Source organism: Choloepus didactylus, chromosome 2 (genome assembly GCF_015220235.1).
Source record: "Choloepus didactylus isolate mChoDid1 chromosome 2, mChoDid1.pri, whole genome shotgun sequence".
NCBI lineage: Eukaryota > Metazoa > Chordata > Mammalia > Pilosa > Megalonychidae > Choloepus > Choloepus didactylus.
The window spans coordinates 151023906-151168084 of NC_051308.1; the positions used below are offsets into that span (position 1 = coordinate 151023906).

At 38.5% G+C, this 144179-nt stretch overlaps 2 protein-coding genes and 1 pseudogene across 3 annotated transcripts; 1 reads left to right on the forward strand and 2 right to left on the reverse strand.

Moving 5' to 3' along the window:
* The first annotated feature begins 6449 nt into the window (after positions 1–6449).
* Positions 6450–7212, forward strand: LOC119518621 (annotated as a pseudogene).
* A 62218-nt stretch (positions 7213–69430) lies between these two features.
* Positions 69431–102769, reverse strand: CDC7 (cell division cycle 7). Of its 2 annotated transcripts, none has more exons than XM_037826659.1 (12): positions 102662–102769; positions 101741–101915; positions 94700–94783; positions 93144–93279; positions 82697–82790; positions 82471–82613; positions 81304–81553; positions 80587–80682; positions 79635–79813; positions 78739–78821; positions 76501–76650; positions 69431–73036 (listed from the first exon to the last, which is right to left on the reverse strand). In XM_037826659.1, exons 2-12 carry the CDS (start codon positions 101853–101855, stop codon positions 72651–72653), a joined length of 1716 nt encoding a protein of 571 aa, XP_037682587.1. In that variant the 5' UTR covers positions 101856–101915; positions 102662–102769; the 3' UTR covers positions 69431–72650. The 2 variants fall into 2 exon arrangements, with proteins under 2 accessions (XP_037682587.1, XP_037682588.1); XM_037826660.1 differs by lacking the exon at positions 102662–102769 and adding an exon at positions 102354–102371.
* Positions 102770–113855: 11086 nt separating this feature from the next.
* On the reverse strand, positions 113856–115804 carry LOC119513626 (zinc finger CCHC domain-containing protein 10-like). The gene is made up of 2 exons (XM_037809007.1): positions 115559–115804; positions 113856–114344 (listed from the first exon to the last, which is right to left on the reverse strand). The coding sequence occupies exons 1-2, from the start codon at positions 115802–115804 to the stop codon at positions 113856–113858; spliced, it is 735 nt and encodes a 244-aa protein (XP_037664935.1).
* Between the last annotated feature and the right edge of the window lie 28375 nt (positions 115805–144179).

Genomic DNA, 144179 nt, shown 5'->3' on the forward strand with positions numbered 1-144179 from the left:
TGTCTATGCACCCAATCAAGGTGCCACAAAATACATGAGAGAAACATTGGCAAAACTAAAGGAAGCAATTGATGTTTCCACAATAATTGTGGGAGACTTCAACACATCACTCTCTCCTATAGATAGATCAACCAGACAGAAGACCAATAAGGAAATTGAAAACCTAAACAATCTGATAAATGAATTAGATTTAACAGACATCTACAGGACATTACATCCCAAATCACCAGGATACACATACTTTTCTAGTGCTCACGGAACTTTCTCCAGAATAGATCATATGCTGGGACATAAAACAAGCCTCAATAAATTTAAAAAGATTGAAATCATTCAAAGCACATTCTCTGACCACAATGGAATACAATTAGAAGTCAATAACCATCAGAGACTTAGAAAATTCACAAATACCTGGAGGTTAAACAACACACTCCTAAACAATCAGTGGGTTAAAGAAGAAATAGCAAGAGAAATTGCTAAATATATAGAGACGAATGAAAATGAGAACACAACATACCAAAACCTATGGGATGCAGCAAAAGCAGTGCTAAGGGGGAAATTTATAGCACTAAACGCATATATTAAAAAGGAAGAAAGAGCCAAAATCAAAGAACTAATGGATCAACTGAAGAAGCTAGAAAATGAACAGCAAACCAATCCTAAACCAAGTACAAGAAAAGAAATAACAAGGATTAAAGCAGAAATAAATGACATAGAGAACAAAAAAACAATAGAAAGGATAAATATCACCAAAAGTTGGTTCTTTGAGAAGATCAACAAGATTGACAAGCCCCTAGCTAGACTGACAAAATCAAAAAGAGAGAAGACCCATATAAACAAAATAATGAATGAAAAAGGTGACATAACTGCAGATCCTGAAGAAATTAAAAAAATTATAAGAGGATATTATGAACAACTGTATGGCAACAAACTGGATAATGTAGAAGAAATGGACAATTTCCTGGAAACATATGAACAACCTAGACTGACCAGAGAAGAAATAGAAGACCTCAACCAACCCATCACAAGCAAAGAGATCCAATCAGTCATCAAAAATCTTCCCACAAATAAATGCCCAGGGCCAGATGGCTTCACAGGGGAATTCTACCAAACTTTCCAGAAAGAACTGACACCAATCTTACTCAAACTCTTTCAAAACATTGAAAAAAATGGAACACTACCTAACTCATTTTATGAAGCTAACATCAATCTAATACCAAAACCAGGCAAAGATGCTACAAAAAAGGAAAACTACCGGCCAATCTCCCTAATGAATATAGATGCAAAAATCCTCAACAAAATACTTGCAAATCGAATCCAAAGACACATTAAAAAAATCATACACCATGACCAAGTGGGGTTCATTCCAGGCATGCAAGGATGGTTCAACATCAGAAAAACAATCAATGTATTACAACACATTAAAAACTCGAAAGGGAAAAATCAATTGATCATCTCAATAGATGCTGAAAAAGCATTTGACAAAATCCAACATCCCTTTTTGATAAAAACACTTCAAAAGGTAGGAATTGAAGGAAACTTCCTCAACATGATAAAGAGCATATATGAAAAACCCACAGCCAGCATAGTACTCAATGGTGAGAGACTGAAAGCCTTCCCTCTAAGATCAGGAACAAGACAAGGATGCCCGCTGTCACCACTGTTATTCAACATTGTGCTGGAAGTGCTAGCCAGGGCAATCCGGCAAGACAAAGAAATAAAAGGCATCCAAATTGGAAAAGAAGAAGTAAAACTGTCATTGTTTGCAGATGATATGATCTTATATCTAGAAAACCCTGAGAAATCAACGATACACCTACTAGAGCTAATAAACAAATTTAGCAAAGTAGCGGGATACAAGATTAATGCACATAAGTCAGTAATGTTTCTATATGCTAGAAATGAACAAACTGAAGAGACACTCAAGAAAAAGATACCATTTTCAATAGCAACTAAAAAAATCAAGTACCTAGGAATCAACTTAACCAAAGATGTAAAAGACCTATACAAAGAAAACTACATAACTCTACTAAAAGAAATAGAAGGGGACCTTAAAAGATGGAAAAATATTCCATGTTCATGGATAGGAAGGCTAAATGTCATTAAGATGTCAATTCTACCCAAACTCATCTACAGATTCAATGCAATCCCAATCAAAATTCCAACAACCTACTTTGCAGACTTGGAAAAGCTAGTTATCAAATTTATTTGGAAAGGGAAGATGCCTCGAATTGCTAAAGACACTCTAAAAAAGAAAAACGAAGTGGGAGGACTTACACTCCCAGACTTTGAAGCTTATTATAAAGCCACAGTTGCCAAGACAGCATGGTACTGGCACAAAGATAGACATATAGATCAATGGAATCGAATTGAGAATTCAGAGATAGACCCTCAGATCTATGGCCGACTGATCTTTGATAAGGCCCCCAAAGTCACCGAACTGAGCCATAATGGTCTTTTCAACAAATGGGGCTGGGAGAGTTGGATATCCATATCCAAAAGAATGAAAGAGGACCCCTACCTCACCCCCTACACAAAAATTAACTCAAAATGGACCAAAGATCTCAATATAAAAGAAAGTACCATAAAACTCCTAGAAGATAATGTAGGAAAACATCTTCAAGACCTTGTATTAGGAGGCCACTTCCTAGACTTTACACCCAAAGCACAAGCAACAAAAGAGAAAATAGATAAATGGGAACTCCTCAAGCTTAGAAGTTTCTGCACCTCAAAGGAATTTCTCAAAAAGGTAAAGAGGCAGCCAACTCAATGGGAAAAAATTTTTGGAAACCATGTATCTGACAAAAGACTGATATCTTGCATATACAAAGAAATCCTACAACTCAATGACAATAGTACAGACAGCCCAATTATAAAATGGGCAAAAGATATGAAAAGACAGTTCTCTGAAGAGGAAATACAAATGACCAAGAAACACATGAAAAAATGTTCAGCTTCACTAGCTATTAGAGAGATGCAAATTAAGACCACAATGAGATACCATCTAACACCGGTTAGAATGGCTGCCATTAAACAAACAGGAAACTACAAATGCTGGAGGGGATGTGGAGAAATTGGAACTCTTATTCATTGTTGGTGGGACTGTATAATGGTTCAGCCACTCTGGAAGTCAGTCTGGCAGTTCCTTAGAAAACTAGATATAGAGCTACCATTCGATCCAGCGATTGCACTCCTCGGTATATACCCGGAAGATCGGAAAGCAGTGACACGAACAGATATCTGCACGCCAATGTTCATAGCAGCATTATTCACAATTGCCAAGAGATGGAAACAACCCAAATGTCCTTCAACAGATGAGTGGATAAATAAAATGTGGTATATACACACGATGGAATACTACGCGGCAGTAAGAAGGAACGATCTGGTGAAACATATGACAACATGGATGAACCTTGAAGACATAATGCTGAGCGAAATAAGCCAGGCACAAAAAGAGAAATATTATATGCTACCACTAATGTGAACTTTGAAAAATGTAAAACAAATGGTTTATAATGTAGAATGTAGGGGAACTAGCAGTAGAGAGCAATTAAGGAAGGGGGAACAATAATCCAGGAAGAACAGATAAGCTATTTAACGTTCTGGGGATGCCCAGAAATGACTATGGTCTGTTAATTTCTGATGGTTGTAGTAGGAACAAGTTCACTGAAATGTTGCTATATTATGTAACTTTCTTGGGGTAAAGTAGGAACATGTTGGAAGTTAAGCAGTTATCTTAGGTTAGTTGTCTTTTTCTTACTCCCTTGCTATGGTCTCTTTGAAATGCTCTTTTATTGTATGTTTGTTTTCTTTTTAACTTTTTTTTTCATACAGGTGATTTGAAAAAATAAGGGAAATTTAAAAAAAAAAAAAAAAAAAAAAAAAGAAAAAAGACAAACAAGGGGAAAAAAAAAAAAAAAAAGATGTAGTGCCCCCTTGAGGAGCCTGTGGAGAATGCAGGGGTATTCGCCTACCCCACCTCCATGGTTGCTAACATGACCACAGACATAGGGGACTGGTGGTTTGATGGGTTGAGCCCTCTACCATAAGTTTTACCCTTGGGAAGACGGTTGCTGCAAAGGAGAGGCTAGGCCTCCCTGTATTTGTGCCTAAGAGTCTCCTCCTGAATGCCTCTTTGTTGCTCAGATGTGGCCCTCTCTCTCTGGCTAAGCCAACTTGAAAGGTGAAATCACTGCCCTCCCCCCTACGTGGGATCAGACACCCAGGGAAGTGAATCTCCCTGGCAACGTGGAATATGACTCCCAGGGAGGAATGTAGACCTGGCACCGTGGGACGGAGAACATCTTCTTGACCAAAAGGGGGATGTGAAAGGAAATGAAATAAGCTTCAGTGGCAGAGAGATTCCAAAAGGAGCCGAGAGGTCACTCTGGTGGGCACTCTTATGCACACTTTAGACAACCCTTTTTAGGTTCTAAAGAATTGGGGTAGCTGGTGGTGGATACCTGAAACTATCAAACTACAACCCAGAACCCATGAATCTCGAAGACAGTTGTATAAAAATGTAGCTTATGAGGGGTGACAATGGGATTGGGAAAGCCATAAGGACCAAACACCACTTTGTCTAGTTTATGGATGGATGTGTAGAAAAGTAGGGGAAGGAAACAAACAGACAAAGGTACCCAGTGTTCTTTTTTACTTCAATTGCTCTTTTTCACTCTAATTATTATTCTTGTTATTTTTGTGTCTGTGCTAATGAAGGTGTCAGGGATTGATTTAGGTGATGAATGTACAACTATGTAATGGTACTGTAAACAATCGAAAGTACAATTTGTTTTGTATGACTGCGTGGTATGTGAATATATCTCAATAAAATGATGATTAAAAAAAAAAAAAAATGATATGGTCTCAGAAAAAAAAAAAAAAAAAAAAAAAAGTCTACGGTAATGTTTCTGAGAGTGTGTCCTATAGACTGATTCATTTGTTAAAATCCAGGTCCTTGGGCTCTATCCATGACCTAGAGGATCAGATTTTCTGGGAATAGCCTTTTACTTCTTATATGGCTTAAAATAAGCATAAGCCTTTGTTACTGGGCACACAATGCATGAAGATGTAATTTGTGAGAAGAACAACATAAAAGGGAGGGATGGAGAGATATGGGAACAGAGTATGAGTAGGCTATTGAGGACAAGTTGGAATCAACAAAAACTAAATTTTAAGAGATTTAGCATGTTAAATGTAATTCCCATGGTAACTATAAAGAAAATATCTTAAAAAATCCACATAGAAGGAAAAGAGAAGTGATTTAAAATAGCTCATTATAAAACATCATCTGCACAAAAATGAAGGAGTAATGGAAAAAAGAAGGGACAAAAAAGGTATGATTTACAAAAAAAAAAAAATTAGCAAAATGGCAGAAGTAAATCTTGCCTTATCAGTAATTACTGTAATTGTATATGGATTAAACTCTCTAATCAAAAGGCAGAAATTGGCAGAGTGAATAAGGAAACATGACCCAACTATGTGCTGTCTACAAGAGACCCATCTTAGATCCATAGATACAAACAGGTTGAAAGTGAAAGGTTGGAAAAATATTTCATGTAAATATGAACCAAAAGAGAGCTGGGGTGGCTATATTAATATCAGACAAAATAGACTTCAAGTCAAAAACTGTTACAAGAGACATTATCTGTTGATAAAAGAATCAATTCAATAAGATTAAACAATTATAAACATATATGCACCTAACAAGAGAACACCAAAATATATGAAGCAAACATTGACAGAATTGAAGGGAGAAATAGGCAATTCTACAATGATAGTTGGATATTTCAGTACATCATTTTCAATACTGGATAGACTATCTAGACAGAATATCAACAAAGAAATAGAGGACCTAAACAGCATTATAAACCAACTAGATGTAACTGACACATACAGAACACTTCTCCCAACAGCAGTAGAATACATGTCCTTTTTCAAGTGTACAGTGATCATTCTCCAGGATAGACTATATTAGGGCACAAGAGAAATCTCAATAAATTTAAAAATATTGAAATCATACTAGGTAACTTCTCCAATGACAATGGAATGAAGCTAGAAGTCAATAACAGAAGGAAATTTTACAGGTATGTGGAAATGGAACAACATACTTTAAAACAACCACTGGGTTAAAGAAGAAATTACAAGGAAAATTAGAAAATACTTAGAAACAAATGAAAATGAAGACACAACATACCAAACTTATAGGATGCAGCAAAGGCAGGGCTCAGAGGAAGATTTATAGCTTTGAATGTGTATATTAAAACAGAAAGAGGCCATTTTGTGAAGACAGAGGGAGCGGTTGTGTCTGCACTGCTGACCTTGAGTAGCAGTCGGCTTCTTCGCGTGGAACCTGGGAGTGGGAGATTCAGATTCGATTCCCTTCTCCCTCCCCTCTCCTGTGAGATTTTTTTGATCTTCAGCTACATTTTTTGATTTTGTGACGAACCTTATCATCAAACACCGTGGCAAGCAATGTTACCAACAAGACAGATCCCGGCTCCGTGAACTCCCATGTAGTCATTGGGAATCTCAATACTCTGGTGGTGAAGAAGTCTGATGTGGAGGCAGTCTTCTCGAAGTATGGCAGAATTGTGGGTTGCTCTGTTCATAAGTGCTTTGCCTTCGTTCAGTATGTTAACTAGAGAAATGCCCAGGCTGCTGTAGCAGGAGAAGATGGCAGAATGATTGCTGGCCAGGTTTTAGATATTAATCTGGCTGCAGAGCCAAAAGTGAACCAAGGAAAAGCAGGTGTGAAACGATCTGCAGCAGAGATGTATGGATCGGTACCAGAACACCTTTCTCTGTCCCTTTACTCAGTTCTTCCTTTGACTTGGACTGTGACTTTCAACAGGATTATTATGACAGGATGTACAGCGACCCAGCAAGGGTTCCTCCTCCTCCTGTTGCTCAGGCTGTAGTGCCCTCAAAACGCCAGTGTGTATCAGGAAACATGTCACAGAGGCAAAAGTGGCTCCAATTCCAAGAGTGGACAGTGGGGCTCTTCTTCTAAGCCTGGAAAGTTGAAAGGAGATGATCTTCAGACCATTAAGAAGAAGTTGACCCAGATAAAACAAAAAGTGGATTCTCTACTGGAAAGCCTGGAAAAAATTGAATAGAACAAACAAGGAGCTAGAGTTGATCAAGAATGACGAAAAAGAGGCAGAGGAAGGAGAGGATGACAGAGACAGCACCAATGGTGAGGATGACTCTTAAGCACATAGTGGGGTTTAGAAATCTTATCCCATTATTTCTTTACCTAGGTGCTTGTCTAAGATCAAATTTTTCACCAGATCCTCTCCCCTAGTATCTTCAGCATATGCTCACTGTTCTCCGCATCCTTATCCTTCCCATGTTCATTAATTCATATTGCCCTGCACGTAGGCCCATTTTCACTTCCTTTGACGCATGTAGTGTTATGTTAAGTCTTACCCTGTAATTTTTTGCTTTTAATTTGGATACCTCTTTATGACTTAACAATAAAAAGGATGTATGGTTTTTATCAAAAAAAAAAAGAAGGAAAATCTTGAATTAATAACCTAATTTCATATCTTGAGGAACTAGAAAGAGATGAACAAAATAAACCCAAAAGTCAGCAGAGGAAAGGAAATCATTACAATTAGCACAGATAAATGAAATTAAGAATAGAAAATTTAGAGAGTAAACAAAACAAAAAAAATCAATAAAATTGTCAAACCTTTAGCTAGATTCAGAAAGAAAAAGAAGCAAATGACTAAAATCAGAAAAGAAAATGGTGATATTACCACAGTCCTTAAACAAATAAAAAGGATTATAAGAGAATAATATGAACAATTGTATGTCAACAAATTAGATAAACTAGAAGAAATAGGAAAATTCCTAGAAATACACAAATTATCTAAATTGACTGAAGAAGAAATGGGAAGCATCAACAAACCTATAAAAAGGTCAGAGATTAAATCAATAATCAAAAACCTTCCACCAAAGAAAAGTCCAAGACCAGATGGCTTCACTGATGAATTCCACCAAACATTTAAAGAAGAATTGACATCAATCCTTCTCAAACTCTTCCAAAGAAATCAAGAAGGGGGAAATACTTCCTAACTCACTCTATGAGGCCAATATTACTCTGATACCAAAATCTGTTAAAGACATCACAAGAAAAGACAATTACAAACCAATTTCTCTTATGTTTTCGTTTCCTTGGCTGCTCAGGCAAACACCATGCAATGGGTTGGCCTAAACAATGGAAATTTATTAGCTCATGGTTTTGAGGCTAGGAAAAAGTCCAAATTCAGGCATCATCAAGGTGATGCTTTCTTCCCAAAGACAGGTATTGTGGTGCTGGCTGCTGGTGATCCTTGGTTCTGGGCTTCTCTGTCACAAGGCAATGAGTGTGGTGGCTTCTCCTGGCCTCTCTCTTGTCTTCCAGGTTCCATTGACCTTCAGCTTCTTGGCTCGCTGTCTGTCTGAATTTCAATCCACTTATAAAGGACTCCAGCAATAGAATTAAGACCCATCCTACTTGAGGTGGGTCACATCTTAACTGAAGTAACTTCATCAAAAACTCCTACTTAGAAAGAGTTCACATACAAAGAAATTGATTAAGTTTAAGAACATGTTTTTTTCTGGGATACACACAGCTCCAAACCCCCACACCTTATGAATATAGATGCAAAAGTCCTTAACAAAATACAAGCAAACCAAATCTAACAGCACAACTAAGTGGAATTTATCTCAGGAATGCAAGGGTAGTTCAACATGAGAAAATCAATCAATGTAATACATTACGTAAGTAGAATGAAGGGAATAAACTACATGATTCTCTCAATAGATGCAGAAGAGACATTTGACAAAATCCAACACCATTTCTTGATAAAAACACTCAGAATAGGAAGAGGAGGGAAATTTCTCAAAATGATAAAGGCCATTAATGCAACATTGTGAACATAATTAACAACACTGAATGATATATTTGAATGTGGTTAAGAGGGAAAATTTTAGGTTATATATATTTTACTAGAACAAAATTTAAAAAAAATTCCCATGGAACTGCCTGATGTAGTGAACCCTAAGTTAAACCATGGACTATAAATAATAGGACAGTTATAAAAATGTGCTTTCGTTAATTGTAACAAATGTACCACACTAATGTGAGGTGTTAATAATAGGGTAGTATATGGGAACTCTGTATTTGATGCATGATTTTTCTGTAAACCCATAGTTTCTCTAATTAAAAAAGGCCATTTATGAAAAACCCACAGCTAACATCATGCTCAGTGGTGGAGGACTTAAAGCTTTCTCCTTAAGATCAGGAATAAGAGATGGATATCCACTTTCACTACTGCTATTCAGTGTTATACTAGAAGTTCCAGCCACAGAAATTAGGCATGATAAAGAAATAAAAGGTATCCAAATTTGAAGGAAGAAGTAAAACTTCTTCTGTTTACTGATGTCCTAATCTTATATCAAAGGAAATCAAAGGAATACACAAGAAAACTACTAGGGCTAATAAACAAAGTGCCAGGGCACAAGATCAACACACAAAAATCAACTATGTTCCTATATGCTACCGACGAAATATCTGAAAAGGAAATTAAGAAACTATCCCATTCACAGTAGCATCTAAAAAATAAAATATCTGGGAATAAATTGAAAACTGAAAACTACAAAATACAGCTGAAAGAAATTTAAAAGAACTAAATAAATGGCAAGACATCCCATGTCTGTGGATTGAAAGAGTTAATATTGCTAAGATGTCAATTGTTCTAGTTTGCTAATGCTGCCAGAATGCAAAACAGCAGAGATGGATTGGCTTTTATAAAAGGGGATTTATTTGGTTACACAGTTGCAGTCTTAAGGCCATAAAGTGTCCAAGGTAACACATCAGCAATCGGGTACCTTCACTGGAGGATGGCCTATGGTGTCAGGAAAACTTCTGTTAGCTGGGAAGTCACGTGGCTGGCATCTGCTCCAAAGTTCTGGTTTCAAAATGGCTTTCTCCCAGGATGTTCCTCTCTAGGCTGCAGTTTCTCAAAAATGTCACTCTTAGTTGCACTTGAGGTATTTGTCCTCTCTTAGCATCTCCGGAGCAAGAGTCTGCTTTTAACAACTGTCTTCAAACTGTCTCTCATCTGCAGCTACTCTCTCAGCTTCTGTGCATTCTTCAAAGTGTCCCTCTTGGCTGTAGCTCCTCTTCAAAATGTCACTCTCAGCTGCACTGAGTTCCTTGTGTTTGTCAGCTCATTTATATGGTTCCAATGATCAAAGCCCACCCTGAATTGGTGGGGCCATGCCTCCATGGAAATGTCTCATCAGTGTTATCACCTACAGTTGGGTGGAGCACATTTCCATGTAAACAACCTAATCCGAACATTCCAACTTAATCCCCACTAATATGTCTGCCCCACAAGATTGCATCAAAGAATATGGCTTTTTCTGGAGGACATAATACATTCAAACCAGCACATCAATATTACCCAAAGCAGTATACAAACTCAATGAAATCCAGCAGCCATTTTTGCAGAGAAAAACTGATCCTTGAATTTATATGGAACTGCAAGAGGCCCTGGATAGCCAAAACAATTTGAAAAAGAAAAAAATTGAAGGACTTCCACTTCCATTTCAGATTGTACAACAAAGCTGCAGTAATCATGATAGTGTGGTACCGGCATAAAAATAGACAAATAGAACAGTGGAACAGAATTGAATGTACAGAAATATACCCTCACATCTATTTGCCTATTGATTCTTGGCAAGGGTGCTAAGTTCTTGCAGTGGGGAAAGAATAGTGTCTTCAACAAATAGTGTTGTGTAAACTGAAAATCCACATGCAAAATATAAAAAATTCCACTCAAAATGGATCAAGGATGTAAATAAAAGAGCTAGAGATATAAAACTCTTGGAAGGTAACATAAGGGCAAATCTTCACGACTTGAGTTTCACAATGGGCTCTTAGATATGATACCAAAAAGCATGAGCAATGAAAGAAACAATAGATAATTTGGATTTCATCAAAATTAAAAACATTTATGCATCAAAGGAAATTATCAAGAAAGTGGAAAAAATGGAATGGAAGAAAATAATTGCAAACCATATACTGGATAAGGACTTAATATCCAGACTATATAAAGAAGTTTTACAATGCAACAGCAAAAAGTCAAACAACCCAATGAAAAAAAACTCAGCAAAGGACTTGAATAGACATTTCTCCAAATCAGCAATAAACACATGAAAAGATGCTGAACATCATTAACCCTTAAGGAAATGCAAATCAAAACCACAATGAGAAACCACTTCACACCCATGAGGATGGCTCTTATTAGAAAAAAGGAAAATAACAAGTGTTGGCCAGGATGTGAAGAAATTGGAACGCTAATGCATTTTTGGTGGGGATGTTAAATGTTTCCACTGTGGAAACTAAGGCACATAAGAACAAAGACTGCATAACATCGCTTGTAAGAGATGACTAGAAATAGCAAATTCAGAGATAGAAAGTAGATTAGAGATTAATGGGGGATGGGGAAGTTTTTGTTTGTAAAAATAATTTTTAAACATATTTCTGGGAATAGATCCAGGCATTTGCATCCCAGGTGATTCTGATGCACAGTAAAGCGTACACTGATCAATGAGGATTTGTCTTGTCTGGTATTCACTCATTCAGTTTGCAAATATTTATTGAGCACCTACTACATGTCAGGCGTGGTTCTATGCTCTGGGAATACAGCAGCAAATAAAACATCCACTGCCCTTAATAATTAAGCTTACTTTTTAGAGGGGAAGACAAATAACAAGTAAATACACAAATAAATGCATTTTAATATCAGGTAGTAATAAGTGTCATGGGAAAATAAAGCAGGGGAAGGGGATGGAGAGTGGGGGTACTATTTTTACACAAGGTGGTGGGGAAAGGCCTTTCTGCAAAGGTATTTGAGCAGAGACCTGAAGGCATTGAGGGCACAAGCCAGCAAGTATCTGAAGGAAAGCAGCCCAGGCCAGAGGGAACAGTAGGTAGAAAGGTCCCAAGACAGGAGGATACTTGGTGTGCTCGAGGAACAGCAAGGAGGAAAATGTGACTGAAGCAGAGCAAGTAAGCAGGACACTGGTAGAAGGGCATGGGATCAGAGAGGCAGGGGTGGGGGGTGCAGATCATGGAGGGCCTTTGAGGACTTGGCTTTTGCTCCAAGTATAATGGGAGGCCACTGGGGGGTCTGAACAGCGCAGTGGCATGGTCTGCCTCTGGGTTCGAATAGTCTCTTCTAGCTGCTGCTTCTCTGTCTTCTAAATCTCTCTAGGGGTTCCCCATCCTGTTCCAGGGCTGTTGTGAAGAATTGCTTGAGGGGAGCAAGAGTACCTTCAAGTCACTTCATTGCACTCTTCTATGGGTCAGGCATTTAAAGCACCATTTCATTTAATTCTATAATTCTATAGATGTAGAGTTATCACCTCTATTTTATAGATTAGGAAATTGAAGCTTGGTAAGTTTACCCAATTTGGAAAATGATGATAGTAGGTTTTCATATTCAGGCATCTGATCTCAACCAATATGTTCCACCACCTTCCCTGATGGAATCACTGAGCTTCACTGTACCTCTTGTGATAACACTAGGCAAACAAATACTGAAGATGTAACAAAGAAAATAAAGAGGGTCTGGATTCATGATCTGTGGGGGAAAGGTTGAAGAAACACCTGCAAATTGGAATCCTGAAGTTTCAGCTTTATTATTTTCCATTTGTACTTTAGTCAACTTCTTTTTCTGTATACTTGATCGTGAGTCATATAAGCCCAAACTCATGGCCCTAAAAAGCCACCTAACCACAGGGTGTTTAATTTATACTACGATTTCAGACCGCCTTCTGTCTCTCCCTTAGCTGTATCTGACCACAGCTGCATCCTGTTCTATTAACCAGGACACAAAGTTGCTTCCAAATTCTGTTTATTTTCCTTTTATCAAACTGGACTTTCTTTTCAGGGAATTATCTCCGACTTAGCACACCGAGATCGGAAATTAAATTCTCTACTCTTAGAATCACCCTTTGCAGTCATCCATGAAGTTGTATAAAGACCTAACCGAGGGCAGCCCACCAAATCTAAGTTGCCATCTTATTAACATATCAAATGATAGTCCCAGAGTGCTAATGAGATCTACTTTTTATATAGCATTTTTGTATGTTGCATTATTTAGCCTAGAGCTGTCTATTGGGAAGACACGGAGTGTGAGTTGATTTCTGCTGTTGTTTTGAAAGTTTAAACTACTAATTAGTAGCTTCTAGTGTAACAACCAGAACATATTCTCTGTTACTAATGCAGTGAAATTTAATTATCAGTCACTCTATGACCCCCAAGTCCCATTCTTGTCAAATTTGAATCAAATAAACTGCAGATGTTTATATGTTTAATTTAGTTGTCAATAAGAGTTTATATTTCACTAACAGCTGGGCTGGGAGCAGAACTATATTTTCTTTATCTAAGAAAAAAGGAGGAGAAGGAGGGAGTGGGGGCCAAAAACAGCTTTGAACCAGCTGTGTTTCTTTTCCAAGAGGGACCACTGAGGAGGGGAGGATTTGTTTAATCTCAGAAATGTAAATAGAAGGACGCCTATCACAATTAAATTAGAATTTGAACACTGATTAAGTCTGATGTAGTATAATGGAGATTTAGATTTACTAAGTATTGAACCAGTGGCTTTACTTTCTTTATAAATCTTGAATAGATTTTAATGTAAAAAGTGCATGTGTTGTTTTCAAAGTAAAATTCACTCATATCTGTCTTCTTAGAGAAATGAGATTGGAAACCACAAGGATTATATTTCCCAAGAATGTGTATGAAAGATCACAGCCTTGGAGGGGCACTATCTGTATTTCTGAAGTATTGCTCAGGGCTGTTGGTTCATGGAATCCTGGTCAAGGTTAAACACAGACACACACACACACACACACACACACACACACACACACACACACTTGAATGACCCAAAGTGTTTTAGACTCCAAGATTTTTAGATCTACTTTTTAAGGTCAATTGCATAACTGGAAGAGTGTGCTAAAATATTTGAAAAAAATTATAATTAATCTACCAGGGACTGAGCTCCCATTTCAGTTCATCTCTGTGATGTTTAACTGAAAATCCAGATTGCCTTTGAGGGCATGGAGAAATAAACAGTCCCTGATACTTCACAGAAGAGGAATTTATTTAATGCCGCTAAGGGAGTTGGCAATTGCCTAGTTTACTTTGAGACAATCTTTGTCATAAAAAAAAAAAGTTCACAAATTACTTAACCTTTAGTTTTTATTTTTATGTAAACATGATATATCTATATTATTTTCTTAAAGTTTTATTTTCTCAACAGTTGGCATTGTAAAGGCAAAAATCAAACAGCAAAAAAATGCTCACTTGAACTAGGTGAATGATTATTCCCAGGAGGAGAATTTTGTAATAGTGAACTGGTGTGTAGACAAGAAAATATTTTGGTAGTGGAATGGATGATATATTGAATTTTATATCAGATCACCACCACCCTCTTCTGGGCAAGGCTGTCTTGGAAAGCATTAGCATTTCTCATAGCAGTTTGATAACTGAAATACAAGTCAAGAAAGCAAAATAGCTGGGTTACTCATTTTATAGGTGGGAGGACAGAGGCCTCTTCTATGAACCCATTTAACAGATGGTGGCTTACATGAGACCCAGGATGTATGCTGGTAATGGATCAGATGTAGAGGGAGAGAAAAAGGAATCAAGTATGATCCTTTAATTTTTTGTTTGAGCAGTTGGGAGGATGGTGATGTTACTTCATGAGATGGTGAAGGCTGGGGAAAGAATAGGGTGGGAAGGAGGTAAACCAAAGGGTTCTTTTGGATGATGTTGGAAATTCTTGGTAACTATGTCAAGGAAGCAGCTGAATATGTGAATCTGGAAGCTTAGGGAAACTCAGGCTGGAAACAGAGAAGTGGGTGTCGTCAACATTTTAAGTCTTAAAGCTGTAAGGAGAAGATATGATTGGAGAAGACAATCAACCCAGTTCTGAGCTCTGTGTAGGCAGTAGTTCTAGTAATAAATTTCATATGAATTCATAAATTCAAATTCATATTTTGAGCCCCCTATGTTGTTTGGAATTGTAAATTCCTAGAATAGCAAACATACCCATATTCAACTATGAAGACAAAAACATATTCCAGAGTCAAATGTTGATGAATTTTGAATTAATTGCGTTAGGATTATTTTTAACATTGAAAATTGCAAATGGATTCTATTCATATTTTCATATCCAATAGGAACTGGTTGCATTAATTTAACAAACATTTAGTAAATGGCTTTGAAATCACACATCCTGAGCTTGCCTGCTAGTTCTACTACTTAACCAGTTGTGTAATTTTAGGCAAGTGCGTTATGGTTCCTCACCTGAGCTTTGTTCCTCCTCCCTCTTTTTCTTTCTTCATTTGGCTTGAATTTTTTATGATTCCATTTTATCTGATTTTTTGGCTTACTAGCTCCGATTTTTTGTTGTGTTACTTTAGTGGTTATTTCAGAGTTTACTGTATTCATCCTTAACTTATCACTGTCTACAATCAAGTGATGTTCTATCACTTCATATACAATATAGGAACCATGCAATAGTATACTCCCATTTCTTACATCCTGACTTTTGTTATGAACGTTTTACCTTACTTATGTTATAATCCCCTATAATTATTTTTTAAGTGACATATCTTTGAAAGAAATTTAAATTAAAAAATTATATATTTACCCATAAAAAAAAATTATTGTTCCTCAGGTTCCTGAGGTATTCAATGGCATAAATGAGGCAATTTAAGGTAAAATACCCAGAACAATCCCTAACAAAAAAGATATTATTATATTATTCAGATAAGGCACTTTCTCCCAAGAACTTTCCAATCCAATGGGAGGAAACAAACACAAACAAGAAATACCAGCAAGAAGTTTTCAAAGTAAGAATATTTGATTGAAATGAGCCGAGAACCTCCTAATAACACCTTTGTTCCTTTGCTGTCAACAGTAGTCGGAAGAGATGGCTCCAGTCTCCCTGTTCCCATGGGCAGGTCGAGCCCCACAGGTGGCCCAGCTTCTTCCCTTGGACAGCTGTTACTAGGCACAGAACAGACACTGCCTTCCAGGATCTGGAGCCAAGGACAGCTGGCTGGCCCTATCTCAGTCCTTTCCTTCCCGTGGGTAGGTCTCTTTTCCCCACTACCCTCCCCTTCCACACCGAAGCCTCTTTTCAACTAGAACCTTGATCTTTCCTACACTCCCTACCTCTGCCACCCGTCCCTAAACCCAGGATCACACTTGGTTTCCTGACATGTTGGTGTGTCTCCAGAAATTTCAGTTCCCTCCCTGGCCTGGAGTTTCCAATAACAAAGGCTATGGCACCCTGAGGACATTTTCCTTAAGCAAGATTGGAGTCTATCCAACTGGCCTGATAGAGCTGAGCTCATGGGAAGGTTGTTCGGAGACCTGGACTGGAGTCTTTTTTTTGCATGGCCTACTGTGGTCTGAGGTGCTGCCTGTACTTTTGGAAGCATAGATTTCATCCTCTATGATGGCATGGGGCTATTTGTCTTATTGTCCTAATGGGCATGGCAATTTGATTATTTGATCTAATTCACTACTGGACCCTGGAAGGTGTCTTTCTATTCATCATATCGCAGCAGCTTGAGGAGCAGAAGAATGAAATCTAAGCAGTAGATGAGATAGATTTTCTGCTTTCGACCTGCCCCCATTGACAGCCAGTCTAGCTCTAAAGACAAAAGGCAGAACGCAGTAAAAACCTTCACTTTTACACTGGCCCTTCACTTTGATTCTCCATTACGAAACAGCTCAATTTTTAAGGTGTTAGGTCTGCAGGCAATGGATGATCTGTGTCTCCAGGGGATTATGGAATGAAGAAACAACAAAAATCAACAAAAGTAAATGCTATAAACTGATAACATCCCATAAGTTTATTTGAAACAGCAAATATTCTGTAGGGTAACAATTTCTAAAATTATACTTTAAAAAAGATTTATTCTGAATTGTATATCCCAGTGCTTCAATCTATTAATAGTCCTCAGCAATGCTAAGTTTCTTTTTACTTCTTACCCTGATCTTTCTGCTTTCTGCTCTGAGTTTGAAAATCTACAATTAGGCATCTCTGTGTGCCAAGGAAATTAGGTCAAGCCTTGCTTCCTACTACCAGACAGCAGTCATCAAAGATCTCCTCAGGGGGTCAGAGCCTGGGGAGGGGCCAAGGTGGATTTACTTTAAAGCTAAGCTTAAGCTTTAGGGCCTTTTTCTTGTACAATCCCCTCCCAAAGCTCTATACCTGAATTTGTATTTGTAATTTTGTATTCTTTCACCTTAAAAGGGCAGATATTATATGAACTTGAGGCCTCACTAAACCTGGGTCTACCCCTGGGAAAGGTGAACTCGCTCTATGGCAAGCTAAGGATTTCTGCCAGCTGTGGGCAGCCCTGCCCTGGGCTGCTGGGGGCTAAGCAATGGAACGGTGTCTCTCTATTCAGCAGGGCCCAAGCACTGACCAAGGTCTGCATGGGGGGAAAAGGTCCAGAAGACACAGATTACTGCTGGAGAAATTTGGATGACATGAGGCAATGGTCATTTACATCCATTGCTGAGTAACCAAAGGGAGTTGATTTTAATGGCATGTTGGAAAAACTAATTCACATAAATCAGTCTGTGAGGTAGGGCTGAATGAACATCCATCTGGTCACCCAAAGGAGCCTCCAAGTCCTCCTGTCTCCCTGAGCTTGCCCACATATGAACCGTCCATTTTACTTTGGGGGTTTGTGTTTGGGGTTCCTTGTTCTCTTCACATCCCATTCAGAGTTCTTGTTGTTGCTGTAGTTTTTTGTGTCTTTTGTTTAATCCCTGCTGTTTCCCCAGGATTCTGGCCAAGTTCCTAGACCCATCTATCTGCAGGGAGGGCAAGGGTAAATAGTATATAGATTTCAAACAACATTGTAAATACTTTACGGACTGTGTGTTACAGAGAGTAGCTGAGCTATAAAACTGGAATTAAACCAATGTGTTTACAGAAATGTGCCAGTTGTAAAAAGTCTCTACTTTCTAAATACAGCCTTTGTGATGCAAGGCTTTGGGTAGGCAGAAGGTGTTTCAGACCTGGGACCATCTCTGGCAGCCTCCTGTGAGTGTCTGAGGCAACAACATCTTGGTCCCATTTTCTCCACAGCACTCCACAGTGACTCTTCTTGTGCAGCATGCAGTTTCTTCCCTGAGTCTGTAATGCATTCCTTGGCAAATGCCTCTCACATGTGCCCTTCCACATGAGGCAGAAATGCCCCTCCCTCTGAGGTGAAAATGGTGCTGTCAACACCCTCCCTCAGAGGGCACATATTTTGTGAGTGATAGTGACGGATCTCTGACTGTGGTCATGCACTCCAACAGCAGTCGTGGTCTCCACCCCTGTCATGCCTTAGTCTCATGGGGAAGGCTTCTCTTCACTGACAATCCATCTGGAAAGAGCCCTCTGAGTCACTATTAGCAAGGCAAGAGGAAGGAACTTCTTTTATTTCCTTTCCTCCCTTCCTTTCTCCCTACCTTTTCTTCCCTTCCTCTCTCCTTCCTTTCCTCTTTTCCTCCCTCCATTCTTTCCTTTCTTTTTTCCTTCTTGTGGCTCTCTTCTCTCAGTGGTCTACTGCCATTGCCCACTCTCTGACTTTGCTTAGTGAATCATTACTTGGTCCAACCAGCAATAGGCAGGGTAAAAGAGGAGGTTTCCAGCTGCCCTGGGCCCCTTAGGGACAGTACCCAGGGACACTCCCAATACATATACACATTCATTGATGGAATACTAGGAGAAGGAGACAGTGTAGTGTAGTGGAAAAGAACTTGGGAGTCACATTGAGCTAGGTTTGAATCCTGTTCCAGCCCCTTACAAGCTGGGAAGCGTTGAGCAAGACACTTAACCTCTATTTCCTTCCTCAGGTGTGTAAGGGGGATAAAAACCAAACAAGGGCAGTGTAAGGACTCAAATCTATATAGCAGGTGCACACTAAATGGTGGACGTTGTTATATTTACGATTTGGACAACTGCTCACAACACTTCCTGGAGGCTTTAAGAAGAAATACTCAGAGAATGAGTTACATCATCTGGGGTTCTGATGAGTACAGTTTGGTAGGAAATAAGTGAATCAGTTTTTCACAAATTGGCATGGCCAATGGGAGGTTCAACTCAGAGAACATTTTGTACTGGTCTTGGCTAAGAACCCACTGAAGACCAACTCACAGTGAATGAATTAGGATTGAAATAGGAAATGTTTTGGCATCTCAGATAGCTGAATGTCACATTCCTGTAGGCTCCTGGGTGTGAAGGATACAGGAGCAGGGTATCAGAATGTTTGTCAGATGAAGTAGGCACAATATGACCTGAGGGACCCTCAAAACCCTGCCCTAAAGTGTCTCACCAGCAGTTGGTCCCAGTGCTTAAAAAACTACAATCATGGCCCTGTGTCTTCATAAATGTTGAACAGGCAACTTCCAGGCACCTTGTAAGTCCCTCTAAAGTTTTGATACTCTTCACCCCACCCTCAGACTCCAGGCTGCCTCCTGCACTTGTGTGCTACATCTTTCCCCAGCCTTATCTAACTAAGTATTCATCTTTGCATTTCATTTGCCCTCAGCTGACTCTAAGTAACACTAAGAAGCAACTTGACAAACAAATCCTTGTGAAGCTATGAACATTAAGGAGTGCTTATTGCATATCAGGTACTTTAAGGATGTGCTATTTCTAATCCATGTAACAATTCTGCATGGTAGTTTTTTCTTTATACTGTCATTCAGATGAGGAAACTAAGGCTGAAAAAGGTAATTAACCTGTGCAGGGTCACACATCTAATACATGGTGGAACCAGGATTTGAGTTCAGATTTGTCTGTGAATATTTATGGAATATTCACCTACATGTTGCCTAAAATCATGGGCATGTGGGTGTCTGAATGGCCGTCAGTATAGTTACTAAGGGAAGGGGGAACTGATGTTCCAGCAAAGATGTTGCCAATGTGGCATTCAGGTGAACTGCTTGGTCTTCAAGGCAGTGGCAGGGAGGAGAATCAAGACCACAGTGGCAGTGGGGATGCTCCCATAGCTATCCTGGGGGATGTGTGAGTCATCCTAGGGGCCTGCTGGGTCTGGTTTTCAGCTATTACTCTCACTGGGACTTCAAGCAGGGGCACCTGCTATTGGTGCCCACACCATTTGGTTTATACTTGCAGCGAGAGTGGTTCCCAGGGTGTAGTACAATCTAGCTTAGGGGCTTTCTTTACGTAGCACGGTGATTCTAACCCAGGGGTGATTTCGCCCTCCAGGGGGACATTTGGCAATGTCTGGAAACATTTTTGGTTGTCACAACCTAGGTGGGGGTAGGGGGAGGAAGAAATTGCTATTGGCATGTAGTGTGTAGAGACCAGGGATGCTGCTAATCATCCTGCAATGCACAATTCAGACCCCATAACAAAGAGCTGAGGTTCATAAAAATGAAACCATGTAGGTCTTCCGTTATTTACCAAGAAGTTGGTGAGCTGTTTGACCCAACATGAAACTGTCAAGAGCCAGATTCAAGAAGTTAAACTCTTTGATATGAATAAGTGGAGCTGTGGGCATCATTTTAACCTAATTCTCAAATTTCACTTTCAGGATTGGTTAATCTGTTCCAAACAGTACTTGACTACTTCAACCACTTTCCTTCCTTCCTTCCTTCCTCCCTTCCCTCCTTCCTTCCTTCCTACCTTCTTTCCTTCCATCCTCCTTTCCTCCCTACCTCCCTACCTCTTTCTCTCTCTTCATCTCTCTCTCTCTCTCTCGCTCGCTTTCTTGCTTTCTTTCTGAGAATATGTCATTCTGTTCTTGCATTTGGAAAAACTAGCAAATATCAACAAGAAAATAAAACAGGCCACATTCGTTCCTGAGGTCTGGCAGTACCCAAATGGTTTTATTCACTATGTTTCCAGAAGACATCATAAAATCCTGTTTCCATGACTTTGTTCAGATTTTCCCTCCACCTGGAATTCTTCCCTGTTCTTGCCACCACTACCGCCACCCCACTCCCAACCCTAGACTACTGAAATTTGAAATATTATTCATCTTTCAAGGTCTACTATATACCTCACCTCCTGAAACTTCACTACTGAATTGGAAATTCTCTCTCCTTCCTCTCAACTCCTCCGTCATTGTCTGATCACACCGTACCCTAAACTGAAGTTATTTGTGAACATGTCTTTCTCCTCCCTGAGAGCTTTCTTGGCAAAGACTTAGCCTTTTTCTTCTTTGTGTCTTCCAGAGCTTCTAATGCTGAGGCTCAGTCAATGCATGAATAAATGTGCTAATGAATAGATAGATAGATGTGGTCCCCATAAGGGAGAGTCCCTTGAATGTAAGCCCAGGGAGGCCCATGCCCAGACCCAGCCCACACTGTACAGCATTTCCTTGGTAACACATGTTTCTGATGATGCCATTTTTTTCTTGGATTCCTTGGGAAAACATCCCAGGCATTTACAATAAAGGTCACCACTCTGGGCAGGCAAGTGTCCAGCTGAATTTCTGTTCTACCCTCAAGGACTATGGAGCTAAAGTGGCAAATAGGGTGGGGCCCAGAAATAAGTAGCGATTGTGGTATGAAAGCCAGCGATTTAAGGCATTGGGCCCTCTGCCCTTGATGCAGCTAAAGGGCACTGCCCACTTTCTATAGGACTGTTGTTAACAGCCAGAGCGTGTCATGTGGGTGTCAAAGGAAAGTTCACATTTCCACGGAAGGCCCACAGGCCAAGAGAGAGGTCAGTCCTGTCTGTGGTGCTTTTGTCTTGCTGCTCTTTGTTAAAACCCACATGGGCCCGTTTTGATGCAGTGACTATCTGCGTGTGTTTCTGGGTGGATGAAAAGGCTGTGCAGCTGGACCCTGAGTAGTGATTCCGGCCTTCAAGAAACTCCACGGAGGAGCTGTTTAGATGGGGTTGCATTTTGCTCTCAATTTCCAGGTTGGCAAAGGAAACTGTATATTCATCTCATTAAGTAAGGGGAGAGTTAAGGGCGATGGCCACTGAATATTTCTGCTTTCCCACATGTGTAAGTCATGAAGGAAAAGCTCTGATTGTGTAAGAACTCTCTATAAGGCTAATTCATGGCTTAGGCTGAGTCTAGTACCTGGTACATGGTAGGTAATATTTTTGTAACTTTTTATTATGGCTAATTCCAAGCATGAAAAACTTAGATAGACTATACAAGGCATTTTCAAGCATATACAAAGGTAGAATGAATCTCTGTGCCCTCATCACTCAGCTTCAACAGTTTTGAACTCATGGCCAATGTTGTTTCATATACACTCTCACCCATTTCTCTTACCACATCTGCATTATTTTGAAGCACATTATAGACATCATAGAATTTCATCTGTAAAAGATGAATTCATCTCTAAAAGAGAAGGGCTTTTTTATTTTTTCATGTCTAAAAGAGAAGGACTCTTTTATTAACGTAGTCATAGTTATTATAATATATAATACATTAACATAGCTCTTTTTTATTAACATTATCATCACACCTAAAACATTAGCAATAAATCCTTAATGTCATCAAATATCCAGTCAATGTTCAGTTTTAAAGTGTCACATCAATGTCATAAGTTGTTTTCAAGTTTGCTTATTTGATTCAGGATCCAACTGTACAGTCCATACACTGTGATTGGTTGATGTGTCTCAGTGCATTTCTTTTAAGCTATAGGCTCCCCCTGCATCTCTTTCTCTTTTTTTTCCTTGGAGAAATTAGGTTGATAGTCATGTACAGTTTCTCACAATTTTTTTTTTTTTTTGACTACTTCCCTGTGATATCATTTTCTTTTTGTCCTTGGTTTTTCCTGTAAATTGGTACTTGGATCTATGCCTCGATCAGTTTCAGAGTTGCTTTCACCTTCTTTTTTTTTGGTAAAAATACTTCGTAGATAGCGGTATGTTCTTCCATTAGGAAATAATATCTGATTTCTCTCTTTTTGTGATACTAGCAACTATTGGCAATCAGTTTCAAGATCCATTAATTCATTAGAAGTTGCAAAATGGTGATATTCTAATTTTATCATTCTTTCTTCATTTATTAGCTGCAATACTTCTATAAAGAGAAACTCTTCATCTACTACATGGTTACCCAGTGCAGTCATTCAAAAAGGAAATATAGTTACCAATTATCAAAAATTGAATTGATTCACCAGCCTTTGAGTGACCAATTATTATCTTTAGAATCATTATGAACTCATGAATTTAAACACGTTTGATGTGTTTTAATCTGTTGCATTTACTGTCATCATTGATGCCATTGGGAGCTTTTTATACTTGGCTCTTCAGTCCTTTGATGCAATCCTGGTAGTCTTTGATAACCTTCTTGTTCTCTGGGAATGACAAGGTATTCCCGGTGCATTTTGTGCATTTCCTATTCTAAATATGAAATCAACCATTTCTCCAAGAAGCCCTTCTTCCTTTTAGAGGGAAATAGTATTTCTGGACACTGAGCACTGGGAGAGCACTGTACTAACTGGGCTGCTCATTGTTTCTAGGCCTTTTAGGGGACAGAGCTAGGAAATATGTTTATTTTGTAAGATAAAATGTATTCAAATTCAGGATTACAGGGGGTTTTAGTTAACATCTTCAGTCCTTCATTTCCTTTCTCCCAATGTTGAGAATTCTGGTTTTCAAAGATACTGGGAATGATAGAATATCACAGAATTACTTATTTGTTGTATAACACCAAACAGTCACAGAATAACTAGGAATGTCTCCACCAGCAATATGACTCCTGAAAAGAGTTTCAGTGGTTTTTGTTTTTGTTTATGTAGTTTAATTGTTCCTAGTGTATATCCCCCTAGGGGTGTACAGTCAAGTTCATGTTTTTAAAGTCCCACAGAATAGTTCTTGCGGTTATGCAAATTGTATTTGCATTTACAATCATTTGTTTCATTTTATTTTTTTATTTTCAGGGATTATTTTTTAACAAGATAATTTTGTTTGTAATTATGAAAAATATTTACATATGTCCAAAGTCAAATCTATAAAACAAAGTGTATTTAAAGTAGGCTAACTTCTATGTATATTGCCTTCACCCTACTTTCTCCCTTCCCTTGTAGGTAATTATTTATTTTATTTTATTTTATTTTGGTTATATATATATTACAAAATTTCCCATTTTAACAATTTTTAAGTGCACACTTCAGCAGTATTAATTAAATTCATAATGTCGTACTATAGTTGCCACCATCCATTACCAAGATCTTTTCATGACCTCAAACAGAAACTCTTCACCCAGTAAGCAATAACTCCCCATTCTTCCTTCCCCAAGTCCTGGTAACCTTTAATCTACTTTCTGTCTCTACGAATTTGCTTATTCTACAGATTTCATAGAAGAGGGACCCTACACTATTTGTCTTTTTGGGTCTGGTTTATTTCAGTTAACATGATGTTTTCAAGGTTTATCCATGTTATCTCATGTATCATAACTTCATTCCTTTGTATGGCTGAATAATATTCAATTATATATATACCACATTTTGTTTATCCATTCATCTGTTGATGGACACTGGGTTGTATTCTTGTGAATAATGCTGCTATGAACATTGGCGTATAAGTAAGTAATCATTTATTTTAAAATTTTATGGTTTATTCTTCCATTTCTTGTTTTTGAAATCTTACACACGCACATACATACACCTTGGCAAGAGAAAGGGACAGGATGAAGGGAGAGAAATATTTCTAGAAGAGAGAGGCCCACATGCACACACATATTTACTTCCTTTTCTCAGATATATGTACTGAATTTTTTCTACTTTTATTTTTTTTTTTCTTAATATATCCTCGAGATCACTCCATGGTGGTATATAGAGATACTTCTTCTTCCTTTTTAGAATACATATGTACTATAGTTTACTCAACCAGTCCCATTATGATGGGCATTTGTGTAGTTACATCTTTGTGTTTTCAACAGTATATCTTTGTAATAGATTTCTAAAAATGGGATTCCTGGATACAAAGTAGATTTTTAGAAAACAATCTCAAACTTGAAGAAAAGTTGCAAGAACAGTAAAGAACAATTTTTCTCTGCACGGTTTGAGAGTAAGTTGCCAATTTTATGCCCCATCACCTCTGAATACAAAGACATTCTCCCATAGAGCCACAATAAAACTGACAAAATCAGGAAATTAACACTGATACAATACTACCATCCAATCCTCAGACTCCATTCAACTTTTGCCAGTAACGTCCTTTACAGCAAAAGGATCCAGTTCAAAATCACACTATATTTTGGTGTCATATCTCTTTCATATCTTTCATTTTAATTTTCAGAATCTTAATGTATTTGATGATTACAAATCAGTTCTTTAATTGTATGTACCTCCATTTGGGTTCATAATAGATTTTTTTAAAAAGATTTATAGAATTAAGGTTGATCATGTTCTCCTTAATTAGTCTCAAGACATTGGGAAGAGGAAGGGACAGGACAAAGGGAGAGAAATATCTCTAGAAGAGAGAGGCCCATCCCCTTTGGAGATGTGTTTATCTTGCTGTACACAAAGGATCAGAGCCTTTTCCTGGAAGGTGCAGGTGGGAGAAAGGAAGCAGATTCCCCTGAAAGCTGTGCCAGATAAGCAAATCTATGACTCTGTAAACTCATCTCCTTCTGTGTTTTTATATCCTCCCTTTTAGCTTCCTCCATAGTTCTAGTGCAATTATTGGGCAGGGGGGAAGGCAGTGGTGGTGGTGGTGGGGTGTACAAAAAAACAAGCCAGTTTTGTTTCAGCTGCTCTAAGGGGAAAGGGATTGGTCAAAGAGCTGGTCAAGAAGGAGAAGGCTGCCCAGGATTGGGTATGCTGAGTTGGTCTTCTTCAGGCCTCAGACTTGCCAAGCGCCCTTACATAAGGATGAAATAATGTATGAAACACATCTCATGCACAGCAAGCTCCCCACGGTAGCTACTACATTGACTTCTTCCTGCTGAGACAGCACTTGGTCCATCACCTAATACAGAATCTACCCAGTAGTATTGAAACTGTTAGCATCTTTCTTCTCTATGGGATTGTGAGTTCCTCTGGGATGGGGACCATGGACTATTATCAGGGCCAAGCAAGGGGAATGGCATATGCTGAATAGCCTTACATTACTTTGGCTCTCAGCCGTCTAACTCACTAGTTACCATAATTAGAAGGGCTTCAGTCAGACGGTAGGAATTTTTTCCAGAAAGAAGTTAATATGGGGAGAGAAGAACAGAGAAGGGTGGGAGTATCCGCGAGAAGGAACCGGCGAGGGGGCGCTTCTGTTTGATGACCCTTTTAGATCCATCAGCCAGAGTAATTTCAGTTCAGTGGAACTTGAGAGAAGGAAGAGAAGGGAAAAGAGGAAGTTAAAGAACTTGTGATTGACTCCTTTCAAATCCAGGATGCAAGGGCAGTGAGGGACCTAGTTTGGCCTGCACTCCCAGGAGCTCCTAAAGCCCTGGGACTCTACACGCTGTCCTTTGAGGACAGAGCAGAGCCCTGAGGCCATCTGACAAGGTGGACCAGATTGTGAAGGGGGTTAGGGGGGAGGGACCAATTCACTTTATCTGCATTTGTAAAGGCAGGATAAAAAAGAGTTAAAACCACATACCCTTAGTTCAGTCCAAGTGTTTGCACTGTCTGCCAAGGATAGAATAGACACGATTGATTTTTCCATAAGGAGAGATGGTGATGGGTTGGGGGATGGTGTCTGTGTGTATTTAATCGGATAGATCCCCCGAATAGACTTAGTCCTTTATTACTTGGCAGGAACTCTAATCCTCTCATGGAGGAAAACTCTGGGTGCATCTTCAAACAACAGCTGTGAGATAACTCAAAACTTAAACGTCAATATTTTCTTGTAGCAACTCTATGTACTTTCCATACTTGGGTCTTTCTGATGGGATATAGCTTGGGGATCACCATCATTGAGAAGGGCCCTATTCCCCCAGCTTCCCTTCTTGTATTTTGGACTAACCAGTATTTTTTAAACTTCTAATGACTGGTTGGAACTTTCTTGATTAGAGCATTCTTTGGTGTGTTTTTGCTTACTTTTTCATCATTTTATGAATTGGGGCAAAGAGCATAATTTGATAGTGGAGCTTCTAGATAAGAGAAGAGATTTTGCTAAAATGCTTTGATGTAAAAGCCCTTCTTGTCTTAGAGTGAGCAGTTTGAAAGACGATCTGTTTGGGGCCCTATGGGGTTTCTGAGGAAACACTCAGCTTTGCGGGGAAATGCTCCCTTTCTCTCCCCTGGTCCCACATGCACATATTTCTCAGTTTGACGCTCTGGTCTGCATTGCTTTGCTTCCTGGTGCGGTAATCAGATATTTTGGTACATAGGAAAATTTAAAGCCTAACCATGCCGCACTGAGGAAGGTGGGGTTTCTTTCCTTATATGTGACTGGAGGGGATATTTCCCTCAAAAAAGCAGATATTAGATTTGAAATTGTCTGAACTTTTTTCTCAATTTTGGCCTCTCATAAGATGCCCAGACCATTACTATGAAAGAACCCACAGTCTCTGACCTTCCAGAGGTCACCATCCTAGAGTGGAAGAGGGGCAGCCAGTCAAATAATTTACATGTGTGGTAACTACAATACATTTTATTAGTGTTGTCGATACATTCAACACATTTATTGCATTTACTGAGGCTTGTGCCTGGGGACACAAAGGCAAATACTGAAATTTATCAAATCTATGCCATGCATTGCCATCACACCATTAACTTGAAAAAAATCTTACATGAAAGAAAAAGCTTTTCCAATTACAGTATAATGCACCCTGATTTCATCTTTGCTAAAAATTTGAAAAATGAGCATCTTGGAATGAATGAAATGCAGTTAGTTAGCCCTTTCAGGTTCATCAGGAAGACAAGTAGGGAAACAAATAACCACAAAGCAAGGTAAGAAGCATTGTTACAGAAGTCTGAACAAAATGCTAGGTTTGTCCAGAATCAGGAGCACCTGATGGTATCTGAGAGGCAAAGTAGGTAGGCTTCACAGAGGAGGTGACATTTGAACGAGGCCTTAAATAATGAGTAGGAGTTGCCAGTAGAGAAGACAGGGCATCGCATACTGAGGGAACTAATTATATTCAGAGCTTCAGAAACATGTCTCAATTTAATGTTTGCAACAACATAATTAAGGTTTTTTTTTTTTTAAATTAAATTCAGTTTTATTGAAATATATTCACATACCATACAATCATCCATGGTGTACAATCAACTGTTCACCATACCATCATATAGTCATGCATTCATCACCCCAATCTATTTTTGAACATTTTTCTTACATCAGAAAGAATCAGAATAAGAATAAAAAATAAAAGTAAAAAAAACACCCAAATCATCCCCCCCATCCCACCCTATTTTTCATTTAGTTTTTGTCCCCATTTTTCTACGCATCCATCCATACACTAGATAAAGGGAGTGCAATTCACAAGGTTTTCACAATCACATTGTCACCCCTTGTAAGCTACATTGTTATACAATCGTCTTTAAGAGTCCAGACTACTGGGTCAGAATTCGACAGTTTCAGGTGTTTACTTCTAGCTATTCCAAAACATTAAAACATAAAAGGTGCTATCTATATAGTGCATTAGAATGTCCTCCAGAGTGAACTCTAGACTCCATTTGAAATCTCTCAGCCAATGAAACTTTATTTCATTTCATCTTGCATCCCCCTTTTGGTCAAGAAGATATTTTCTATCCCACGATGCTGGGTCCAGATTCATCCCCGGGAGTCATATCCTGCTTTGCCAGGGAGATTTACACCCCTGGGAGTCAGGTCCCATGTAGAGGAGAGGGCAGTGAGTTTACCTGCCAAGGTGGCTTAGTTAGAGAGAGAGAGGGCCACATCTGAGCAACAAAGAAGTACCCAGGGGGAGACCTTTAGGCACAATTATATGCAAGTTCAGCCTCTCCTTTGCATTAATGAGCTTCATAAGGGCAAGTCCCATGATAGAGGGCTCGGCACATCAAACCACCGCTCCTCAAAGCTTGTGAGAACAACAGCATCAGTCCAGGTGAGGAAGTCCAACACTTCCACAATAAATTAGGTTTTATAATTACTTCTCTTTACCAAGGAGGACACAGGCATGGGTTTAGTAATTTGCCCAAGGTCTCTTTGCACTAATCAGGAATGATTAGCTACTGCTATTATTTCAGACTGAACATATGGGCCATTTTCTCTCTCTGCGCTGTCCAGTATGGTAGCTACTAGCCCCAGATGACTACTAAGCACTTGAAATGTGACTAGTCTGAATTGTGATGTTCTGTAAGTGTAAAATATATACCAGATTTTGAAGACTTATCTAAAAATAACAGGATGTAAAATATCTGACCATTTTTATATGGATTACCTGTTGAAATGACAATATTTTGATATGTTTAGTTAAATAAAATATATCATTAAAATTAATTCTACTTCTTTCTTTTTACTTTTTTGTAATGTGGCTATTAGAAACAAATTTAATCACATATGTGGTTCAAATTATATTTCTATTGGTCAACCCTATTCTAGAATAGTCTGCTACAAAGCGGCATAGTGAGGGTAAGTGGTGCCCAAGGGCAAAGGAATGTGTTTCCATGTTCTCTACACTCTGCCTCCAGAATCTGCAGAGACAGGCATACTTGCATTGCCTCACACACTGGTGCGTGGGGCCAGATGCCCCCTCTGCCTTGCTGGCACCAGGAATGCCTCCGAGGTTATGTAGTTTGCCCAAGCTTCCACAATCGACAAGGGGCAGAGCTGGACTTTGATTCCAGAGGCCACCCCAGAGTTCAAGAAATGTGATTGCTGGTGTCAGTGACATTGAGGACAAGGGGGGTGGGTTCAGCTTGTTAACATGCTACCCTTTTCAGGGAACAGGGAATGTCTACGTGCATATTTTCAGAAGACCTCAAAGAATGAGTGGAATGCTGGGAATTTCAGGCACCGGTGCCAAGACCTGGGGGAAATAACTTCCATCCTGTGAAAATTGGGCTCCTTCTCCTGCCACATGTTCAAGGGCAATAGGTTTTGGTTGCACAATAAGCTTCTTCCTGAAGTCGAAGTCCTGAGCAAGGCATCCAAGCTGCTCCACACCCAGACCCACCTTTTTTTTTTTACATTTATAAACAATTAGATTTTTAATGATCCTTTTATATATATTTTTTTATTTTTACAAACACTCCCCCTTCTCTCACTCCCATAACATCTAATCTGCTTTCTATCTCTGCAAATTTGCTATTTCTAGTTATCTCTTATAAGTGATTTCATACAAGTTTTGTCCTTATGGGGCTTGCTTATTTCACTGAGCATGTTATCAAGGTTCTTCCACGTTGTAGCATGTCTCATGACTTCATTCTTTCTTATGGCCAAATAGCATTCCATTGTGTGTAAGCACCACATTTTGTTTATCCATTCATTTGTTGATGGACACTTGAGTTGTTTCCATCTTGTGGCTATTGTGAATAATGCTGCTATGAACATTGCTATAAAAGTATCTGTTGGAAACCCTGTTTTCACTTTCTTTGGGTATACCTAGAAGTGGAATTGCCAGGTCATATGGCAATTCTATATTTAAATTTTTGAGGAACTAGCTGTCTTCCAGAGTGTCGGCACCATTTTACATTCTCACCAACAATGTACTAGAATTCCAATTTTTCCATCTCTGCCAACCTTTGTTATTGTCTGTCATTTTGATTATAGCTAACCTTGAGGGTGTGAAGTGGTATCTCATTGTGGGCATCTTTCCACATGCTTATTGGCCACTTGTATATCTTCTTTGGAGAAGGGTCTATTCAAGTCCTTTGCCGATTTTAAAATTGGTTTGTCTTTTTATTTTTGCATCGTAAATATTCTTTGTATAGTTCTGGATATTAAGCCCTTAACTGATATATGATTTGCAACTATTTTCCCCCACTCTGTAGATTGTCTTTTCAGTTTCTTGATAATATCCTTTGATGCACAAAGTTTTGAATTTTGATGAAATCAAATTTATCTACTGTTTCTTTTGTTGCTTATGCTTTTGGTATCATATCTAAGAATCCATTGCTGAATCCCAGGTCATGAAGATTTGCTTTTATGTTATCTTCTAACCCTGCTTTCTGACATCACTGTTCCAACATCTGCCTCACCCACTACTCCTCCATGAACACCCTGGCACCCATTACCCTACGCATTTCTATGTCATTGTCCCTTTGTTCATGCTCTCCTTCAGCTTATTTGTCCTTTCTTGTCTTGCCCACAGAGCCAACTACAAGTCACCCTTCAAGACCCAGCTCAAACGTTGCCTTCTCTGCAGCCTTCCCTGATTCCCCAGGGCAAAGCGCATCACTACCTCCCCTGCCCACAGGTTGTAGGGATTTGTCTACAGACCTATGGCCCTTGCTTTATGATGGGCTCCACCTGGGGGCAGCAGCTTCCAGCTGGTCCTTGCTCACCCTCAGCAGTGCCAGTCAGGTCTGCACACACCATATGCTCAGTTCCTGCTTCTGGAACTGCACTGAACAGAATCACCTGTAACCAACAGAAGGAGAATGGCGACAGCTCCCTCACAGCCGAAATTCCTTTTCAAGCTCTCAGAGATATAGGTTGTTCCTGTTATTGGCTTGTCTGTCAAAACACACAATTAAGAAAGGAAACAGGTAGCAGTTTTGTTTTCTTTTGAATTTCTGAGATGACATTACTGAAGCAAACCATGATAACTCCCCAGCATGACTCAGGACACAATCCAGGGGAAGCCCGGTAGGTTTTGCTTTGAGGCTCTTAACCTATGAGACTCAATCATTCTCCCTCACAGATGTTTCATGCTCTGATGTCTTAGGATTGAAGACACAATCAGGGGCCCATTTCTGTGACACCCAAGAGCTCTATGCTTGCCTTTTTCACTTGATTCATTTACTTCTCATGGCAGCCTCATATATTGCAATTATTTTTTAAATATCTTCATTGGTCTTAAAGTTTTGTCTCATGAATTCACAACTTGTGGGCAAGTTCTCACACCTCCACATAGTTTGATGGTTTCTTTTTCGAGCCTACCACTATGTGTTCTTTTCAAACCTACTACTGATCATCATTAGTGCTTTGGCCCTCTGAGACAATCAGGGGGCACGTGGCAACTTTAAGATGGCAGAGGGACCTGGAAGGAGCCTCAGTCCAGCAAGAGTCCATCCACCAGAACCAGGTCAGGACGTCCCTCCCGCCTTGCCTTGCAGTCATGCCTCATCTACTCTGCTGGAGACCCTAAGTCCCACCCTGAGGCTATGCAGAACTGGGTGTCTGTGAGTGACTTGACCTCCCACCACTGACACTGCCCCATCAAAATAATCTGACTCTTATTCTAGGAAAAAAAATTGACCACTCAAGTACACTGTTACTCTACTCCAGAATCCTGCCCCACTGCTGGAAATATCATTTTGCATTAAATTCTTTCACTACTATATCCAGCACCTTGAATCCAAACAACTCAACAGGATGACCTCTCCATTTTCTTCCTAGTTGTAAATCTGGAGCCTAAATTTTTGAGCATGTACAAATCCGAGAAGGAAGTTGGCCTTCTCCTCAAGAAAAACAGGGAATTTGCCTATGCAGTCAATGTATGAACAACTGTGTAGTGGAAGGATCTGCTGATTGTTAGCTTCTAGTATAGTGTTCTCCTTATCCTTCTATTCCTCCTCCTCCTTCTGCATCTCTTCCCTACTGAGAAAGATATCAGAAAAGTCTGGAGGCGGGGCAAGATGGCAGACTGGTGAGCTGTATGTATTAGTTACTCCTCCAGGAAAGTAGGTAGAAAGCCAGGAACTGTGTGGACTGGACACCACAGAGCAATCTGTCTTTGGGCATACTTCATACAACACTCATGAAAATGTCGAACTGCTGAGATCAGCGAAATCTGTAAGTTTTTGTGGCCAGGGGACCTGCGCCCCTCCCTGCCAGGCTCAGTCCCGTGGGAGGAGGGGCTGTCAGCTCCGGGAAGGAAAAGGGAGAACTGCAGTGGCAGCCCTTATCGGAAACTCATTCAACTGATCCAAACTTCAACCATAGATAGACTGAGACCAGACACCAGAGAATCTGAGAGCAGCCAGCCCAGCAGAGAGGAGACAGGGATAGAAAAAAAAAACAACACGAAAAACTCCAAAATAAAAGCAGAGGATTTTTGGAGTTCTGGTGAACACAGAAAGGGGGAGGGCAGAACTCAGGCCTGAGGCGCATATGCAAATCCTGAAGAAAAGCTGATCTCTCTGCCCTGTGGACCTTTCCTTAATGGCCCTGGTTGCTTTGTCTATTAGCATTTCAATAACCCATTAGATCTCTGAGGAGGGCCCTTTTTTTTTTTTTTTTAAATCCTTTTTTCTTTTTCTAAAACAATTACTCTAAGAAGCCCAATACAGAAAGCTTCAAAGACTTTCAATTTGGGCACGTCAAGTCAAGAGCAGAACTAAGAGAGCTCTGAGACAAAAGGCAATAATCCAGTGGCTGAGAAAATTCACTAAACACCACAACTTCCCAAGAAAAGGGGGGTGTCCGCTCACAGCCACCATCCTGGTGGACAGGAAACACTCCTGCTCATTGCCAGCCCCATAGCCCAGAGCTGCCCCAGACAACCCAATGTGACGGAAGTGCTTCAAATAACAGGCACACACCACAAAACTGGGCGTGGACATTAGCCTTCCCTGCAACCTCAGCTGATTGTCCCAGAGTTGTGAAGGTGGAGCAGTGTGAATTAACAAAGCCCCACTCAGCCATCATTTGAGCAGACTGGGAGCCTCCCTACACAGCCCAGCAGCCCAGAACCGCCCTGGGGGGACGGCACTCACCTGTGACATAGCACAGTCATCCCTCAACAGAGGACCCGGGGTGCACAGCCTGGAAGAGGGGCCCACTTGCAAGTCTCAGGAGCCATATGCCAATACCAAGGTCTTGTGGGTCAGTGGCAGAGACAAACTGTGGCAGGACTGAACTGAAGGATTAGACTATTGCAGCAGCTTTAAAACTGTAGGATCACCAGGGAGATTTGATTGTTAGGGCCACCCCCCCTCCCCGACTGCCCAGAAACACGCCCCACATACAGGGCAGGCAACACCAACTACACACGCAAGCTTGGTACACCAATTGGGCCCCACAAGACTCACTCCCCCACTCACCAAAAAGGCTAAGCAGGGGAGAACTGGCTTGTGGAGAACAGGTGGCTCGTGGACGCCACCTGCTGGTTAGTTAGAGAAAGTGTACTCCACGAAGCTGTAGATCTGATAAATTAGAGATAAGGACTTCAATAGGTCTACAAACCCTAAAAGAACCCTATCAAGTTCATCAAATGCCACGAGGCCAAAAACAACAGAAAATTATAAAGCATATGAAAAAAACAGACGATATGGATAACCCAAGCCCAAGCACCCAAATTAAAAGACCAGAAGAGACACAGCACCTAGAGCAGCTACTCAAAGAACTAAAGATGAACAATGAGACCATAGTACGGGATATAAAGGAAATCAAGAAGACTCTAGAAGAGCATAAAGAAGACATTGCAAGACTAAATAAAAAAAATGGATGATCTTATGGAAATTAAAGAAACTGTTGACCAAATTAAAAAGACTCTGGACACTCATAGTACAAGACTAGAGGAAGTTGAACAACGAATCACTGACTTGGAAGATGACAGAATGGAAAATGAAAGCATAAAAGAAAGAATGGGGAAAAAAATTGAAAAAAAATCGAAATGGACCTCAGGGATATGATAGATAATATGAAACGTCCAAATATAAGACTCATTGGTGTCCCAGAAGGGGAAGAAAAGGGTAAAGGTCTAGGAAGAGTATTCAAAGAAATTGTTGGGGAAAACTTCCCAAATCTTCTAAACAACATAAATACACAAATCATAAATGCTCAGCGAACTCCAAATAGAATAAATCCAAATAAACCCACTCCGAGACATATACAGATCACACTGTCAAACACAGAAGAGAAGGAGCAAGTTCTGAAAGCAGCAAGAGAAAAGCAATTCACCACATACAAAGGAAACAGCATAAGACTAAGTAGTGACTGCTCAGCAGCCACCATGGAGGCAAGAAGGCAGTGGCACGATATATTTAAAATTCTGAGTGAGAAACATTTCCAGCCAAGAATACTTTATCCAGCAAAGCTCTCCTTCAAATTTGAGGGAGAGCTTAAATTTTTCACAGACAAACAAATGCTGAGAGAATTTGCTAACAAGAGACCTGCCCTACTGGAGATACTAAAGGGAGCCCTACAGACAGAGAAACAAAGACAGGACAGAGAGACTTGGAGAAAGGTTCAGTACTAAAGAGATTCGGTATGGGTACAATAAAGGATATTAATAGAGAGAGGGAAAAATATGGCAAACATAAACCAAAGGATAAGATGGCCAATTCAAGAAATGCCTTCACGGTTATAACGTTGAATGTAAATGGATTAAACTCCCCAATTAAAAGATATAGATTCGCAGAATGGATCAAAAAAAATGAACCATCAATATGTTGCATACAAGAGACTCATCTTAGACACAGGGACACAAAGAAACTGAAAGTGAAAGGATGGAAAAAAATATTTCATGCAAGCTACAGCCAAAAGAAAGCAGGTGTAGCAATATTAATCTCAGATAAAATAGACTTCAAATGCAGGGATGTTTTGAGAGACAAAGAAGGCCACTACATACTAATAAAAGGGGCAATTCAGCAAGAAGAAATAACAATCGTAAATGTCTATGCACCCAATCAAGGTGCCACAAAATACATGAGAGAAACACTGGCAAAACTAAAGGAAGCAATTGATGTTTCCACAATAATTGTGGGAGACTTCAACACCTCACTCTCTCCTATAGATAGATCAACCAGACAGAAGACCAATAAGGAAATTGAAAACCTAAACAATCTGATAAATGAATTAGATTTAACAGACATCTACAGGACATTACATCCCAAATCACCAGGATACACATACTTTTCTAGTGCTCACGGAACTTTCTCCAGAATAGATCATATGCTGGGACATAAAACAAGCCTCAATAAATTTAAAAAGATTGAAATCATTCAAAGCACATTCTCTGACCACAATGGAATACAATTAGAAGTCAATAACCATCAGAGACTTAGAAAATTCACAAATACCTGGAGGTTAAACAACACACTCCTAAACAATCAGTGGGTTAAAGAAGAAATAGCAAGAGAAATTGCTAAATATATAGAGACGAATGAAAATGAGAACACAACATACCAAAACCTATGGGATGCAGCAAAAGCAGTGCTAAGGGGGAAATTTATAGCACTAAATGCATATATTAAAAAGGAAGAAAGAGCCAAAATCAAAGAACTAATGGATCAACTGAAGAAGCTAGAAAATGAACAGCAAACCAATCCTAAACCAAGTACAAGAAAAGAAATAACAAGGATTAAAGCAGAAATAAATGACATAGAGAACAAAAAAACAATAGAGAGGATAAATATCACCAAAAGTTGGTTCTTTGAGAAGATCAACAAGATTGACAAGCCCCTAGCTAGACTGACAAAATCAAAAAGAGAGAAGACCCATATAAACAAAATAATGAATGAAAAAGGCGACATAGCTGCAGATCCTGAAGAAATTAAAAAAATTATAAGAGGATATTATGAACAACTGTATGGCAACAAACTGGATAATGTAGAAGAAATGGACAAATTCCTGGAAACATATGAACAACCTAGACTGACCAGAGAAGAAATAGAAGACCTCAACCAACCCATCACAAGCAAAGAGATCCAATCAGTCATCAAAAATCTTCCCACAAATAAATGCCCAGGGCCAGATGGCTTCACAGGGGAATTCTACCAAACTTTCCAGAAAGAACTGACACCAATCTTACTCAAACTCTTTCAAAACATTGAAGAAAAGGGAACACTACCTAACTCATTTTATGAAGCTAACATCAATCTAATACCAAAACCAGGCAAAGATACTACAAAAAAGGAAAACTACCGGCCAATGTCCCTAATGAATATAGATGCAAAAATCCTCAACAAAATACTTGCAAATCGAATCCAAAGACACATTAAAAAAATCATACACCATGACCAAGTGGGGTTCATTTCAGGCATGCAAGGATGGTTCAACATAAGAAAAACAATCAATGTATTACAACACATTAAAAACTCGAAAGGGAAAAATCAATTGATCATCTCAATAGATGCTGAAAAAGCATTTGACAAAATCCAACATCCCTTTTTGATAAAAACACTTCAAAAGGTAGGAATTGAAGGAAACTTCCTCAACATGATAAAGAGCATATATGAAAAATCCACAGCCAGCATAGTACTCAATGGTGAGAGACTGAAAGCCTTCCCTCTAAGATCAGGAACAAGACAAGGATGCCCGCTGTCACCACTGTTATTCAACATTGTGCTGGAAGTGCTAGCCAGGGCAATCCGGCAAGACAAAGAAATAAAAGGCATCCAAATTGGAAAAGAAGAAGTAAAACTGTCATTGTTTGCAGATGATATGATCTTATATCTAGAAAACCCTGAGAAATCGACGATACAGCTCCTAGAGCTAATAAACAAATTTAGCAAAGTAGTGGGATACAAGATTAATGCACATAAGTCAGTCATGTTTCTATATGCTAGACATGAACAAACTGAAGAGACACTCAAGAAAAAGATACCATTTTCAATAGCAACTAAAAAAATCAAGTACCTAGGAATAAACTTAACCAAAGATGTAAAAGACCTATACAAAGAAAACTACATAACTCTACTAAAAGAAATAGAAGGGGACCTTAAAAGATGGAAAAATATTCCATGTTCATGGATAGGAAGGCTAAATGTCATTAAGATGTCAATTCTACCCAAACTCATCTACAGATTCAATGCAATCCCAATCAAAATTCCAACAACCTACTTTGCAGACTTGGAAAAGCTAGTTATCAAATTTATTTGGAAAGGGAAGATGCCTCGAATTGCTAAAGACACTCTAAAAAAGAAAAACGAAGTGGGAGGACTTACACTCCCTGACTTTGAAGCTTATTATAAAGCCACAGTTGCCAAAACAGCATGGTACTGGCACAAAGATAGACATATAGATCAATGGAATCGAATTGAGAATTCAGAGATAGACCCTCAGATCTATGGCCGACTGATCATTGATAAGGCCCCCAAAGTCACTGAACTGAGCCATAATGGTCTTTTCAACAAATGGGGCTGGGAGAGTTGGATATCCATATCCAAAAGAATGAAAGAAGACCCCCACCTCACCCCCTACACAAAAATTAACTCAAAATGGACCAAAGATCTCAATATAAAAGAAAGTACCATAAAACTCCTAGAAGATAATGTAGGAAAACATCTTCAAGACCTTGTATTAGGCGGCTACTTCCTAGACTTTACACCCAAAGCACAAGCAACAAAAGAGAAAATAGATAAATGGGAACTCCTCAAGCTTAGAAGTTTCTGCACCTCAAAGGAATTTCTCAAAAAGGTAAAGAGGCAGCCAACTCAATGGGAAAAAATTTTTGGAAACCATGTATCTGACAAAAGACTGATATCTTGCATATACAAAGAAATCCTACAACTCAATGACAATAGTACAGACAGCCCAATTATAAAATGGGCAAAAGATATGAAAAGACAGTTCTCTGAAGAGGAAATACAAATGGCCAAGAAACACATGAAAAAATGTTCAGCTTCACTAGCTATTAGAGAGATGCAAATTAAAACCACAATGAGATACCATCTAACACCGGTTAGAATGGCTGCCATTAAACAAACAGGAAACTACAAATGCTGGAGGGGATGTGGAGAAATTGGAACTCTTATTCATTGTTGGTGGGACTGTATAATGGTTCAGCCACTCTGGAAGTCAGTCTGGCACTTCCTTAGAAAACTAGATATAGAGCTACCATTCGATCCAGTGATTGCACTTCTCGGTATATACCCGGAAGATCGGAAAGCAGTGACACAAACAGATATCTGCACGCCAATGTTCATAGCAGCATTATTCACAATTGCCAAGAGATGGAAACAACCCAAATGTCCTTCAACAGATGAGTGGATAAATAAAATGTGGTATATACACACGATGGAATACTACGCGGCAGTAAGAAGGAACGATCTCGTGAAACATATGACAACATGGATGAACCTTGAAGACATAATGCTGAGCGAAATAAGCCAGGCACAAAAAGAGAAATATTATATGCTACCACTAATGTGAACTTTGAAAAATGTAAAACAAATGGTTTATAATGTAGAATGTAGGGGAACTAGCAGTAGAGAGCAATTAAGGAAGGGGGAACAATAATCCAAGAAGAACAGATAAGCTATTTAACGTTCTGGGGATGCCCAGAAATGACTATGGTCTGTTAAATTCTGATGGATATAGTAGGAACAAGTTCACAGAAATGTTGCTATATTATGTAACTTTCTTGGGGTAAAGTAGGAACATGTTGGAAGTTAAGCAGTTATCTTAGGTTAGTTGTCTTTTTCTTACTCCCTTGTTATGGTCTCTTTGAAATGTTCTTTTATTGTATGTTTGTTTTCTTTTTAACTTTTTTTTTCATACAGGTGATTTAAAATAGAAGAGAAAGTTAAAAAAAAAAAAAAAAGAAAGAAAAACAAGGAAAAAAAAAAAGATGTAGTGCCCCCTTGAGGAGCATGTGGAGAGTGCAGGGGTATTCGCCTAACCCACCTCCATGGTTGCTAACATGACCACAGACATAGGGGACTGGTGGTTTGATGGGTTGAGCCCTCTACCATAAGTTTTACCCTTGGGAAGACGGTGGCTGCAAAGGAGAGGCTAGGCCTCCCTATATTTGTGCCTAAGAGTCTCCTCCTGAATGCCTCTTTGTTGCTCAGATGTGGCCCTGTCTCTCTAGCTAAGCCAACTTGAAAGGTGAAATCACTGCCCTCCCCCCTACATGGGATCAGACACCCAGGGGAGTGAATCTCCCTGGCAACATAGAATATGACTCCTGGGGAGGAATGTAGACCCGGCATCGTGGGACGGAGAACATCTTCTTGACCAAAAGGGGGATGTGAAAGGAAATGAAATAAGCTTCAGTGGCAGAGAGATTCCAAAACGAGCTGAGAGGTCACTCTGGAGGGCACTCTTATGCACACTTTAGACAACCCTTTTTAGGTTCTAAAGAATTGGGGTAGCTGGTGGTGGATACCTGAAACTATCAAACTATAACCCAGAACCCATGAATCTCGAAGACAGTTGTATAAAAATGTAGCTTATGAGGGGTGACAATGGGATTGGGAAAGCCATAAGGACCACACTCCACTTTGTCTAGTTTATGGATGGATGTGTAGAAAAGTAGGGGAAGGAAACAAACAGACAAAGATACCCAGTGTTCTTTTTTACTTCAATTGCTCTTTTTCACTCTAATTATTATTCTTGTTATTTTTGTGTGTGTGCTAATGAAGGTGTCAGGGATTGATTTAGGTGATGAATGTACAACTATGTAATGGTACTGTAAACAATCGAAAGTACGATTTGTTTTGTATGACTGCGTGGTATGTGAATATATCTCAATAAAATGATGATTAAAAAAAAAAAAAAAAAAAAGAAAAGTCTGGAGGTTGAACCAACCTGAGGCCCTGCAGGTAGCTCCCTTCTTCTGAGGGCAACAGGGCCCCCCTACAGACCATCAGGGTGATCCCTCTTACGAAGTGGGTAGGTAGCCCTATTTGCTGGACATGAAGACTGATGAGACCTTTTGTATTTCAAGGGTTGAAAAGAAAAAGTTGCCAGACCTACAGTGGCATGGTCCCAGGTGATAGAAAATGTATGGGAGTTTGGGGTTGGTTGGACACTTGGATAAAATCTGACACAGTCCCCTTGGGTGGCTGCCTCTTTGGGAAAAGGCTATATATGGGACTGAAATGTCACTAGGGGCTGAAATTCCGGGAACCCAAGCAAGGGGCAGTCTTGGTCAAGCTGAACACGAGGTTGAGGATCATTTTCCCACACAGACCTTTGGCAGCCCACATGGGGCCCTGGACCAGCATCATGTGAAGGCTCATACTGGACATTGTTATGGGTTGAATTGTGTCCCCCAAAAAGGTATGTTGATGTGCTAATTCCCAGTAAGGTCCTTACAGATGGAATCAGGAAAATTAAAATGATGTCATATTCACTTTAATGAGTATGGAGTAGGCTGGGTCCTTAATCCAATATGACCGGTGTCCTTATGAGAAGGGGAGAGGGGCACAGACAGACAAAGAGAGAGAGAGAAGATGGCCATGTGACAACAGATGCAGAAATTGAATTATGCCACAACCGAAGGAATGTCAAGGATTGCTGGCTGATGCCAGGTGCCAGGATAGAGGCTTGGAAGAGATTCTTCCCTACAGACTTCAGGAGGAGCATAGCCCTGCCAACACCTTCATTTTGGGCTTCTGGACTCCAGAACCATAAGACAATCAATGTCTATCATTTTAAGCCACCCAGTTTGTAGTCTCTTGTTAGGGAAGCCCTAGGAAACCAAGACAGGTATCTTTCACAACCACGTGGCAGTAGCCAACATTTCTCTCACAGGGTATGGAGGCTAACCCCTCTTTTTGTATTATGTAAGCCTTTAAGATTTTGGACAAGTTATGGAGAGAGAGCTCCAAAACAGAAATGCGGGACTTTATGCTAATGGCACAAGATGCTAAATTATGGGAAAGGAAGCCACTTATTTTGCATGAAAAAAAACAAATGGAACAGTATTTGCTCTCTGGGTTTGTGGAGCAGTCCCTACTGTTTACACTGATATCCATTTAAAAATTGGAAAGCAAAGAGGTTTCCACCACCAGCCCAAAGCTGAAAGTTGGTGAAAGGGTTGAACCCAAGCCTCTATCCTGATGGTTCTGGGCTTCACTGAGTCAAGAAAAGCAACAGAAACCACTTGATGTATATTTTGTGCTTATAAAGAGAAGGAAAAATTATCACTGTGATGGTCTGATGCCTAGGCCCCCTCCTAAAAGCCCGTAACAGACTTGCTTTAGCCAAGGACAAAGGTCAAGAAAGTAAACAATCTTTCCAGAGGGGGAAGGATGGAAAAACGACATTGATTGTACCTTAGTGTTAGACACTAACCTTAGTAAAGCATCAGGTCTTAGGCCCCTTTAATGATTAAACTAGAGACCTGATGTCCTCATACTATATGGAATGTCTTTATTCTGAAATTATATATTGCCTTGAACATTTCTGTTCCCTTCATGGAGCGCTAACATCCAGACGGCCATCACAGGAAAACTTCTACTGTTCGTAAGTTCCAATAAACCCATGTCTGCTTCTGTGCCTAGCGTATTTTTCGGTCTAGCAGCTGCACCCTCCCGGGCTCTGCACAATCTTGGTCTGGGCCCGAACAATCAGTCACTGATAGGGAGTATGGTACTAAAATAAAATGAGAGCCTAAGCTTTGAGACAAGGTTTGCCTACAGCCATTCTGCATTTAATAAATATTTTACCAGCAGTACTCTTTGCCATGCACTGTGCTTGGTACTAGGGAATAAAAACTGATAAACAAAGCAGACAGTTCTTGCCCTCTGGGAAAGAGGTAGAGAAATGCATTAATCAAACAATCACGCAAATAAATAATTAACTGTAGTTAGCACTGAAGAATAATTATTATCTATTTTTCAGCCTGATTAATTTCCAGCTAAGAGCTAGGATAAATGAGCCTCTATGTTTAAAGCTCAAGCTAGGCCAAAGTTAAGCCCCACATAGCGCCCTGTTGAGGCTATCCCAAGGGAAAAGAGAGGCCCATTCATCAGTTCTTGGGCAATGGGTTGGTTCTTCCTCTGGTGTCATTTCAGAGAAGTATGCTCCCTCCGGCATCCTGCTGGCCCGGAAGGTCACTGCAGGCTCAGGGTGGCACAAGTGCTGAATTGTTCCCTCTCTCTGGCTGGGGAACCAGGCTAGGGACAAAGTTGACCCACAAACTCAGGTTTTCCCATTTCATTTCAAGGGCAGTCAACTCTGGGGCCTTAAAAACAGACTAAGATAACACTGAGTTATGATGAGAGGAGCCACAGTCAATGCTGTTGGCAGGCCATGCTGCCTTCAGACTAATTTGCAGTCTTTGAAACAACTACCTAGTGACTGCCAGAGTAATTCAGAGAGGGGGAGAGTTGGAGTAACTTTGGTTAGTAAGGTAGTGTATTGAAATAATAAAGGGAATGTCCTAGGGATCTCCAATTCTAGTCTATTTTTGAATACTGTGATTTTGGTTTCTTCCTATAATTCTTGGGCATGTGATGAATTAATATGGAATTCTCAATTAATCATTTCAACACATATTCACTCTAGCGTACTCTTTTATGTGATATCTGAGATTAAAATCCATCCATCCTTCCTCCTATCCATTCAGCAAACATTTATTTAGTGCCTATTTTAAATCAGATTTTGTGCTATACCCAAGGAAGGGCACCTAATGCACACTGCAGAGGAGAAGGGTAAAGTAAGGGGGTTTCCCTGTAGCAGAGACAATGCTTTGAGTTCACCAAATCTCATGACATTCATCTCTCCCCAAACACACAGGAAAACTACATTTCCCAGACTTTCTTAGGAGTCCTTATTAGGTTGGAGTCACATGACTGGATTCTAGTTATTAGGATAAAGCAGAAATCATAAATGCTACTTTCAGTCCTGGCTATAAAATCCCTCATGCAATTGTCTATGTTCTCATTTCCCCTTTTGTGGTGACCTCTGCATCCAGATGGCAGCAACATAAGATGAAAGGAACTTGGATCCCCAAGCCACTACTTGGAGGAGAGCTACAGAAACACTGTGTAATGAGGACCATGGTGTGGAGCTTATTTGTTATAACCTAGCCTAGTTTACCCTGACTAACACAAAATCTGTAAAGGTGGGGACATCTAAGTTTAATACTCAAGGAAAAGAAGAAAATATCTAAGCTAAATCAAGTAAGGCGATCACTTTAATCTTATTTCAGTAAAAAACAACAACAACAAAAAGAAACCTATATCAAAAATAGCCAGCTTACAAAACAAAATATCTTTATCAAATACCAAAGTCTTGATTGACTGGTTTCCGCCTGAACAGCTGGGTATAGTGGCTGGGTATAGTGGTATAGTGGTCACGTTCACTAAGACAGAGATTATAGAAACTTACTGAAAATTTCTGATGCATACTTTAGAAAGTTTTAACAGAAATAAAGGAGGTAATGGCTTAGGTAATGGAATGGCTTTCCCATCTTAGGGATGGATTATCCCATTCTTGACTATTTAGAGTTTACAATCTAAGGAGGTAAAATAGAGGAGAGTGGAAAGAAAATGTCAAGCTCATTCAAATCCTAGGGCCTTGGAACTAGATTTTCACCTTCCAGGAAGTCTCTTCTTGGCTTTTGTACCTCTGCTTAAATGTTGCTTCCTCAGAGAACTTTTTGCTCACAGCTCAATATAAAGTAGTATCTACGATTCTAATTCTCTATGTGGTCCTTCCCACTATCTAATGTTTTTCTTGCTTATGAATTTCATTTGTTTGTTTTATCATTGGCTATCTCCTGTCACTAGAATGGAGGAAAGAATGCTACTTTGTTCACCACTATACCTAGCATGTTGAATACTAGCCAGCACACAGTAGGAGCTCCATAAATGTTTATTGAATAAATGAATGACAGGAAGCCAACCAGTAGTGAAAAAAAGCAAATGTTTTGTTTTGGAAAGTGATTTGTAAATATATTGAATGGCCAAATTTGGGATGTGCCTCAAATGAGAGTAATGAGGTGGCCATATTTCTCATTCTACATTAAAGAAAAACCAATGTCAACAGCCATCAACAGGGACTCAGACAGTTATTTGTACACCAATGTTCATAGCAGCAACATTTACAATAGACAACAGGTGGAAGCAACCCAAGTGTCCATCAACCGATGAATGGATAAGTAGGCATCAGTATCTTGACTCCTTTGGCATTAGATTTTCTCAAATTGGTCAAAAGGGAACAGGTCTGTTTTTGGAGAATCCTTTCTTTAGACTTGACAAAGTCCCAGGGATTTTAAAAAGTTTTGAATCTGGTGGCAATCATATACATTAAACTCCTTTATTGCAACATGTCTCAGACTACTTAATGACCTAGATGCAAATTTTTGTTGTAGACCCAAGATCTTGCTTTCAAAAGGGATATGAGTTCTCAGATTTGGGTGTCCTCTGCCTGACCTAATTGCTCTGCAATGTGACCATTTCAGACCTGAGTTAGCAAGAAATCATAAGTGGGTCTGCTCTGTAACTATTGTCTCTAGACAATCAACTAAAATATCAGTTTTGAAAGTAGTGTCTGAAATGAGAGTTCTGGTTTCAGTCCTGAAGCTAGAAGCTATAGCCAGAAAATAGGTCAAGAAAAAAGGGACAAACAAAACCTGCATGCTGGTGGGCCCTACCAGGACTAGTCTTGCTGATCTACCAAGCAGGGAAGACTCCTCAGGGAAGTGGCCTCAGCAGCTCCATTTCCCTCCAAGTTAAACAGCTAAGGACGGAAGAGGGGCTCACATAATAATAGTTTAAATAACAAGAACCACAACTAATATTTATTGAGTGCCACAGACTCTGCCAATTATTTTATATATATATATATATCATCTCATTTAATTTCTCATAACATGTGCCAATGAGGTGGGTATTAGTAATTTCTATCTACAGGACAGGAAACTGAAGTTAACATCTTGTACAAATACAGAACACGTTTTCCTGACTTCTAAAATTCAAGGTTTTAACCACAACCTGTCCAGCCTCTAGATTCAAATTTCCCATTGTAAATGTCATTAAATACTTACCGTATTTTTAGTGTGGCTAAAAAGTTAAAAAAAAAAAAAAAAAAAAAGCATGGGATAAGAAAACATATAGATGTAGATATATTCCATTTGAGTCTTTTCATAATAAAAGGGATCATAATGTTCAATTTAAGAGACAATATATGGTATAGTAGAAACAGTGAAGAGTGCCAAAGCCTCTGTGTTCTGCCTCATTTCTTCATTAATCATTAGTATGACTCTGGGCAGCTAACTCACCTCTTCTCCTTCTTAGTTTCCTGGCCTATAAAATGGGACTAATCCCACCAGATATTTCCCAGTTGTGAGAAAACTTTCTGAAAAGCCTAACAAGTGAAGGATTGTAATCTAGTTTGTGTAGAAAGTGCAAAATCCATTTTAGCTGCCAAGAACTTTTTTCACTGCCCACCAGAAAGTCCCAGAAAGGAGAAATGCAAATTCCCCATGGGGGCCACAATGTAATCAATATAATCGCAAAGTAATCAGAATCTTATCTGTGCTGCTGATGAAGGAAGTAGATGAAGTCATCCTCTGTGGCCTGTCTTGTGTTTTTCCCTTTAGAGGAACATGAAAGGGAAGCTCTTCTGATATATGCTGAGGAGGCAGCATGAGGTAGCTTGAAAGAGGGGCAGGCGTCAGGTTCTCACCTCACTGCCATCGTGGGAAGCAGCTGGTGCTGCGATGCAGCCCATAAAGTACCAGGAGAGCCAAGGTTGGCCATACCGTCTACTTAAATTCACTCAACATTTGAGTTATCTGCTGTGTAAATTATAAAGCTTCAGGGTAATATTTCTTTGGCGTTTTCTAGGTAGAAAGCTTGTATTAACTCTGTGATATATTATACTCAGACAAGATAGAGAATTTCTTGGTCAGGCTGCCTGCCCTAAGAGGCAGAGGTAAATCAGGGAAGACCCCAGACCCAGAGCCAGGGTTGGTGGGGCAGGAAGAAGGCTGCAGTGTGGAGAGGTGCTGAGGCTCAGTGGTTGGAGGGTGGAGCCTAAGGAATAGTTCAAAACAACTTCCTCCTCCCCCCCTTCTTTCCCATCCAGTCTTCCTTCCTCCCATTCCCTCCTCCCATCTATCCTCCCTCCCTTCCCCCTCTCTTCCTTCCTTCCTTTCTTTCTTCCTCCCTTCCTTCCTCCCTCCCTCCCATCCATCTGTCCTTCCCCCTTCCTTCTTTCCACAAAGTTGATTGCATAATACAAGCTAGACACTGTCCTAAGAGATACAACAATGAAGAAACAGTCTTTTTTCCAGCCTCAGAAAACCCTGGGAGGCTGTCTGGTTTAAGACAGACTTTTGAAGCAATCAGATATGGATTTTAACCCTGGGGCCTTGGTTTCTTTGAACCTCGATTGCTTCATCTATAAAGTGGAGATAACCTCACAGTTATGATTGTGAAAATTAAGTGAGACTATTTAAGTCAAGTGTTCAGCACTGTCCTTCATGTGTAGTGAGGACTGAGTAAGTGATGCACCTCCTTGCAACGCCCTAAGGCATGGGAGGCAGGGATTATGTCTTGGATTCATTATCCCAATGCCTAGCAGACTGCACAGAAGGTGCTAAAATAATTAGCTGTTGGAGGTTTGAAGGTTAATGAGGGAGTCAGATTGGAGACCAGGTCCAGGGAGACAGCTAAGAGTCTAGAACAGTATAAAACTAGAACTAGAGCAAGGAAAAGCATAAATAGGGTATAGGAACAAACCATTCAGAGTAACTAAGGGGGTATATTGGGAGAGGTCTCTGCAAGGGGTGGTGGATGTGTGAGTGAGTTTGGAATAAAGGCACAGGGTTGGGGCAGGGACAGGCATCCCTCCTTCAGACCAGCCCCATTGGTACCACCCCTTGTTCTCCCAAACACACCCTGCCTCTCTTCCAACAAACATTATTGATTATAATAATAACAAAAAAACTAATTTGCAGAATACTATGGCTCAATTATTAGATAGTTGCCTACTGCCAGAGCTGAGGGCAGAAAGGCTCTCGAGCCCATATTCCAGAGCTGTGGCTGCCCAAACTTGCCCCCTACCCTTCCCCAGTCTCACTCCCGTCATCTCCCTGTTAGAAAGAGTGACTAAAAGGCCAAGTTGCCCAGGTTTAAGTTCCTGTCCCAGTGTAACCACCAATAGGTCAGGGTTCTTATACTTTAGTGGATGTACTAATCCCCTGAAGATCTTGTTAAAATGCAGATTGTGATTCAGTAGGTATAGGTGGGGCCTGAAATTTGGCATTTCTTAAAAGGTCCCAGGTGATGCTGATGTTGTTTGAGGACCACACTTTCAGCAGCAGGATCTATCTACCATTGGTTCTCAAATCTAACCATACATCACCTGAGCTGCTTGTTTAAATTACAGACTCTGGGACCCTAGCCACCTATGCGATGTGCCTTGAGCGTTTGGAAAGGCCTGTTCTGTAACAACTCCCTCTCAGGAATTTCCACCTGCCTTAAATGCCATGAAAACTTTTCTTTGGGATAGGAGAGTACAAACAGAAACAACCTGCTAACCTCAACAAACACACATCTCAATCTAAAAACGGAAGGAATCGGTGGACCTGGTGGTTCTGAGATAGGGGGCATTTGGAAGCTACCAGCTTTCCGGAATTCAAGGAGCCACTCTGGAGGACAGCTTTCCTCCAGATGTTCTGGAATTTAGCCGAGCTGTTGTGTGAGGCTTTAGGCGAGTTGGCCAATATAATATAGGCTAAGAACTGAGGTAGATACAGTGGGAGGGTGGGGAAAGATCAGAACCTTCCAAAGTCGGGTCTAAACACTTGCAAAAGAAACCAAACAGAACACCTGGGTACTGAAAAAAATGTGGGGGAAGCGAACTGGCTAGGAGTTAGAGAAAAAAGGCTTCCAGACAGAAGTCAATTTCACATTGTGTTTTGCAGGAGAGAATTCAGGCGGATTAACAGAAATGGATGGCTGGATGGAGGAGGCAGTTGAGTTGAGGGACCAAAAGGCAGAGTTCCGGAAGCAGGAAGGCACAAGCCCTACGCGGGACCTCCCAGCAAAGCCATTGAATTTCAAATTCTGAAAGAAATACCTCAATTTGTTATGGACCCACACACTTGCCTCCAATGCTCAGATGGTGAGCCTGGAGCAGCAACCAGACCACATCCTGCTGCGGCTGCTGCTGCTGGCCTTTTGGACTGCACAACACATTGTGCAGGGGTTTCGGAGACCTCCTCAGTGGTGTGATTTTGACTGTTCTTGCCCAGCACTAAAATTAACACCCAACTAACGACCTGCCAATTATAAACTGTTCCGACCAACCCCTCCCTCCCTGTCCTCAGCCCTGGAAGAGACAGAAGTGAAAGGTGGAAATGAGAAGAGGTGGACTACCGGTATCAGCACCAGAAGCATTTTCCACGCATTTCAGAGCAGGGTCAAGTGAAAGGCACAAAGGGGTTTCTGAGGGAGAAAAGAAGGGCTGGGAAGGGGCTGCCTCCCTGCAAGACAAAACCGGGTGTACAACTGAGTCTTTGCCTCGTTTACAAAGGAGAATAAGGGACTCGCGCCAGGATGACTTGAAATGACCCAAGAAAAGTAACTTTTGTAATTCACGTCCCTCCGCGTGCGACGGAAATGCTGACAAAGCAGCGAGACAAGCCTGCAGTCTGCAAACAGAAAGAACATGAATAGTGGCCCAATGAAGGGCTCCAGGGTCATGGATGGGGGTTGCCCAAGGCCCGAAGGCAGCCCCAAGGAGGCAGGGACTGCTGAGGAGGCGCCTGGCTGCCCACAATGCCTCCAGTCTTGAGCTCGAGTCACACTGTCGAGCTGCTCTCCCAAGCTGCTTTTGCTCTGGGACCAGAGGCCAAAGGGCTGCACTGGCTCCGCCCACTTCTAGGATCACGTGGGTCAAGGTTAGCCAGTCCTGAGTGGCCACTGCAGGGTACTGCCGCGTGCTGCGGAGAGAGTACTCTATAAGGAGGGAAGGCACAAAGAGCAGGTCAGGGGATCGCAAGAGGAAACCCAGCACATCCCATGTGTCAGTTGGTCAACAGGGGTTTACTGGATGGTAGCACTGGACTTAATTTGGCCTCCACTGCCTCCTGATGGGCTTTGGAGGCATATATAGTAAGTCTGCAGTGATGAGATGTACTGAAGACGTGTCCCAACAACCACTCCACGAACCTCCCTGGATTGCACAAACTGTGGAGGGCTCTTTGACCTCAAAGTGGAGGAGGCGCTGCTGCCAGTGGCTGATATTCGATTTCTCACCGGTGGTAAAACCAAGTCAGAGATCATGATTTAGAACAAATAAGTGTGTCGTTTCTTGCATCTAAGTGGTCTGGGAAAATCCATACTAATTACACAGTACAATTCTGCTGTGATCACGTACAGTTGGGTGACAGTTAAGAATAGCTGGGTAGAGGAGGAGAGATCCCTGGAGACAAAGGGATCAGAGAGAGTTTTGTGGAGGAGCGAGAACTGGAGTTAGGCGCTGACGGATTGGCAGGATGTGGGCAGGCAGAAAAGTGGGAAGGCATTCCAGGAGGGAAAGTAGCAGCATAATCAAACACCCTGAGATGAACATGGTGGGCTTAAGGGTCTTTGGAAGGATTAGGCTGTTTGGAGTTTAGCAGATGCTCTCACGAGCATGGTAAAGAAGATAGGATAGGCAACTGGAGTGTAAAGAGCAGCTTGTTGCACAACCTCCCGGTGCCCAGGAGAGATTCAGCTGCCAGGGGCTTCTTCTGGGACCCATCCTCAGCTTTTTTTGTGGGGTTAGGGAGATCTTTCACTAGAGATCCAAACACTTAAGTTGATTTTCAATCCCCCCTCACTGAATCCCCATGGAAGGGAATTAGAGAAGCAGATGCTACTCCTCTGAGGTTTAAAACTCCTGTGCTGAGAGGGTAGAGCTGTTCCAGAGGGGCCTTTGAGAGAGAAATACAGATTTTTCATGAATCTCATAAGTCTCTTAGGCATGGGGCCAAGTAGGCAGGAGGAGATGTTGAAGGGACCTCCTAGGGAAGCAAAAAGGCTTTGGGCACAGACTGGCCATTGGAGCAGGAAACTGTGCTTTAAGACAGCAGGGCAGGAGGAGGGCAGATAGTTGCTCCACTGTGAATTCTGGATATTTGCAATACCTCTTCCTTTTCTGGAAGAGGTTTCAAGGCTCCCTGTGAAAGGCAAGCAGCCAGGATTTGTCAAAAGGACGGGCAGAAGGTGGCAAGAATTTGTGTTGGAGGTCCTAGCCAGTGCAATAAAGCAAGTAGAAGGAATTAAAGGCTTACAGATTGGAGGGGGAGAAGTAAAACTATCTTTATTTGCAGATGACATGACCTTGCATGTAGGAAGAAGATCTAAACAAATGGTGACATATACCATGCTCATGGGTTGGAAGGCTCAAGATATTAAGATAGCAATTATCCCAAAATTGATCTATAGTTTTGACTTAATTCTAGCAAGCTTTTTTGTAGGACTTGACAAGCTGATCCTGAGATTTATATGAAAATGCAAAGGAACAAGAAAAGTCCAAACAATTTTGAAAAAGAACAAAATTGGAGAATTATTATAAAGCTAGTTATCAAAACAGAGTGATATTGGTCTAAGGATAGACTTGCAGACCAATGGAACAGAATAGAAAATCCAGAAGTAAACTGTCACACCGATCAATTGAATTTTGACAAAGTTGCCAAAGCAATTAAATAGTCTTTTCAATAAATGGTGTTGGAACAACTGGATAACCAGATGCAAAAAAATAAAAATAAATAAAGAGAAAATGATCTTATATCCTTACCTCACACCATATGCAAAAATTAACTCAAAATGAATCACAGACCTAAATGTCTAAGATCAAAATGAATCACAGACCTAAATATGTAAGAGCTATGACTATAAAACTTCTAGAAGAAAACAGAGTGGAAAGTCTTTGAGACTACAAATTAGGCAAAGATTTGTTAGGTGTGACATTGAGAACATGATCTGTAAAAGATAAATACTGATAAACTGGGCTTCATCAAAATTTAAAAGTTTGCTCTTCAGAGGACACCATCAAGAAGATGTAAAGACAAATCACAGACTGGGAGAAAATATTTGTAAATCAATATCTGAAAAAGGATTTTTATCCAGAATATATAAAGAACCCTTGTAATTCAATAAGAAGACAAAAAAGTCAATTTGTTTAATTAGGCAAAAGATTTGAAGAATATTTATGAACAGCTATAAAGCATATGAAAAGATGCTCAATATCATTAGTTATTAGGGATGTACAAATTAAAACCACAGAGAGGTTCTACTATCCATCACTAGAATGGCTATAATCAGAACGATTTGACAATATTAAGTGATGACAAAGATGTGGAGAAATTGGAACCCTCATACACTGCTGTTGGGAATGTAAGGTATAGCCAATTTGGGAAACAGTTTGGCGGTGTCTCAAGATGTTAAACATACACTTACGTAACTCAGTAATTCCACTCTCAAGCATCTACCCAGGGAAATGAAAACATATGTCCACACAAAGACTTAAATGCAAATGTGCATTTTCATAATAAAACCACATTATTCATAATAGTAAAAAACTGGATATAATCTAAATACCCACCAACTGGTGTATGAGATAAACAAAATGTGGTAGGAATATCCACACAATGTATTACCACTCAGCAATAAAAAGGAATGAACTACTGATACATGCAATAACATGAAAGAACTTCAAAAATGGCCTAAGTGAAAAAATGTATGATCCAATTTATATGACATTTCTGGAAAAGGCAGAAGTAAAGAGACAGAAAGCAGGTCAATGGTTGCCGGAAGTGGGTGTGGAAGTGGGGATTGATTGCCATAGGGCAGGAAGAAACTTTTTTGGGGTATGGAAATATTTTAAAACTGCATGATTATGATGATTGTGACGATTATTTTAATTATTATAATGATTACTACAACTGTATAAATTAATCAAACTATACACTTATATTGGATGAATTTTATGGCATATAAATTATACTTCAATAAAGCTGTTAAAACGAAGGATAGGGAGACCCCTAGAGAGGTCTTTGGAGAGAGTGGCATTGTGTGTGTGTGTGTGTGTAGTAGTAGTAGTAGTAGTAGTAGTAGTAGAAGTAGTCATAAGAGGAGAAAAAATACCTATGGAAGATAGTTATGAACTTAAGTGCAGTGAGAAAATGTAGGGGCTCTGGAGTCAGACTGTTGAGTATGAATCTTAGTTCTACCACTTACTAACTATGTGAACTTGAGATGAATGACTTAACATCTTTGAGCCTCCGTTTCACCTTCTGTGAATTAGGGCTAATAATACATACAGGATTGAAGATAAAATATGTAAAATGCTTAGCCCAGAGCTAAGTAGTAGTAGGTGCTTGGTAAGGGAAAATTCTAGACCAATTACTTCTGCAGAAAATCCAGGGCTTTATTGTAACTGCAGAGTTATGGATCTTCTGGGTTTATCTACTGACCCAAATTAGCAACCTTATTAATGAAAAAGGTGGGGACCATGAGCCAAAAGCCTTGGTTTCCAGTGCTGGTCCTGCCGCAATTACACTATGTGACTGAAATGGGGTTCCTTAACCTCTGAGTTCCTAGGCTATGCCCTACCTCCCAAATGGAATTGTTGGGAAGCTTCAGAAGGTAGAGCTCATTGCCAATGTCAGAAGTGTCCTTTGGAAGGTAATGATAGCACAGAGCACAGGGTTGGGCCTGGGGTTCAGCACGAGAGGCCAAGTTTACTGTGCCTGTGGGCTGGGATATGTGAAAAGTAGCTAGCAGGAGGCCATGGAAATTTTCACAAACTGAAATTGGCATTTGGAACTGAACTGGAAAGCTGCAAACACAGGATGTTGCTGAAAATGGTGCCAGGCAGGGCAGCTACGTGAGGTTTTGGCAGGCTTTAGCCTCTGCCAGTTGATTGCAAGAGGATGTTGGATCATCAGGAAATTGGGATTCAGAATGATCCCACAGGAAGGTGTGAATAACAACAGAAGCAACAAACAAAGATGGCCAGGCCAGGTCTAGCTGGGGGCTGTTGGGTACAGAAGCAGATGAATTCTCACTCTCTTCAACACTTTGGGAATTTCTAAGGAGGAGCCCAACTGGCCTTCAAAAATGGTTTTGTGGTTGATTCCTTCACCTGCCCCTTTCCTCCATTAACACCTCCTGGGGGTGAGAGGGAAAAGTAGCAGCTTGACCAGACATTTCTGGCTCAGTACTACAAGTAACGTTTATAATGGATTTTTGCTACGTTTTTGGATGCCCAGTATGCACTCTCTCTTTCTTTTGGTAAAATTACCTGGATTTTCTTTTTGGGAATTCCTCTTCCCCGTTGTGTATAATCTTGATGGGGCTGTCAATAAAGGTAACCTGCCTTTCTCTAGCATCACAAAGTCTCAAAAATGATTCACAAAAATAATTAGCACCAGAAAAGACCTTAGAGAACATTTACTTACAGATGAGAAAACTAAGGCTGTCTCTTTTCCATGTCTTGGGTGTATAAAGGTGACACCTTTATTCCCCTGCTAGGCAGCCAGAGAGCCCAGACTGGTTCTTTTTTTCATGTGAACAAGTTTTGCCCCCTAAGAAATAGCCTGGGTTGACTTCCCAAAGGTCAAGAACCAGAGGAGTGAGGCTCTGTGCCAGGTACTGGGGAGGAACAAAGGCTACTAAAGGTCATTTAGGGTTCTTATGACATAGCTGGGGAGTGGAGGCACACAAGGCCGGACAATCACACAAGATAATACATGGGAATTGCCTGTAGGCCATGGTCACATGGATATATGCTGGTGCTATCAGACTCTTGACATCTCTGAAACCCAACTCATTGTTTCTGCCTATTTACCTCCCAAACCTCCAAGTAGGAGCTACTCAAACACTATATTTATAGATAGCAATACTTTCCTCCAGTCACAAAGGCTTGAAATATTGGAGTTAGTTTTATTCCCATCTTTTCCTCACATTCACATCCAATTAGTCACTAGGTGCTATTGATATGATACTCAAATTCTATCAAAGACACCAGACCTAATATGTAGCTCTTATATCATTCCCTTGCTCAGCAGAACATCATTTGCAGAATAAAGTCCAAACTCTTTAGCTTAACATTTATGTTCCCTCATGATCTAGTCTCAACTAATATTTCCTCCCTCAAGTCCTGCTACTCTCCCACAGGAACCCTATGCTCCAGTGGAGTCACTTTTGCTTGGCACAGAGGCCTTTCCTTCCCTGTGCCCACGTCTATGCCTGTGCTATTCCTCATTCTCTAAATGAACTCCCTCTGCCATCTCTGCATCTTACGATTCTATCCATCCTTCAGTGTACTTTCACCTGCATTCAACTATCTGGAAGTGAAAATTTGAGGGACCCAGCCAGGGGTTAGGTGTTGACACAACCGGATCAATCATCTGTGTTTCGGGTGTGTGTGGGAGTTGAAGCAGGACACAGATGTGACCATTGGGGTACTACCCCTGTATCAGAGTTCCCCAAAGAAAAATGGAACTGTTGAGACATGGGCCTACACCCCAATTTGAGCCTCCTACAGTCATCTTTCTGATATATTAAGTGCCTCAAATAAAATTGTTTGGTAGGGTTGACTTACGTACCCATATAAACACGTTTTTAATCTTAATTCCCATCCCTGTTGGTGTGAGCCCACTGTAAATAGGACCTTTTGAAGATGTTATTTTTGGTTAAGATGTAGCCAACTGAATCAGGATAGATCTTAACCTGCATTAATGGAGGTTCCTATAAAAAGAACCTATAAGTCACAGAAGCCAGAAAGGAGAGGACATCACCATGTGATGAGAGGCAGAGATACAAACCAAGGAACCCCAAGGATTGCCAGCAGCCAGCACCGGAATGCTCTAGATTCCAGGACAAAGTAAGCCTTGCCAATATCTTGATTTTGGACTTCTTCTAGCTTCAAAACTAGGAGACAATAAATATTTGTTTTTTAAGCCAACCCATCATGTGGTATTTGTCATAGCTGCCGGGAAAACTAAGATATAAGGGTTGGATAAAAATAACTCTGAAGCAAAGCAACTTCAATAACTCAACAAATAGTCATTGAATGCATACTCTGTGCAAAGTACTATGCTAGACACTGGGTGGAGAAAGAGATGAGGTTGGGACATGAGAATTATTAAGACCTGGCTACAGTTCTCAAGGATAAGCTAGGCATATAAATCATGACAATGCAAGCCAGGATAAAGGAAGTGATGCTCAAGAGAGTGTCATGAGGTTTTACAATAAAGAGAGGTTCCCTAAAATTTGTATCCAGGGGAAAACCAAAAAGCTAAGGTCCAGTTTTTCCAGCTTATTGGAATTTCATCATATGCTGGAAAAACTATAGATAACTCCACATGGAAGGGAACACAATATTCTTATTTCCACCCACTGTAGCCCAGCCACTCCTTAAATCTGCAATTAGAGAAGCATGAGGGGGGCTCATGCACTACTGCTAAGCCTCTGCTTGGATGGGCTGTATGAACATGGTTTCTGGGAAGGAAAACAGAACTATCAAGGGAGTCCTATTGAAATTCCTATGACAATTTCAGATACTTGTTCCATCAGGGACAAACTTCTGAAAAGGACACAGACAAGGAGAAAGCACTCTAGAATTGTTGCTGGTAGGGTTAAGGATAGAGTCCTTTTCTGATAACATTCATGTACAAGGAGAGATTGCAGTGACATTTCAAAACACAAGAGCTGCAGGCCCAAGGCCATGCTATTGCAATATATTTGGATCCAGTTCACACTGTGGGGATGAGAGAGTGAGAAGAAGAATTTAAAACTCTTGGCCCCATCAGGATTATCAAACCAGCCCCACTTTACTGAGTGTACCTCATGACTTCTCGAGATTAGGGAAGATCGATTTAGGATCTGATATGGGGATAAGGGAATGGAATGGCTGTTCCACTTGCTGCCAATCCTTTTGGCTTGTCTTTAGTCAGTTGAGGGGAGGAGGCTTATGCTTGGAAACAGGGGATACTGGAGGAAAGGAAAAAAGGAAAGACCCTGGAGTTGCTTACCACTGTTTTCACTGTTGAAGTAGGGGAGAGAAAGTAAAAAACAACTAGTCTCCCCTTCAGTAGTAAGGAGCGGGTAGGTGATCAGTTGAATGAGGGAGAAATTGAGTCCGTTAGTTATTACTTTTGTAGGCTCACAATGTATTAGGCACTGCTGCATTTTCTTCAGCCTATGAACTCAGGGGGAAAGAAGCCGCCAGCATTTGCACTTGGAAAAACTTGCTTAGGTGTGTCATAGCTCCTTACCCTCAATACATACATAGACTTTATCTCTAGAATTTCAGTTTCCCTTAGCCAGGTGTTCAGCCTGCACTCTTGGGACAGAGAGCTTAGGATCCTTTAACCTTAATGGCTAAGAGTTCATGCTTACACACAGCTGAGATGCTCTTGACCTTAAGGCTACAAGTCAGTGTTGGGGGAATAGGGAGGGCAGGGACACTTGGCTTGGTACTCAATTTAGACTTCTGACATTTATCTCCAAATGTGGTTATAGTAGGTTGAATTACATTTCTAACATATATACATAGAAGGGGTAACTTTCCAAATGCAACTTAACAAGTAGAGAGCAAATTTCAAAGAAATTTGTTACGGGCTACAGTCCCATAGTTTCAGTTATTTCCTTATTGTGAAATACAAGTATATGCAAAGAGGTAATATCTTTCAAAGTATGATTTAACAAGTAGCTATATAGGAAATTTCCAAAAATGTCATGAGTTACAGTACCACAGCTTTAGTTATTTCCTTGTTGTGAAATATATATACAAAAAGGTGGTAACTTTCAAATTATAATTTAACAAGTAGCTATAGAACAAATTTCAAATATGATAAAAAAAGGTTCAATATCAACAATCACATGTGGCTCAGCTTAATACGTAAATTAATTATAAATTATCTGTGAGTACATTTAAGATGTTCATTTGCTAAATGAAAATATTTAAAAATTAATATCAGTTTTGTAAACATGCTTTGTCTTCTTGTTATTCTTTTTTTAAAAAATGTATCGGGATCCTCAAAAAAATGGAAGTTATCTGGGCCCTTCTTAACTCTGACAGACCCTGTCTAGAGCCAGGTTCTTCATTTATCTTGGGGCCTTCACAAAGGAACCCTCTGGCCTACATGAATGTGTGTTATTTGCTGCTCAAGACCCAGGCACATCTCAGAAGTGCTCTTTATGTTCAATTCTGTGAGACACCTTCTTTTACTAAATGATACATCTCAGCATCTGTTCTCACACTAATCATCTAAAGCCATGTAAATTTTCCGGTTGCACGTTTCTATATCACAAACTTTGCTTGGTCACTAGATGGCTGCTCACAAACACCTTTCCTATCTCTTCACCTTCTGTGACCTCCCCATACTCTTGCTCTCAAAAAATGTTTAATTTCTTAGAAACTTTGACATTAATTCTAAATTCATTAACTGAAAATTCATGCAACCTAAAACATTTCTTTTAGTGCACCTGCCATCAAAAACCCACCTGGCTGACTCTGAAAGCACAAATGCTGTTGCAGCAAAAGGAAATCTGGTATAGATCCCTGCTACCACTTCTCTGCTTCAATGAAACAGAACTCAAAACAACAGCAAACAAACAAAAAATTTGCTACACTATAGTCATACAGTGTGCATATGAGTATATTAGAGCTATGTATTCTCACTTTTCAACAAATATACCTTGAGGACCTATTACGTGCCAGGCAATGAAGATACAATTGTGCATGAAATAGACATGATTCTTGTCATGGAGCTTACCCTCTAGCGGGCTATACAGAAAAGTAACAGGGACTAATAATATAGTGTTATAACTGCCAGGATAGGAATGATAGGAAACTAGAATGTGCTGTGGGAGTGCAGTCATTCCTTACTATAGGATTTTGCGTGTGTACTTGTCCCGAGCAGTGTTACAGGTATTAAAGGAAGAGACAGATGATAAGTAAGATGGAAGTCCTGCTGGAAGAGGCAACATGTGAACAGGGCACTGAATGATGAGCAGGTCAGGGGAAGGAGGTGGTGTACTGAATTCAGAATGACAGGTCAAAGAAGACTCCTTAAAGCCTGTGATGTCTGAATGAGATCTGAAGGATGAAAACCTGAAGGTGACGGAGAGTGGGGTTTGGTGGATGAACATTTCTTCTTCACAGAAGAAACAGCACATGTGAGACCCTGGGAGCAGAACAAATGAGAAGTTTGTTACTGGAAAAGATGGGGGTTTGGTGGATGATCGCTAGCTCCTGCTTTGCCTGGTAAAATGGTTTTAATTGGGTGAGGGCCAGTTTTTTTTGTGTGTACCCTCTTTTCTCTTTAAGTAGCCCTACTGATACATCAGTCCAAACATGTCCGGGCAGCTTCTTCAGGCTAAAGGAACTCCTGCCATCTGGTGGACACAGAGAGCATCAAATTGGGTAGAAAATTAGCTTTATTAGTGTCAGTCTCACAGCATCCCAGATTATGGCAATTTCTACTTAATGGTCTAAAAGAAAAGGTTAAGGAATGAGCTAAAAAGAAAAAAAGATTAAAGAAGAAGTGTGTAAGAATATTCTCTCCCCTGTAGGGAGAGATGAAGTGGAAACTAGGGAAGAGAAGGAAGGAGGGAAAGGAAACAATGATCTATTTTGTCAACATTGTACTCAGTATGCATAATCTCACTTATTCCTCAAAACAGTGAGGTGGATGTATAAACCTCATTTTGCAGTTGAGGAAACTGAGGCTCACAGTATAGGAAATAACCAGCCTTGGCTGACCCCTTTATGTTATATTACTTTCCACTAAACAAAAGGTGAAAAAGATGTCATAAAAATTTTCCTGGTTCTGACACCTGTATTTTTAAATTTGAAAACATCAATGAAAATATTTAAGGTCCCAGTCAGTGCTCAAAAGATTTTGGAAGGATGTCCATTTTACTCAATAAGACACATATCAAATGGTTATAAAACACAGATAAATTCAGAGGCCACATACGTTGTAATGGACATATTGTCAATGCTAAAAACTGGAATGAATTTCCAACAATTTCATACTACTTCCAGTTGAGAGAGACATTCTTTGTAATGCAATTTGGATGCAGAAACATTGGAATTCTCAGAACACATTAATGAGGACTGACAGTTTTGGAATCAATGCTGAATCAGAAAAATCCAGAATGAATAGGGTCCTGCAGGTATGAAGAAAAATCACATCAGCAAAAAATATATAAACAAGTGTGTATAACTACTTTCCTATGGTATTAAAAAAATTTTCTTATTCTAGTAGCATATTTTCAACCTAAAATTTCCCCTTTTAAATGCATTCAAATATATAATTCAGGGCTGTTAATTACATTCACAATGCGGTGCTACCATCACTATCTATTACTAACACTTCTCCATCATCCCAAATAGAAACTGTACATTTTAACACTTAACTCTCTATTCTATTCCCCCATCCCATTCCCTGGTAGCCTATATTCTAGATTCTGACTCTACGAGTCTGCTTATTCTAATTATTTTACATCAGCAAGATCATACAATATTTCTCCTTTTGTGTTTGGCTTATTTAACTTAACATGATGTTAATCCATGTTGTCACATGTATTATAACTTTGTTCCTTTTTACAGCTAAATAATATTCCATTGTGTGTACATACCACATTTTGTTTATCCATTCATCAGTTGATGGACAATTTGGTTGCTTCCAACTTTTGGCAACTGTGAATAATGCTGCTATGAATATTGGTGTGCAAATATCTATTTGAGTCCTTGCTATCAATCCTTTTGAATATATCCTAGAAGTGGGATTTCTGGGTCATATTGTAATTCCATACTTAAGAACTGCAAACTGTCTTCCACAGCAGCTACACCATTTTACATTCCCACAATCAATGAATGAGTGTTCCCATTTCTCCACATCCTTTCCAACAAATTTTATTTTTCATTTTTTTTATGGTAGACTTTCTAGGTATTGTGAAATGATATCTCTGGGGTTTTGCTTTGCATTTCCCTAATGGCTAATGATACTGAGCATCTTCTCAAGTGCTTTTTGGCCATTTGTATTTCTGCTTTGAAGAATGTCTATTCAAGTTTTTGCCCATTTTAAAATCAGGTTGTCTTTTTCATTGTTGAGTTGAAGGAATTCTTTATATACTCTGCATATTTAACTCTTATTGGATATGTATTTTCCAAATATATCTCCCATTATGTAGGTTGACTTTTTACTTTCATGATAAAGTCCTTTGCTGCACAAAGGTTTTAAATTTTGATGAGATCCCATTTATGTTTCTTTATTTTGTTGTTTGTGCTTTGGGTGTAAATTCTAAGAAATCATTGCCTAACACAGGTGTTCCCTGTGTTTTCTTTTAGGAGTTTTATAGTTCTGGCTCTTCTATCTAGGTCGTTGATCCATTTTGAGTTGATTTTTGTATATGGAGTGAGGTAAGGGTCCACCTTCACTCTTTTGCAAATGGAAATCCAGTTTTCCAAACACCATTTGGTGAAGAAACTATTCTTCCCAATTGAGTGGTCTTCACCCCTTTGTCAAAAAATCAGTTGGCCATAAATAGAAGGGTTGACTTCTGAACTTTCAATTTTATTCCAGTGGCCTACATGTTTCAATTTGTGCCAGTATCTTACTGTTTTGATTACTGTGCCTTTGTAACAAGTTTTATCAGGAAGTATGTGTCCTCCAATTTTGTTCTTTTTTAAGATAGCTTTGGCTATTTGGGGCCCTTTACCCTCTCATATAAATTTGATGATTGGCTTTTCCATTTCTGCAAAGGAAGTTTAGGGATTTTGATAGGGATTGCATTGAATTTGTAAATTGCTTTGGGTAGATTTGACATCTTAATGATAGTGTTCTAATCCCTGAGTACAGAATGCCCTTCCATTTATTTAGGTCTTCTATGATGTCTTTTAGCAATGTTTTGTAGTTTTTTCTGTACAAATCTTTTACATCCTTGGTTGGCTTTATTCCTAGATATTTGATTTTTTTAGTTGCTATTGCAATGGAAATTTTTCCTTGATTTCTTCTTCTGATTGTTCATCACTAGTGTATAGAAACACTATTGATTTGGGGGCATTAATCTTTACCCTACCATTTTGTTGAATTCATTTATAAGCTGTAAGTGCTTTGTCGTAGAGTTTTCAGGATTTTCTGTATATAGGGTCATGTCATCTGCAAATAGGGAAAGTTTTACTTCTTCTTTTCCAGCTTGGGTGCCTTTCATTTCTTTTTCTTGCCTAATTGTTCTTGATAGAACTTCCAGTAGAATGTTGAATAATAGTGGTGACAGTGGGAATCCTTGCCTTATTCTTGATCTTAGAGAGAAAACTTAGGCTTTCATCATTATGTTGATGTTAGCTGTGTGTTTTTCATATATTCCATTTATCATATTGGGGAAGTTTCCTTCTATGCCTAGTTACATATATTTTGGTCAAAAAAGGGGTGTTGGGTTTTGTCAAATACCTTTTCTGTACCAGTGAGAAGATCATGTGCCTTTTCCCCTTCATTGTGTTAATGTGGTGTATTACATCAGTTGGTTTTCTTGTGTTGAACCACCCTTGCATACTTCAGATAAAACCCACTTGGATCATGGTATATAATTCTTTTAATGTGCTGTTGGATTCTGTCTGCTAGTATTTTCTTGAGTATTTTTGCATTTCTATTCATAAGAGATGTTGCTCTGTAATTTTCTTGTGGTCTTTATCTGACCTTGGTATGAGAGTGATGTTGGCCTTGTAGAGTGAATTAGGGAGTGTTCCCTCCTCTTCAATTTTTTGGTAAGTGTTTGAGCAGGATTGGTGTTCATTCTTCTTGGAATGCTTGGTAAAATTCATCTGGGAAGACATCTGGTCTTGGGTTTTTCTTTGTTGGAAGATTTGTTTTATTACTGATTTATTTTCTTTACTAATTATTGGTTTGTTGAGATCTTCTCATTCTTCTTGAGGCAGTGTAGGTAGTTTGTATGTTTCTAGGAATCTGTACATTTCATTTAGGTTATCTAATTTGTTGGCACACAGTTGTTCATAGCATCCTATTATGGTTCTTTTTATTTCAGTGGGGTCAGAAGTAATGTCCCCCTTTTCATTTCTGGTTTTAGTTGTGTCCTCTCTCTTTTGTTCTTCATCAGTCTAGCTAAAGGTTTGTCAATTGTATTGATCTTTCTGAGAACCAACTTTTCATTTTGCTGATCCTACTGCTTTTTTATTCTGTATTTCATTTATCTCCACTCTGATCTTTGGTATTGCTTTTCTTCTCCTCACTTTGGGTTCAGTTTGTTCTACTTTTTCTAGTTCCTCCAGTTTGGAGGTTAGGTGTCTGATTTGAAATCTTTCTTCTTTTTTCAAGATAAGCATTTAGAGATATAAATTTCCCTCTCAGGACTTCCTTTGCTGCATCCTGTAAGGTTCTGGTATGTTGTGTTTTCATTTTCATGTGCCTAAAGATTATTTCCTAATTCCCCTTCTCTCTGTAACCCATTGGTGGTTGAAGAATACCTTGTATAATTTCCATGTATTTGTGAATTTTCCATTTCTCCCTCTTATTGTTTTCTAGCTTCATTCCATTGTGGTCAGAGAAGATACACTGTATGATTTTGATATTTTTCACTTATTGAGACTTGTTTTGTGACCTAAGATATAGGTTACCCTGAAGAATGATTCATGTGCTCTTGAGAGGAATGTGTATTCTGTTATTGCTTCATGAACTGTTCTATATACGTCTGTTAGATCTAGTTGGTTTAGAGTACTGTTCAAGTCTTCTCTTTCCTTATTCATCTTCTGTCTAGGTGTTCTCTCCATTATTGGAAGTGGTATATTAAAGTCTCCTACTATTAATGTAGAAGCATCTAGTTCTCCTTTCAAATCTGTCAATATTTGCTTCATATATTCTGGGGCTCTGCTTTCAGGTAATATATATTTATAATTGTTGTATCTTCTTGTTGAATTGATCCCTTTATAAGTATATAATGACCATCTTTGTCCCTCGTAACTGTTTTCAACATAAAGTCTATTTTATCTGTTACTAGGACAAATAGCCTGGCTCTCTTTGGTTACTAGTTGCATGGTATACTTTTTTCCATCCTTTTGCTTTCAACCTACTTTTCGTCTTTGAAATTAAGGTGAGTCTCTTGTAGACAGCATATAGATGGATGTATTAGTTAGGATTCTCTAGGGAAACAATCAATGAGAGGTGTCTATGTCTATAAAATTTATAAAAGTGATTCATGCAACTGCAGGTATGCATGAGTCCAAATTCTGTAGAGCAGCAGCAAACTGTCAACTCCAAGGAAGATGACTGATGAACTCCTCAGGAAACGAACCGGCAACTTCGATGAACTCCTCAGGAAACGCTTCGGTGGGCAGCCGAAGAAGCAGTGAAGGTCCTCTATCTGTCTTGCTTACAAGGCTTCAACTGATTAATTGGATTAAATCCAGCCAATTGCATTCTCTCATTGTGGAAGACATGCCTTTTGGTGAGTCATCAGTCACAGCTGCAGTCAAGTGACTGATGATTTAATAAACCAGCCTGTTGGTTTATTAACCAGCCACAAACATCCTCGCAGCAATGGTTAGGCCAGTGTTTGCTTGACCAGACAGCTGGGTACTATCACCTGGCCAAGTTGACGCATGAACCTAGCCATCACATTGGGTCATGCTTTTCTATCCACTCTGCCAATCTCTGCCTTTTAACTGGAGATTTTAATCCATTTACATTAAAAGTCACTACTAATAATGCAGGATTTTCTTCTGCCATTTTGTGATTTAGCCTTTGTAATCTTAAAATTTTTTTTATCTCTCACTTCCGTTAAAGCTTATTTTTATATTTATTTGCTTTTTTATCTTGTACCATATTAAGTGCCTTCTCATTCCGTCTGAATATATTTTTAATCTATTTTTCTTGTGGTTACCATGGGGTTAAAATTGAACATCCTAAATATGTAAGAATCATCTTTGGTTTGATACCAACTTAACTTATATCATGAACATGTAATTTTCCTATACTCCTCTGCCCCCCCCCACCATTTTTTCTGGACTTGTTACCACTTACATCTTTGTATATTTTATGTCCAGAACCTAGATTTATCATTACTTTTTATGTATTTGCATTTTAGCACCTGTAGGAAGAAGTGGAATTATTTCTAAAAATACAACACAACAGTGCTGGCATTTACAATTACCCAAATGATTACCTTTATGGCAGGGCTTCATTTCTTTATGCTGTTTTGAACCACTGTCTAGTGTCCTTTTCTTTCAGTCTGAAGAACTCCCTTTAGCATTGCTTGCAGGGCAGATCTAGTGGTGATGAACAGTCTCAGCTTTTGTTTATCTGGGAATACCTTAACCTCTCCCTTGTTTTTGAAATAAAGTCTGGCTGGATATAAAATTCTTAGTTACCAACTGTTTTCTTTCAACATGTTAAGTATTTCAACCCACTGCCTTCTTGCCTCCATAGTTTCTGATGAGATATTGGCACTTAATCAAGTTGGGACTCCCTTCTTCATAACATGATGTTTTTCTCTTGCAGTTCTCAGAACTCTCTCCTTGTCCTTTGCATTTGAGTTTGATAAGTATGTGACAGGGTGTATATTTCTTGAAGTGTATCCTGTTTGGTGTTCTTTGGGCTTCTTGGATGTGCATATTCATGTCTTTTGCTAAGTTTGAGAAGTTTTCTGTCACTATTTCTTTGAAAATTCCTTATGCCCCTTTCTTTCTTCACTTACTGTGATTCCCATAATGCATACTTTGGTATGCTTGATGGTGTCCCAGAAGTCTCTTAGGCTGTTTTCCACTTTTTTCCCACAGCTCTGCAAAGCTGCACTTTCTCAACCTGCCCAGCAAATTTAGCCCTTCGACTGGCCTCTGCAGCTCTGAGAAGCATATTATCTTAGGTTGCCTCCGCTGCCTTTTCCAGTGCAGGTTGGAACAACTGCTGTTCTCAGAGCTGGTCCCCCAGCAATCCAAAGTAGCTAATCAAAAGCAGTTACCAGTGATCAGCCTGTGCCCACCCTACCCCTTGGGAAAGTGGATTTGTATGTCTCTCTCTGGCACCACCAACCTATACCAGGGGCTGGAACCCATTGCAGCTGCCTTGAGAGTGGAGAATAGGCAATGGTAACCATCACACAGAGAGAATACTGTAATTCACCAGCCTCTTCCTCCTGCTCTTCCCTGGATGATAGTGTTCTACTGGACTTGAGTTTTGAAATAGTTATTCAGACAATTCCTGCCTGTTTAATAATTGTTCTGGTAGAGGAACTTCCTACTTCTATATATTCCTCATAGTACTTTATATGTACTTATAAGTTCTTTAAACAATTGGATTTTTTTTTGTTGTTGTTGTTATGGTGCCTGACACAGAGTAGGAACTAAGAACTTGGCCTAATAGAGAATTATGATTTTTTTCCCACTGGTCTCATATTCAAGGATGTGAAGGGTTAGTACAGATGGAATGTCTACCAGCTGTTCTTTGTCTCCACCGAAGTCAAAGCAGTGGAAATGGAGCACCAACAAATTGGAGTGGAAGGAAATTATCAGGGATGTGGATGAGATGGGAGTGGGGGTGCTAAGAAGTCTTTGGAGAGATCACCAAGGGGAAGAGTGTATCCTCTAGATGTTTACGAGTAAGGAGCTGTCCTTAGGCTGGGATTATTCTGATGTGACTTAAATACCCTCTGGTGTCAAGTTCTTAGTCAACCTCAAAGTTGTGGCTGGAACTGTATGGAACATGACACACAGTCTCTACTTTCGAAACACAGTCTCTACTTTCCAGAAGTTTATAATCTGTAAACAGGATATCAAGGGAATGAGGGTTTGGACTGGAGTATCAGGGAGGCCTTTGTAGAGGGAGGAATGGGACTTCAGATGGCCTGAAAAGAATGAATAAATTTAGAATATGCAGAGAGGAGGGGAAGGCATTCTAGTTGATGGCAACTACCAAGTATTTTAGGTCAGTATTTAAAGAACCTATTAGGGCTACTCTGGGCCTAAAGTACAAAGTCAGAGTCTTGCCTTCATTTAAATTTCATTTGAGGGGGGGATACCTACTGGAAAGAGATTAGGTGGGAGGAATGAGGCAGTCCACGTTTCTTACCATTTGGTGTCATCCCCAATTATAGAAACTGTATAGGGAAACCAAAAAAGATGTTTTTTTCAAAACACAAAACAAACAGCTGTGTTCTTTACATATTTTTTTAAAGAGTCAACAACAGTTTCCTTTTTAGGGCTACAGATCTGATGTGGCCATTTATCTGTGTAGCTTCAAAATAACAAATTAAAACGACAAAAAGGACACTCACAGAATACCAGACATCCATTTCACAGATCTTGGAGAAAACTGTATTTAAAGAAGCATTGCTCATACTTGTCTAAAGATTATTCATATACCTACACATATAGTGTGACTGTTTTTTTTTTTTTGCTGCTGTTTTGTATCAGAACATTTGAGTGTAGGAAGATGTTTATCAGTAACATGCCAGAAGAAATAAAGAAACTTCTATTGGGTAAAATATATAAATATATGTAAAAGAATATGTGTGTGTATATATATAGTATATTATATATACTATATACATAGTAAAAGAAATCATAGGTGGCTGGATTCCCCACTTTCCCTGCACCTTTTTCTGAAGAACAGAGCTAAAATAACAATGTATGTTCCATACATCTGTTTCTGATTTACTTTCTTGGTCTTGCCCTAGTTCTAGATCATATACTACAGCCTTCAGAGAAGTTACAGAAGGAATTTACACAAAGGGCAGGTAAATAATTACACACACACACATATAAAGACAATCAATAGAATGTAGATAAAGAACATATGCAACAATTCTGACTAGAAAGAACAGGAATTATCAGATTGTTCTTTCATTTTCCAGTTGGCGCTACTTATCCTGCCAGTGTTCAGCAATTACACTTCCTATTTTAGGATATCAGAAGTCCATTCGTTGAGTCTTCTTGGTTCCCTCAGAGTCAATGACTTTGGCCTCCAAATCCAGAACTAGAGATGACTCTATTTGCTTTGATAAGATAGGTGTTAAATCTGTTACTTGCCTGAAAGAATTGCTTCAGTAGGGTCCAAGATGGACTCTGCTCAAGGGCTAGGACAATGTAATGTGTTAAACTCAGGAAAGGTATTTTGCAGATGGTAGATGCCCACATAGGAATCATAAACCACTTGCATCTACATATTCATATGACTGTCAGGCTTTCTAGTCATCTTTCTTGCCTTATAAAAGATATGTACACACTCTCCAAAAATAAGTTTTTATTTCACTCATCCTTCTGAATTTTTTCCCGTATCGTTAACTTTTTTAAAGCACTCAAAGGTCAAGGACAATTTTATCCTGTTTCATTTTCTTCTATTGAGGAAAAAATTAGCAGCCCATTGTTCACATTAAACTCGAACTATTTTGCAATCACTTTTTCCTGAACTTCAGTGTTAAACTTTTCTTGCCCAATTTACAATTGCTTTCCTAAGATCATGCCTTTTTGCTTTAGAGATCTAAAATGTCATTATTTACTAAATACTTGCCTTAGCACTGACTTTTTTTTTTTTTTAATCATTTTATTGAGATATATTCACATACCACGCAGTCATACAAAACAAATTGTACTTTCGATTGTTTACAGTACCATTACATAGTTGTACATTCATCACCTAAATCAATCCCTGACACCTTCATTAGCACACACACAAAAATAACAAGAATAATAATTAGAGTGAAAAAGAGCAATTGAAGTAAAAAAGAACACTAGGTACCTTTGTCTGTTTGTTTGCTTCCCCTACTTTTCTACACATCGATCCATAAACTAGACAAAGTGGAGTTTGGTCCTTATGGCATTCCCAATCCCACTGTCACCCCTCATAAGCTACATTTTTATACAACTGTCTTCGAGATTCATGGGTTCTGGGTTGTAGTTTAATAGTTTCAGGTATCCACCACCAGCTACCCCAATTCTTTAGAACCTAAAAAAGGTTGTCTAAAGTGTGCGTAAGAGTGCCCACCAGAGTGATCTCTCGGCTCGTTTTGGAATCTCTCTGCCACTGAAGCTTATTTCATTTCCTTTCACATCCCCCTTTTGGTCAAGAAGATGTTCTCCATCCCACGATGCCGGGTCTACATTCCTCCCCGGGAGTCATATTCCACGTTGCCAGGGAGATTCACTTCCCTGGGTGTCTGATCCCACGTAGGGGGGAGGGCAGTGATTTCACCTTTCAAGTTGGCTTAGCCAGAGAGAGAGGGCCACATCTGAGCAACAAAGAGGCATTCAGGAGGAGACTCTTAGGCACAAATACAGGGAGGCCTAGCCTCTCCTTTGCAGCAACCGTCTTCCCAAGGGTAAAACTTATGGTAGAGGGCTCAACCCATCAAACCACCAGTCCCCTATGTCTGTGGTCATGTTAGCAACCATGGAGGTGGGGTAGGCGAATACCCCTGCATTCTCCACAGGCTCCTCAAGGGGGCACTACATCTTTTTTTTTTATTTTCCTTGTTTGTCTTTTTTCTTTTTTTTAACTTTCCCTTCTTTTTTCAAATCAACTGTATGAAAAAAAAAGTTAAAAAGAAAACAAACATACAATAAAAGAACATTTCAAAGAGACCATAGCAAGGGAGTAAGAAAAAGACAACTAACCTAAGATAACTGCTTAACTTCCAACATGTTCCTACTTTACCCCAAGAAAGTTACATAATATAGCAACATTTCAGTGAACTTGTTCCTACTACATCCATCAGAAATTAACAGACCATAGTCATTTCTGGGCATCCCCAGAACGTTAAATAGCTTATCTGTTCTTCTTGGATTATTGTTCCCCCTTCCTTAATTGCTCTCTACTCTTAGCACTGACTTTTGTGGTGACTTTATTCAATGTCTTGCTGTAATCTAATATAGCATTAACTACTTCTGATTACTTATCTAGTACATGAGTGGTAACACCACCTGTTAAGAAAGGATGACAAAATTAGGAAACAGCATTAGTTCTAAGAACACACGAAAAAAAAAATCTCAACAGAGTTAACATTTCTGCCTGCTGTTAGACAGTGTTCTTTAAAGACTACAGACAGCACGCACAAATGTAGGCAGAAACAATACATCTGCAGATACTGGCAGACAGCATTACCCACCAAATTTGGCCAGTTTTTTAAGATAAATAACTTTTTGGTGACACACAGCCCTAAAATTACATCAACAGTGAAATTAGTAAGACCTAAACCCACGAGTTTTGTCAATTTCAAGATTTTATGCACTCAGTATTCTGACATCTGCAACACCATTTTTTTTCCTAAAATGCTGATGCCAGAAACAGTGAGATACTAACATCACTTGACTTTGGTTCAGATTTTGAAATAAACTAGGTTTATTCCTTGGAATAATCATTCTTGAGCCACATTTTTATTTAGGTCATTAAGGCAATCATAATAATCTCCTTAAAAGGAAAACTTCATTAAAAATGCTGGAGAGCTGCAGCCTGTTTCAAAAACCAATACTTGCAGCTTGTTATATTAATAGTTCTAAATGTCTAGCTTTTTTAAATGAAAACACCCTTAACAGTTTTATCTCAAGAGTCTGAGCAACAAGAATTTTAAAAAGCTGACAATGAAAAACAGCTGAATACTCTAGGAACTTCCATATTAATAGGAAATGACATTAACTACCTACCTGAGTTTTTAGAGTATTTTGGGGAGAGAGCTGGCAATATAAAATTGCATTCAGAAGGCTTAAAATTCTAAAGAATATGCATATGGAAGATATTTGCTAATTTTAATCCACATAGCACCAAAAATTGAGGCAACATTCTCCAGTGGGATTGAAATTCCCTGATAATTTGTAACAATGGATGTTGACCTTTTTAAACACTAGTTCCCTTTACCTCTCCCTGCAAACCAATCAAGTTCTGTTCTCAGAAGTGACATTAATGGAAAGTTGAAACAACAGCCCTGAATTTTAAACTTCTTAGAGAATGTCTCCCTCCCTGCCCTTTGATATTGAGAAATTTTTCTTCCTCTTAATTTTCTGAGCACATGTTAATTTGTTGAGTCACAAATGGAAAAAATACTTCAGCTAAGTAAAGACTTCATTTTGTCCAGGGTTATCATTTACTGAGATGGTTTATTGTTTTACCACTATTTATAACAAATATCCTTTAAATTAACTCAATGAACACTTTTTCGATAGAAAAATACATTCCTATTTGTCATATATTACTTAAACCAAGTCAACACTTGCTAACCTACCACCACTATTTGCTTCAAGACAGCATTCATTGATCCCAGTGGTTAACACTTTTTTTTTAAAAAAAGCTATCACTTTGCAAACTAGTAGTCTCACATAAAAATGTAAAGATTACTTTATTAAACATACGAATTCAAGAATATTCAAGTTTCTTTAAAATACTATAGCATGAGGTTAAAAAAGAACATTGAAGCTTTTCACATTTGCTGTGTGAACATTTTGTAAAACACTGAAAATGGTTTGAGACAGTACAAAATTTCTTGACTTATTTTATACCATTTATTTTCCTCATCCTAAAAAGTTGAATCAAAATCTGTTTCAGTTCTCCTTGAAAAAATAAAAATGGTAATGGCTTATAAATACAATATCCCAACTTAAGCCATCTGTTTGAGAACACTATATTATTCATACAGGTTAGGTGGAAATACTGACTTAAATGCTCAAAGTAATAAAATTAATGTATTTTCTGTGTCTCTAAGTTGTCTCTATACTCCATGACTACTAAATGGGAAACTTTTGAGCGGTTCCACCCCCCAGACTTATTTCCGATAAGAAGTCTGATATGCTGTCATTGATATATAACACTTTGTAATGTAAATAACATGTAAGCTTCTATCTTGTACTTTGCCTACTTCATTATCTCTCTTCCCCACCCGCCCAAGACCCTGGTAATCATTCTTCCCTCAGGAGGACCAATTTAGCCAAAACAGGATAGAGAGAACTAGATGGCTCTGGGCAGAGGAACATTCTCCAATAACAGTGAATAAATTCTGTGACTTCCTTTCCTTCAGGAGGGACCTGATTATACCTAAGATGGTGTGAGAAAGCATATACACTCAGAGAATCAGAAAAGCATTTTACACTATCAATCTTTGCCTTGGTCCTGTGGCTTCCCCTTACGAACTAGTGTACTCATTATTTATTAATAAGTTCCCAACTGTAAGCACATGCAATATTTAATCAAGCATCCAGGAACTTCATGGTAAGCACCCATGTAATTTCCAAAAAGAATGTGTTAGGTAGAGGTAGAGGGAAGAAAAATGAAGAGAAACCATTCTTAAGAAAAAGGCAATTCACACAAAAATGCTTTCATAAAACATTTAAAAAAAAAACAGATAAATCAAATTAAATTTTAAATGTTACATCCCCCCATGACCAATATTTTCTTATTGTTTTTGTGTTCATAAAAGCTACAACAGATACTTCTAAAAGGAAATTATCTTCTTTACCTACAGAATTGTTAGAACACCAGCACCGGGCTGAATTTTCCAAAAGTACAAATAGCTCATCGTTCTAAGAAACTAACTCTTTTGACTCACTTAATCCCTATCACATTTATTAATTTTAAGACTTGCACCTTAAACCCCTATTGTACTATGCTTTAATACTGTTCCTTTCAGTGCATATAGCAGTGAAAAGTAATTAGGGAATCTAAAGATCTGATTCTACTTGGGTAGATCTAACTCAAAGATCATGTTATTAGTTCAAAGAACTATACTAGACATCTTCAGTAATCTTAAATCTGCAGTAGTTTTTATATTAAACTGTATTTTAGAATCTGCCAAGAGAGCAAATACTAGAATCTTAAAATAAATTACTGCTACTGCCCTGGTATCTAATCAAAGAACATATGACTACTACAAAGAACTCTACCCCACCTCACAATACATACAGTAAACATTAAATGAAGAACTATAATCATAAGCTCATATCTTTAAAAAATGTATGCAACAAAGCTTCTTCTGCTGTTATTCTTGAAGCTGGATTTAGATCTAGAAGTTTATCAAGCAGGTCGTATGCTTCATCGGGTACCTCATCCCAGCCTTCTAAATTGGTAGCATCCTCATCAAAACAGCCATTATTGTCCCTTTTATGCAATGAATTCCCTGAGTGCTGTGCTTGAGGTGTATGTATGAGGTGGGAAGCTTTACGGTCAATCTTTTCTGAAAAAGCTGAGTTATGAGAAGCAGGTCCTTGTATATCACTTGTTAATTTGGGAGTTTTAGAGTCTATACCCCGAAGCCTCTCACAGAGTTTTCTCAAATCTTGTGCTGGGACTTCTTTGCTACATAATATTGATTTGCCTAAAAGAAAAAGAAGAAACATATTTATTTTTTGTGATATTACTTGAATATGTCAGAAGACTGTCTTGTGGGAAACTTGCAAGTCCAACCAGTTGTTTTATGGGCACATCTGCACTGTTTCCAATGAAATAGAGTATCCCTATACTATATCTGTGTTTGAACTACATAGTTGAAGGCCAAATCATAAAGTGGAAGATAGTAAATAGAAAGCAGTGGCTTACTGAGCTACATCAAGGACTTGCCTTAATCCACCAAACTTCTCCAGCTTTCTCTTATGCTTTTTAATCTTTAACCAGCTGCAGTTCCCCCCTTCACCTCACTTTTTCAGGTCCCTTGCCTCTGACTTTTTTCTAGGATGCCCTGTACTCCTGAGTGCCCAGAACAATCCTACCTATATCACCCCCAGCTTGAGAATCACCTCTGTGAGTTCTCTGACACTCTCAGAGAGTTAATCATTCTTTTGAACCTATATTAAAACTGTTAAGATGTATGTCTGTCTTGCCTACTAGACTGAACTTTTTGACAATGGGGACTATCCTATTCCTTACAACCTCTAAAACCTAAACAACGCCTGGTACATATTAGGTGCTCAATTAACGTTTGTTGGACTAGACAAAAAGGTATCATTCAGCCTCTCTATTCAAATGTCACATCCTCAGAGATGCTGTTCCTCAACAACCCATTCAAAATAGCTGTGCCCTCTTTAACTTCCTCCCCTTTTATCTTTCTTCATAACACTCCTAACAGTCTGTATTTTATTTTCTCTCCCCTACTAGAATTTAAGCTGATGAGAGTAGAGACTCACAGTAGTATCTGGTACACATTAGGCCTCATGAATTATTCTGAATGAATTAACAAACAAACCAGATCTGAGTTTTAAAAATGTAAATGTCTTTGAACCAACTTCCTGGCGAGTTTTATCAGTGGACACAGGCAAAAATAAGTGAAGCACACAAACAGGCAACTGTGTATTATTTTTGCCTTTTAAACAGAAATGTGGCTCTAAACAATGAGTAGTAGAGTTTTAAATTCATTTCTGGGCAATGTGGATTGTCAAAAGCATTTCATCTAGTTCTGGATAATAAAAAGTTACCCTTAAAAAAAAGCTACCTTTATATATTCTGATCTAACTATTGGACTGGTATAGTAAGACAGGAAAAAAGAGGGGCCAGGGAGGAGACAAAGGAAACACATTACCAAAAACTAAGTTTGCTGATTCTACATGCTAATCCTTTATTTTTAAACATCTTCTATCATTCTTGTTCTGTCTGAGGGACAGTTATAGCCAGAGAGGAACAGTCACAAAGCTTTATTTCTTCTTATTAGGCTGCTCAAAAGTCATGAAATGATTTTAACAGTGTAGGTCACAATATCTCTTCAAGCTATACAATAATGCCTAAATTACTTGACAAAGAGAGGGCTCATTTAAAATATTCAGAGAAAATAATTTAAACTAACATATTTAATTTAAAAAAAAAATCTTGCTATGGACTATGTGCCAGGCATTTGTTTTAGCTCAAGATTTTTCTTTTGAATTTATTTGACACAATTCAACATGCACTTAATGACAACCTACAATTGGGCCAGCTGAAGGGTTTGAGGGTGGAGAGGCAGGTTAGATATATGGCAAGAGAAAAAAAGTAGAAGCATTTGTACTGCTCTCATCTCAGGCAAGACATTACTTTGGATCATAAACGAGTCTGGTTGTCAAAATTTTGCGAGTTCTTACATAGCCAAAATTATGGTAAGATCAGACTCATATAATTACAGAAATCATACTGATAAAGTGGAGAAAAGTGCTCTACAGCATTATTATTCTTTAAAATGAGAATAAGCACTACAATTAAAATTCTAAAAGCCCTGGCCTGGTATCTAGACCCTGAAGCATTTTCTGTTAGATATCATACTTCCACTGTTGGCCCTCATTATAACTTCAACTATATAGGCAAGGGAGAGTCAAGTTCTTCAACAAAATGTTTTCGTATTGGCTAATAAAATTCATGTCCATAAATTTCTCATAAAGCTATCCACTAGTAGGTGAAAGTATTCTCAATTAGTTGAGAATAAAATGTACTCATGTAACCATACTATTTCCAAGATATCAATTTTACTTTCCATTCATGGTCACTTTTCCCTTTTATGTATGGAATATTTCATCCTATCAGCCTCAAATAAAATTTTCTTTTAATAAGTACAAGATAAACAAAAGCCTAAGGTGTACTTGTGGACTGAGTGTGTTGCAGAAACATTTTTTTGGTAAGCCTCTAGTATGAGGCTTTCCACAACTGCCACTAAGGGGATTATCTGGTGGGTCAGATAATGGCCCTGTGCCTAAGCAAGGGACAATTTCCAGAAGTGGTTCTTAACAAGAAGTGGTTCTTAGTCAAAATTAGTTTTTTCTTCAAACTAATAAGCCTGAACCCTTTCCAAGAATTGTATTTTTCTGAATCCTATGTTCCAGAAAGTGGTGGGTTGGGGCAGGTACACGTATTTCTTAAAGTTCCTCAGATAATTCTGTAATGCACCTCTGGTTAAGATCCACTGATCTTGGGGCTGGGCACAAGGCAGCCTGGCCACTTTTGAGGTGGGTTAATTGAAACTTTGTCCCAGAGAGGTACTCAATATTGTATGACAGCAAGCTGACTCAATCACACCCACTTTTTAGGAAGTATTAATTTTAATTATGCTCAGAGAATAAACACACAATGGGCATTTAAGTTCAGGTTGCTGGCTAGACCAAGGCTGAGATAATCCACAGATGTCCAATGAAGTACACTGCATGTCCCATCAGTCTTGAAGAACAAAAGCTTGTGTGACTAAGGAGGTGACTTCCCTTATCTAATATATTCTTACTTTAATATTCTGATCAATAAAGATACTGCTCATTTCTATTCTCTGCTACTCTAACCACAAAGAACCTGTCAACTAATGGATATTCTATTCTTTTTCCCACTGGAATCTTTATTACACTGTATTATATAATTAGCTGTTTACCTACTGGTATAGAGTAAGATCATTTAAGGCAAGGACTATTACATACTCAGTAACCAAGCAGAAGATCTGATATGTAACATACTCTAAAAAAATCAAAACATATGAAAATTATGCCTGCCAATAAAGTCAAATCACAACTATAGAGAGCTCAACAGGATTTTACCCCACAGTCTTTTGTCAAGAGGATAAACATGAAGTTTAAATACTGGAGAAGTGTGGTGCCTTGTGATTAATGAGATTAAAATGATTATATGGTAGAAGAGAAGTGATAAATTTCAAGTGATGATAAAATTGTTTTCTTACATGAATGCAATTTTTCAACCAATTGAGAAATTTTCTACCTAAGATTAGGGGACTTTATGAACATAGAGTATGTTTATTTGCAAAGAGAATTTTGTAATAATTTATTAAGTTATTTGTAGGAGGTAATCACAGGCATTTGTTTTGGTCTATATTAAAAAATTGCTTACCAAACGTTTTAGCAGCCTGGATAGTTTCCCTGGATCCACGAATTGTCATAATTTGAGCCAAAGCAGTTAAATCATCACTTGCTTTGTAAAATGGGTATCGTCCACTAAGCAAAGAAAGGAATATGACACCTGCAGACCACATGTCAATTGCTGCAACAGAAAACAAACTTTAAAAAATCCCATATTTGTAATTTTATCATCTAAATCAGAAGTTCTCAGCTTCTACCATGCATTATAATCACCTTGGGGGCTATAAAAAATTCTGATGTCCAGGTCCAACCCCTGAGAGATTCTGATTTAATTGTTCTGGAATAGGGTTTAGGCATCAGTATTTTTTTTAAAAGAATTCCTCAGATTTTAATGCACAGCCAGGACTGCAAATCCCTACTCTACAGCCTTAATATAAAATACAATATTTTCCTTCTTAAGCAACATGTTGGTAAAGTAAAAAACTATCTCATCATTAGAAAACACTAATAAGCAAATGCATATTTTAATAAGGTCAAAGGAAACTTTAAAAATAGCTATGTGGGCAAAAACCTGGGTGCTCCTCAGGAATTATACACTGTAAGCAGTAAAAGTATTTTTATTTTAGTGAAAAGTATTGACCATTAAAAGCTTTTCTTTAGCCAAGTGCTAACTCCTACCATTTCTACAGCAACTATGATCTCCAGAATTCTGGCAGTTAAGATTAGGAGCAGCCCATCCTTATGCAAAGAACTTCGTTTCACATCCCTGCACCCTCTTTTTTTCTTTTAGGAGCATTTTCGTACCACATGCCTTAGTTCCCTCTGTACCTCTTACTGCTCCTTCATGTTTTTTCTACCTTAAGTGCTGAAGTTCCCTAGAGAGTTCCAATCTCTTTAACTTCATGCCTTCAACTACCTTTTATATAATGATGATACCCAACTGTATTTCCAGCCCAGACCCCTTCCCTGAGCTTTACACATAAAGCAGTTTGTTCTCCTTTATTCTCCATCTTGGTTACTGGTGCCCATCTAAGTCTCCCAAGCTACAAATCTGATAAACATTCTGAATGCCTTTTTCCCTTACCAACTCCCACCCAAATCTCACATCCAATTACCCACCAAGCTCTGCCTCTCCAATCCGTCACCTTTCTTTCTTTCCATGCCTGTTACCAATGCACTCATTCATCATCTCTCACTTGCACCACTGCAGGCCACCACTCTCCAAAAATCATCTTCTCTGTTTTCCTGCCAGAATGATACATCTGGAGTACAATATAACTCTTTCCCTTTAGTAATTTTCCAACACCTAAAAATGCAGCCCAAGTTCTTTTGTAAGTATGATTTGATCTTGTCTAATTCTGTCCAGGCTTATTTCTCACCATTCTTGGACTTGCATCTTACATTGTAGCAACATTAAACTTTTAGTTTCCTGCATGACTAGACTATGCTGTTTCTTGAGTTCCCGCTCATGCCTCAATGCCAACCCCCAGCCCAATCTGCATTCTCATCTCAGAGGTCATCTACTCCATGAACTTCCTTCCACGATCTCTTTAGGTTAGTCAGATACTCCTAAAATATCTTATATAAAGTTTTATCACCATACTCACAGGTAACCAAATTTTAGTATGGGTTCATTAGAGTGTGAGCTGACTGTCTCATTTCTTTTTGTATTATTAGAAAGCAGAGTATACACACAATGAATGAATTTAAAGCCCTCTATCGAAGTGAACAGCAGGATTCATCTTCAGTAAGATGTTTATTGGGCTCTGGCTACATGATAATTTTTTTAAAATTTTTTCCTTCAAAAATCTTTTTAATGCTATTATATTGTTTTCACCATAACAAAAATTAATTTTAATCATACAGACAATTATAACTGCATCACAGAAGACTTTTGGGGTATCAGGTAAACAGAAGCAATGCAGCAGGTCTTAACAACAAAAAATTGGCAAAACCTACGAAAAACAATTTTTCCCCTTCAAAGGTGGTATTAACAAAATTGCTGAAAAAATCTTTTTGTATAGCTAATAAGCAAAATGCAATCTATAGAAAACAAATGTAAACAAAGGCAACACTAATTTTAGGACTTGAGATTTTTATGAGGATTAGAATTATCTCAAAAACGTAAATGCTACACTGCTAGAACTTGCATAATTTAATTAAAATCAGAAAAGTATAAATATTATTCATAAAAAGACAAAGATCATACTATGAAACATATCTGGGACCATCAAATTTGAACTAGATTCTGTATTTAAGTACAACATACCTGTCGTTTGATTGGGGCACTTTGTCAAGACCTCTGGAGCTCTGAATCCTGGTGTACCCGCCCGAGGGGCAACTTGCTGCCGCCTATGATTCAGAAATGACATTTTTTCTAGTCATGTTAAAGTTCAACATTTAAGACTGAAAAAACGAATTAACAGTTACTTCACAGTAACATCTGCCTTAATATTTATTTAAATAAAAGTCATTATAAAGAAAATGATAATCCAGTGCTGAACATCCTGGATTTTGCTTTTACAGTTTTTCTCCCCTGCTGGCTTCCTGGTTTTATTCCAGAGAAGTTTTAAGGTAACTTCCAACCACAAAAAGAGGTAATACACGATAAGGGTCTTAACAGAAAAATAAAATACAACAGGAATTCGGAAACTGTAAAAAAAAAAATCATTTCTCTTTGGGATGATTATTGATATGCTTATTCACTTAAGTACTTGAGTTAATTAGGAAAGGCTTCATGAAAGCCAAGTCTTGAAGGAAAAGGAGGCATTTATGAGGCAAAGAGTTGGAGGTGGGAGTGAGAGAGGAACTCCATCATTTAGTTCTGGTTAATTCATATAGTTAGGAATAAGGAAAGAAAACAGAAAAGATTACATCAGCAAGCAAAAATGAAGACTCTATGGTTCCAGAAAAGCTATTACACCCTTTCAAAATTATTTTCATATAAAAGGTTTTTCAAAGAGCATATGCATGTCAAATGCACAGTATGAGACAACAGCTATCATTTGTTCTTTGAAGTACTGTTCTGCATCAGTGCCTGTATAGTTCAGAGGTCTATATTGTCCCTTTACACTCACTAAATCAATTGCCCACCAAAATCAGTGTAATTTCCAATCTTATCTGACAGCACACTGGTGATTTTCTAGCACCATCAAAGCACATTACCTTGAAAGGCAAATACTGCAAACTTTATCTGTTGCGTAACAGTCACAGGTCAGGTTAGCTGAGCAAGAACTGGCAGTTTTCCTCATCACACCACTATTTATAACTTTTGTAGAAATGGCCTTCTTTTTTATTGCTAATTTTCTAGGCAGTACATCCACAGTCTTTGACTGCTTCATAAGCTGTAAAACAAAAGTTGTATTTTCCATTCTCATGACATTTACCATGATGCCTTCAAATGCTAGTATGGCAAAAAAGCAATAGTAGAAGCATTAACTTTTTAAAACTGCTGAATGTGCTACTGGATTTTAAATAAATAGCTATCTATCAAAAAATTAAAGGTCTAAGTGGTTTTTCTGTGGAATAAACATACAATAAAATTTATTAATTAGTTCTAGCTTGGCAAATAGTTGACATACTTTATTAGAACTTTTTCTGATATATTATAAAAGGATAAAACAGCTATGTTCTAGTGTCTAACTCCATTTCAGAACTGTAGTCTGCACAATTACGATGGCTAAATTCAAGTTTTAATTTGTTACTCATGTTGTATAGCTGTCAAAGGATAAGTCAATTTAAAAACATCTAATATTGATGACAATATTGTTAACTTTACAAACATTTTTATATTATTAACTGTGTGTCAGAACCGCGTCAGGTGTCAGAAGTTCGCATTCTAGCCGATGATAAGAGAAAAGCCCTTAATATTCTGAATGTTCTTCTAGGAAAGAACAATAATCAGCTAATCAAAAATGATGAAAAACTCCACCAGAAAAATTCAGACAAAAACTGGGGCAAAAAAAGTTTTGACTAAAAGCTCAAATGAATAATATCTGTGTCAAAGCAAAACTCTACTTTTAAAAAAGTGCTGATAACAAATGCTAATCTAGTCATACCCTAAATTGTCTTCAGTGTAAGAATGACTGATCATTGCACTATTAACTACATTACTTACTTTCACTGCAGGGCTCTCATGTGAAATGGAGCTGTGTATATTGAAATTTCTTTCTCCAAAAACAGAGCGCTGGACAGAAAGGCCTACAGATCCCTCCTATAATACCAACAAAAACAAGGAAAATAAGGATTACATCTGTAACACTTTCTGCCAGCTGTACTCTGCCATAGTTTCAAAACAGTTAAGTGACATAAAACAAAAACAGCTGCATCCAAGTCATTCTCAGGCACCAAAACACTTCTGTGAAAGGAGAAAACAGTCTAGACAGAACTCTTAATACTCATACAATGTTATTATATATAGCCCACAAATATATTTAACCAAAAAAAATCCCCAAACCACCTGCATGAATGTTTCATTTTGCTGTGCAGCTAAAATGGAGATAGACACTTCAGAATTTTTTCCTAAAACTAATATTTTCTTTTAAAAAAGATAATCTGAACTTCATAACATGCAGGGAAAATTATTTACCATTTTGTCATATAATATAATTCCATGATATATAATGACAAAGACATTATAAATCTACCAAGTACATTTCAGTTTTTAAATAGTAAGCAATACAAATCTTAGTGAAAATCTAATCATTTGAGTACATAAAGACACTTTTTTTTTTAAATTCCAAGTACTGTCCTTAGTATTATATCTCCCTCTGTTGGATAAAGGAGTACAGTTCTGAAATATATATTAGAACATAAGAAATAAAAGAAGTAGAACCTTTCCATCTTTTCCTTGTTTAATTTGAATTTGTGCATTTGTGTAGGGCCTTTTAACAGATGATTTTGTGATGGGCTGCTGATTCAGTGCTTTAGGTGGTGGGCCACTCGACGAAATCTTGTTTCCTGTGATTACGTGGGACTTATTTTGTGAATAACTTTCTTGCTGAGTTTCAGACTGGACAAATTTGAGAAGCTCTATTTTCGTATCATGAGTTCCTTGGGCCAAACCAAAGTCTACCAAGGCATACCTAAGAAACAAAATTAAGCATTTTTACTTTGTTAACAATTAAAGCTTTACTAACATCATAATATTCTCAAATCTTATTCATATAGAAATAATCATTTTCGGGGAGAGCAATTAAGAATTTATCACATTCCTAAAAAAAAAAGTTATCTACACAAAGCAAGAATTTTATAGATAAATAAAACTGAAAATTAAGGAAAGATGCATCCTGCACCCACAAAAAAACAATAAAGCTTCCCCTCCCCTTTTCCAATGATTTTCCACTAACAAGACAAAGAGGAATGTATGCTATAAGCACAATCTTTTGTTCTCTGGTGATAGCAGAGATAGTATCAGAGTAAGTAATTGCTAATTAAACAAGTTTAAAAGAAAACGAAACTAAAACGGTAGTTTTAAAATCTGATTTAAAGAAGGTAGAGATAAGGCAGATTATAAAAGCTCAAGAAAGAAGTTATGCTTTTATTCTTATTACCATACTCAATATGATCCATGGTATAAAAAACAGCATTTATTTTCAAAATAAAAATACCTTTATGTATATAGCCAGCATTTAAAAAAATAAACAAAAACAGAACTTAGTGTTGAAACAGCAAATTGGCTATCATGTGATCCAATCCTCTTATCTACTATAAAAAGAAAATGAAGCCCAGAGATCAGATATGTGTAAGGTTAAAAAGGACTATACTCTTTCTAAGTCTTCTTTTAGCTCAGTACTATTTCTACTGAACTATGGTACATTTAATGAGATACACTGCTTTACTAATACAATTTTTTCTTCTCCTTCACTGCATTTCCCTTCTTCAATCACAATGAAAACTTGAAACAAATAAACTGTTGCAGTATGCACTAAGCCTAAGAAACGGACTCCATGGAACAAATTCATTTAAGTGTAAATATTTTCAGGTAACTTTTCATACTTACTTTTTCAGGCGCCTGTTATATAAAAAATTGCTAGGTTTAACATCGCGGTGAACAATACCAAACTGATGAATGCGTTTCAAAGCTTTGAACAGATTAAACATATATTCTCGTACTTCTTGAAAGGAAAGAGAATTCAAAATGTCCTAAAATAAAATTATGAATGAGGTCATAAAATTGTTTCCAGTTGAACATTCCACTAGTAAAACTGAAGAAATATTAAACCTACCAAAAAGGACTCATGCTCCAGATATGGCATAGCAATAACCACATGATCATTTTTCCTAAAGCAGTATTTAACTCCCATGACATTGTCTTGCCCCCTAGTGGAAAAATGCACAATGAACTTTAGAGGAAAGGTCAAATGGGCTGAAACTTTATGCCTGTTTTTTTTTTAAAAAAAAACATAATTTAAGCAATGCATAAATAACGCTAGGAAGCTAACTCAAAATTATCATCATATAGGATGTTATAAACATTTAATAACTTGTATCAGAGAGGATAAAATTTTCTTTTAAAATAAGTTATGAATTTACTACAATAATTCAAGCATAACATAGCTACAATTTTAACTGGGGAAGTGACAGTATGAAAAGGAAAGAATGAATGAAAGAATGAATTAGGAGGCGGGGCAAGATGGCAGACTGGTGAGCTGTATGTTTTAGTTACTCCTCCAGGAAAGTAGGTAAAAAGCCAGGAACTGCGTGGACTGGACACCACAGAGCAATCTGTCTTTGGGCATACTTCATACAACACTCATGAAAACGTGGAACTGCTGAGATCAGCGAAATCTGTAAGTTTTTGCGGCCAGGGGACCCGCGCCCCTCCCTGCCAGGCTCAGTCCCGGGGGAGGAGGGGCTGTCAGCTCCAGGAAGGAGAAGGGAGAATTGCAGTGGCTGCTCTTATCGGAAACTCATTCTACTGATTCAAACTCCAACCACAGATACACTGAGACCAGACACCAGAGACTCTGAGAGCAGCCAGCCCAGCAGAGAGGAGACAGGCATAGAAAAAAAACAACACGAAAAACTCCAAAATAAAAGCAGAGGATTTTTGGAGTTCTGGTGAACACAGAAAGGGGAAGGGCGGAGCTCAGGCCTTGAGGCGCATATGCAAATCCCGAAGCAAAGCTGATCTCTCTGCCCTGTGGACCTTTCCTTAATGGCCCTGGTTGCTTTGTCTATTAGCATTTCAATAACCCATTAGATCTCTGAGGAGGGCCGTTTTTTTTTTTGTTTTTTTGTTTTTTTGTTTTTTTTTTTAAATCCTTTTTTCTTTTTCTAAAACAATTACTCTAAGAAGCCCAATACAGAAAGCTTCAAAGAATTGCAATTTGGGCACGTCAAGTCAAGAGCAGAACTAAGAGAGCTCTGAGACAAAAGGCAATAATCCAGTGGCTGAGAAAATTCACTAAACAACACAACTTCCCAAGAAAAGGGGGGTGTCCGCTCACAGCCACCACCCTGGTGGACAGGAAACACTCCTGCCCATCGCCAGCCCCATAGCCCAGAGCTGCCCCAGACAACCCAGTGTGACGGAAGTGCTTCAAATAACAGGCACACACCACAAAACTGGGCGTGGACATTAGCCTTCCCTGCAACCTCAGCTGAATGTCCCAGAGCTGGGAAGGGGGAGCAGTGTGAATTAACAGAGCCCCATTCAGCCATCATTTGAGCAGACTGGGAGCCTCCCAACACAGCCCAGCAGCCCAGAACTGCCCTGGGGGGACGGCACTCACCTGTGACATAGCACAGTCATCCCTCAACAGAGGACCCGGGGTGCACAGCCTGGAAGAGGGGCCCACTTGCAAGTCGCAGGAGCCATACGCCAATACCAAAGACTTGTGGGTCAGTGGCAGAGACAAACTGTGGCAAGACTGAACTGAAGGATTAGACTATTGCAGTAGCTTTAAAACTCTAGGATCATCAGGGAGATTTGATTGTTAGGGCCACCCCCCCTCCCCGACTGCCCAGAAACACGCCCCACATACAGGGCAGGCAACACCAACTACACACGCAAGCTTGGTACACCAATTGGGCCCCACAAGACTCACTCCCCCACTCACCAAAAAGGCTAAGCAGGGGAGATCTGGCTTGTGGAGAACAGGTGGCTCGTGGACGCCACCTGCTGGTTAGTTAGAGAAAGTGTACTCCACGAAGCTGTAGATCTGATAAATTAGAGATAAGGACTTCAACTGGTCTACAAACCCTAAAAGAACCCTATCAAGTTCAGCAAATGCCACGAGGCCAAAAACAACAGAAAATTATAAAGCATATGAAAAAACCAGACGATATGGATAACCCAAGCCCAAGCACCCAAATCAAAAGACCAGAAGAGACACACCTAGAGCAGCTACTCAAAGAACTAAAGATGAACAATGAGACCATAGTACGGGATATGAAGGAAATCAAGAAGACCCTAGAAGAGCATAAAGAAGACATTGCAAGACTAAATAAAAAAATGGATGATCTTATGGAAATTAAAGAAACTGTTGACCAAATTAAAAAGATTCTGGACACTCATAGTACAAGACTAGAGGAAGTTGAACAACGAATCAGTGACCTGGAAGATGACAGAATGGAAAATGAAAGCATAAAAGAAAGAATGGGGAAAAAAATTGAAAAACTCGAAATGGACCTCAGGGATATGATAGATAATATGAAACGTCCGAATATAAGACTCATTGGTGTCCCAGAAGGGGAAGAAAAGGGTAAAGGTCTAGGAAGAGTATTCAAAGAAATTGTTGGGGAAAACTTCCCAAATCTTCTAAACAACATAAATACACAAATCATAAATGCTCAGCGAACTCCAAATAGAATAAATCCAAAAAAACCCACTCCGAGACATATACTGATCACACTGTCAAACACAGAAGAGAAGGAGCAAGTTCTGAAAGCAGCAAGAGAAAAGCAATTCACCACATACAAAGGAAACAGCATAAGACTAAGTAGTGACTACTCAGCAGCCACCATGGAGGCGAGAAGGCAGTGGCACGATATATTTAAAATTCTGAGTGAGAGGAATTTCCAGCCAAGAATACTTTATCCAGCAAAGCTCTCCTTCAAATTTGAGGGAGAGCTTAAATTTTTCACAGACAAAGAAATGCTGAGAGAATTTGCTAACAAGAGACCTGCCCTACTGGAGATACTAAAGGGAGCCCTACAGACAGAGAAACAAAGACAGGACAGAGAGACTTGGAGAAAGGTTCACTACTAAAGAGATTCGGTATGGGTACAATAAAGGATATTAATAGAGAGAGGGAAAAATATGGCAAACATAATCCAAAGGATAAGATGGCCGATTCAAGAAATGCCTTCACGGTTTTAACGTTGAATGTAAATGGATTAAACTCCCCAATTAAAAGATATAGATTCGCAGAATGGATCAAAAAAAATGAACCATCAATATGTTGCATACAAGAGACTCATCTTAGACACAGGGACACAAAGAAACTGAAAGTGAAAGGATGGAAAAAAATATTTCATGCAAGCTACAGCCAAAAGAAAGCAGGTGTAGCAATATTAATCTCAGATAAAATAGACTTCAAATGCAGGGATGTTTTGAGAGACAAAGAAGGCCACTACATACTAATAAAAGGGGCAATTCAGCAAGAAGAAATAACAATCGTAAATGTCTATGCACCCAATCAAGGTGCCACAAAATACATGAGAGAAACACTGGCAAAACTAAAGGAAGCAATTGATGTTTCCACAATTATTGTGGGAGACTTCAACACATCACTCTCTCCTATAGATAGATCAACCAGACAGAAGACCAATAAGGAAATTGAAAACCTAAACAATCTGATAAATGAATTAGATTTAACAGACATCTACAGGACATTACATCCCAAATCACCAGGATACACATACTTTTCTAGTGCTCACGGAACTTTCTCCAGAATAGATCATATGCTGGGACATAAAACAAGCCTCAATAAATTTAAAAAGATTGAAATTATTCAAAGCACATTCTCTGACCACAATGGAATACAATTAGAAGTCAATAACCATCAGAGACTTAGAAAATTCACAAATACCTGGAGGTTAAACAACACACTCCTAAACAATCAGTGGGTTAAAGAAGAAATAGCAAGAGAAATTGCTAAATATATAGAGACGAATGAAAATGAGAACACAACATACCAAAACCTATGGGATGCAGCAAAAGCAGTGCTAAGGGGGAAATTTATAGCACTAAACGCATATATTAAAAAGGAAGAAAGAGCCAAAATCAAAGAACTAATGGATCAACTGAAGAAGCTAGAAAATGAACAGCAAACCAATGCTAAACCAAGTAGAAGAAAAGAAATAACAAGGATTAAAGCAGAAATAAATGACATAGAGAACAAAAAAACAATAGAGAGGATAAATATCACCAAAAGTTGGTTCTTTGAGAAGATCAACAAGATTGACAAGCCCCTAGCTAGACTGACAAAATCAAAAAGAGAGAAGACCCATATAAACAAAATAATGAATGAAAAAGGCGACATAGCTGCAGATCCTGAAGAAATTAAAAAAATTATAAGAGGATATTATGAACAACTGTATGGCAACAAACTGGATAATGTAGAAGAAATGGACAAATTCCTGGAAACATATGAACAACCTAGACTGACCAGAGAAGAAATAGAAGACCTCAACCAACCCATCACAAGCAAAGAGATCCAATCAGTCATCAAAAATCTTCCCACAAATAAATGCCCAGGGCCAGATGGCTTCACAGGGGAATTCTACCAAACTTTCCAGAAAGAACTGACACCAATCTTACTCAAACTCTTTCAAAACATTGAAGAAAATGGAACACTACCTAACTCATTTTATGAAGCTAACATCAATCTAATACCAAAACCAGGCAAAGATGCCACAAAAAAGGAAAACTACCGGCCAATCTCCCTAATGAATATAGATGCAAAAATCCTCAACAAAATACTTGCAAATCGAATCCAAAGACACATTAAAAAAATCATACACCATGACCAAGTGGGGTTCATTCCAGGCATGCAAGGATGGTTCAACATAAGAAAAACAATCAATGTATTACAACACATTAAAAACTCGAAAGGGAAAAATCAATTGATCATCTCAATAGATGCTGAAAAAGCATTTGACAAAATCCAACATCCCTTTTTGATAAAAACACTTCAAAAGGTAGGAATTGAAGGAAACTTCCTCAACATGATAAAGAGCATATATGAAAAACCCACAGCCAGCATAGTACTCAATGGTGAGAGACTGAAAGTCTTCCCTCTAAGATCAGGAACAAGACAAGGATGCCCGCTGTCACCACTGTTATTCAACATTGTGCTGGAAGTGCTAGCCAGGGCAATCCGGCAAGACAAAGAAATAAAAGGCATCCAAATTGGAAAAGAAGAAGTAAAACTGTCATTGTTTGCAGATGATATGATCTTATATCTAGAAAACCCTGAGAAATCGACGATACAGCTACTAGAGCTAATAAACAAATTTAGCAAAGTAGCGGGATACAAGGTTAATGCACATAAGTCAGTAATGTTTCTATATGCTGGAAATGAACAAACTGAAGAGACACTCAAGAAAAAGATACCATTTTCAATAGCAACTAAAAAAATCAAGTACCTAGGAATAAACTTAACCAAAGATGTAAAAGACCTATACAAAGAAAACTACATAACTCTACTAAAAGAAATAGAAGGGGACCTTAAAAGATGGAAAAATATTCCATGTTCATGGATAGGAAGGCTAAATGTCATTAAGATGTCAATTCTACCCAAACTCATCTACAGATTCAATGCAATCCCAATCAAAATTCCAACAACCTACTTTGCAGACTTGGAAAAGCTAGTTATCAAATTTATTTGGAAAGGGAAGATGCCTCGAATTGCTAAAGACACTCTAAAAAAGAAAAACGAAGTGGGAGGACTTACACTCCCTGACTTTGAAGCTTATTATAAAGCCACAGTTGCCAAAACAGCATGGTACTGGCACAAAGATAGACATATAGATCAATGGAATCGAATTGAGAATTCAGAGATAGACCCTCAGATCTATGGCCGACTGATCTTTGATAAGGCCCCTAAAGTCACCGAACTGAGCCATAATGGTCTTTTCAACAAATGGGGCTGGGAGAGTTGGATATCCATATCCAAAAGAATGAAAGAGGACCCCTACCTCACCCCCTACACAAAAATTAACTCAAAATGGACCAAAGATCTCAATATAAAAGAAAGTACCATAAAACTCCTAGAAGATAATGTAGGAAAACATCTTCAAGACCTTGTATTAGGAGGCCACTTCCTAGACTTTACACCGAAAGCACAAGCAACAAAAGAGAAAATAGATAAATGGGAACTCCTCAAGCTTAGAAGTTTCTGCACCTCAAAGGAATTTCTCAAAAAGGTAAAGAGGCAGCCAACTCAATGGGAAAAAAGTTTTGGAAACCATGTATCTGACAAAAGACTGATATCTTGCATATACAAAGAAATCCTACAACTCAATGACAATAGTACAGACAGCCCAATTATAAAATGGGCAAAAGATATGAAAAGACAGTTCTCTGAAGGGGAAATACAAATGGCCAAGAAACACATGAAAAAATGTTCAGCTTCACTAGCTATTAGAGAGATGCAAATTAAGACCATAATGAGATACCATCTAACACCGGTTAGAATGGCTGCCATTAAACAAACAGGAAACTACAAATGCTGGAGGGGATGTGGAGAAATTGGAACTCTTATTCATTGTTGGTGGGACTGTATAATGGTTCAGCCACTCTGGAAGTCAGTCTGGCAGTTCCTTAGAAAACTAGATATAGAGCTACCATTCGATCCAGCGATTGCACTTCTCGGTATATACCCGGAAGATCGGAAAGCAGTGACACGAACAGATATCTGCACGCCAGTGTTCATAGCAGCATTATTCACAATTGCCAAGAGATGGAAACAACCCAAATGTCCTTCAACAGATGAGTGGATAAATAAAATGTGGTATATACACACGATGGAATACTACGCGGCAGTAAGAAGGAACGATCTGGTGAAACATATGACAACATGGATGAACCTTGAAGACATAATGCTGAGCGAAATAAGCCAGGCACAAAAAGAGAAATATTATATGCTACCACTAATGTGAACTTTGAAAAATGTAAAACAAATGGTTTATAATGTAGAATGTAGGGGAACTAGCAGTAGAGAGCAATTAAGGAAGGGGGAACAATAATCCAAGAAGAACAGATAAGCTATTTAACGTTCTGGGGATGCCCAGAAATGACTATGGTCTGTTAATTTCTGATGGATGTAGTAGGAACAAGTTCACTGAAATGTTGCTATATTATGTAACTTTCTTGGGGTAAAGTAGGAACATGTTGGAAGTTAAGCAGTTATCTTAGGTTAGTTGTCTTTTTCTTACTCCCTTGCTATGGTCTATTTGAAATGTTCTTTTATTGTATGTTTGTTTTCTTTTTAACTTTTTTTTTCATACAGTTGATTTGAAAAAAGAAGGGAAAGTTAAAAAAAAAAAAAAAAAAGAAAAAAGACAAACAAGGAAAATAAAAAAAAAAGATGTAGTGCCCCCTTGAGGAGCCTGTGGAGAATGCAGGGGTATTCGCCTACCCCACCTCCATGGTTGCTAACATGACCACAGACATAGGGGACTGGTGGTTTGATGGGTTGAGCCCTCTACCATAAGTTTTACCCTTGGGAAGACGGTTGCTGCAAAGGAGAGGCTAGGCCTCCCTGTATTTGTGCCTAAGAGTCTCCTCCTGAATGCCTCTTTGTTGCTCAGATGTGGCCCTCTCTCTGTGGCTAAGCCAACCTGAAAGGTGAAATCACTGCCCTCCCCCCTACGTGGGATCAGACACCCAGGGAAGTGAATCTCCCTGGCAACGTGGAATATGACTCCCGGGGAGGAATGTAGACCCGGCATCGTGGGATGGAGAACATCTTCTTGACCAAAAGGGGGATGTGAAAGGAAATGAAATAAGCTTCAGTGGCAGAGAGATTCCAAAACGAGCCGAGAGATCACTCTGGTGGGCACTCTTACGCACACTTTAGACAACCTTTTTTAGGTTCTAAAGAATTGGGGTAGCTGGTGGTGGATACCTGAAACTATTAAACTACAACCCAGAACCCATGAATCTCGAAGACAGTTGTATAAAAATGTAGCTTATGAGGGGTGACAGTGGGATTGGGAATGCCATAAGGACCAAACTCCACTTTGTCTAGTTTATGGATGGATGTGTAGAAAAGTAGGGGAAGCAAACAAACAGACAAAGGTACCTAGTGTTCTTTTTTACTTCAATTGCTCTTTTTCACTGTAATTATTATTCTTGTTATTTTTGTGTGTGTGCTAATGAAGGTGTCAGGGATTGATTTAGGTGATGAATGTACAACTATGTAATGGTACTGTAAACAATCGAAAGTACAATTTGTTTTGTATGACTGCGTGGTATGTGAATATATCTCAATAAAATGATGATTAAAAAAAAAAAAAAAAAAGAATGAATTAACAGGACTTAGTAGCAGATAAGATGCTAATAGCAATAAATAAATTTTAAAATAACAATAATAGTTGGCATTTACTGAGCATCCACTATACGCCAAGCTTTCTTCTAAACATTTCACAGGTATTAACCAACTCAATCTTCACAACAACTCTATGAGACTTCCCCATGGTCATTAAATTAGTAAAGCATGGAGCTAGCATCCAAGCAGTGTCCTCCAGATTTATGCTGGTAACCACTGTGTTTGCCTTATAAAAGATGAAGAAAATAGGGTAAAATTAATTTCTGTGGTTTTGAGTCTGAGTAAAATGATGTGGATGTTAAACAAAGTTAAGAGGGAAACTGTAAAAAAAATGCATTCAAAAACAAAATTTCATCATTTTGATAGAGATGTCTAGATATGGGACTAGTGAGCAAAACGGATAATAACAAGGTGACAAATAATGACAGATTATGTTAAGGGCTTTAAAAAAAACAAAAAGTGATGCAACAATGAAAAATAGAGGAAATCTAGTTTAATTTGGAGAAGACCTCTTTGAAACAGTGCTATTCTTGCTCAGATCAGATAAATGAGGAGTCAGAGAGTAAACACTAGGGAGGGGTCTTTTTGAGTGGAGAAACTGCATGGGCAGTAGCCCTGAGGTAAGGAAGCACGAGACAAATTTGAGGAACAAAAAGAAACTGGAGCACAGTGCAGAAGGTGGGAAGACTGGTAGGGAATAATTTTGGGAAAGATGGAAAGGTAGGAAAGGCCTTGGTTAAACAGAAATTTAAAAGGTAATGATAGGGTTTGGATTATTTTTTTTTTCCTCAAAGTACACAGGGAAACCACTGAAGGATTTTAAATGATGGAACTAACATTATCCACTTTGTACCATATACATATATATTTTTTCTATTTTAAAGAGTATTCTGGCTGCTGTGTGAAGATGGTATTAGAGAGAGGAGAAATAGGCTACAATAGTAGGCCAGGCTTGGACTGAGGTAGTTGACAGTGGAAATACAAAGAAATGGACAGGGTTTTAGATATATTTTTGGAAGCAGAATGGCCAGGACATGGTGATGGATGTGGTTTAGGAAAGAAATGGAGAAACTGCGGATGATTCCAAAGCTTCTGGCTTGAACAAGTGGGTAGACAGTGGTGCCATTTGCTGAGAAGGGTAGATGAGAGAGAACAGGTTGTTGCAGTGGGGTTTTTTGTGGTGCGGGTGGGAGGGAGAAGGTGGATTAAAAATTTCATTTTGGGCATATTAAGTTTGAGATGTTCATCAGGTACCCAAACAGAAAGTCAAATACCCAAGCGGATACATACAAATCCCCAATTAAGACAAGAGATCTGAGGCTAGACACATACTTCTGAGAATCATACTATGTATTTAAAGCCATGTGGCAATGCATGATACTATCTAGGGAAGAATACAGAGAAAGAAAAGCCCAGGATCAAGCACTGAAGAACTCCAACATTTAGAGGTCAGGTAGAAGAGGACAGAGCTAGCAAAGGATACTGAAAATGAAAGGCCAAATGAGGTAAGAAGAAAACTCAAGAGGGTGTAGCAGTACAGAAGTCAAAAGACAATAGCTCAAAAGGGAGAAATTAAATTTTAGAGAGGTCAAAATCAAAAAGACCATAGCTCAAATCTTGAATGCTGCTTAGATTTCACCTGGACAGAAACAGCATAGAGAAGAATAGCCACACAGAGTGTATAGTGAAAAGGAGGTATAGAAGTGAAAACAGTATGTTCAGACAAGTTTTGAGAAATTGGATGTAAAAGTGAACAAAGAAATGATGGAAGAATGGGGGGGGCGGGGGCAATCAGAGATACTACAGCATGTTGATATGCTGATAGGAATGACCTAGCAGAGAGAGACCAACGAGAAATACATGTCAGACAATGCTGTTGTTCTCAATAAAATATGGGATGAGGCTGTTAATAGTTGGGTAGACATGAAATATCATTCCCCACAATTTTTGTTAAATCTGTATCATGAAAGCCAAATTATAAACTGAGCTTCAAGGGAAAACTACTCTAAGAGAATTAATATAAAGTTAACTAACCATTCCAAGGACAGGGGAAACACGTGGATGGGAATATGTTTAACACACAGAAAATCTCATCACCTCTGCTAAGCATCCACTTAAAAATCTTATAAATTATATACAGCCAGTTCAATTCAAATATCTTTAAACTGCCTACCCAGCCACTGTAAGGCACTGAAGTTCAGCTGCAATTCTTACAGGATGACTTGTTGGAATTAAGTGTTTTAGAGCAATTTTTTCTTCAGGTCCTACTTGTAACTGTGCTGTAGCCAAATATACAGAGCTGAAAGTGCCTGTAAAACAATTTATTAGATTTTTTAACATTTGGTTTTTAAAAATGGTAATGAAACAATGCTAAAACAGATCCTAAAAGTCGTTTGGAAACCATAAATTATCATAACCTATGATTAAGATTTTAATGACATTGAACGTGCAGCCAAATACACATGTAAATATAACTTATTTTCAATTTTTAATAAATTCATAACTATCCTCACCTCAACATCTTTAGAGGATACATTAATTTACCAAAGCTCTACAGCAAATCTGTTTGAGCTATCATCAACTATTTCCATGGTCATGACCCATTCCAGTAAGTATTTTTCTACAATACTGTCATTTGAAGTTTCTTTAATACCTTGGTACAAGTCTGTTAGAACCAGAAATGTAGGGGAAACAAACCTACAAAAACACATGAGCTTTTAAATTTAAAATAAAACTAAATAGAAAAAAAAACTTGGTGGTTAATTACATTTGAGAACTACTGAACTAAAACAAATTAAACAGATTTCTTTACTACAAAATTTTCCAGAGTCTTTAATGTGTTAAAGTACATCATGATGAACCAAGAGGGAGCTACAACATGCTATATTTCCTAAACCTATTTAGCTTTAAAACATTCCCTGCCCCAGGAATAGCTATCAATTTGTTAGAGGGACACCCATGTTTCCAAAATAAAGTTTTGGCACATAGACTTAAAGGAAAGTAAAAAGATGTAAAGATCTGCTCCTTACCTCTGTTGAGCCACAATCCCAAATCATCTTGTCTCACAATTTCTCTGCTCCCACTGACCCAGCCTTTTCCCATCTGATACTTTTTATTGTAAAAGGCAACCAAGTAAATGATAGTTTTTACTATTTAGGCATTTCTCAGTATAGCCACCAAAAAGTTCTGTTATCTTTTGCTTTCTCATTCCCCTTGCATCTGTCCTCTACATTCATCCTTCAATCACTCTATATAATTACCAGTCTCTCAATGGTATTTGTGTTCATACTGACCATCCTATAAATACTAGACCATTTTATTTTCATTGTTGTGCCATCTTAGGCTTCATATATGTTTCACTGTACTATTTTATTTAACTGCAATGGAGAAAGAGGAAAAAGATTTGGCTTTCCTTCATCAAATCTCCCCATATGAATCTTAAACTTTTCAATTTTAATAATTATCATTAATAATATATCACTAATATATCAATACCTTAAATGGTAGAATAGATTAAATTAAGACTGTTTTTATTTTGACTATTTATTCCTTCATTCTCTAGGGGAAAACAGAAAAACTGTGATCATAATTATAACATAACCATGGTCTTAATATTTTAAAAACAATATACATTTTTTCAATAAGAAATAATAATGAAAACCAAGATTATACAAGAAAAATACAAGGAAAAAAAACTTGTAAAGATAATAAAATATATCCCAAAATTACCTTCTCCTATTTTGTCCTTAATTTTAAACACATTACCAAGTTGTGGTACAGCTTCATAAAGCTTCTCAATATCTCTTTTAACACCTATCAAGGAAACAAGAATCTGTAGTTACACTTAAGTTTTTAAAAATTCAATGAAATAAATTCTAGAACATGGTTAATTACTAATAAAAATAATTTTAACAAACCTTAAAATCATGGTAAAGAAATCATTAAAACCCCATCAAGTTGCTATAACTCAAACAGATCTCTTAAGCTGTTGACAGATTATCAGATAGCTTAAGTCCCAGAATTACACACACACTACATTTCTACTACTCTGGAATTACATACTAACATATACCTTGTCATTGCATAGAATACAACACAACGAAGATGTAAAATTAAAAAAAAAAAAAAAAAAAAAAAATTTGTGCCATGATCACTAGATGGCATGACAAGGACACTGTACAATCTTATTGAAAATTATTTCCTTCTCCAAAAGGTACAAAATCTTACAAGCTTGCAAAAGTTTTAATGTATTGAATAGTCACAGTATACCCCAGAGAGAAGGTCTACTAAAGCTTTTAGGAATATCAAAAATATGTACTAAAAAATTGTCCCAATTACTAGTAGTACTCTTTATCCTTAACAGCAGCCAAATTGCTACTTTTAAGTAATATAAGCTCTTCATAAAAATGTACATTGCTAAAATAAGGGGAGACAATATTACAAAATGCAATAAACTAATAGATCGAAAAGAGAACTACATATTTAAAGTCTTCCGATTTTATTACAATAGCTAAAACAAGCAACAACTACTTTAAATTATCATAATATCCTGCACTGTGTAAAAGTTTAAGATATTTTCAAAGCCTTTTACATGCATTATCTTTTCAGATACCACTATATTATTGGCAGGACAGGAACTGTTCTGATTTTTCAGATAAGGAAATACTATTGAGGGAAGGTAAACCATTTACCCAATTTCAGAGGCATTGTTGATAAGTCTATAGGTTCATTCATTTAACAGTTTTTAAAAATGCTCAGCACTGGACATATTAAAAAATGAACAAATCTGATGCAGCCCCTGTTATTTAGGAGCTTAGTCTAGTGCAAGACAGGAGAGAGATATTAAAAACTCACTCTTAACACAATGTGGTCATTCTAATAACAGAGGAATGCATATACTTCTAGGTAGAAAGTAGGTAAATGAATACTTCTGAAGGTACTAGGAAGCCTTCTTCAAGCAACTGCTAAGCTGCTACCCAAAGAATTCACAAGCAGAGAAGGCTGAAGAAGACATTTTAGGAAGACTATGTATGCAAAGAAATGGGAAAAGGCATGGATTATTGGATTATTGAGAGGGGAAGGTGATGAAATTAAATGTGGCTGGGGAAGGGAAAGGTAGAGAGTGCTTGGAAGGTTTTTAACAGGAAAATGACAAATGGAAGAAGGATTTGAGGGGGGAGGAGGAGCACTAAAAGCTGGAGACCAAGTAAGAGGCCATAAAGATCTAGTCTAGTGTCCTTTCCATTACATCATCCTATCTAAGGAACTGGGAAGAAAGAGTTCAGGAAATAAAGGCGAGAACTTATTTAAACTGCTCTCACCTCCTCAGATGCTTCATAAGTGGACTGGGAAAGCTTCAATGATTTAAACGGAAGAAGTAATATAATAAAGCAATTATGAGTATCAGTTTTGGAGATGAGAGGCCAAGGTTAGAATCCCGGCTCCACCATTTACCAGCCAGTATGACCTTCCTTAAGCACACTGCTTGATCTCTATGTAGTTTCCTTGTCTATAAAAAAGGAGTAATAACAGTACTCATGCCATTGAGATACTGTGGATTAAATGAAATAATATACCTAAGTGAAGCTTTTAACAATGCCTGACACACGGTAAACATTAAATGACAATGGTAATTGTTACCATTGTAGTTAGTTATCAACATTATTACTTCAGGGCTTTTGCTATTATTTCCTCTGCTTGAAATGCTCTTCCCTCAAATCTTCATGTGGTTGGTTTATCATCAGTCTCCTCTAACATCCCATTTAAATTAGCACTCTTCCCCTTACACACATTACTCTGTTTATTGTCTGCAGAGTATTTATCCACCGTAAAATTATCCTGTTTATTTATTTGTTCATTTGTTTACTATATGCCTCCTCCAGTACAGAGTTTCCCTTATCTGTATAATCCGCAGTATTATCAGCTTTTAGTTAGAATAGTGCATGGAACGTGTGTTAAATAAATGAAATACCACTATCATCATGGGTATATGAGATAGCCGTAGAAAAAGCAAGTTCAGAAGTCACAACAGAGTGAAGCTAAAGACAACATCAGCTACCTTATTATGAGAGTCCATGTTACCGCCCTCTAAAAGACAAAACCAAGGCCTGGGAGAAAGCTGGCTTTTGAGGAGTCACAGTTGTCACAGCCTATTACAATCTTTCCTGATGAGTGTCAATTCCAAACACTTTCAAATTCCACAGGGTCACAAGAAAGGCACCATAAATGGGTACTAAATTGATCTGTCCAATTTGATATTACATTTCTTTGATTCTAAGACACAATTTTAACAACTCTGAAATCGGTATGCATCTTAAAAATACTGCCAGCCAGCATCAAAACTTGCAGAATAGGTGTCAGTGACTTAGAAAATCCAGGAAACCAATGAAGAGCATTTATTTAACTCTTAAGAGTCAATGGTTGTAGGAGGTGTGGTGGAGGTGGTGAAGCAGAAACCAAATGCAGGCCAGCTACTCCTAAATGGGTTCTTAATAGCAATAGCTTACAAAACAAAACAAAACAAAAGGATTCTTCAAAGAAATTCTGCATTACTAATGTATAAAGGACAATAAGGTATGTGTGTGTGGGGGAACAGGGTATCAATGATCTGAGTACAAAAAGTGATTCAGAAGAGACAGACCCTAAATATTTATTTTCCTTTCTATGTATTAAGGCAAAAAATTATTGTCTAATTAAGTGAAAAAGGACTCTTTCAGTAAGTATAACATAAAACATTCTAGGTGATAAGAAAGCATTGTATTATGGTACAACTAGCAATATTTTTGAGTAATACCTAAAATACAGTACATCTTACAATCAACAGTATTTGCATATGATGAAATATTTTGAAAACTCTATTTGTAGTGAATGTATTTATTCAAGTGTTTGTGTGCATGTTTTGTTGTGTGTACCTGTTAATACTTAAAGCTGTATGGTAGGATGATATAAAGCTGAGCTGTTCACTAGTTTTACGTGACTATCTAATTTAAATAAATAAAAACTAATTAAAAAGTTCATTTCTTCAGTTACACTAGCCACATGTGACAGTGCAGATATAGAAACATTTCCATTATCACAGAAAGTTCTGCTGGACAGTGTTGATGTAGAAAACCTGGAATCTAAATATCTGGATTCACTCCTGTCACTACCATTAATCATACTAGTCCTCAAGTCCCCTCACCTGTAAAATATAAGGGTTAGATTAGATGAACTTTACAAAGTATCCTTCCAACTACAATAGTCTGTGACTTTCCTATGAATTCCATACTTCAGCACTTCCCTCTGCCTGTAAGGACAAGGTGGCATTTGGAAATACAGATGCTGATTAGCTGTTAGAATCTATCACCAGAAAGAAGATGTACACAATATGAAAATACTGTAATGCACAAGTCATATGAATGACTGTAAGCTTAATGTGCTTTCAACCACTATTACTCACTAACTACGTACTCATTCATTTTCACAAAATCCAACATATGTTTATATTAAGGTTTCCTATGATAGCAGAACAACTTTGACATTTCTAAAAAACAGTAAATTTCTCTGCCAACCAAAATGCATGCAATATCCTCAAATTCTGCAGTGGGAAATGAGAGTGAACAACAAAAAACAGAATTCATATCAACAGCTGAAAAATACTACTAAAGGCTGAGGTGAATGAGTATATCATTTGAGGATTTAAGGGAAGGTCCATCACAAGCTAAAAGTTTATTTAAATGTTCATGTTTTATACATGAGGGTCCAGGTTTCTATTCTGAAATTTTATGTGAATTGTCTTCTGCTACATATACATTCAAGTTGATTTTAATAGCAACAGCCTCCTAACTGTTCTCCCTGCTTCCATCCTTGCCTACCTATAGTCTATTTTCAGCACAGTAGCCAGAGTGAGCCTGTTAAAGCTACATCATCAGGTCACTATTTTCCTCAAATCCTTTAATGTTTTCCCATTTCAGTCCATACAACAGCCAAAGAACCCCCTCTGCATACCTCTTTGATGTCACTTCCACCACCTCCCTCCTTCCAGCCACAATGACCTCCTTGCTATTCCTAAATGCCAGGCCCACTCCCATCTCAGGGCCTTTGCACTTGCTGTTCCCTCTGTCTGGAATGCTCTTCCTCAGATATCTGCATAGTTCACTCCTTCAGCACTTTCAAGTCTTAACTCAAAGGTCACCTCATTTGAAGTATTCTCTAATTACCCTGATTAAAATCACAATCTTCTCCAACACTTTAAATTTCCCCATTCCTCTACATTTTCTCCATTGTACTATATCAGTTTTGAATATACTATACACATTTTCTGTTTATTGTCTCCTTCCACTAAATTGAAGGCATAGATTTTGTTGTATGCACTGATTTACCCCTAGTACCTAGAAAAGTGCATCCACATAATAAAAGTTTAGTAAGTACTCATCGAATGAGTGAAATGCTTTCTTTTACTTACCATGGAGTAAAATGGACACACCAAGAATATACGTCACAATTGCTCTGGGACTTTGTATACTGTCTGATTTATATTTCCCATAACTAGGGAATCATATAATGTAGTCCAAACCGGGACACTCCAGAGGGTGAAAGGAGGTACTAATAATAATTAATCAACGTGAATAATTAGTGACAACAGGCAAAACTGGATCTATCACTGGCAAACCAGAACAGAAGTTCACTTTACCTGTAAGCCATTTTAGAAGTATGAACTAAGGGCATCCATTTAACATAATGAAAGCAAGCCTTCTAGTATAGGCCAATGTTATGGAGAAGACACTTACTGTATAGTTCTTTCATTGAACACAAATCTTTTATCACTGACTAAACTTAGAGCTTTTGGCATGTAATAGATACTACTAACAAGGGAAAAAAAGCTTGCTGAATGAATGAAAGAATAAACATTTGATCCTATACTGGGTACTTGTTCGTTGCAAGCACCTTTCTTAATAACCAAAAATGAAAAACAATCTAAAGGTCCAACAATAAAAAGATAATTAAATAAATTATAGCATACTATATAATGCAGAACACGGTTAAGTTCTGGGAATACAGAGATACATAAAACAAGTCCCACCTTCCAAGAGTTAGTCCATCAAGGGAAAGTAAATCAAATTAGAGCATGAAACAGCTATATGCCTGGACCTCATCAGTTTTACCCCTTACTGAACTTACCATTGAGTTATATTTTTTATATAACCTTAGGTTTTATTAAGGGTCATTTAAAAAAGAATACGAATCAAATTTCAGCATGTTTTATAAATTATCAGTCACTATTTATAATGTATTCAATGTGCCTTTACATTAAAAGCCAAAAAACTTTTGAAATTTGGGATAAAATTTGCCCCACTGTTTATTTCCCAACCAATTTTCAGACTATTAGAATAGTGGCATTTTCCTGAACATAATACTAAAACCAAGTCAGATTTATAATGCACAAATGAATCAGAAGGTATGGGAGATATTGCCTTCAAGGAGCTCATCTACAAACTGCACAGACAAAATATACAGAGTGCTAAACAATACAAGAATAATAATACAAGGCAGTACAGGATGCTGTGTCAAATGACTAATACAGGAAAGCTGAATCATGAAAAACAAGCAACTGCCAGAAAGGGGGGTGGGGGGAGAAGAAGAGGGACAGTGTCCATGAAATTGAATGAAACTGGCGTTTTTTAAGATTATTCTGGTACCAGTGTATAAATTGAACTGGAGAGTGGAAAGGAAGTGAAAGCAGTTTAGAAACGTCACTGTAATTCAGGAGCAAAGTGTTAAGGCAATGAATTAATATAGTGCCAGTAGGAAAGGAAAAAAAAAGGCAATGCTATACTTCTTAAAAATAAGATAAAGCTGGGTGACTGCATATGGGGAGCAAATACAAAACATAAATCCAAGACAATTCTGAAGTTTAAGCATAGGTAACTGGGATAATAATGGCTTTCATGGCCAAAAACAGGAAGATCAGGAACGGTACTCATTTTGAGACCAAAGATAAGTTTAGTTTTAGCCGGAAAGCAAAAGTATGCAATGTCACATTTTTCTAGGGCGATGTTAAAGTCTATTTTGTATTATGTAAAGTACACATCTAACATGGACAAATGGTCAAATCAATAGCTTTTGGACAAGCACTTAAAACAAAGATGGAAAAGATTTTAGCAACTATTAGGAACAAAAATACAGTCAACTGGAACTCCTCCATTTAACAAATATTTATTGAATGTCTACTATGTCCCAGGCACTGTGCTAGAGCAGGAATGCAGGTGCACATTTTAGTGTACAAGACCAGGTACTGTTTGACCCTTTCCTCCTCACACCAAGGTTTGGGATACAGTCAAATGATACTTCATGACATACACTGAGATGTGGCACTTTATTACTGTTACCAAAATTCATTTATTTGTGTCACTGAATTCTGCCTTTGAATACTTTAGTGAAGATCCTTCCAGTGTTGATTTCTAAATGCAATATGGTGAGTAGAAATAAGAACATAGGTCTAGGAGATTTATGTTTGACAGCTCATATGTTCTCAGGCAGTCACATTTGTCCTTGCAACTTCATCTGTAAAATGACAAGGGTGAACTACAATTCTCTTTCTAAGATGCAAGCCAATCCTAAATCTAGATCTTATGAAGCTTTACTGATTCTTAAAATGCTCCTACACAAACATACAACTTACTTTAAGATTTGAGTAATTATTTTTTTGTTTTTGAGAAGTTATTTTATTAAAAAACAATTTAAAATGGAGAATTGTTGCCTCTAAGTATATCTTTGAAATTAAACACATACCTGGAAGTTTAAAATTGTGCTCATATTTTTTTAAGGAGCCTTCAGCCTGAAATCGGTCAGGCAAAGGAGAAAAAGTCCTTGGCTCATCCACCTGAATCCCCAAAGTCGCTTCCATCACACAACTAGGATGCAAAACGCCAGCTAACGGATCATGTCCACAAGGGAAGCAAAGGAGCTGTGAAAATAAGAATATTGGAAAAGATTAGAAGTTTAAATCACTCACTTAAGCACTAAAAAAAAAATGCCACTGCCCCTAAAGGAGTAAACATTTAAGAATGCACCAGGGGTTCAAATCCCTAAAGGAAGGAGAATTGTTGGCAACTTCTAAGGATTTTATTTGCTTTACCTTCACCTTCCAGAAATTTTGGCAAGGGACCGAAGGGATAATTACCCAGCCGGTGGAGGCTAAGCAGCAGCTAGCAGCGGTGGAAGGGTGTGTGCAGGTGGAGGGGTGGGGGAAGCGGGTAGTGCAGCTCCTGGGCACCAGGCCGCCGGTGTGCGTGTTTGTGCGTGTAGAGAGGGAAGCAGTGCTGTTTGACCTGAGGACAGGGGCTGAAGGAGGAAATCTTTTGACTATTGAAAGGGAGAGCCAGGAGACTCGTCCCGGACCCACGCGAGTTTGTGGAGAGCTTATACAATACGGGACACGAGCACCGGGCGCAGGAAAAGAAGAGGGAATGAACCGGGATCCTCAAGTCAGCGCCGGGTCGCGAGCTCGGCGGTAAAGGATCTGCTCTCTTCTGACCCGAGACCGAACGGGATGCTTAGTGCGCAGGCGCGCGACTTTCCCGCCGCGGCTCAGCGGGATACGAAGGGGTGGGGGTGGGGGAACTGCACTGCGACAAGACCGAGTCACGAATCCTGAATTTATTTCTAAGCCCTTAGAATCCCGCGCCATGGAACAAACCGTCAGAAACTCACGGTTGAAGGGAATACGACTTCTGTGGTTTCCCAAATGCCTGGGTCACCAGCTCCAAAGCTCCCCTTTTAGCGAGTCTGCCAAACGCGCCTGCGCAATACTTTCCGCGCCGCCTCTTCTAGTTGCTCATGCGCACTATAAAGCTCTAGGCGCCGTGGAATCCACTGCTTGGCGCTTGCGCAGGGGAGTTGGGTTTCTGCCCTGAGGTCGTGGCTGGCTAATAGCTAGCCAAAGAGCAGTTATAGAAATAAATCCCAGGAATAACCATTACGAAAAAATAGGGTGGACCTATCGTAAAGTTAAGGATCCAACACTGTTTTCAGGAAAGAAGGCAATTCAGAGAAAGGAAAGCCTCAGGTCCTGGAGTCCTGACATGTACTACCATACTGTGGCCAACATGCCATGGGGCAGACTTAATGTCTTGACTTCATGCTTTTACTTCCTCTCCTTTGAGTGCCCTGCTTCTCTAATCAAACAAACAAACAAATGCCAATCGCTGATTGTTTATGGCTGTATTAACATAAATGGAAACAGTGGCATTCAGTTAGTCACTCATTCAATATATGTTATTTAACGCTCGGCTGTGAGGCAGGCAGTTGTTAGCGGCTGGAGTTATAGCAGTGAACTAGACAGACGAGTGCCACCCTTCTGTGAAGCTAAATTACAGTGAGGTGGTGACAATAAGCCAATGAATAAATGAAAATAAACAGTTTCACAGACTATCAACATCAGATAGGTCACTCTATAACCATGGTAGATCAAGACAAAAATAAGATCACTCCATAATCATGTCTGAACACAGACAAAACATGAACATTTTCAAAGGCACAAAAATACCAAAACATCTCCCTATCCTGACTAATATGAGTGATTGTGGCTTCTTTAAAAATTGCAATTTTAACTTCAGTCCAGTCTTCTCTCCTTCTAGATAATATTTACTAAAATAACCAATCATAAATTACCCCTGCTTCCTGCAGCAAAATCCCTCTTCCTCGAACCCTTCTCCAAATCACCTAACACAGGTCCAAATCCTCATGGTGTACAACTATAGATGTGTTTCTGGTACTCTCTGGCTGGAAGTTTTTAAAATAATCAAGTCTGAGATGCTTATTTTATATCCAAGTGATGATCTCAAGTGAATAAAAGGATATACTGGTCTGGAACACAGTCTGGGCTGAGATATAAATTTGTTTGTCATCAACTTATAAATGAAACTTAAAGCCTTGGACCTGGATGAGGTAATCAAGGCAAAGATTGTAGGAAGAGAAATGGGCCATGAGATCCTCCAACTTTTCAAAGTTCAGCATAGGAGGAAGGAAAAGCCAGGAAAGGAGGCTAAGAGCAGCCAGGAAAGTAAGGAGGTGCTGTCAGAAGTCAAGAAAGAAAGTTTTACAATTTAGAAGGAAGTGGTCAATTATAGCAAATGCTGCAAGAAAATAAAGTATGATGAGGTCACAGTAGTGACCATGGATTTGGCAACAACATGGTAACCATTAAAGCCTCTGTCAAGAGCAGTTTCAGAGGTGTACTGAGGCAGAAAGACTGGAATGTAATGAAAATGAAAGATGTAGAAGTGGAGACAATTCTTGAGATTTTGTTTGTGCATCTGTGTGTTTCTTGATTTTGGAGCTGGGGGAAAAGCAGAGAAATAGGATGGTGGGTAGAGTGGGTTATTAGAGCACAGGAAGTCTTTTGTTGCTATTGTGTTGACAGATAGATGTTTATATGACGGTGGGAATGATCTAATAGAGAAAGAGAAATTGTTGATGTGGGAGAAAAAGGGAATACCCACAGGAATAGGTTATAAAGAAGGATGAAGGCATTGATCCAAAACATAAGGAAGTGGGATGGGCCTTTTGAAAAAAACCTGGACTCCCATCTTTTTTACAGGATGGGAAGACAGAGAAGATGGGTCCAAGCAGGTGGTTTATGTATGGGTGGGAGGATAAGGTGGCATTTTGGTTTGCTAAAGCTGCTGAAATGCAATACACTCGAAATGGGTATGCTTTTAACAATGGGATTTATTAAGTTACAAGTTACAATTCTAAGTCCATGAAAATGTCCAAATTAAGGTATCAACAAGAGGATACCTTCTCTGAAGAAAGGCTGCTGGCATCTGGGGTTCCTCTGTTAGACAGTAAGGCACATGGCTGGCATCTGCTGGTCCTTCGCTCTTGGCTTTCATTGCTTTCAGCTTCTAATTCCAGTGGCTTTCTCTCTGAGTGTCTGTGGGTTCTCTCTTGGCATCTCCAGGGCATTTCTTTCTCAGCTTTCTGCCTTTTATCCCCTCATAAAGGACAAGGTAAGGGATTAAGACACACCTTGAATGGGCTGAGTCACATTTCAATTGAAACAACTTAATCAAAAAGTTCCACCCACAATAGGTCTGCCCCTACAAGGACAGATTAAAAGAACATGGCAGGGGCAAGATGGCGGCATAGAGAGGAGTGGAATTTAGTCAGTCCCCTGGAAAACTAATAAACAACCAGGAACAACTAGTAAATAATCTGGAATAACTGCTTGGGGACAAACATGACTGCCCACACTTTGTACACCAACCTGGATTGGGAGGAATGCCTGAGACCACAGCACAGAATCTGTAAGTGAAAGCTGCGAAACTATGCTGAGAGCTCCCTCCCCCACAGCAGGCGTTGCTGCAAAACCTCATTGTGGTAGAAACCAGCAGCACTCTCTGAGTGAGCCAATATAGCTCAGCTGAGCTCCAACTGGGTTTTAATAAACAAATGTAGACTGCCGAATACAAGTTACAACACCCCAATAAGCACACAGAGGCTTTTACTGATGACTGACCTTACAGAACCCAGAAGATGCATCTGTACTGGGAGAGGGAGCCCAGAAGACCGGGTGTTACCTTTGGCTAATGAGTGAAACTGGGGGCCTGTATACTGGCTCCAAAAGGGGGCTTTCTGTCCCTTTTTCTCTCTCTCAACCTCAGGGGCTCAGAATAGAGAGCTGCAGCCATTTTCAGTTCCCAGGGATCTGCCCCAGACAGGGGTGGAGATAACAGAGACAGAGAGACAATTCAAATGCAAATGATAAATCCTAGGGGGTGTTTTTCCCAAAGAGTAAGGAGGTGGGGCCCAGCTTTCCTTCAGAATCAGATCCCAGAGTCTGGGGGAAAACAGCCATAACAGAAACTAAAGCCAAAACACATCTCCTTACATCAGTTGGGAGTGATAGGCTGACAGGAGCCGCCTGCTGGGCAGGTTAGGAAAAGCACAGCAAATGGAAACCTCACAGGAAAGGCTATAAAGAAAATGCTGGGCAAACATAAGGTAAAACTCAAACATTTGAAAAAGCAACTGGCAGAAGCTATGGACATAAAAGGCATGACACAAGAGGTGAAAGACACAATGGAGACATACAACAGCAGATCTCAAGAGACAGAAGAAAACACTCAGGAACTGGAGAACAAGACACCTGAAAGCCTACACACAAAAGAACAGATAGTGAAAAGAATGGAAAAATATGAGCAATGTCTCAGGGAATTGAATGACAACATAAAATGCACCAATATACGTGTCATGGTTGTCCCAGAAGAGAAGAGAGGGGAAAAGGGGCAGAAGCAATAATAAAGGAAATAATCAATGAAAATTTCCCATCTCTTATGAAAGTCATAAAATTACAGATCTAAGAAGCGCAGTGTGCCCCAAACAGAATAGATCTGAATAGGCCTATGCCAAGACACTTAATAATCAGATTATCAAATGTCAAAGATAAGAAGAGAATCCTGAAAGCAGCTAGAGAAAAGTGATCCATCACATACAAAGGAAGCTTGATAAGACTATGTGCAGATTTCTCGGGAAAAACCATGGAGGCAAGAAGGAAGTGGGGTGATATATTTAAGATATTGAAAGAGAAAAACCACCAACCAAGAATCCTATATCTGGCAAAACTGTCCATCAAATATGAGGGAGAGTTTAAAATATTCTCTGACAAACAGACAATGAGAGAATTTGTGAACAAGAGACCTACGCTACCGGAAATACTAAAGGGAATACTACAGACAAATAGAAAAGATGGGAGTGAGAGGTTTGGAACACAGTTTTGGGGGATGGTAACACAGCAATGTGAGTACAGTGAACAAAGATGACTGTGAGGATGGTTAAAAGAGGAAGGTTAGGAGCATGTGGGACACCAAAAGGAAAGAGGAAAGATAAAGACTGTGACTGTATAACTAAGTGAAACCTAGGATGCTCAACGATTGTGATAAAATGTACAAATATGTTTTTACATGAGGGAGTACAAATGAATGTCAACCTTGCAAGGTGTTAAAAATAGGGTGGTATTCTTTTTATTAACAGAAACTTTGTATTATGCTTCCTTTAATGTGACAAAGAGAATATACCAAAGTTAAATACCTATAACAGGGGGACATGAGGGAGGGGTTTGGGAGTCTTGGCATTGGTGATATTGTCTGACTCTTTTCTGCTACTTTAGTTTAATTATATCTTTCCTTTCATTGCTTTTTAGCTGTCATGTTTTTCTTTCTTTCTTTCTTTTTCTTTTTCTTTTGTCTCTTTACCTTCTTTGACTCTTCCTCCTTCTTTGTGGAAAACATGGAGATGTCCTTATAGAGATAGTGGTGATGGTGGTGAATACACAAATATGTAACTATACAGGGAACCACTGATTGTTTACTTAGGACGGAAAGTATGGTTGGTGAACAAAGCCATCTTGAAAGAAAAAAACGGGCTGATGAAGAAATCTTGAGGGTACTACACTGAGTGAAATAAGTCAGACACATAAGGACAAATACTGCATGGTCTCACTGATATGAACTAATTGTAATATGTAAACACATATGCGGTCGCAGTTAGATCGTCTGGGGGGATGGCGGCCGGTTGCTGAACCCTCGGCTCTCGGCGTTGCTCGGAGGGTACCGGCGGCGGGGGCTCTTTCCCGGAGGCGAGGGCGAGGCAGGGGACTTGGCCAGTTCCCCGGCGGAGGCGTGCAAGGCGTGGAGGGCGGCGAGAAGGGAAAGGAAAGACACTCTTCCTCCAGTGGGGGTAGAACAAAAAAGGGGGTTTATTCAGGGGTGAGCACAGGTTATATAGGCTGGCAAGAAGGGCGGGGGTTGTTACAAGCCAATGCTGAGGGGATAAAGGCTAGGATTGGTTCTGAGAGGGTGCGGAGGTTAGGATTGGTTCTAAGAGGGCGCGGAGGTTGTTTGAAAAGGGGCGGGAATTGCTCTGGCAACGGTGTCTGGCAACAGTGTATGCGCACTGGTGGTGGCGGGAGTTGCTCTGGCAACGGGGGGTGTGCGGGCAAGATAAGGGGGTGGGGAAAAGGCGGTTCCCTCCGGCAAGCCTCCCCTAACGGTGGTATTTTGGGTGAGGAAATGGGGCCTGCCTCCGGCCTCACTTTCTCAGGCCTGGGGGGCTGTGGAGGGCGCTGTCGCCCGTGCCCACCACCCTCCCCAGGGGCTGATCAGGTCCCCCAGCCCAGGCCCGCCAAGTCGAAGCACGTAATCAGTATCCTGCACACATAGACATGAAATATAAGTTAACAGGATATAGAATGAGGATAAAGAATGGGGAGCAGTTGCTTATTATGAGTATAAAGTTCAACTAGGTTGAACCTAAGTGTTTGGAATTGGACAGAGGTGACGGTAGCACGTTATTGTGAGAGTAACTAACAGTGCTGAATGGTATGTGAATGTCATGGAAAGCGGAAGCTTAGAGTCACATATGTCACCAGAAGGAAAGTTGGAGGTTAAAAAATGGGAATGTGCAAAACAGGGAATTTTGTGGTGGACAATGTCCATGATTAACTGCACAAATATTAGAAATCTCTTTCATGAACTAAACAAATGTATGATACTAGAAGCTAATAATGTCAATTAAAAAAGAATCCTTTGATTCTCTCTTTGAAAAAACACACCTATTGTTTAAAAACAATATGTTTTTTAAAAAATGCCTATTGCAAACCATGTACTACAGTTAACAGTATCTTAACATTCTTTCATCAACAGTAACAAATGTACCATACCAATACTATGAGTCAATAATGGAGGGGGGGTGGTTAGGCGTAGGAGAGAAACTGAGTTTTCTTTTTTGTTTTTATTTCTTTTCTGGGGTAATGAAAATGCTCTAAAAATTGGAAAAAAAAATTAACTGTGCGATGGATGCAGAGCTGTATGATGGCACCATGGGCAATTGATTGTGCACTTTGAATCTTTGGATAATTGTATGGTATGTGAACAATCTCAATAAAATTAAAAAAAAAATGACATTTTCTGGGGTACATAACAGCTTCAAACCAGCACAGGTGTTTCCTATCTGATCACATCAATTTTCTGAATAAAATATGAGATGAGGTCTTCATCTGAGAGTGATGCAGGGAGGTATTAGAGATTGGAGGAGTGAGAAGAAAGTCTAAAGAATCTTCTGGGAGTGAGAATGTGAACTGGGGAAAGTTTGCAATATTGCCAGCAGGGTTGAGTGTCCATTTGCAGTCTGGGTCATCAATTTAAAGCATAGTGGTATGAGTTTTCTCAAGGAAACTTCAGTCAAGAGAGTGCAGACATGGAAAGGGATAACTGGATTTAACCGAGGATGAATATCACACAGAAAGCAAGTGAGAGTGTTTACAAAGAAGTAAACAAAAGTTTAGGGAGGTGATATAGATAGATAGATGATAGATAGATGGATGGATAGATAGATAGGTAACTAGATAAAGGTGGTGGGAACAAAGGATTGGGAATCCCATTGTAATCTAAGAATTTATGTATGGGAGTACAAGAATGAGTTAAAAGGATAGAGGTGGTAGATGGTATATGAGGTAGTGAAAACTGGGATTTCAGAGTTAAGACCACTGGAGAGGGTGGCTATATTTGCTGAAGGAAAAGATCCATTTTAGCGTGAAGAGATCAGATTATCCTGACCCCAAAACCCATTCCATGGCCAGGGAGATAGCAGTTACTTTGCCTAATCCACTTTCTCCCCAAGCAGTATGTGCCAGTTTGAATGTATTATGTCCCCAAAAACGCCATTATCATTGATGCAATCTTGTGTGAGCAGACATTTTAGTGTTGATTAGATTGTAATTCTTTGAGTACTTCCATGGAGATGCAACCCACCCAACTGTAGGTGATAACTCTGATTAGATAATTTTCAGGGAGGTGTGGTCTCACCCATTCAGCATGGGCCTTGATTAGTTTACTAGAGCACTATATAAGCTTGACAGAAGCAGCAAGCTTGCTACAGCCAAGAGGGACACTTTGGAGAATGCACGGGAGCTGACAGAGGAGCTGCAGCTTACAGAGACATTTTGGAGACAGCCTTTGAAAGCAGACTTTTGCTCCAGAGAAGCTAAGAGAGGACAAACGCCCCAAGAGCAACTAAGAGTGACATTTTTGAGGAGCTGCAGCCTAGAGAGGAACAGCCTGGGAGAAAGCCATTTTGAAACCAGAACTCTGGAGCAGACACTAGCCACGTGCCTTCCCAGCTAACAGAAGTTTTCCGGATGCCATTGGCCTTCCTTCAGTGAAGGTACCCCTTTAGCTTGGACACTTTATGGCTTTAAGACTGTAACTTTGTAACCAAATAAACCCCCTTTATAAAAGCCAATCCATTTCTGGTGTTTTGCGAAAAGGCAGAATTAGCAAACTACAACACTGTAAGTGGTATCCCCTCCTGAGGAGCTATTAAAACTCCTGAGGAACAGGCTATATTCCAGGTCAATTACAACAGAATTTCTGGAGGTAGGACCCATGCATCAGCATCTTCCAATGTGCAACCTAGGGGGAGAACAACTGATTGATAAGTTGGCCACATTTATCTGTAAAATCTGTATTATAGTCCTTGTCAAAGTTTCTCCCCCCATTTAATCATATAATTACTCCTTTACTTGGCAACCAGAAGTGTGTGGTGTGTTATGAGGTAGAAGGATGAGAAGAGTTCAGCAGACAACTTCTCCTGGACAAGGTAGGGATTTTGAAAACAACTGGATAAATACATGAGGACTTGGGGCCAAGTGGTACCTGGGCCCCAGCCTAGGTAGAGAATGACTAATTGTCCTCTAACTCTTTCCCTCCTTCAATGCAAAGTGCATAGGTTTTGATTCATACAGTCCAAAGTTAAGGAAAATTAAGAAGAAATTTTCATTTGAAAAATAAATAGTATTCTCTTTCTTTCTTTCTTTCCTTCCTCCCTCCCTCCCTCCCTCCCTCCTTCCTTCCTTCCTTCCTTCCTTCCTTCCTTCCTTTCTTTCTATTTATTTTGGGCTGTCATCCAAAGTGGGTAAGGGTGAATACTACAGTGTCACATAGTCTGAGTAAAGCAATATACTTTATTGGGAAAAGTTATTGACAAAGGTTAGCCAGAGAAGCCATGTAGACACTGTGGTTCTGTGCTCCAGCAATGGGATCCTGCCTTACTATTGTTTTCCTTTCTTACAGGCAATGCATGAGAACCATCTTATTGATGGGGTTCAAACTACGTGGATATCAGGTAACCTGCATTTAGATGCCAACTGATTATGAGTTGTTTGGGAAAATCAACTCCCCAACAACTAGAGACCTTGGGTCCTGTGAAAAATGGAGTTGGGTGCAGCTTCTCTATCTGGGAGAAGCAGGGAGCTCTAGTCCCAGCCAGTCAGTTGTACAGCCAACTCAGAATTAAGTTCCCAGCACAACTTTCAGATAATTCTGCTCCTCTCTCTCCGTGAAGGTGCATACAAAAGGAACAAAAACAAAACAACAAACAAAACAAAAGATAAAAAGAAATTACTAGCATATGAAAGGAAAAGTTACTGGAAGTCTTATCCCCTACTGATACGTCCACCACCCCCCCCATTTTTTAACCTTCACTATTTAATTGAAACAAATAGCTGAGGCACTTGCTTATAAACTCCTCAAAGTCAGACAACCTAGGACAAAGATAAAGCAAATGCATAGCTTTTGAATATGAATAGTATTTTTCTCTTAGGGCAATAATAAGTAAGTGGAATCTTCAGTTTATACATAAAATAGTAGACCTTCATTATAAAATGCATAGGGCAAATCCTTAGAATTTCATGGGAAAAGCTTTTACTTCAAAAATTAAGTGTAAACTTATTTAAAAGTCAAAGAGCTTCCTGTGAGTCAATTCTGAAATTGCAATGGAATGGTATGGAATTCTGAAATACACAAAGGTTCATAAAAAATGGTTCAGGTTCTCGATTAATAATGTGGAGACGAAAAATAACTGCCTTGCAGGATTGTTATAAAGATTAAATTTTAAAAATATGTAAAGCTTCTGATAGAGTTCATAGAAGACACCTAACATTTTAATTTTTATTCATTTGATAAATAATTTCTCAGACTTGCTGGGCCTAGCAATAGAGTAGGTACCTGTAATATGAAGACAACTAAGAAGGACTCTACCCTCAAGTAGCTGGAAGGCTATAGAGGGGTTGAAGCAGAAGTTTCCATGCTTAACCTTCATGACCAAGCTTTGAACATCTTTCTCAGGGAGGCCTCCCCACCTAAATACGTTGGGTCCCCAGGTGCACACTTCCATAGCACCCTGTTCTCTCTCTTTTATCACATTTCATTATCATTACTTTTTTTTGTGTGTGTGTGTGAGCACAAACTGTGAGTTTTATTAACTGCAGGTATTTCATGTATGTACATGTTTTTCCTCTTGCAAATTCTTTAACTGCTGAAATTACCCTTACAGACTACAAATATTGTAAAATGTGTTTGATTATTAATTTATAAAATTTACCTGCAAAATGATACATTCTGTATGGAGCCTTTGAAATTATATTTTGAGAGTTTATTTACAATCATTGAAATGCATGAGAACAATCTATAGATGGCTCTATAAACCTTGCAAGTAATCACAGGCTCCTTAAACTCACAACATATATCTATTTCAAGGTTAAGTAGAAGCCCATTTTCTTCAAAAGTAATTTTATACTACTTTTTCATAAAAATATAAAAGACTTAGTATTCATGTTTTTACAATATTGAACCCAAACCAAGATTTTCTACAAATTATACCACTTTCCAAAGTTTAAAAGACATCACAGAATAATGTGATATTAAACCAAATTGTCTCATCACTACAAAGTATTTTACTTTTAAGAAATATTGTGCAGTATTTCCTTTTAAACCTGACTTTTATGTTAGATTTCAATTGTGTATATGCCATGTAAACACACCAAATTTAATCCAAGTCATTCATATTTATGCAGTAGACTGTCATATGTGGCCAGTTACCACATACAGTCATACAGTAATTACAGAAATGGCAAAAGGCAATCTTTATGAAAGGCAAAAAAAAATCTTTTTAATAAAAGGCAACCAACACTGCCCTAATTTTCTGCAAAAATTACCTCTTCCTCCTACCTCTTTTCTCCTTTAAATGGTACCGTTTATAGCATGCCATTACTCAAAGATATTTATATCACTTTTACTTAAGATAGCTTTTTACATGGTTGCTTTCTTTTCTGATATGCTGAATTTATCAAAAGTCACCAAGATTAGATGCCTAAGTATTATCCGATTTTTTGCTCGTTTTGAGGTTCCTCTAGAATGATTTTCCTCAGACAAGTGTGACTCTGAGAACGTAAGGAACCACAAGATAATGAATGATACAACAATATGAAACTTGTACCATTCCAAAGGTATAAATATATAATAAGTTCCTTGAACTTTCCATTTAGGACAAGAAGTCAGAAAAACTTTCTGAATGTGATATAAAAATAGAGCACATTTATCAACAGTAGAAAAACTCATAACCTTACAATAGCAAGGTATTAAATCTTACAGAATAACACATAGCCAAAAGCATTAGAAATTCATTGTCTGATATTCTGATACATTATTCTGAAAACATGTCTGATAGATACATACCATTAACATATAATAAAATATGGCATTTATTTCACGGGGGAAAAAAGGTAAGTTTCATCGCACAAACAGATTTACTGGATTTCAGCTTTGATTTTAGAGGTATATTTTAAAGATAAAAAAAAGCAAAACAAAATTCCCCTTAAAATAAAAGTCTTTATATATGTAATCCATTATTAATATTTTTTATGCTCTTACAAAGTAAAACATTTAGAAACTTTTGAACTCTAGAAAGTTTGATCAGTTAACCTTTTTGGATTTAACATATTTTAAATTCCCTTTAGAGAATCACTTTAATGTTTTCAGTCCATAAGTCCAACATGGATGGAGCAGTTCTATTTCTTTTTCTTCTTCTTTGGTGGTTGATCCTCAGAGCTGCTATTTATGGTGGTGCTACTGCTACTGGAGGAGCTGGAATCTGAGTCTGAATCAGAAGAGGAGGAAGAACTTGTGGAGGAAGCTGAAGATGAAAGACTAGAAGAGCTTTCATCAGTGTCACTATCCTCTGAGGAGGGTGAAGAAGAAGTTTCTTCATTTTCTGATGAAGAATCACTGGCTGAACTGTCCCTGCTATTTGTACTGGAACTGGTTACACACTTAGACCTTGTTTTCTTGGTCTTTTTTTCTACATTAGTTTTTCCAATGCTTTGTGGTGATAATAATCTGTTTTCTTTTTCTTTTAAAGCTTTCTTTAGTTCTGCTGTTCTTGAAGTCCTGTGTAGGTATTTTCTTTTTCCTGTGCATTCATAAGTCCAGTGTCCAAATTCTAAACATTTCTGACATCTTACATGTTGCTTATTTGCTTCCCTCACTGGCCCGAGCTCCTTAGGTCAGGCGCCCTGTTAGAGAAACGGCTACACTAAGCCACTCCCTGCTGGGGATTCAAGTCCGGCCTCACATCCCAGCGTCAGCTCACCTGCCGGTTGATGCGCGTCTCCCCGCTCCCAACCTGTCCTGTCCTATCATTACTTCTTAATGTCAACCTTTCCCATTCGACTTATCTTTATGAGGGTAAAGACGATGGCTGTCTTGAGCATGCATTCTGAGGTTGAACTGCCTGTGTGTACAGGGACAAGTTACTTAACCTCTCTGGGATTCTGGGTGATAGTAAAAGTAACTATTTCATCTAGTCTTTAGGTAAGTCAATGAATTAATAAATGTATATGCTTAGTACAGTACCTGGTATGTGATGAGCTGTATGTTGTGTTAGCCATTTTGACAACAATTATGATGGGATTCCCTGAGACATATTAAATAGTCAATAAATATTTGTCAAATGTCAAATGAATGAATGAGTACAAGGAACATAAGAAGGAGTGATTAACTCTAGGTCAGGGAACTTTTTCTGGGGAAACTGAAATCCAAGCTGAGCTTTGAAAAATTCATAGGAGCTCACTAGGTAAGTAGGGAAGAAAGAGGCATTCTAAGAGGTCTGTGACATATAGATGTGTTCTGAAAACTTTAAGTTGTTTGGTATTACTACAGGACAAATAGAGGAAAGAGAGATTGGTAGGAGATGAGCTAGAAAGTAGACAAGGCCCACACCATGAAAAGTCTTGTGTTCCTTCTCAAAATGAATGTGGTAGAGATCTAATGAAGGGTATGAAATAGGAGAGAGAGATAATTGGACTTGAGAAAGAGGCTATAAGCTGGGTGAGCTATTTGAGAAATATTATTAGCTGAGAGAGAGAGAGAAAATTCCAAATAGGTTACTTGAAATGATCTCTTACCACTGTCTGTTTGGAAAAGCTTCAGTTTTTTTACTCTACTCCTATGTGAGGCCTTGTACAGCTTATAGGACATTTCTGTTTTGTTTGTGTTTATTTCTCCCTCAGAGATGATGAAAGGAGAGCAAGGATCTAGTTTGTTTATGAACTACAAGTCTTACAAGAAAGCAAAATTAGCAATCTTGTTCTCATTATTGCTGACTGAGCTACAAGCATGTTTTGTTTCTAGTGTTACCAAATATGAGAAAGCTGTTGGATTAATAATAACTAGGTCAGTGGATCATAGAAACAATTAAGCCAATGGAAAGTACATCCCTTCTGATGTAGCCTTTTCCAGGAAGTGGACTGGGGAGTCTCTGTTGCCGAGGAGGAAGGAGATGCCAGGGAGGGGACAACCCGAGCCCTGGAGGTAGGAGCGGCTTTCTGTGTTCATCCTGTTTATTTGGGTGATGGATTGAGAGTTGTTTCTGCTGTTTTAGCTTCTCCTGCAGATGACAGTAGCTGTCAAAGGCATGTTCTAAGAGGGTCACTAATATGGCACTTGCCTCCTGAAACATCTCTCCTGTGAGACAATACCCCAAATAAGAGAAGATGCTGCTCCTGGGGCCAACGGTGGAAGAGTATGAACAAAGAGAGCAGATACTCCCTATATCAAGATATTGGCTCACAACAAGATTTAGGGAACTGGCAACACTACTTTCCTTTTTTGCCCGCTGCCCCTGTAATAATTAGGCATATTTGTTTTTAAGAACTTGGTGGATAGCTGAGAGAGGATTCGGATAAGCAGATCCCACCCCCACCCCCCTTGTCTTTAATTTTCTCTAGCTTCCTCAGGGTCCAGCTGGAGTTGAGGTACATAGATAATATCTAAGCTCAGGCCTGCATTAGAATAGTGAGGAAAAAAACATTTATAGTTAAAAGAACACAGTACTGGCAATGAGGAGCATAAACTCGAGCAGCCAAACTGGGGAACTTTCTTCCCATCCAGGAATCCTGAACAAAAACTAGGAAAGTTCAATATTGGGACTATAAGGGAAAACTTCCACAATTCCCTCTCAATCACACCTGTATATCTGAATTATTATGTAATGAGAAGGAGAAAGCAATATATTTAATGGGCATTGTGGTAGGTCAGTGTCAGGCACTGTAGTAAGATCTTTATGTGTATTATCTCATGAACGCTTTAATTATTGGACCTATTTTACAGATCAGGAAAATTTGTTTTAGAAAAGACTGATAAATTGCTGATAATGACAAGCCAGTGAGTGGCAAAACTGGAATTTTAATCCAAGACTCTGATTACAAAGGTCTTGATTTATATCAGACTTGAACTATAGTTTTAAAAAGTTTTTTTTCCAACATAGCTAGCAAATATTGTTCTAAGTTAAATATGAAACTGAATTTGAAAGCACAGGTAACCTCATGTGTTATTATTGGAAGATACTGGTTTTTGTTGTATTGTTTTTAGCATGGTTTCAAGAGATAGATTGGGTAAAAACAGGATTGGGTAAAAACAATTTTTTAAAAAGCTAAGCTTTTTTGTATAATAATTTTCTATCTAGCTTGCTGTCTTCTATCTGTTCATCTATCCCCTTTTCTGGTAACTGTAGATAGTTATAATCCAGTTTCAAAAATTGAAAACACAAAAAATGGGATGCTCTATGAGGGAGATCTGGAAATCTACCAAAGGAGAAAAAATATTTATAGGATGAAATAAATATGCTGTACTTAAAAGATGATTGTAGCATACAATGATAACAAATATCATATATTTCCCTAAAACATATATTTTTCAAACATCCTAGAAAAAATCCTGTTATCATTACTAAAATTCAGAGAGACTTACAGGACCAAATTCATATTTTTCTAATTTAAATGCAAACCTATGAAAGCTGAGGTTTTCTTTTAGTTCACTTGGATCCAAAAATACTGTTAAGACTGGAAGGTCAAGGAGCAAGTACTGTGATATGTCAAATTTCATCTCCAGGGACAAAACTTGCTAACATCTGGTACCACTCTGAAATGGGCTGACAATTTCAGTTCAGCCATTAATGGGAAAACTACCCACTTCAATGAAGTCATAATGGTTTGAATTCCAAGTGTTCATTATCTTTAAAGAAGATGAGTTAAAGTTTTGAAAAATCCTTAGAAATTGCAAGTTCAAGGCCTTTGTCTTGTGCCCTTTTGCTGGAAAAGAGATATGCCTGAAAGCACATTTTAAAAATGATATATCGATATTGTGTAAAACTTTTCATATTCTTGTATGTTTTTTAAATCCCAGAATAAGATGGTAATTAATCAGCTTTTATTTTAAAATTATAAAGATGTGAATGTCCATAATTTAAGACAATGTATTAAGATACAGCATTTAATACAGAAATGTTTATTAGTGCTAGCAGTTTTGCAGATTTAAAACAAGTATCGTCTCAGTTTTAGGTTTTAAATACCAAATTTTATCCCAAAGAAGAATTTTGCTGTTAGGTTATAAACCCTGTCCCTCCCCAAAATACCAAAATAGGATTTAAAATGGAGGCACAAACACAACCTACTGTGAAGTTTTAAATGCAGTGACAAACTTGACCCTTAAAAGTTTGATATTGGAGCATCACAAAGCTCTGTAAACTACAGCCCACAGGCCAAATCCAGCCTGTTGCCTATTTTTGTATAGGCTGCAAACTAAGGATAGATTTCACATTTTTAGATGATTGAAAACAATTTTTGTTAAAGAATAACATTTTGTGACACTAAAAGAATAACATTTTGTGACACTTGAAATTATATGAAATCAAATTTCAGTGTCCATAAATACTTTTTTTGTTTGTTTGAACATAGGCATGCTCATTAATTCATGTATTGCTGTAATTGCTTTGACTACAATGGTAGAGGAGTTGAGTAGTTGCCAAACTGTGTGTGGCCCACAAGGCCTAAAATATTTACTGTCTGTCCCTTAATGGGTAGATTTTGCCAATTCCTAGAGCACCACAACAGCAGTTTGTATTGTGGCATGGACATGCAAATAGAACAAATGTAACCAAGGAGTATAGAAGAAATTTTTGCCATACATTAAATCAGCTATTTAATATGGAAAAAGAAAGTACACAAGTATTTACTTTAGTATTTATTAATTACAACAGTTAAGAATTGTGACTAGCACTTTCCCATGGTAGTTTCTTTGTCTTGACAGAAGAACCTTAATTCACCTCTGCAGTGTGAAAAAGTACATTTATTTTCCCATGATCCTCCACAAGGCACAGATGAAGGAAATATGGTGCCAATCCATATGCTGAAGTCTTTGTTAACAGCATAACTATGGATGACAGTGATTTTGATGCTTAATTTTGACATGAAGAGAGAGGAGGAGGAGACAAATACACCGTGCCTACATTTGAAATGAAGGCAAAGATGCACCAAGTCTCTCCTTCCTGCTGCTTGTGTAGCTGGGAATGTGTTGTGGTAAAGCTAGTAAAATCACTTCAGTGTCCTTCAACAGCAACAATTGTAATTCTTCTTAACAGTTCAAGTCCTACTTGTGTTACTCATACATTCTACCTAACACATTCTTCTCTCTCTGGCCATTTGGAAAGGATAGAATAGCATTTATGTCTTAAAAATTTGGAGTAAATTAAGTTACAGTACAAGAATTTTTTTTTGAGAATTTTTATGTTACCTCTTGAGAAAGCTGGAAGCTCCTCTTTGTGTATATCTTCACAGCCTAGGAATATTCCCTGGAGTCATCCCTCAAAAGTGCTAGCTATAGTCTTAGAGAATATGCTATATGAAGCTAAAAGGATCCCTTAGCCTTATAGCCATCCCTGAAGATAGTGATCTATATACATAGGAATGTAAAGTCACCACCTCTTTTAGCCATCACATAGCTGAGGGGGGTGAGGGAGGAGAGTGGAACCAAAAATAAGGGAGCAGAAACAGAGGCCCAGGAATTGGACTGATTGGTGCCTTCTTACATGTGAAGTATAAAGCATAAGCACTCTAAACAGCAGTATAACAAAAAATTTTTAAATGAAAACCCAAAATATATTCTATTTTTTAGATCCTGTAAACACACAACAATTGATTATATGACCACTCATCTTTTTTATAAAAAGAAATCACATTTCTTTTATCTATGCTAGGCTCCAGTATTGCAATACTCTGGTCAGATGAAACACATCTGGAACTTATCAAAGCAAGTTAACTTTACAAAAAGCTCCTTGTAGCAAGACCTCTGGCCAATGTGTTCTTTCCATCACATTTCCACTGCAGTTTACCCATGAATAGTCACCATGAATATTAAAAATAAAAGATAAGTTTCCTTAAACTTTCATTTTGCTTGAGCAAAGTGAGCACTTTATCTAAAAATTAGTCTAACAACAGCATTCCAATTTTTTTTTTTTAGTAAACCTTGAGGCAGTTATTGAAACTTGAACATGTTTCTATGATATGCCTACTCCCCTCTTCCATGTCATTTGTGATTATCTTTTTATATTTGCTATTTTCAAAATGAGGTTAGGAAGTCCTATAAAAGTAATTAATAGAGAAACTAAACATTCTTCTTAAGGCACCTGCAGAGTGTTGAAATTATGTTAGGACCCAGGATCCTAGGCTCTTCACCCTTAACAGCTTAGTCCCAATACTGATGCAGCAGTAACTCTTCAATCATTTAAGACATTAACTTATGGGAAAATGTTAACTTATGGGAAAAACTATGGCTAAAGCCAAGATGTACAAGATGGCACCATAGTCTGGGTTCCCCTGAAGGCCAGTAAAATTTATTTGAGAATGTGATCCCAGGGAGGGAGAAGGCTGGAAGGGAAGGAAAGAGGTAAAACCAAGACAAGGTTGTGTTAAGGAGGTGGCCACCCCTATGGGTGATGGGTGCATGATCCCACAGGATCTTCTGAGAAGACTTTTGAAATATTGTCACAAAACTTCCACTTGAGATTGAAAGGAGAAGCAGGCATTTATCCACTGGCTTCTGCTCCACATTGGCCAAGACTCTCCTCTCGTCCAAGTTGTAGATGCTGGAGTGCTGAGTGGGTTCCTATGGGCATTCCACACAGGGGTGTCAGAGGTTCCTCGTGGAAAAAGTTAGAGGTGCACTTTGCGGTTTGAAACAAGAGTACTATTAAATTAATTCTGAACAAAATTAGATGAGTTCTGCATGGAACAGGTTATAGCAGCAGTGGCAGAAATGACAAGTAGGACTGATATGATTTGAAGTGGTACTGTGAAGGGTCTGAGATTTTACCCTACGTTCAAGCTAACATTAGCCTGTCATAGTTTCATGGATGCAGGAAGAAGACATAAGACTCTTGGGTTAGAGACAAAGGACTTTATTACAGTATTTATAGGCCCCCAAATCCCACAGTCACAGTGCAGAGGCGGGCCCAGGTGGATGTGGCATGAGCAGTGGATTTGTACCATAGCTGAGGAACACTGAGCTTAAGAATCCTCAATCCTTTAATTGGAGACTGGAAGCAAACCTGCCCAACTTTTTCTCTGGAAGGAGACATTATCCTTATTTTACTTGTCAGCAAACAATTTTTTTTCACTACCCCAGAGAAACACATTATTTCAGTCTCCCAAAGCTTTTCAGAGACCCTTGAAAAGCTAGTCTGGAACAAAAGCTGTTGGTGATTTTGCTCATAAGACATGCAGAAACTTGAGAGATCGATAGAGAATTGTTTCCCAACATGCACAAGAGGTATGCAATAGAAATGGTCTAGTAATAGAAACATTAAGAGTCTTTTGAGACTGGTCATCTTGCTTTCCATGAGCTACCTTCTGCAGTGTCCCTTGTTCCAGGATCTGGAAAATTCACACAATTGCCTCAGCTACCCTAACATAAGAAAAACTTATGGATCTTCCTTGACTCTCATCCATTCCCCTCACTGTTGCCATGGTTAATTACTAACTGCATGTACCTAAGTCATATTGCTTTTCTTTGATTCCAAAGGAAAGAAGATAACTTGTTCCATGCATTTTGTATGAAATTGAGGTGGTGGAGTCTTAAACTTCATCCCAAGGTGAGAAGACTTCTTCAGTGTTTGAGTACCGTAAGAGCATAGAGTAAGCAAGTTTTAGCAACATTTCTTTATTGACAGTTTAAAAACTGTTGGAACAACCCATCTCTTACACCTTACAGGCTGTAACAAATTTTCTTTTTGAAGAAACCTGAAGACAGGAATGATATTTTATTCATTTATATCTCTATCACCTAACACAAAACCTACCAGGTAATAGATGCCACAAAACTTTGAAATCAAGGTGTCAGTAGGGCTGAACTCCCTTAGAAGGCTCTCAGGCAAATCCTGCCTTGCCTCTTCTAGAATACCCAGCTGGAGATTTCTTGGTTGTGCCTGCCTAACTCCAAATTCTGCCTCTGTCTTCACATCACCTTCTCTCCTGTATCTGTCTTCTCTTCTCCCTGCGGATCATCTCCATGTGTCTCTCATAAGGACACTTGTCACTGGAGTTAGGGTCCACCTGCATAATCCATGATGGTCTATCTCATCGCAAGATCCTTAACTAAGTTATATCGGTAAAGACCCTTTTCCCAAATAAGGTCACATTCCCAGGTTCCAGGGGTCAGGACTTGGATATATCTTTTTGTGGGCCATCATTGAACCCATTGCAGTTCCATTCCCATTGCTCTCTCTCCCCATAACTGTACACTGCACATACATCTGAAAGCATTAAAAAGGATGTTGTTAGCAAATTACATATACCTGATGAGTGGAAGCTGGAGTGAAGTCTCAATGAAAACAAAAACAAAAACAAACAAACAAAAAGAAAATGAGCAAAACAGTCAAGTAACTAAAAACAATTTCTTATGATTAATGAATAGAGGTTTTATGCAGACAGTGACATCAAGGTAGAAAGCAGATGGTAAGAAAAAGAAGAAAACTAAGTATGCCAATTATGTATGAGGCACTATGCTTTGTTATTTTGCATGCTTTTTTTTTTTTAATGTAATGTTCCAATAATCCTGTTAGGCAGACAGTTAAGGCAGATATTTTGATAGACAGACATACATACAGATAGATAGATTTCTAAAAATCCTGTGATTTATTTAGTATAGATACTTTTAAATGTAATGTTCCAATAATCCTGTTAGACAGGTATATGTATATTTTTTAAACTTCATTGAAAAATTAAAAAAACAAACAACAACAAAACACATTTCAAACAAAACAAAGCAAAGGATTAAGAAAAACAAATAACCTAAAATAACTGTGTTGCTTCCAATATGTCTCTAACATACCCCCAAAAAATTAACAAACCCTAACAAAACAAAGGAATAAGAAAAACAAATAATCTAAAATAACTACATTGCTTCCAACATAGACAGGTATATTTTTTAAGATGCAGTTCAGAAAGGTTGTGTGTTTCCCAAATTGATATAGCTATCAAATGTGGTGCCAGAAATAAAAAAGAAAATCTGTTCCTCAGTTGCACAGAATTTAATTAATTATAATCTTTGGTTCACAGACACATGGTTATCACTAGACCTATTATTTATTAATTATTTATTTTTATTTATTAATCTAGTATTTGTTTATTTTAAATAATATAATGAACACCCATGAGAGCCTATGATCCTGCCCAAAAACTAGAACATTAACAGTTTACATCTGCTTATGTGTTCCTCTGCCATTTTATTCTCCCAAATGCCAGAAATTTACTCTTTTCATTATATCACAATTTCTGACATACTGAAAGAAGTGGGAAAAGCATTGGCTTAGAATCAGAAAATGCGTGTTCACATCTCAACTGAACCACACAGGAGGTAAGACTTTATGCCAGTGCTTATCTGGCATATGTGTCTGCCCCTTTCAACCTGCTTCAGGTGTAAAGACAAACCATCTGCAGGCTCTGTCTTCCCAGTCCACTAACAGCCTGGCTTGGCAGTGTATTAGAAATATCCTACCTGGTTCCAGATCATTCTAGGTGAACTATTGTAATTTAAAATGAATTGTTTAAAATATTTTCTTTATTTTACTTAAAATTAAGTAGTTATATTACTGTAGTGGCATAAAATTATATGCATATAGCATCTTTTATGCAAAAATCTTTGAATATTAGCATGTTGGTGAGAGAAACCTATGTTGGGAAATGATGGCCCTTAGGGACAAAATAATTAATTTTAAAGAGGGAAACATAGACAATAAACTGACGCTACCATGCTCATGGATCAATTTTCTAGAATTCATTTATATAAATTAAATCTATGGAATCTAGTCATAGTAATGAGAGTGGAAAAGGATAAAAATTTCTTCATTCTTACTTCATCTTGAGTATAAGAGTTTTACATAGGAAAACTCAACATAGCAGCTTTTTCTTTGAGAAAGAATATTTACGTATGAGCTATACATATTTTTAGTAATTAACATTCGAACTTTGATTAATGTTAAGATTCTCACCAATCATGTTCTGTAGTTAGGATGGCCGTATACTTTATCAAAAGTTATGCAAACTGGGATAAATTCTGAGAGTGAAAGGGGAAGTTTATTAACAATTACGCTGGGACAATAGGCATAAATTGGAACTGCTCCTGGCAAACAGGAACATATGATCACCATAGTAATAGTATATTTAAACCATCATTTCAATATTTTCTCAAATAAAATATGTAGGTAATTTTAATATGCTTCACTGGGCTCAAATCATGTTGTTTCAAATTATTAAACCGTTAATTAACTTCTAACAAATATACCACACCAATAGTCAAGACAAAATCCTGTTTATTTCATTAAGTTTGATTAACTAATATATGTTAACATAGTTTTATGGTTAGTCAAGATCAGACCATAATTTTTTTTTCTCCACTAAAGCACTTGTAGTGGTGGGAGATAAGTAAACAAATGTATTACCTGGAATGCATTTTTATTAAAATAGATTAACAATCACATAAATTATATTGTAATGTATTTTAGAATAAATTCTGGAATGCAGTATATGATATTTAGTGTTTTCTAGAAAGAATTCCTATGGAATAAGAATATGTGTTTGTGTGTGTGAAATAAGATTCTTATACTATAAGACAAGTGGTTGTGTAGTCTCACCTCATGCTGTTCACTATGGTGGCCGCTAGCCACATATAGCTATTGAGCACTTGAAACGTTGCTTGTCCAAATGAAGATGTGCCATGAAACAAAACAGACACTGGCTTTCAAAGACTTAGTATGATAAAAGTGTAAACAATCTCAAGAAGTCTTTATATTGAATATAAGCTGAAAAGGTAATATTTTGATATATTAGATTAAAATATTAAAATGAATTTCACCTGTTTATTTTTAATTTTGCTTAGAGTGACTACTAGAACATTTAAAATTGCATATGTGGCTCACATTGTATCTTTTTTGGACTCTGCTGGTCTAACCTCTTCGAAAAGATGGAAATGAAGATGAAACAAAACACCATGGGCACAAAAGACAAATGAACCATTTATTTGTCTAGTGATCCTAATGTAACCTATGCTTGGCCCTCATTTAATAGGATTTGGCTCAAGTGATTTGTCCCATCTGCCAATGTAGGTTCTTAGCTCTTGAAACCCCCACCCTCTAACCCCACCCTGCCCTGGTGTTTCTGAGTATTCTCATGGGTTCTTAGGCACAAATCTTATAAGTTGCTATATGTCTTTTCAAAATATTTTTATTCCTCCTGCTCCAGCCTCCCTTTTGTAGGCATCCCTGGCACCATGGTTGCTGCTTCCATTGGGGACCGTTGCATCTATATGATACTGCCATTACTGTTAATTTAGAGGAAACATCAAGGTGCCAAAATTGCACCTCATTGCAAATGGGAGTGAATGCTACTCTGACTCTTTCATGTTTAACTCTTGGGGGGTGGGGAGGCGGGGAGAAGAGGTGTACTACCTATGTCCAAATATCTTGTAGAACTTTAAATTCATCAGCTATTTATAATGTTATCTAAAGCTTCTTGTTCCCTATAGCACTTAGATATGAGTCTATGAGGGACTAAACTGAGAGAAAATTCTGACCAAGCCCAGAATTAGCCCCCCTGTTCATCCTTTAGGTTTTGCTTCTAGACCAAGCATGTCTGCCTGCCTCTTGTGTAGCAGCTGATAACTGGGGGAGGTGGAATTCAGTCACAGACATGCTTTTTTTTTATGGCTAGCAAAATGTGGTTTGAATGCTGAAAGGTAGACTACGCATGCTCCAGTTCACTGGGGTTCTCACTAGTTCCCAACATATTGTATTGTCCTGCATCACCCATCTGCTACTTGCAGGGATCCTGAATTTATTCCCCATTTTTATAGCTTAGTAACATCAGCATCACCAGAGAGCTGGTTAGAAATGCAGACTCTCAGGCCCAACTCAGACCTATTGAATCAGAATTTGCATATTTAAAAGACTCTTTATGATTCCTGTATACCTTGAAGTTTGAGAAATCCTGCTTTTTAGGATTTGTTCACTCCCTGAAGGATCCTTAATCCTCATTTAATAGGATTTGGCTCAAGTGATTAGCAGAAGTGCCCAGGCAAGTCTGGGCTCCAGTGGTGGGCACTGCTTAGCCTATGCTCCCTGCTATTTCAATAAAAAAGAAAAGAGACACAACTTTATAATTGGTACAAAACCTTGGAAACCAAAGGCAAGAATTCCTTTCTTCATTTTACATTGGAAAGGGAGTCACTGTTTTTGCTCACCTGCTTTCCTATCTCCTTATATGGCTTATTCTCAGGTAGTATATCCCAACTCTTTTTCATTCAGTGGCATCCTCCTTGGTGTTCACAGTTTCCATGACAAATTGACAGGGACTGCTGTTTTATGTTTTATTTAGAAATGCTCTGCTTGTTAATTTGGGGCAAGAGAAGGAGGAAATGTAGAGAAAGAGATCATCTGGACTTTCCTTTGTCTTAAGATGGTTTGAGTCTTTGGGGCCTGGCAAGACATTCCCCATTTGTGCTGCCCAGCCATCTTGCCCCTCAGAGATCTTCATTTGTTGCAAATCATCAAACATATTTGGCAAACAACAGGTCTCAGGTCTCTTGCTTGGAATCTCCCTGTCAAGCGGGGGGATGCTCTTTGTCTTCCTAACAACGAGGCTGGGTGGAGAAAGTGAAAGAAATCAGGTCTCTGATGACAGTCACAGGCTCTAGTGACCCTGAAGTCCCCCCCTCACATACTTTTTAAATAGCTATATTGAGGTATAATTCACATACAATATACCATTCATATATAAAGTATACAATTTGATGAATTTTAACATATATGTATGCAAAGCCATCACCACACTCAAGATAGTGAACCCATCCATCACCTCCAAAAGTTTCCTCCTGCCCCTTTGTAATCTTCCTGCCCATTCCCATTCCCCAGCCAACCCCTGATCTGCTTGGTATCATTATAGATAAGTTGTATTTTCTAGAGTTTTATACAAATGGGATCATGCAGATGTACTCTTTTTGTCTGACTTTTTTCACTCAGCATAATTATTTTGAACTTTATTCATGCTGCTGTAAGTATCAAGAGTCTTTTCCTTTTTATTGCTGAGTAGTATTCCACTATATGGATGTACCATGATTTGCTAATCCATTTACCTATTGGTGGACATTTGGGTTGTTTCTAGTTTTTTGTTATTATGAATAAAACTACTATGATTATTTGTATACAGGTTTTTGTATGGGCATATATTATTTCTTTTTCTCTTGGGTAAATACCTAGGAGTAGAATGCTGGATAATATGGTAGGTATATTATATTATTAGTCAGGGTTCTTCAGAGACAGAGCTGACAGGACATATATGTATAAGAGATTCATTATAGGAATTTATTATAGAATTTATTATAGGATTTATAATAGGAATTATAGAGCAGTCTGCAAGTTGGAAACTCTGATGAGGGTGACATTGAATTCCCCAGGAGAAGTTGGCTGGCTGAAATAGAGGTAGAAATTTTTCTTTCTGACTGCTAAAATCTTTAGTTTTGGCTTTAAGGCCTCCAACAATTGGCTGAGAAAATGCCTGTCATTGCTGAAGGTAATCTCTTTTATTGATTGTAGATGTAATCAAACTTAGATGCAATCAGCTGATTAGTAGTTTAAATCCATCTATAAAATACCCTTATACTCTCACAGGAACAATCAAACCAGTCCTTGTTTGACCAAAGAATTGGACACCACAAACTAGACAAGCTGACACATGAAATTAGCCATTACAATATGTTTTAGTTTCCTAGGCTGCTTATGCAAATACCAAGAAATGGGGCAGGTTAAGCAGTGGGAATTTATTTGCTTATGATTTTGAGGCTAAAAGAAAGTCCAAATCAAGACATTATCAAACTGATGCTTTCTCCCCAAAGACTGATATTCTGGGGCTTGCTGCTGGCTATTCTTGGTCCTTAAATTGTCACATGGCAATGCACATGGTGGCCTCTCCTGGCCTCTCCATTCTCTGCCAGGTTTTGGTGATTTCGGCCTCTAGTTGCTTCCTCTGTGGCTTTTTCTCTCATATCTGAATTCATTCCATTTGTAAAGAACTCCAGGAATAGGGTTGAAACCCATCCTGATGGGGCTGGGCCACACACACCTTAATTGAAGTAACCTGATCAAAAGGCCCATCTTAAAATGGGTTCCTACCCACAGAAATGTATTAAATTTAAGAACATGTTTTTCGGAGGTACATAAGCTTCAAACCACCACACAGTGTATGTTTAACTTTTTAAGAAAGTTCCAAACTGTTTTCCAAAGTGGTTGTACTATTTGATATCCTACCTATAGTGTATGAGAGGTCCAGTTCCTCCACAATCCTTGCCAACACTTGATGTAGCCAGACCTTTTCATTTTAGCCATTCTAATAAATGTATAGTGGGATCTCATTGTGCATTTCCCTAAGGACTAAGGATACTGACCATATTTTCATGTGCTTATCTGTCACCTGGTTATCTTTGTGAAGTGTCTGTTCAAATATATATATATATATATTACTGTTTTTTTACTTTTTTTAAAAATTCAATTTTATTGAGATATATTCACACACCGTAGAGTCATCCAAAGTGTACAATCAATTCACAGTACCATCATATAGTTGTGCATTCATCACCCCAATCTATTTTTTGAACATTTTTCTTGTACCAAAAAAAGTAAAAATAAGAATAAAAATAAAAGTAAAGAAGAACACCCAAACCTCACCCCTCCCACTCTATTTTTCATTTAGTTTTTTCTCCCCATTTTTCTACTCACCCATCCATACGTTGGATAAAGTGAGTGTGATCCATTAGGCTTTCACAATCACACTGTCACCTCTTGTAAGCTACATTGCTATACAATCATCTTCAAGAGTCAAGGCTACTGGGTTGCAGTTTGATAGTTTCAGGTATTTACTTCTAGTTATTCCAGTGCCTTAAAACCTAAAAAGGGTTATCTACATAGTGCATAAGAATGCTCACCAGAGTGACCTCTTGGCTCCATTTGGAATATCTCAGCCACTGAAACTTTATTTCATTCCATTTTGTATCCTCCTTTTGGTCAAGATGTTCTCAATCCCATGATGTTGGGTCCAGATTCATCCCTAGGAGTCATGTCCCTCATTGCCAGGGAGATTTACATCCCTGGGAGTCAGATCCCATGTAGGGGGGAGGGTGGTGAGTTCACCCACTGAGTTGGCTTAGCTAGAGAGAGACAGCCACATCTGAGCAACAAAGAGGTACTCAGCAGGAAACTCTTAAGCACAATTATAAGCAGGTTTAGCCTCTCCTGTGCAGTAACAAGCTTCATAAGGGCAAGTTCTGTGATAGAGGGCTCGGCACATCAAACTGCCAGTCCTCAATGGTTGTGAGAACATCAGCTACAATCCAGGTGAGGAAGCCCATCACCTCTGTATTTCCCTCCAGCTCCTCAGGGAGGCCCTGAATATATATTTTAATTCTCTGTTCAGATTACTTTAGGATGTGTTGCTATTTCACACTAACCTATGCAGACCTACCAGATCTCACTTCCTATTAAAAGTTTCATGTAATTATGGTATTTGAACAAACTGTGAGAGTTAAATTTATATATTTTGAATACATGGGCTCTTTATCAATTATTTGATTTGCAAATATTTTCTCCCAGTTAGTGACTTGTCTTTTCAGTTTTTTTGATATTTGAGTTAAAAGAGTCAATAAATCTCCTTTTTTTTTTTTAAATTTATAGGTTTATTTGTAATAACAAAAAAACTGGAAGCAATGTATATGCTTAACTGAAGGGGAATGGTTAAAGTATGAAACATTGAACAAGCGGTTATGCAAACTATTTATATAAAAAAATGAGGAAAAGAAAAGCATCCCCTGACATCCAAGAGCTGGCCTGATACTATCAATTAGGTCTTGCTGTTCTCCCATTGAACATAAACAATTTCACACAACAGCAGCATCAGACAGGGCCACTCTATGACTGTGATTGATCAAGGTAAAAACAAGACCATTCATACTTACATCTGAACAAAACATGAACCTTGACCAAATCACAAAAATAATCAAATATTGCCCTATCTTGGCTAATATGAGTGAGTGCTTGGGTTTCTTTACAAATTACATCTTTAGCTGTGATTCATACCTCTTCCCTATAGATAGATTCATTAAGATACCTAATAATTTTATTGTCCCTGCTTTCTGACAGCATCCAATTGAGAGCAAAGTCCTGTGTCCTTGAACCCCCCTAAAATCATCTAATACATGTATGTTTTAGTTTTCTTGGCTGCTCAAGCACATACTATGCAATGAAATGGCTTAAACAATGGCAATTTAACGGCTCACAGTTTTGAGGCTAGGAAAAAGTCCAAATCAAGATACTTTCTTCCTGAAGGCTGTGGAATTCTGGTGCTGGCTCCTGGTGCTCCTTGTTCCTGGACTCCTCTGTCACATGACTATGCACATGGCGGCCTCTCCTGGCCTCTCCCTTCCCTTCCAGGTTCTGTTGACTTTCAGCTTCTTGCTTCCTGTGATGTTTTTTTTCTATTTGTCTGAATTTCATTCTGCTTATGAAGGACTCCAGTAATAGGATTAAGACCCATCCTGGTTGGGTTGTGCCACCCCTTAACTGAAGTAACCTCACCAAGAGATCCTACTTACAGTTGGTTCATACCCATAGGAATTAAGTTTTTCTGGGGCACATGGCTCCAAACCACCATAAAGTCCAAATCCTCTGATAAATCCTTTTAAACACCCTCTTATTAAGAAACCTCATGGTGTGCTGTCTCCCTTGTTGCAATGAGCAATAAACCAAGGTTGCGTAACTCTAGGTGTGTTCCTGGTGGTATTTGCAGAAAACAATTGACAAAAAAATGAGATAGTTCTTTATGTGCTGATATAGAAGGATTTCAAGATATTTTGTGAAGTAATAAAAACTAAGGCTAGAAGACTGTGTGAAGTGGGCTACATTTGTGTAAACAAAGAATAGATATAGATTCATTTTCTTGTATATACAGAGAATGAATGTCTCAAGAAGGATATACAGGCAATTTCTAACAGGACTAACTCTGGAGAGAGAATTGGATGGCAGAAAATAGTATTGAGAGGAAAATTTACCTTTCATTGTATACCCCTTTGAATTTCATATCATGTGGTTATATTTTCTACTCAAAAGAATAAATAAAAATTAAAAGAAATTATTTAAATAATGTTTCCAACTGTGTAAGAACCATGTGTGTGTATATATATGCATATAATAAAAGCTAGAAGGAAAGTATTACTAGCAATGGTGGTTATTTCTGGAAGGTGGGATTACAGATAATTTTTTAAAATGCTCATCTTTATTTTACAAAATTCACCATGAATGACAATTGTTCTTACATTAAAGTGCAAACACATCGAGGAACAGAATGGTGAACTGTGGCGTATGCATACAATGGAATACTGAGCAACTATGAGAAGGAGTGAAGCTGTGAGACACACAATGAGGTGAATGGATCTTGTACACAGTATTTGAGTGAAGTATGCCAGAAAAAAAGGAAACACTATAATGCCTCACCAATATGGACTAACTACAATGTGTAAACTCAGAATTGAATCTTAGAACATAGCCTAACGTGGAAATAATTATTGTAATGGTCCCCAGATTGTAAGCTCTTACAGCAGTCAGCTCTATTCCTGAATTGTAATGCCTGTCTCTAAACTTTGAGATGCTGATCCCTTAGTGTATAACCTGGTTGGTCTCTGGAACAATGTGTATCTCTGAGACACCTGAAACTCCGAGCTAGAGCTCAGCAGATATGAATGTCAGTATTAGCGCATACAGCAACTGTAAAAAAAAAAAGGCTGAAAGAGCCCAGACTTCAATTAGTGATATGAATGAAGCAGATCTGGTTAAGACTAGGGCAAACTGGGCCAAAGGGTAAAGGTCAAAACTGACTGTGTTTTAAAACTTCAACTTCCGTGTGAGACCAAGGGAAGAGATGTCTATTTGGTGCAGGATCTATATTTTCTAAACAGTATAACTCTACAGGCAGTTTGTTCAAATACCACAATTACATGGAACTTTGAATAGGAAGTGAGATATGGTAGGTTAGTATAGGTTAGAGTGAAATAGTGACACATCCCAAAGTAATTTGGTCAGAGAATAAAAAATATATTTACAGCCCCCCCCCCCTAAGAAGCTGGGGGAAGGTGCAGAAGTATTGGACTTCCTCACCTGGACTGGTGTTGATGTTGTCACAAACATTGGGACTGGCAGTTTGATGTGCCGAGCCCCCTATCGTGGGACTTGCCCTTATGAAGCTCCTTACTGCAAAGGAGAGGCTAAACTTGCATATAATTGTGCCTAAGAGTCTCCCCCGAGTACCTCTTTGTTGCTCAGATGTGGCTCTCTCTCTCTCTAACCGAGCCACCTTGTCAGGTGAACTCACTGCCCTCCCTGCTACGTGGGACCCGATTCCCAGGGGTGTAAATCTCCCTGGCAATGCAGGATATGACTCCCGGGGATGAATCTGGATCCAGCATCATGGGATTGAGAATATCTTCTTGACCAAAACGGGGATGCAAAATGAGACAAAATAATTTCAGCAGCTGAGAGATCGCAAATGGAGTTGAGAGGTCACTCCGGTGGACATTCTTATGCACTATATAGATAACAACTCTTAGGTTTTAATGTATTGGAATAGCTAGAAGTAAATACCTGAAACTACCAAACTCCAACCCAGTAGGCTGGACTCCTGAAGACGACTGTATAATAATGTAGATTACAAGGGGTGACAGTGTGATTGTGAAAAGCTTATGGATCACACTCCTTTTATCTAGTGTATGGATGGATGAGTAGAAAAATGAGGACAAAAACTAAATGACAAAGAGGGTGGGATGGGGGGGATGGTTTGGGTGTTCTTTTTTTACTTTTATTTTTTATTCTTATTCTGATTCTTTCTGATGTAAGGAAAATGTTCAGAAATAGATTGTGATGATGAATGCATAAGTATATGATCGTACTGTGAACAGCTGATTGTATACCATGGATGATTGTATGGTATGTGAATATATTTCAATAAAACTGAATTTAAAAAAAAAAACACAAACACATAAAGTTATTTTTAAAAGAAAAAGGCTGAAAGGCTATGAAGAGAAGAGAAGCCAGTGGTCACCTGCTAAGGGCTAGAGTTTGTAAAGAGGACAAGCCGAGGAGCTTAAGGGGGCACCCATTCTCTCCAAGAAACCACTGCAGAACTTCAGAGGGGAACAAGGGTGTTGTCTGACAACATGTTGTGGATCATGCTTATTCAAAAATAACAACAGCACTCAGGATAACATGAGTCATATTTAATCACAGAGATCCCTTAGGTGAAGGAGTAGGAACTTCAGGAAGGAGTTCACTTTTTTTTTTTTATCCCTCATACCTAACACCCATAGTGTTATGTTGAGTGAATGTTGAGTGAATAAAAGAGGGAGAGAAAAAGGGAGGAAATAAAAAGCACTTGTCTTGTGGCATCAGAAGACGTGGACTAAATTCCTGATTCTGTGATATACTGGCAATCTCATCCTAAACAAACTGTTTAAACACTCAAGGTCTCAGTATCTTCTGTCTCTAAAATGGAAGGGTAGGACTCGATCAATGACGTGCATCCAAGGTTCACAAATCAAGTGACTTGTCAGTTAATTCACGACATATTTATGGTATTCCTTTCCCTTTTCTATAGTTGAATCTAATTTTCTTCTGTAAGTTTGCATCAAGTTCCAGGGGCTGAGATTTGCATATTTGCCAAGATGTGACTGTGTGTGTACATGCACATGTGGTAACATCTGGTCTTTGCGTATCATCGACATGTGCTGACATCCACTGAGATGTTCCTCCTCCTTTCCTGGTCTTGGCCATCAGCCCAGGCAAGACTCGATGTGAATTATACTTTATTTCCTTCCACAGGGCCTGTTTAGGCCCAAGAGCTGTCCTTGTTCCCACACCTTTGCCTCTTTTGGGTATAAGGAAAATACCCAGCCTCCCCTTGACACACCTTGGGGTGCAGGGAAACTCAGCGATCCTGTCTCAAGGTCATCAGTCTCAATTCACTATTCAGCCAATGCTTTTGCCCCCCATACCATGCTGCATGTAGGAAGCACCTAGATCCCTCAATATAGCTATCTGTGGTTTCTCCTATTCCCTCTCTCCCCTTTCTAGTTCTTGGCCTTGGGGAAGAGGTTTCTGAGGCCCCTTCTTAGGTTCCACTTGTATCTAAAACATTTTCCTCCTAGTCCCAGGGGAAACCTTGTCCTTACTCATCCCTCTAAATCTCTTGATTTATGCAATGTAACAATATACTATAGTGGACACACACCCAGGCTCTGGAACTAGACTGCCCTGTTTTGTATTCTGACTCTACTACTTCCTGGCTAAGTGACCTTAGGAAACTTATTTTGTCTCAATTTTATCTGTAAAATGGGGATGACAATAGTACCCACTTGTATTAGTTTCCTATAGCTGCTGTAAGTAATTACCATGAATTTAGTGGGTTAAAACAGCACAAATTTATCATTCTGCATTTCTGGGAAACAACAGAACTCCTAAAATCAGGATGTCAGCAGCAGTAGAGCCATGTTCCTTCTAGGAGCTCTAGGAGAGAATCCATTTCCTTGCCTTCTCTAGCTTCTAGAGGTTGCCATCATTTATCTGCTCATGACCCCTTCCTTCATTTTCAAAGCCAGCAACATAACATCTTCAAATCTCAATCTCTCTCTCTCTCTCTCTCTCTCTCTCTCTCTCTCTCTCTCTCTCTCTCTCTCTCTCTCTCATTCTCACTCTCTGACCTCTGCTTCCACTGTCACATCTCCTCTCCCTCTGACCCTCTGGCTTCCTCATAAGGATCCTTGTGATTACACTGGATCCATTCAGATAATCCAGGATAGTCTCCTCATCTCAAAATTCTTAAATTAATCATACCTGCAAAGTCTCTTTTGCTATGTAAGGTAACATATTCACAGGTATCAGGGAGTAAGACATGAACATCTTTGGGGGCCATTATTCTACCACAACACCTAATAGAATTATTGTGAGGATTAAATAAGATAATACACATAAACTGCTTAGCTTGATACAATATTATTATTAAGCCTAAATGGCTGGCTTTTGAAACTAATAAGCCAAGAATTATTATCTGAAGTCTGCTGTCATCTTTTTGGGGGACAATACATGTTCATATTCTGTCTGCCACCTGAGTAAAGAGAAGAGTTGTGGGGTGTGAGGAAATGTGGGGTAAAATGTCTATAAAATTGTAGATATCCATTCATGCCATACCTGTAAGCATTTTCATTTTTTCCTGAACTGGCCCTCATGCAACGAAGTCTACCCAACAATGAACTAGATGGCCTCTAAGATTCATTCCTACTCTATGTTTAGGCCCCATGTCTGAGCAAGTATGAGTTTGTCTAAGACTCCTTCCTGGATTTTCTTTCCACTCTCTTTTCCTCTCTTCCTCTCCCTTCCCACAAATCCAAGCAGTAACATAAATGCTAGGAGGGAGTGTGCAGTCGGGATGGGGCATAGTTGGGACTGGCATCCTAAAAGGGGCTGTTCATTTGTGTTGGGCAGCATCAGTCCTACCCCCTAGTTGGAAGAAAACATTTGATGGTACTCCATTAGCTTTAGAGAACATGAGCACTTCCAGGTGACAGTTGAGAGATCCTGGAGAGTGAAACTGAAGTTTGAAGGGAGTCTTGCTTTGTTGATCTGAGTAGAGCCATCTGGTCTTTCACAGTCCTCAATAGCTGGGCTAGCTTGACTGTGCTCAGTCAAGGCTGCAAGTCGTCAGCTCTAAAAGTGACAAGAAGCGGGCAGCATTTAGTTTCTTAAATCCAGGAAGGAAATTCTTTTAAAATGCTGGAAGATGTAAGAATGTGCTCCCCAAAGTGGGGTCAGGAAGTCCCCAGCGGGGAGCTGTGTCTCATTTTGTGAAATAATCTCTAGAAATTACAAGTGTGGATCTTGTGGCAACTGAGGATTAGAATCAACACTGAAAAAAGGAAGTAATGGTTTTAGGAAAGGAAGACATACATTAATTTTTAATTATGAGCAGCTGTGGTACATCTGGATTGGCAGTGACACAGTGAGGAGACAAGGGATAGAATCCAGTTGGACATTTAACCTTGGTACTTATTACTAATCAATAATTGTAAGGATTACCAGTTATTAAGTTCCTACTATGTTCAAGATCCCATACTTGGAACTTATTTACATTACCTTTAATTCTTAAAAATAACTCTACAAAGTAATAGATTATTTTCTTGTTTTATTCTATACATATTCACTCAGTTTGGTTTCCTTATGTTTAAAACTGGAATTAAAATGTCTATCTTACAATACTGCTGGGAGAACTGAATATAAAAATATATGTCAAAGTGCCTGACCTTTAGCAGGTGTCCAATATATATGTTGAATCAGGCAAAAAGAAGTGAATATGAAAGACATTTTGCTTGATTACTTCATTTGGCAATGGTATTGGGTGCCTGATATATTCTAGGCCCAGTATCAACAAAATCAAAATATAGCCCTCACCTCAGAATGCTCATAGCCTAATGGGGAAATCTAGACCAAAAAAAATTTGATTAGACAAGAAAGTTACTGATTAGAGTTTGATATTATATATTTTGGGAGAGAGGTATATATAGTATGCTAAAATAAGTGCTTCCAAAACCAGGAAGCACATGAGCAGACCCTTAAAAGGAGTGAGTAGGAACTGGGGTGTGTGCCTGTTTGTATGACCTGTGCATTCATTTGGGCAGGGAGTAACTGCCAATAGTTGCCAATAGTTTAATACTGTTAGATGAATGTGCTTATAAGGCTGGACAGGTAGGCAAGAGTAAGCTCATGCCAGTTCTCAAACACAGTTCTAAGTTTAAATTGCTAAATGCTGAAAGTGATGGGGCACCACTGAAGGATTTTATGAAAGGTATGCTCTGTTTATGCTAATGGTTTAGCAAGATTATTTAGGTAAACTTGTGGAATAAGGGAGCACTATACCAGATGCATGGAGAGTTAGGAAGCTAAAAAGAGGCAATACAGTATAGCAGTTTAAAATGTGAGGTCTGGACTCCCAGGGGTGTGAATCCCCCTGGCAACGTGGGAAATAACTCCTGGGGATGAGCCTGAACCCAGATTTGTGGGATTGAGAAAATCTTCTTGGACCAAAAGGGGGAAGAGAAATGAAACAAAATAAAGTTTCAGTGGCTGAGAGATTTCAAATGGGGTCGAGATGTCACTCTGGAGAGCATTCTTATGCACTATATAGGTATCACTTTTTAGTTTTCAGTGTGTTGGAACGGCTAGAGTGAAATATCTGAAGCTGTCAAACAGCAATCCAGTGACCTTGATTCTTGAAGTCGACTGTATACCTAGGTAGCTTGCACAGTGTGACTGTGTGATTGTGAAAACCTTGTGGCTCACACTCCCTTTATCCAGTGAATAGACAGATGAGTGGGAAAATAGGGACAAATATTAGATGAATAGGTTGGGATGGAGGGGATGGAAAGTTTTGGGTGTTCCTTTTTGCTTTTATTTTTATTTTCTTGGTGTAAGGAAAAGGTTCAAAATTGATCCTGGTGATGAATGCACGACTATAAGATGGTGCTGTGAACGACGGTACACTGTGGATGAGATTGTAGAGTGTGTGAATATATCTCAATGAAACTGTATTTTAAAAAAAGTAAATGAACAATAGGGGGTGAGGAATAGTATGGGGTGTTTTGGATGTTCTTTTTTACTTTAATTTTTATTCTTATTTTTTGGAGTAATAAATGTTCAAAGATGGATTGTGGTGATGAATGTACAACTATATGATGATACTGTGAACAACTATACACTTTGGATGATTGTATGGTATGTATCTCAATAAAATTTCATTAAAAACTATGAGGCTTGGAGACAGCCTGGGTCCAGATTTTCTGACTTCATCATTTTCTAGTTGTATGGACATGGATAATTTACTTAGCCTCTTTCTGCCTCAGTTTCTTCATCTGCGAAATGGGGATAAAAATAGTATTTACCTCATAGGATTAGTTATAATTAAAAAAGTTTATATATATATCTATATATATAGATATATATATGTATGTATGTATATATAGCAAACAGTATAATGCCTGCCACCATAATGAGGTCCAAATAAATGTTGGCTTGTTATTTTATTATTATTATTAATATTAATGTAGTAGTGCAAAGGAGAAATGACGAGGGCTAGGTTAAGGCAATGGCAGTGGGGCCAGAAAGAAGGGGATTGTGTCAAGGAAGTGGAATTGAAAGGACTTGTTACCAGAGAGAATTAACATGGCTTCAGAAGGAATGGAAAGACAGGAGAGCCACTTGGATTCACTGGATGAGTGGGGGAGACCTGAAGTCAAAGACTGCAGGTTCTCGTTTATAGTCTTCTACTATTCTTTTTGAGCAGACATGCACTTATTCTGCATGTCTTGGTCTATATGTACCAAGTTCAAATTTCATCCATAAACCCAGAAGCACTAGAAATACAAATGATTTTAATTTTCTCTAACTCAACTTTAATTTTCTCTAACTCAACTTTTCTGTTTTGAGCCTTCTTTCCCTTAGATGACCAAAAGATAATCTATAGAATTAGGATCCCCTGTCCTTTTCCCAAGGTTGCATCTAAGTTCTAGGAGTGCCAGGACATTGGGCATTACATCATTGGTGTCATCTAGCAAAGCTGACATCCTCTGAGGGTGCCATCAATTCACTGGGTCATCAGTCTGTTTTTGAATCACCTCTCAAGCTTATTCCTAAAACCCCCTATAGGTTCAGACCTCAGACCTTCATCTTGCACACACAGCAATCATTCTGCTTCTGGGTCAGCTGCTTCCATGACTTGCTCGGTCGTGGAAAACTCCGTAAGGGTGCTAGGGCCATTTATCACTTCTGTACCACTCTTGGGCACATGGAGGTCATTCCACCTTTTTTTTTTTTTTTTTTTTTTTTTTTTAAGGTCCTAGTTCTTCAAAGCACCTGTAGAATTTTATCTCTGTTCTTGGATTTCCTAAACCTATCCAGAGTTTCTGTAGACTTCCCCAGGTCTCAACTCACCCTGAGAGATGGGGTGAGGATATCCAGGAGCAAAGCCATTTTCTCAAGGACCCCAAGTATTTAAGCTGCTTCTTCTCCTTGACTCTCCTTTCTCAACTATCCAGATCTGAAGCCAGCCCTTATCTTTGTTTTCTTTAGTCTGATTGCTCCCCTCAGGGCCTAGCTTTTGAAACTCAAAAGCTAGGAAGAGACTCTTTTTTTCAATCTGTTTTCTTCTGAAACATGCCTTCCCTGAGGCAATGAAGGAGGGGAAATGCTGAAAGAGAGGGACTTTTCACAGAAAAATAATCCATTAATATTTCATAGATATTGTCCTACCACGTTTAAACAGTTCAGGCTATAACCTACAATCTCTTTTGGCTTCAGTCTTTGAAAGTTTTTTTTTTTTTTTTTTTATCTTTCCCCTATTTAACAGATTTGATCTATTTAATTTTGATAGTAAGAATGTCACCAGATGCAGACATCTCTAGAAGAAAAGTGAAGCCAGCACTTTTGAATTAGGGGAAAAATTAAGAGTAGGAATGAAAGATGGTTTCTCCCTCAAAATAGTACCTTGGTTGCCACAGGGTGGGAAAGGGCTGAAACTGGGGAAAGGTCTATGAAAAACTAAGTTGGGAAAAAGGTTTTGTCTCGGGTTAAACTAGAGTGAGTACACTCTGATTTGTCTCAGACAATCTTAGTTTATGCTGGTTTTCTCATGTCCCCATCTAGATAGTGCTTCCTTTCATAGTCAAAACTGTCATGGCCAGATGAGTTTGGGTGCTCAACTAGGGCAGTGGTTTTCAAACAAAATTATTTTTCTGCTGCAGACTACTTTTTGTAAACAAAATCTTACAGAGACCCCAAAATGTAAAGCAGATAAAATCTGCTTTTATTGAATAAATAAATTTGTATATTCAATTTTAATACTTGCTATGCCATAAGGTCTAGAAACAAGAGCACAAATAAACTATGCTGGTTTAATACAAACAAACAAACAAACAAAAAACTGTTATGCTTGGGTGCTAAATTATGTGGTCACCATATTTCTAGCTTATATGTTTTCTCAAATGTTCCCTTTTGAAGCCAGACTCAAAACACCAAAAACCTTAATTCCCAAGATTTTTCCTGATGTAAAGAGGCCAATGAACTCAACCAAGAGTTTGAGATCCAGAAGGGTCTTTGTTTTTAAATCTAGGACTATTAAGGTCAACAGCTATTTACTCAGATACAAAAATCATAATTTCATTATGTACAAATAAGGTTATACTATTTAGCCATTTTTCCTTTGTTTTCATTTTTCACGTCTATTACTGTGGTTTCACAAATCTACTTTGCCCATTCAATTTGTAGCGGCAAAGACAATCTCAAACCATTTGCTCTTCTATGCTTCCTACCAACACTTTTGGAGTTCTTAATCATCCTTGAATAAAATGAAAATATATACTGCTTAGATAAAATCTCCTAATGATGGGAAGCCACCACCTGCCCTAGAGCTCCATTCCTAGCCCTCACCTGCCCCCAAAGTCCTTGTTTCCAATAAAGCTAAGTCCTTAAAGAAAAAAAAAAAGGATAGTTTCTAGCATATGTATTTGGTGTCCTATGAGGTTGATTAGATCCTGAAGACAAACAAACAAACAAAAAAATGGGCCTAAAGCCATAGCGATTTCCTGTAAACACAAAGTACCTGCTGCAATTTACTTCCCTGACCCCCTGAAGTGCTTCTCTTGTGTAGGGGTTAGGAGATAAGGTTGTCAAGACTGGACAGAAAGTCAGCAGATCAACTGGATATACTAGAACCTGATTAACTAACTCTAGAGTCTAGAACAACCCTTTGCCTTCTTTCATCTTTCGTTATTGCTAGGGGATTCTATTGATTGTCCTTATTGGAAACATTCAGTTTTATGTCTGGAATGCTGTTTTTCAGCTCTGTGTTATTAGGAAATGTTCTTTTATTTTTGTGTTAATTTAGACAAGTTTTTGTGGTATAGATGCATTATAGTTCCTCTTTAAATGTCCCACCCTACTTTTATAGCATATTTAAAGGTTGTTTCTAATATGGAAAAATATATTGCCTCTATTTTTATGAAATTTATGAATTCTTATTATTCAATTTTAAGAGATTCATAAGACTAATGTAATTTTTTATCATTTACAGCATTTAAAAAATAAAATTTAATTTTTCTTTGAGGAATTTGTAGAACATGACAAAGTTGGTAAGTATTTTTAAACTGTGAACAATATTTACATTGAAACAGAATAATGTAATTTGCAATCAAAATGTTATCAATAAAAGCATAAAATGATATAAGAACAGTTGTTTTGTAAATAATGCATATTCCTGTAACGTGTTATCTTTTGGTTATTGAGCAAGTGAGTTATCACTCCAGACTATTAGAAACATGAAAGAGCTCAGTAATTCCTTCCGGTCATATGTGGAGAAGATAAAATACTTCAATTCCTTCTGAAGAGACTGGAAAACTGAAGATCCTTCTGGGCTCTCATTAAATGTCTTTTTGCCAGTATTTCAAAGATTTTGGAGAAATTCTCAGAAGATTACAGACTCTGCCTGGGATAAAAGGGTGGGAAATAAGAACAGATGGCAATTTTCCAATTGCAAATAAATCCAGAAGATATGTTTTATTGGCTAAGTGAAGTGGAATCTTTCTATTGGACCTCTCTGACAGTTTGCAATATTGGAGTCAAAGTGAATTCTTTCTCTTCAAAGATGGGGGAAGTAATAAAGTAGGAAGCAGATAGTATAAAAAGACAGGGCAGGTATGGAGAAGAAGGCTGGCCTTTTGGTTGAATATTTCAAATTAGGTGAACTAGGGAAAGAAAGGTAAAACACAGTGCTGTAAAAATCAAGTGCAAGGTACATTATGTGACAGGGTCATTGTGATGATGTATCATTCACTCTTCTTATAATGGTAACTGCAGTATAAGCCATCTTTTCTGAGCCCCTACAATATATCAAGTGCACTGCATGTGCTTTCGCATGCATTATTATGAATCCTCACAATTGTCCGTGGTAATATAGCCTGACTTATTCTGGCTCTTGCCCTGTGCACAAGCTCCTTCAACTCCCTTCTTTCCCTAAAATATTTGTGGTAGTCCCCAAACTGTGGCTCACATGTGGTGACAGACAAGTTCAGCCAGTGACCATCTTTGCTGGGTACCAATGTGTCTGCCAAGCACACATTGCTGCAGATTGATGGACACTAGCACTGCTTTCCCCAGGCACCAATGTCCTTAGTGGACATCATCATTGCCCTCCACCTTTCTTCCTAATAGGTACCATTATTTCTTCTGGGCATCACCATCAATTCCATTGGCTACCACTGTCAATGGCCAGAAGTTCCAGGGGTTCCAGAGTTTCATAGTGCTTTGTGGAGAAGTGGCAGAGAGTACATAGGCCACACACTGATTAAGGAGTACAGTGTGTTACAGTGTTTTTAATGAAAATAGTTCTTTCAGTTTTTAACTTCCTGTCTCCACCACACGGTGGTTCCATTTAGCAAATTAGAAAACTGAGTCTCAAAGAAATTAAGTAACTTCAAAAGTAACTTGCCTAGAATCACACAGCTAGTAAGTGGTAGAACTGATGGTTGGACTTGGGTTTATTTAAAGCCTAGAGTTTCTCAATACACCATGCTCTCCCACCATCCTTAGCTTTTCTAGAGCATTTGACTGCTCTGAATAACTCTTCCTTGGAACTTGAAACTCTCTCTTCTCTTTACCTCCAAGACTTTTGTGATGGTTAATTTCATGTGTCAAATTGGCTAGGTTATGGTGTCCAGTTCTTTAGCCAATCAAGCACTGGCCTGATTGTTACTGTGGAGATATTTCATAGATGGATTAAATTATATGTCAGTAGATTACATCTATGGCTGATTACAAAGTAGTTTGCCTTCAGCAATGAGAAGAGTCTCCTTATCCAATCAGTTGGAGGCCTTAAAGCCAGAACTGAGGATTTCAGCAATCAGAAAGAATTTCTATCTCTACTTCAGCCAGCCAGGTTCTTCTGGGGAATTCATTGTCACCTTTGCAGTTCACAACTTATGGCTTCTCCAGGAGAATTCAATATCACCATCAAGTTTCCAACTTTTGGCCTGCCCTATGGAATTCAGACTTGCCAGTCCCCATGGTCATGTGAGCCAATTCCTATAATAAATCTCTTAATGTTCTTATATGCACATATATATATATATCCTGTTGGTTCTGTTTCTCTGAAGAACCCTGACTAATACAACCCTGTACAATCCAAATATTCCTCCAGATTGGTTCTTCATTGTTTTTTTCCCCATTAACTGTTGCCATTTCCCCATGCTCACTACTCATCCTCTTTCCACCTTGATGCTTTCCTTTATACTTTCTAGTTTCATCTATTACCTCTAAAATATTTTCAACAACATTAATTTAACAAACATTTATTCATCTCTTATTATATGCCATCACTGTGCTAAGCAATGGAATGCAAATCCATCAAGGAATTTATAGCCTAGTGTGGAAAATACTCTAATCATTAATTACTGCACAATACGTTAGGTACTGCAAAAGGGCAGGCCTAGGGTGTGATGGGGCAATAAAAGTTATAACATAAAAGTTGAAAGCTATAGAGAAGGGGCAAAGCAATCAGTCTGGGAACTAAGGGGAAGATAGAAAAGGGGCTCTTAAACTGAGCCTTAAAGGGGAATTTGGTGTTAGATAGGTAAGGATGGGTTAGGAGAAAGGCAGAATGTTCAAGGCAGAGGAAGTAACATCTTCAAGGACACACAGTCTTGAAACCACGTTTCCTGTTGCAGGAACCATAAGTAGTTCAGTAAGTAGAAGCATGTGGAAAGGAAGTATGTGGGAAGAAGCAATAGGGAATGATATGAGGGTATTCACAGGTCCCAACAAAAATGCCTCCAGAGGCTAAGCAAACAAAGTCAGTGAGTGGAGCAGACTGGATAAAATATAATATGGGAACTGGAGACTCTGACAAACCAAAGAGCACCTATATTGTTCAACTGGGCAACAACTACTTACTACCTCCTTCAGCCTGATGTCACCATTGTGAATGCAGGCACAAATATTGGCAAATATTTTTTGTTATTTTTCAAGAGAAGCTTAAAATACATATTTTTCTGTGAAATTTCCCAATTTGTTAAAATACCATGTGGGCCAAACAAAATACATCTGCATGCAGCATCTGGACCAACTCAGAAAGACTCTTGAGTGTTAAGATAAAGAGATTGAACTGCCTGCTAAACACTGTGGGAAATCATTGAATGTTTAAAGTGAGTACTGACACCATCAGACTTGTGTTTTCCAAAGATTATTAATTCATTGATAGACGTATGGAGGCTGGATTGGAGTGGAGCAAGACTGAGAGGATGGTTGACTCGTTGGATGTCTATGGCAGGAACCCAGATGAGTAGCCAAGAGAAAGAGGCAGCAGGGATGGAGAAAAGGG

Coding starts and splice junctions, on each gene's coding strand:
- CDC7 (XM_037826659.1), bottom strand. CDS start 101,855: ATGGAAGCGACTTTGGGGATTCAGGTGGATGAGCCAAGGACTTTTTCT. Junction 93,280..94,699: donor TAAGGACAAAATAGGAGAAG/GTAATTTTGGGA, acceptor ATTGTTTTACAG/GCACTTTCAGCTCTGTATAT. Junction 76,651..78,738: donor GTGCCCCAATCAAACGACAG/GTATGTTGTACT, acceptor TTTCTGTTGCAG/CAATTGACATGTGGTCTGCA.
- LOC119513626 (XM_037809007.1), bottom strand. CDS start 115,804: ATGTTTCAGGAGGCAAGTGCCATATTAGTGACCCTCTTAGAACATGCC. Junction 114,345..115,558: donor AAGGCTACATCAGAAGGGAT/GTACTTTCCATT, acceptor GCCTGACCTAAG/GAGCTCGGGCCAGTGAGGGA.